At 43.7% G+C, this 128,821-nt stretch overlaps 4 protein-coding genes across 15 annotated transcripts; 2 read left to right on the forward strand and 2 right to left on the reverse strand.

Annotated features, from left to right (window-relative positions):
* The first annotated feature begins 25,696 nt into the window (after nucleotides 1-25,696).
* On the forward strand, nucleotides 25,697-42,027 carry LOC306893533 (uncharacterized protein). 3 transcript variants are annotated; one of them, XM_079455419.1, is made up of 4 exons: nucleotides 25,697-25,830; nucleotides 40,222-40,441; nucleotides 40,844-40,913; nucleotides 41,009-42,027. In XM_079455419.1, exons 2-4 carry the CDS (start codon nucleotides 40,256-40,258, stop codon nucleotides 41,731-41,733), a joined length of 981 nt encoding a protein of 326 aa, XP_079311545.1. In that variant the 5' UTR covers nucleotides 25,697-25,830; nucleotides 40,222-40,255; the 3' UTR covers nucleotides 41,734-42,027. The 3 variants fall into 3 exon arrangements, with proteins under 3 accessions (XP_079311545.1, XP_079311546.1, XP_079311547.1); XM_079455420.1 differs by having other exon boundaries at nucleotides 25,749-25,866; XM_079455421.1 differs by lacking the exon at nucleotides 25,697-25,830 and adding an exon at nucleotides 39,089-39,144.
* Nucleotides 42,028-61,019: 18,992 nt separating this feature from the next.
* LOC306892721 (uncharacterized protein) lies at nucleotides 61,020-67,556 on the reverse strand. 5 transcript variants are annotated; one of them, XM_079453952.1, is made up of 12 exons: nucleotides 66,423-67,556; nucleotides 65,932-65,991; nucleotides 65,071-65,730; nucleotides 64,485-64,717; nucleotides 64,209-64,387; nucleotides 63,542-63,635; nucleotides 63,114-63,448; nucleotides 62,895-63,012; nucleotides 62,327-62,804; nucleotides 61,666-61,836; nucleotides 61,417-61,584; nucleotides 61,020-61,331 (listed from the first exon to the last, which is right to left on the reverse strand). In XM_079453952.1, exons 3-7 carry the CDS (start codon nucleotides 65,156-65,158, stop codon nucleotides 63,257-63,259), a joined length of 786 nt encoding a protein of 261 aa, XP_079310078.1. In that variant the 5' UTR covers nucleotides 65,159-65,730; nucleotides 65,932-65,991; nucleotides 66,423-67,556; the 3' UTR covers nucleotides 61,020-61,331; nucleotides 61,417-61,584; nucleotides 61,666-61,836; nucleotides 62,327-62,804; nucleotides 62,895-63,012; nucleotides 63,114-63,256. The 5 variants fall into 5 exon arrangements, with proteins under 5 accessions (XP_079310078.1, XP_079310080.1, XP_079310079.1 ...); XM_079453954.1 differs by lacking the exons at nucleotides 65,932-65,991; nucleotides 66,423-67,556 and having other exon boundaries at nucleotides 62,327-62,631; nucleotides 62,713-62,804; nucleotides 65,071-65,166; XM_079453953.1 differs by lacking the exons at nucleotides 65,932-65,991; nucleotides 66,423-67,556 and having other exon boundaries at nucleotides 61,420-61,584; nucleotides 65,071-65,166.
* Nucleotides 67,557-68,014: 458 nt separating this feature from the next.
* LOC306892723 (C-type lectin domain family 10 member A-like) lies at nucleotides 68,015-121,127 on the reverse strand. 5 transcript variants are annotated; one of them, XM_079453963.1, is made up of 8 exons: nucleotides 121,081-121,127; nucleotides 120,513-120,587; nucleotides 92,318-92,388; nucleotides 92,145-92,208; nucleotides 74,181-74,555; nucleotides 71,462-71,818; nucleotides 70,378-70,466; nucleotides 68,015-68,688 (listed from the first exon to the last, which is right to left on the reverse strand). In XM_079453963.1, the coding sequence occupies exons 3-8, from the start codon at nucleotides 92,321-92,323 to the stop codon at nucleotides 68,575-68,577; spliced, it is 1,005 nt and encodes a 334-aa protein (XP_079310089.1). In that variant the 5' UTR covers nucleotides 92,324-92,388; nucleotides 120,513-120,587; nucleotides 121,081-121,127; the 3' UTR covers nucleotides 68,015-68,574. The 5 variants fall into 5 exon arrangements, with proteins under 5 accessions (XP_079310089.1, XP_079310092.1, XP_079310090.1 ...); XM_079453966.1 differs by lacking the exon at nucleotides 74,181-74,555; XM_079453964.1 differs by lacking the exon at nucleotides 120,513-120,587 and having other exon boundaries at nucleotides 121,081-121,119.
* Nucleotides 105,982-119,550, forward strand: LOC306892724 (uncharacterized protein). Of its 2 annotated transcripts, XM_079453969.1 has the most exons (5): nucleotides 106,281-106,360; nucleotides 106,621-106,782; nucleotides 117,751-117,970; nucleotides 118,373-118,442; nucleotides 118,538-119,550. In XM_079453969.1, the coding sequence occupies exons 3-5, from the start codon at nucleotides 117,785-117,787 to the stop codon at nucleotides 119,260-119,262; spliced, it is 981 nt and encodes a 326-aa protein (XP_079310095.1). In that variant the 5' UTR covers nucleotides 106,281-106,360; nucleotides 106,621-106,782; nucleotides 117,751-117,784; the 3' UTR covers nucleotides 119,263-119,550. The 2 variants fall into 2 exon arrangements, with proteins under 2 accessions (XP_079310094.1, XP_079310095.1); XM_079453968.1 differs by lacking the exon at nucleotides 106,621-106,782 and having other exon boundaries at nucleotides 105,982-106,360.
* Nucleotides 121,128-128,821: the final 7,694 nt, after the last annotated feature.

A 128,821-nucleotide genomic window follows, 5' to 3' on the forward strand; every position in this document is an offset into this window, starting at 1 on the left:
CCCTTTAATTTCGCCCATCAAACCCTCCCAATTTTTTTGGAACACACTGTCATCCCCTAGATAAACTCCTAGATATTTTATACCCCCATTTCCCCAACACTACCCATCAGGAAGGCTAGGTTTATCATCAGCCCATTGTCCTAAGCATCACTTTTTTTCCAATTAACCTTTGCAGAAGACAACAGTCTAAATTATTCAATTAAATAAAATAAAATCTGCACATCACTTTGTCTGTTAATCATGAACATAATATCATCAGCATAGGCTGACAAACAAATCTTTTTCTTACAAATTGTTTAAAACAAATCACTTAATTGACCTCTTATCGGTTGAAGCAAAGGCTCAATAGCCAAGGAATACAACATTCCAGACAATGAGCAACCTTGTCTGATACCCCTGAGAACCTGAAAAGGAGCACATACACCACCATTTATTTTCAGCATACTCTCAACGCCACTGTAACGTAGAGGCCCGTGACTATACATGAACTATGCATGCACACTGACTCATTTCACACGTGTTATATTGTAATGTGATTTTTGTGTTTAAATGTGAATATGTGAAGTTATGGACGTGTATACAGTGTTTATGATTTGGCTTAGTTGTATATTGTTATTTGTTAAAATGTTAAGTTAGTTAATTTAGTATTATTACCAGGGGAATGGTACGTTCCAGAGGGCGTGGCCTTCTAGTAAAATGGCTGCTAAAAGCAGCATGGTTTTGTCTCACGGAGAGACTTTTTAGCTCAGTGATGGCTAATCAAGAGAATGGGAACTCAGTGATAGATATATGGTTTGAGTGCATGGTGGGGTTGATTGCCTCCATGGTTACCCAGCCTATATTAAGAACTAACATTTTTTGCTTTTGTTTCATTTTTACTTTTGAATCGGATTGCTATGTTTTGCTGCTCCATTAAAACTACCTGGAAATAGGATTACCGTGTATGGACATTTTTTAGGCCGCTCGACCAATCGCTCACAGCCACAATAGAGTACCCTAACCATGTCTACAAAGTTTTTACTAAAACCAAAAGCTGTTAAAGCACTCCACAAATATGAGAGCTCAACTCAGTCAAACGCCTTCTCCTGATCCAAAGATAACAAGCCACAGTCCAAGTTTAACAATTTAGAGACATAACAAATATCTCGAATTAAAGAAATATTATCAATTACAGATCTACCAGGGACACAGTACTTCTGGTCTGGATGGATAACCTGATCCAACACTCCAGCCAATCTGTTCCCCAATGCCTTAGCAAGTATTTTATAGTCAGTGCAGAGAAGCGAGACAGGACGCCAGTTCTTTATATCTGTGAGGTCCCTTTTTTTGGAATAAGAGTGATCACGGCTCTTCGGCAACTCAACGGCAACCCGCCCTCCGACAAGCTGTCCTTCAGTACCTCCAGCAGATCTACAACAATTTCCAACCAAAAGGCCTTATAGAAGTCAACAGGGAGGCCATCCATTCCAGGTGCCCTCCCGGACTCCATGTTTTGGAGGGCCTTATAAAGCTCTACCAGGGTCAACACCCCTTCAAGATCATTATTGGCCTCCTCTGACACCTTTGGTAGGCTGTCAAGGAAAACGTTTTCCCCACAACATTTCCTCCCTCATTGTTCCAAGGTTACTAGAGCGGGCAGGATGCAGTCCAAGGTTACCGGAGCGGGCAGGGCGCAATCCATTCCCAGACCTGACAAATGCTGGATGAAGGACGTGGCGACTCTACAAAACTTAAGTCGCTATTAGATTATTAATGATAATTTTAAATCTCACTTTTTTATTTTGCCTTGTTGTGCAAGCACTGTTGAGCTTGTGCAGAGGCAGCAGTTTTTGCCAGAGGGGAACTGGAATCCCCTGGTTAGGCCTGGTTTCCCTCTGAGGTTTTTTCTCCTCCAATGGAGTTTTGGGTTCCTCGCCACCGTTTGCATACTGTTTTGCACTGTTTGCCTGGCCGGGGGGGCTGCTAGAATTTGATAGTCTTATTTGATTAACACTGCATATAGGAATTTATAGTGTGTCTGATATTTGACCTGTGTTTTGACTTCCATACCCTTTTATGTTTTACTTATAATCAATGTTTTCTTGTACAGCTGCTTTGTAACAATGAAAATTGTAAAAAGCGCTATATAAATAAAGCTGACTTGACCTTACTTGACAACACTCTGACTTGAGCTTGCTCCTATACAGATTTTTTATAAAAATGAACTGCTCTTCCCCGAATACCAGCAGGATCTGACAAGCTTCGGAGCACAATCCATAAGCCGCTTCTGACCATTCTTTTTTTCCAGATTGAAAAAGTATTGGGACGGTGCATCCATCTGATCAATGCTTTGAAAGCGTGAACAGACCAGAGCCCCCTGTATCTTATGGCCCAGTAGATCAGCTAACTGAGCTTTCTTCTTTGAACAGGCTTCTAAATAATGAATCTCGCCAGTAAATTGTGCCAGATTTTGAAATTCAATTATCTCCCCCTCCAAAAGCTCTAAAGAACGAGTCAACCTCTTAGTAACATTGTAAGTATACTGTTGAGTAAACTGTGTTATTTGTATCTTGCCAACATCCCACCACTGTTGCAATGAATAAAAATTAGACTTCTTTGTTCTATGAACTTCCCAGAAGTACTTAAATGATTCCTTAAAAAAGATAACTTAACAGATTAGTATTAAAATGCCAGTATGCGCTTTTTGGTTTTATTGAGCTTAAAATAAGCTTACAGTGCACCATACTGTGATCGGAAAAACTCACTGCTGTTAAATAACATTTATAAAAAATACTAAGATGGTGATTAAAACTGTAAAATCTATCCAGCCTAACTAATGACATAACATTATCACGTGTGTGTGAAGCCAAGTGTACTGTCTCTTGTTACCATTTAAAGATTTCCAAATATCACATAAATCATACATTTTAATATGAGTTTACGCAAAGCCAAATGAAGCTCAATGTGATTCAGATCTAGATTATGCTCAGTACAATTGAAATCACCACCTAGGAACAAAAAGTCTTCAGGGCAACAGTTTTGTAGAGTTGAACATAGTATGTCTAAAAAAAACATTCTTTCAACTGGTGCAGTTGGAACATACACACAAATAAAAATAAACACATAACTTTCTAAAACAGCTCTTACTTTTAAAAGTTTACCTTTTACTATTTCATCAACATCATAAGAGATGGGACAAAAATTATTTGTAAATAGAATGGCAACTCCCCCACTTATTGAAGTATTATTGCTTAACACAGGGATGCCATCAAACTCCCTCGCCCAGTCGGCAGCATTTTTCAAGTCGCTATGAGTTAATTGTAACAAAACAACATCAATATTCTTTTGCTTAATTACTTCATATATAGTAGCTCTTTTTCTAGAATCCCTTGCCCAGTTAACATTCAAAGTAGCTATATGAACTTCACTCATAAATGGTAAAAAGGAAAAGAAAAATTACCCAAATTTAACAGCCATCATTGTTTAGATCAGTACTGAGACTCCTCACAATTTTCTTAAGTCGATAGACTTCTCTATTAGTAAAGGAACTCTCTGCCATTAGGCTTCTTGCCTTTTCAGCGAACTGCTTCACATCAGGGAAATATTCCTGCACGTGCACACCTCTTTTATTTTTTGTTGATCTAAGGAATAACTTAATGTTATCAAGTTCATATTCCCGACCATTAAAATCCCCCTGAGACAAAGTCATACTAGAGTCAGAAGACCCACCATCACTTTCCGTTTCCTGATCCACAACTTCTTGCACTTTTTGCTTATTTTGGTATCAAACATTTTATCATTCATCTTCCTTTTAATGGAAGAAAAATTTTCTTTCTCCGCACAATCCGTTCCACCTGCTACTTGCAAAGTCACTGATCTATTCTCACTTTCTATTTGTTCATCACGTTTATCTTCAGAAACCGGTGCCACGCTCGGTAAATCCTCAACACTAGCCTCTGAGAAAGTCTCTGAATGCTCACAGTGCAGTGAAGTCGACGCAACAACACCCGTAACTGTCACCGCCACATACCTCCTCAACTATGTCAGCCACACTAACCGCACCTCCATCGCCTTCAGTGTTTCCATTCACTGCGTTTGCTTCCCTGTCTGGAATTTTATCAGGACAACTGCGAATTAAATGTCCAGTTCTCCCGCAACCAAAACACTTCGATTTCGCGGTAGTGACAAATATCACATATTCAAAGTTGAATCGCCTGAACGAAACAATGTGTTTCAACAACAGTGATCCGCTATTGATTGGGATCTTTATGATCGGAGATACCAATTTTCCATAGCGAGATAAAGCTTGCGTCAACATTTCATCGCTTACGAACGGTGGAACATTTGATACAATGACTCTCTTAGCTGGCAGTGAAAGAGGAAGAACAGAGACAAAATCACCACCAATGGCTATTCCGTGTTCGACAACTTCATTGACTTTATCAACGCTATTAAGAAACACCACAACGGCACCATTCATTCTGGAGGCAGATAACATGATCTCATGTCCCATAACCTCACCAATAGCAAGACAACATCCCTCCACACTGACCGCGGTGGCAACTTTAACCGCATTACGCCGCGTGAGTGAACTCAAAACCTGCGGGCGTGGGGCGGTAAAGTGGATCGCACGCGGCCCAACAAAACCCCAAAAAATATACAAGACCAGAAAAACAGCAAGGGGAAAGATTGAAAAAAAACAGCTTCACACACAAGATCTCCAGTCAGGCTCACACTCCGTCAACTCGCACCCAGACACACCGGAAGAGAGAGAGAGAGAGAGAGAGACAGAGAGAGAGACAAAGACAGAGACGGATATCCTTGTAGATATTTCTACAAGGAGACATACACAAGATTACAATAGGAATAGGAATAACTTGATCTTGGACTAAACTTATTTTTTAACAAAAACTCCTGAAATTACCTGAAAAGGACACCAAGAAGATCATCTCACCAAAGAATCCATCAATATAAACAAGCCAAAAACAGTCAAAAGGTCAATCTATTATCAAGGAATATCTGTTGCCAGGGACCCAAAGACAACAGTGTTACTGAAGATACCAAACCTGCATTATCAACGCCTTAAACGGGTGATTTGGAAGGTGAGAAAGCGACTGGACATAAACAAAAGGAGATTCTCAACCAACACCCACACAAGTGCAAATGGCCCATATGACTATGGCTGCCCAACCCAAATGCAGAAATCCCCAACCAACATCGGCAAGCTCCGACCACCGAGCGGAAAGTGTCACGGTTGGTCATCCGCTGTCTAATTACGCTGATTGTTTCATGTGGGCATTATCGCTGATCATCTGTGATTACCTCCCTATTTATTGCCCTGTCTTTCATCTCATGTTTGTCAGGTCGTTGTTGGTGAATCCCTGAGTTGTTTCCTGTTTCTCCTGGACTAAGTCTGTGTTCTTCGTGGCGTTTCACCCGCTTTCCAGTCTTGCTTGTTTTCGGCTCTCCTCAAAACCTCACACCGGGAAGACAGCTTCACAACCCTAGAAGGAGGAATCAACTACTTCCAGTCACAGGGCAATGTTCTGATCTGCGGTGACCTGAATGGCAGGACCTGTGAAGAATCAGACACACTTCACTCCCAGGGAGACAAACACATTCCAGGAGCAGACGTCTTTCCTCCACCTATGCAAACAAAAAGACTCCACTATGACAAAACTACAAACAAAAACGGATTACAACTTCTCCATCTGTGTCGTACACTGGGTCTGTACATAGTCAATGGCAGACTGCGAGGAGACTCATATGGTAGGTATACTTATAGTTCCAAGATGGGTAACAGTTCAGTAGACTACTTCATCACCGATCTAAATCCAAATTCTCTCAGAGAGTTTACAGTTAGCACACTAACCCCTTTATCAGACCACAGTAAAATTACTCTTTACCTAAACAGATCTAAACCTGAGGCATCAAATCAACCTGGCCCACCATCCAGACCTGGACACTGACTGTCTGAGACTGACCGACCTCACAGAGACAGACATCACACAACACCACAACACTCACACACTCAGAAATATACGACAGAGATCAATACTATCCCAAAATTAACAACATATTTCCCCATTTTACAAACTGCACCCCAAATGAAAAACTTCCCTTTATTCTTGGAGAAAAAACTGAATGTGTAAATATAGCTGCAAGATTTGTTGCCTCTTGCCATCTCTTGAGGGACACATGAACATTCAATAAACATATATAACAAAAAATATATATTTCCATTTATACACGATTCCCTTAATGAATGTACATATTGTTGAATTGTAATTATTTTGTTCTTTAGTTAAATGTTGAAATGATTGCTGTATTACTTGTGTTTATCTTTACTGAATGTTATTGTTGTTATTATTTTGTATATTGTTTGATCAGTTATAAATTATTATTTTTTATGCTTTGGCAATGCAAAAATGTACTTTTGTCATGTCAATAAAGCTATTTTGAATTGAATTGAATTGACAGAGAAACAATAAAAACACAATATAAACACAATAAAACAAACATTGTACAAATTACATAGTGATTTCAAAATAATCCACAGTTATGAATAGGCCTGGGAGAAAAGCTGCGTTTTCAGAGCTGACTTGAATATATATAGAGAAGAAGACAACCTGACAGATTGAGGTAACGAACCAAAAATGGAGAAGGCTCTATCACCTTTAGATTTCAAACGAGAATGTGCCCTTCCTTGAACCGCCACCTTAACGTGGTGGAGGGGTTTGAGTACCCGAGTGACCCTAGGAGCTATGTTGTCGGGGGCTATATGCCCCTGGTAGGGTCTCCCAAGGCAAACAGGTCCTAGGCGACGGGTCAGACTAAGAGTGGTTCAAAAACCCCTTATGATGTTGGAAATAACAAGGACCGTGACGTCGCCCGGTATGGCGCAACCGGGGCACCACCCTGGAGCCAGGCCCGGGGTCGGTGCTCGTATGCGAGCGCCTGGTGGCCGGGCCTTTCCCCACGGGGACCGGCCGGGCTCAGCCCGAAGGAGCGACGTGGGGCCGCCTTCCCGTGGGCTCACCACGTGCGGGAGGGACCATAGGGGGTCGGTGCGTAGTGGATCGGGCGGCAGTCGGAGGAGAGTGCCTCGACAGCCCGATCCCTGGACACGGAAGCTAGCTCTAGGGACGTGGAACGTCACCTCGCTGGCGGGGAAGGAGCCTGAGATGGTGCGTGAGGTTGAGAGGTTCCGACTAGAGATAGTCGGGATCACCTCTACGCATGGCTTGGGCTCTGGAACCACACTCCTCGAGAGAGGATGGACACTTCATCACTCTGGAGTTGCCCATGGGGAGAGGCGGCGGGCTGGCGTGGGTCTGCTTATAGCCCCCCAGCTCTCCCGCCATGTGTTGGAGTTTACCCCGGTGAACGAGAGGGTCGTTTCCCTGCGACTACGGGTCGGGGTTAGGTCTCTCACTGTTGTTTGTGCCTACGGGCCGAACGGCAGTGCAGAGTACCCGACCTTCTTGGAGTCTCTGGGAGGGGTGCTGGAAAGTACTCCGACTGGGGACTCCGTCGTCTTACTGGGGGACTTCAACGCCCATGTCGGCAACGACAGTGACACCTGGAGGGGTGTGATTGGGAGGAACGGCCCCCCTGATCTGAACCCGAGCGGTGTTCAGTTATTGGACTTCTGTGCTAGTCACAGTTTGTCTATAACGAACACCATGTTCAAGCATAAGGGTGTCCATCAGTGCACGTGGCACCAGGACACCCTAGGCCGCAGGTCGATGATCGACTTTGTGGTTGTTTCATCTGACCTGCGACCATATGTTTTGGACACTCGGGTTAAGAGAGGGGCGGAGCTGTCAACTGATCACCACCTGGTGGTGAGTTGGATCCGATGGCAGGAGAGGAAGCTGGACAGACTCGGCAGGCCCAAACGTACTGTAAGGGTCTGCTGGGAACGCCTGGCCGAGTCTCCTGTCAGAGAGATCTTTAACTCCCACCTCCGGCAGAGCTTCAACCAGATCCCGAGGGAGGCTGGAGACATTGAGTCCGAGTGGACCATGTTCTCCGCCTCCATTGTCGAAGCGGCCACTCGGAGCTGTGGCCGTAAAGTCTCCGGTGCCTGTCGAGGCGGGAATCCCCGAACCCGGTGGTGGACACCGGAAGTAAGGGAAACCGTCAAGCTGAAGAAGGAGTCTTATCGGGATTGGTTGGCCTGTGGGACTCCTGAGGCAGCTGACAGGTACCGGCAGGCCAAGCGGACTGCTGCCCGGGTGGTTGTGGAGGCAAAAACTCGGGCCTGGGAGGAGTTTGGTGAGGCCATGGAGAAGGACTATCGACTGGCCTCGAAGAGATTCTGGCAAACCGTCCGGCGCCTCAGGAGAGGGAAACAGTGCCCTACCAATGCTGTTTACAGTGGAGGTGGGAGGCTGTTGACCTCAACTGGGGATGTCGTCGGACGGTGGAAGGAGTACTTCGAGGATCTCCTCAATCCCACCGTCACGTCCTCCATTGAGGAAGCAGAAGCTGAGGGCTCAGAGGTGGACTCGTCCATCACCCAAGCCGAAGTCACTGAGGTAGTCAAGAAACTCCTCAGTGGCAAGGCACCGGGGGTGGATGAGATTCGCCCTGAGTACCTCAAGTCTCTGGATGTTGTGGGGCTGTCTTGGCTGACACGCCTCTGCAGCATCGCGTGGCGGTCGGGGACAGTGCCTCTGGGATGGCAGACCGGGGTGGTGGTCCCTCTTTTTAAGAAGGGGGACCGGAGGGTGTGTTCCAACTACAGGGGGATCACACTTCTCAGCCTTCCCGGGAAAGTCTATGCCAGGGTACTGGAGAGGAGAATACGGCCGATAGTAGAACCTCGGATTCAGGAGGAACAGTGTGGTTTTCGTCCAGGCCGTGGAACGCTGGACCAGCTCTACACCCTCTACAGGGTGCTGGAGGGTTCATGGGAGTTTGCTCAACCAATCCACATGTGTTTTGTGGATTTGGAGAAGGCATTCGACTGTGTCCCTCGTGGCATCCTGTGGAGGGTGCTTCGGGAGTATGGGGTCTGTGGTCCTTTGCTAAGGGCTGTCAGGTCCCTGTACGGCCGGAGCAGGAGCTTGGTTCGCATTGCCGGCAGTAAGTCGGACTTGTTCCCAGTGCATGTCGGACTCCGGCAGGGCTGCCCTTTGTCACCGGTTGTGTTCGTAATTTTTATGGACAGAATTTCTAGGCGCAGCCAGGGGCCGGAGGGTGTCAGGTTTGGGGACGACACGATCTCGTCTCTGCTATTTGCGGATGATGTTGTCGTGTTGGCCCCTTCAAACCAGGACCTTCAGCATGCACTGGGACGGTTTACAGCAGAGTGTGAAGCGGCTGGAATGAAAATCAGTACCTCCAAATCCGAGGCCATGGTCCTCAGTCGGAAAAGGGTGGCTTGCCCACTTCAGGTTGGTGGAGAGTTCCTTCCTCAAGTGGAGGAGTTTAAGTATCTCGGGGTCTTGTTCATGAGTGAGGGAAGGATGGAACGGGAGATTGACAGACGGATCGGTGCAGCTTCTGCAGTAATGCGGTCGATGTACCGGTCCGTCGTGGTGAAGAAAGAGCTGAGCCGCAAGGCGAAGCTCTCAATTTACCGGTCAATCTACGTTCCTACTCTCACCTATGGTCATGAGCTTTGGGTCATGACCGAAAGGACAAGATCCCGGATACAGGCGGCTGAAATGAGCTTCCTCCGCAGGGTGGCTGGGCGATCCCTTAGAGATAGGGTGAGAAGCTCGGTCACCCGGGAGGAGCTCGGAGTAGAGCCGCTGCTCCTCCACATCGAGAGGGGTCAGCTGAGGTGGGTTGGGCATCTGTTACGGATGCCTACTGGACGCCTTCCCCGGAAGGTGCCCCGGGCCCGTCCGACCGGGAGGAGACCCCGGGGAAGACCTAGGACACGCTGGTGGGACTATGTCTCCCGGCTGGCCTGGGAACGCCTCCGTGTCCCCCCGGAAGAGCTGGAGGAAGTGTCTAGGGTGAGGGATGTCTGGGCATCTCTGCTTAGACTGCTGCCCCCGCGACCCGGCCTCGGATAAGCGGTGGAAAATGAATGAATGAATGAATGTGGGTTAGTTAATAATTTCTCGGATGATGATCTAAGAGATCTTCGAGGAGAGCACGGAGAGATAAGATCTGAAATAGAGACTGGAGCAAGACCATGCAAGGCTTTAAATACAAAAGTCAAGACCTTGTACACAATTCTGAATTTGACCGGTAGCCAATGTAAATGCGATAGAATTGGGGTGATATGCTCAAATGTTTTCTTTCCCATTAAGAAGCGGGCTGCAGCATTTTGTACCAGTTGCAAATGCATTAATGAAAACTTATTAATACCAGCATACAAGACAATACATTACAATAATTAGAGCTTTCTGCTCTAATTCTGTTTCTGTGAGGTGAGTTTCTTGAAGTAAGGCTATAGAGCACTGCATTTTCTTCAACTGTCCCAGTATCTTTTTTCTTTTAAATGGGTTATTTATTCCTTTTACGTTGTAGATAATTAAATGAAGTAATGCCGTCATTGTATTTATACTGATTCAAGTTACACAACCCGAACCTCTCATAAGCATCTGTTAGATCAAAACAAATATAATAATTTAACTCAAAATAATTTTTGAACACTGGACTTTTTGATTGTTACCATGATTGAAATTTGTGTGTTTAATGTTGACGTGTAAGCACATGACACGATGATCAGCTTTTGATTCTGATTTTTTTGGGGTGGATTCTGATTCAAATGGCTGTTTTGGGAATTGAAAGAATTTATTCCAATAATCGACTCTTAGCTGCTGTTTACAATTCCTGCTCAATTCCCTGTTATATCACAAGATGTTTGATTATTTATTATTAAAAAATTTACACATTTTAAATGTATTACAATTTTTTCTAATCGGTCACCTTTTACATCTATTAATTGTTTATTGTATATAACTAAAACCAAATATGATATTGATCTTGCACTGCAATTCCAATGTATCATTATTAATATCATTAATAATCTCATTTAATAGCTGTTTTCAAAAATAAAGCACAGGTCAAATTACTATTCTTAAAGTTATTGTGTACATAAAAATACTTGAGGAATATAGATAGACAGATCGATAATCAGTAGATTGTATAAAAAATATGTAAGAATACTGTGAATATTAATATTACTGTTAAATGCAAGTAGTGCAGACAGGTGTTGAAAAAGTTCTGTCCAGCTTAAACAGCTGTTATTTGTTATGTAAACATTAACGCGATTTATTAACTAAACATTTTGAGTTGTAACTTCAGACCACATTTGTTGAGAAAATTCATAAATTAGCTTTTTTCTTGGATGCCTTATTATTTTAAGTTTTGTCAACTTTCTTTTAACGTGTACAAAATACTGTGCAGGAATACCCTTGAACCTGAATATGTTGATTATTTATGTTTGATTAAAGAATAAGAAACTGACATGTAACAGAATATTGTTTCTGTGAAGTCTTTGTTCAGATGATTTGTGAATGCTTTGGGAAACATGGATTGTGTTTAACAGATTGTGTTCATTGATCCTTTTTGTGAGTTTGAAATTAGAATTGAGCCTGTTTTGTTTCATTAATTAAACACACATCTGTGTTTAACTTTATATTCCTTTTTTTTCGTGAAAATGGTTTAAGGTTTCTTACAACTAATGGTACTGTAGTGTCTGGATCATTGAGAGGAATACCATAAACCTCCCCCCCACTCCCTTTTGTTCTGGTTCCTTGATGCCATCATCAAAGGGCAAACCCTTTTGCTTCTCCGTGGTGTATTTACTACTCCTAAGCTTCAAAGCTGTAAACCATCCCAGTGCATGCTGAAGGTCCTGGTTTGAAGGGTCCAACATGACAACATCATCCGCAAAGAGCAGAGACGTAATCATGTGGTCCCCAAACCTGACACCCTCCGGCCCCTGGCTGCGCCTAGAAATTCTGTCCATAAAAATTATGAACAGAACCGGCGACAAAGGGCAGCCCTGCCGGAGTCCGACATGCACTGGGAACAAGTCCAACTTACTGCCGGCAATGTGAACCAAACTCCTGCTTCAGTCGTACAGGGACCTGACAGCCCTTAGCAAAGGACCACGGACCCCATACTCCCGAAGCACCCTCCACAGGACGCCGCGAGGGACACAGTCGAATGCCTTCTCCACATCCACAAAACACATGTGGATTGGTTGGGCAAACTCCAATGAACCCTCCAGCACCCTGTAGAGGGTGTAGAGCTGGTCCAGCGTTCCACGGCCCGGACGCAAACCACACTGTTCCTCCTGAATCCGAGGTTCTACTATCGGCCGTATTCTCCTCTCCAGTACTCTGGCATAGACTTTCCCGGGGAGGCTGAGAAGTGTGATCCCCCTGTAGTTGGAACACACCCTCCGGTCCACCTTCTTAAACAGAGGGACCACCACCCCGGTCTGCCATCCCAGAGGCACAGTCCCCGACCGCCACGCGATGCTGCAGAGGCGTCAGCCAAGACAGCCCCACAACATCCAGAGACTTGAGGTAATCAGGGTGAATCTCATCCACCCCCGGTGCCTTGCCACCGAGGAGTTTCTTGACTACCTCAGTGACTTCGGCTTGGGTGATGGACGAGTCCACCTCTGAGCCCTCAGCCTCTGCCTCTTCAATGGAAGACGTGACGGCGGGATTGAGGAGATCCTCGATGTAGGTCAACAGCTGCCCACCTGCACTGTAAACAGCGTTGGAAGGGCACTGTTTCCCTCTCCTGAGGCGCCGGACGGTCTGCCAGAATCTCTTCGAGGCCAGTCGAAAGTCCTTCTCCATGGCCTCACCAAACTCCTCCCAGGCCCGAGTTTTTACCTCCACAACCACCCGGGCAGCAGTTCGCTTGGCTTGCCGGTACCCGTCAGCTGCCTCAGGAGTCCCACAAGCCAACCAGGCCCGATAGGACTCCTTCTTCAGCTTGACGGCTTCCCTTACTTCCGGTGTCCACCACCGGGTTTGGGGATTGCCGCCACGACAGGCACCGGAGACCTTACGGCCACAGCTCAGAGCGGCTGCTTCGACAATGGAGGTGGAGAACATGGTCCACTCAGACTCCATGTCTCCAGCCTCCCTTGGGATCCGGTTGAAGCTCTGCCGAAGGTGGGAGTTAAAGATCTCTCTGACTGGAGACTTGGCCAGACGTTCCCAGCAGACCCTTACAGTACGTTTGGGTCTGCCGAGTCTGTCCAGCTTCCTCCCCCGCCATCGGATCCAACTCACCACCAGGTGGTGATCAGTTGACAGCTCCGCCCCTCTCTTCACCCGAGTGTCCAAAACATACGGCCGCAGGTCAGATGAAACGACCACAAAGCCGATCATCGAACCTTCGGCCTAGGGTGTCCTGGTGCCACGTGCACTGATGGACACCCTTATGCTTGAACATGGTGTTCGTTATAGACAAACTGTGACTAGCACGGAAGTCCAATAACTGAACACCGCTCGGGTTCAGATCAGGGGGGCCGTTCCTCCCAATCACGGCCCTTCAAGGTGTCACTGTCGTTGCCCACATGGGCGTTGAAGTCCCCCGTAGGACGACGGAGTCCCCAGTCGGAGCACTTTCCAGCACCCTTCCCAGAGACTCCAAGAAGGTCAGGTACTCTGCACTGCCGTTCGGCCCGTAGGCACAAACAACAGTGAGAGACCTAACCCCGACCCGTAGGCGCAGGGAAACGACCCTCTCGTTCACCGGGGTAAACTCCAACACATGGCGGGACAGCTGGGGCGCTATAAGCAAACCCACACCAGCCCGCCGCCTCTCACCATGGGCAACTCCAGAGTGGTGAAGTGTCCATCCTCTCTCAAGGAGTGTGGTTCCAGAGCCCAAGCCATGCGTAGAGGTGATCCAGACTATCTCTAGTCGGAACCTCTCAACATCACGCACCATCTCAGGTTCCTTGCCCGCCAGCGAGGTGACATTCCACATCCCTAGAACTAGTTTCCGTCTCCAGGGATCAATTAAATGGCCATGAGATAAGGTAAAGTGTATTAATAACTGATGAATTCGCTGGACGAATGAATACCAATATTGTTATACTGTGCCTTACTAATCAGAGACTGTAAAATATGTATATTTAATAATGATTATTATACGTATTTTATCTTGAGCTAAACTAATTCCTTGACTTTACTGATGTTTAAATAAAGAATTTATTTGGTGAGCTCAGTACTGACAAAAACAAATGCACACATGGCATCATAAATCCATCTGTGTTTTAAAGTTAATTTATTAAAAAAATGTTTTTATTCATTTTGATTAAAACCCTATAAAGTTAAATTAGTTTTGTAATTGAACAAACATAAATTCAAACATTTAGATGAAACGTTACACACTGACCTGAGAACAGAAGCACATGAACAGGTTTTTCCATTGCTGAGGGCTTCACAAGTATGAACTGAATCTGAAACGGTGAAAAAAGCTAACTGAATCATAACAAACACATTCAAATGAACAAAGTGACTCAAAGTGAAATGACTCTTTTGAATTCTAAGAAGAAAACACAAGTTTACCTTCATCAACAGTCAGCAGTGAAGTTCAATCTGTCTTTGCTTGTTCAGTCTCCACATTCAGCCTTCATGTTCTATACAAATATATTCATGCAAAACTTGTTTTTGGTTTGGAGATACTTAAACTTTCCATTTGGATTTTGTTTGCAGTGAGACTTTAGGATTGGCTCATATGTGTGTCCGTGTACATTCATGTTATTCTGGGTATTAAGATGAATGTACGTCATAGTGGTTTTAAACAGAAATGGAAATGTGAGGTGGGGTTGGTGGCCTTAAAATAAATAAATCTTCCTTCTATCCTATTAGATCACAAAAAAACTATTTAAAAGTTAGGATTTAAGCTTGGTCCTCATATTTAACATTAGTAGGTTCTGTAGTCTGAAAGAAGGCAAACAGAACCGACTGAATTCATTTTCCTGTGTCATGAAACCAAGTTACATAACCCGAGACCTTCTCTTACGAGAGGGGGAAGAAAAAGCCATAGATTTTGTCCAAAAATTCATTGTTTAAATGTAGATTATTGAACTCAGTTGTTGTCATTTCTAGTAGATGATTTTTCAATGTTAATTGTATTGAATCAATATCACTTTTACACCCGCAATTAATGTTGTATTTTTTTATTAAAAGTGCACTCTTTCTCTGTCTGAGTGTTCTAATTAAAACTACAAAAACTTTGAAAGTGGTGAAAAAGTTGCCTTAAAGACAAACCAGAGATAAAAAAACTCAACTAAAGCAAACACTGATCACAATAATGGTCATTTGAATGGCGGGTGCAAACTTGATATTGATTCAATGCAAATATAATCTCTTTTTTAACATTGATTCAATAGTTGCTTTCTATGTGGGTAAGTGTCTCACTGGAGACCCTCCATGAGTTTATAGTGAAGAGAATCCATCACATCAAGCTCTTATCATCACACTGTCACTGGATGTTATAATCCCTAAACGTGCTCTCAGGAAATAATCTCACATCTTTACAGACATACGTTCAACATCATTTGCATAGTTCAACAAATATCTGAATTTCATTCATTTGATGGTATTGAAGAAATCAAAAGTGAAATAATCTTCAATAAATATGAGTTGAACTTAGAAACATAGTAAAACTTGCACATCATAGTTTCCATGAGATCATTTGTTTTTAAACCACGACGCTGTTTTTCCTACATCATAGTTCTCTATGATCACCGGCTGTCACGCTCAATTGAGTTTTGTTCGCTTCATTTAAGATGCATATTAGGAACGTTTGTGTGTTTGAATCCTGGTCTTCTTCATACACTGTTTGAGTAAAATAACTTCAGTTTAAAGACTAGAAAGTTATCAGACAAACAAGTAGTCAGACAAGTGTCTACATGGGTGCAAATCTAATTCTAATTATTTATGATATTATATTATAATCTGATAGAATTAGATTTTAGAAAAAGGTAAAATAACTTGATTTTGATGAGTTTCAACAATGTTGATAATTAAATCAACTTAACATTGTGCTTAATTTCAACTTAAATATCTGTGTTAACTAAACTATGTGTTCATTTGTTTACAGCAATATTTAAATTGTAACTCAATGTTAACGCATCAGCTAACCCCCCAATCATGCAGAAATGGGTTTGACGTGTTCAGTCATCTAATCTGATCTGTGAATGATGTCTGGTGCACTAAAGCCGCTTTGCTGACACTGAGAATGGAAGTCTTCATTTCCCGGCATGTTTTGTATGGCCCTGGATAATGTTGTTTTAAGGATTCTCATTTGGATTAAAGGGGTTAATGTTGTGCTGAAGTGTTGAGTATTTGCTTGGGTTAACAAAACACTCATCTGTCACGGTTTCTGTATAAGTCAGAGGGCACAGTGTAAAAACATAAATGCGTAAGTTAAAAAGATTCTCTACATTTTAAAGTTAAATCAAATTAACTTCATGGGTCAATTGAATTTAGTTGCTGTAACTGTGTGCTTTTAAAGTACATTTACATTTAGTCATTTATCAGACGCTTTTATCCAAAGTGACTTACAGAGAGTTCAGGAAGCAATAATACAATAGGTGCTAATACAAAGCTACTTCACTGGAGAAGCAATTTAGCAGCAGAAGCGTACAGAATTGTGTAAGTGTATTTAAATTGTCGAGTCACAGGACAGAACATAAGACACGAGCAATTTTTCCCTTTAAAGAACTCCAGGCCTGAAGAGGGCAGAAAATCCAAACTGGAACTAAAAATTGAGCCAGCGGTGCTTGAGGGACTAGTTTTACCTGCGCACCTGGCAGGGTATAAAATGTTTGGTGTTTGCTTTGACTTAATTCCTCTCCATCTAAAAAATAAGAAAACACAGCTCATGTTCAACTCTAAAGACGCAACTGGTATGTTATGTTTCTAATGATTTATTATGTTGCATCTATGTTTAATTGTATTAGGAGGGGTGACACTTTTTATTGTGAATATTTCCCAATAATGTTGAAGTAATTGATGGAAATGTTAGCATGCTTTGTTGCTGTGTTTGAGTGTGAAAAGTAATGTATGTTTATTTTCTGTTTAAGGTTATCAACCTATTCCCTATTCCTTAGAGCTCAGAGCTGAACTAATTATAACATCTGGAGAACTTGACAGTTGATAACCACTGCTGAAGACAAAAGGATTAACGGCCTGAAGTCAGGAAAGCTGTCGTAGCAGGGAGGAGAATTGACTTGCATCTCAAATGGCAAAGGAAGCTCTTGGGAAAACAATGAAGGAGCTGAAGCAAGAAAGAACTTTGGCTAAAAGTGCTTTTACCAAGCAAACGAACTACCTTTGCAGAGGTGCAAAACACATGACTAAGAGCGAACTGCAGATGGAGTTCAAGAAGCTCACATCGGAGGCGAGGAAGGTCAGTGAGACAAATGACGAGTACAGGGCTGGTCTTCTGGCAGACATTCAAGCTGGAACCGATGAGGGTGAAGAAGCTGACCTGAGCAAGCAGCAGCAGATTGAACTTGAGAAGACGTTCGAAGAATGTGAAGTTCGATTGGATGAGGTCAGGGAGAGGATCCAGTCCAACCTGTGGCTTAGATACGGGGAAAACGAGGTGAAGTCTGCAATCAAAGAAGCCGGGACAGCCTGTGATGGAATTGTTCAAATACCTGTTACCGCTGTAAATAGAGATGGCTACGAGCTACGGTGGGATTATGTGAAGACACAAGTCCAAGATGCAATAACATGCCTAGCAGAGTGGGAGATGTGGATTCCAGTAAAAGAAAAGGAAAGGCTGGAAGGCAGAGTGACGGATCTGAAAGCATTCCGCAACAACCTTGAAGCAAGGAGGGCAGAATTTATCACAGCGCAAAGAGTTGCAGAAGAGGATAAAGACCGAGGGAGAGTGGCGCAGATGCTCGTGCCAGCTCCGCAGCCGACACTTAGAATAAAACCAACCTATCTGCCCAGGTTCAGTGGGTATAAAAGGAACTTCTATCAATGGAGGAAAGACTGGGAGAGTCTGCAAAAGCAGGGGGAACCAACAGACTCAGTCGAAGTAAAGAAGATCCAACTCCTTGACAGTATAGATGAAAGAATGTGCAGAGACCTCCATTTGTCAACTTACAATACTGCTGAGGACATGTTCAGGGTGCTTGAAAACAGGTATGTAAACAAGTCTACAATTGCCTTAGGGATAATTGAGGATCTGGAGAAAATTCCTGCTTTAAGGGCAAATCAGCTTAGGAAAGTTATCAACATGATCCAAACTATAGAGAAGGCCCTGGATGACCTCACAGAGCTTGGAAACACAGGAGCCATCAACAACCCTCTAGTGATCAAATCCATAGAAAGCAAGTTACCTGATGACATCAAGAGAGATTGGCTTGTCTTCATGGTTAACCCGAGGAATGGTGTCATGCCGGACAATCACTTTGAGAACCTTCTTAAATTCATGAAAACACAAGAGGAAGTTCTTGAAAAATTAGAGCAGCTGGGGGTAAGTGAAAAGCCAGAAAGGAAATATGCTTGTATGGAAAGAAAATATGCGTCCACGCGTTCCACAAGGAATGGCGGCTGTGTTGTCTGTGGAGATGAAAAGCATAGAGAAAAGATCTTCTTTTGTAAGCATTTCAAAGAATTAAAGCCTCTGCAAAAGTTGGATGCTGTAGAAAAGCTGGGGGCCTGCAAGAGGTGCTTAGTCTGTCATGGAGAAGATGATGAATGCAAAGACACTTACCTGTGCAGGAAAAGAGATTGTAAAAAGGACCACCATTTCTTTCTTTGCCTGAAGGGTGACTTCAAGAAGAGTGACTCAGACAGAAGACAATCCAATGTGAAAGGGCCTAAGCTTACAGAGGAGCAGAAGGAATTTGTATCTAAGCTCTCCCTAGAGATGGCAGAGAAATTCAAGAAAGCGTTCACCAACATAACTGCGAAAACAAACGGGGTTCAAAAGAATCAGCTTGGAGTGACTAAGTCAAGTGTAGTTGAAGAATTGCCGGTTATTCTAATGCTCCTCGAGGTAACTGCCAATGCAGGACAAAAGATTGGAACCCTGATCGACTTGGCATCAGACACAAACTACATCACCCACAGAGCTGCCAGGAGATTAAATCTTCGAAGTGAAAACATCACTTTAGTCGTTCATGGGGTCGGAGGAATGGCCATGGAGGTTAAAACCAGAAGATATCTTCTAAGAGTGAGGGTCAAAACGCCCACAGGGACGGAAAGAGCTCATGAGCTTCTCTGCTATGGTTTGAATGAGATTGCAAATATCCATAGGTTCATCAAACCTGAACAGCTCAAGAAATTCTTCCCAGAAGTCAATTTAGGAGATCTGAAGAGACCGGAGAGCATTGAGCTACTGATAAGCCACCGTGAAGGAAGACTTGCTCCGCAAAGAGAGAAGGTGATTGGAGACCTTGTCTTATGGGAAGGCCCGCTAGGAAAGACTGTTGGTGGAGCACATCCAGACCTGTTTGAAGAAGTGGATATGGTCGCGCACAGGTCTGAAACCCACTTTGCTCGATCCATGAGAGCAACCGCTGTCAAGTATCAAGAGATAACTGAGCTGTTCACAGCTGAAACCAAAGGCGCAGTTGCTCGCAGACAGTTCTTGGATTGGTGGAAATGGGACAGCATTGGAGCAGCTTGCGAGCCAAAGTGTGGAGGATGCCGGTGCGGCAACTGTCAACCAGGAGGCAAGGAAATGACACTGAGTGAGGAGAGAGAGCTGGAGATCATAAGGAAAGGCCTCACCTACATCAAAGCCGATACTCACAGTGATGAACCGCACTGGGACACGAAATACCCCTGGATTCAAGATCCAAGTTCCCTTCCCAACAACAGGAGAGGGGTGGAAGCCACCTTTTTGAGAACAGAAAAACAACTCAAAAAAGAGCCAGAGTGGAGAATAGCATACACAGCTCAAGTCCATGAGATAGTGGAGAGAAGGGCAGCGCAGAAACTCACCAAAGAGATTATTGCCAGCTGGAAAGGACCAGTATGGTATATCAGCCACTTGGTGGCGCCAAACCCGCACTCTTTCACAACACCTGTGCGACTGGTATGGAACAGCAGCCAGAAGTTCAAAGGGGTCAGCATGAATGACCTTCTGCTGAAAGGGCCTGATGTCCTCAATCCCATCAGGGCAGTACTACTCAGGTTCAGGAGAGGCGTCCATGCTGCCCTTGGCGACATCAAGAAAATGTACAATTCTGTCTGGTTGAAAGACCTAGAGATGCACCTCCACAGATTTCTCTGGAGAGACACTGAGGAGGAAGAGATTGAAGAGTATGCGATCACCAGAGTCAACATAGGAGACCGGCCAGCAGGGTGCATTGCGCAATTGGCTATGAGAGAAACAGCCAAACTGCCTATGTTCGCTCACCTGGGAGAGGAACGCAGGATCCTCGAGGAGGATACCTATGTCGATGACATCCTGACTTCAAATAATGACCTGCAAAAGCTGGACCAGAACACCAAAAGAGTTGAAGAAATCCTGAAGGTAGGCGGGTTCTTCCTCAAGCCCTGGGTCCGGTCAGGTAAAAGTGGGAGGCAGGAGATTGTACCAGGAGAACAAGGAACAGAGGCAAGCACGGTACTAATTCTACCAAACCAAATGAGAGAGGGAGATAATAAAGCTCTTGGAGTTGGATACCTTGTTGAGGAGGATAAACTGTACCTCATGACTTCAATCAATTTCTCAAAGAGGAGAAAGAAAATGAGAGTCGGACAAAATCTCCTTGATGAAAAGGTGAGAGAGAAAACTCCAAACCCACTGACGAGAAGAGAACTGCTAAGCTAAGTAGCTAGCCTGTATGACCCAATAGGCCTTTTCACACCTGCCAAACAAAAGGGTGCCATTCTTGTCAGAAAGGCGTTTCAGGAAGCTGGAGGTAAGACCCTGACCCGAGACACTTGGGACCAACCTCTGTCTAACAAATTGAGGGAGGAAAGCATCCAATTCTTTGAGGAATACATACGTCTTGGCCGAATCACTTTCCACAGAAGCCTTACACCAGTCAACTGGATTGGGAAACCTTGGGGAATAACATTTTCTGATGGCAGTGACAAGAGCTATGGAGCCGTAGTGTACTTCAGATGGGAGACTGAGCAAGGCATCCACGTCAGACTGGTTGAGTCCAAAGCAAAGCTCACACCATTGGACCAAAAGGGGGAAGCAGTAAAAGCTGAAATTTGTGGTGCCGTCTATGCAGCAAGAATTAGAAAGTATGTTGAGAAGCACAGTCGAATAGAAATTGAACAATGGCTCCATCTACTGGACAGTCAGACTGTGTTGGGAGCAATCCAGAGAGACAGCTATGGATATCAAACTTTCTTTGCGAATAGAGTTGGAGAGATCCAGAAATCCACATCCGTCGAAGACTGGTGGTGGATCCCAGGAGGCCTGAACAGTGCTGACATTATAACAAGAGGGGCAACCCCAGAAGACCTCCAGGAAGATTCCATGTGGCAGGAGGGACCAGCGTTTCTGCGGCAACCTGTGGAAGAGTGGCCACATAAGTCAGCCAAAGAAGTCGCCGCATATGCCAAGGAAGGCATAAACAAACTTCAAAGGAAAGCTTTCTCTGCAACACTGACCAGAGCACAGGCCAATAGAAACAAGATTGATGTACAGCAAAATAACTCGGATAAACCGAAAATTCAGATCCGAAGACCACCAGCCGGCTCTGCAGTAACCAAACTGATTGACATCAGGAAATTCAGCAGCTTGACCAGGCTGATCCGAGTCATTGCCTGGGTTTGGAGAGCTGCAATGAGATCGAAAGAGGTGTTGACCAAGAATTCAGCCTCAGATAAACCAAAGTGGGAGGAAGCTCTTTCAACAAACTGGAGGTCCAGAGCCAAACGAGCTGTGCTAACTGTCCGGGAGTGTGAAGATTCACTAAGAGACCTATTTCTTGCAGCTCAAGAAGGTAAAACCTTTCAAGACACCACTCTCAACAGACTCGCTGTTTACAGAGATGAAGAAACTGGGCTCTTGGTTTGTGGAGGAAGGTTCCAGATCTTTGATGAGGACGAGACTGCCGTACCAATTCTACCATACGAGGCATGGTTATCCACTCTCCTAGCTCAAGAGGCCCACAGTGCAAACCATGAAGAAATAGCAGGCACACTCCTCCGGATGAGGAAGAAAGCCTGGGTGATAAAAGGTCGGAAGTTGGCTAAAAAGAGAGTTGACAGCTGTGTGGTGTGCAGAAAGGCCAGGGCCAGAAAGTGCCAACAGATCATGAGTGACCTTCCATCCGAGCGAATAACACCAGCCAGACCATTTGAGTACACAACAGTGGACTTATTTGGACCATATGAAGTCAAGGGCGAGGTGAAAAAGAAAACCAAGCTCAAGGTGTGGGGAATTGTCTTCTGCTGCATGGTATCTAGAGCTATACACACAGATGTTGTCAGTGACCAGTCAACTGAAGGCTTCCTACTGGCTTACCAAAGATTCACAGCACTGAGAGGGCATCCAAAGAAACTGTGGTCAGATCCTGGAAAGAACGTTGTGGGTGCTAGACCTGCCCTCAAAGAACTCTACCTCTTTCTGGATCAACTAGGTAAATCTGAGCTTGAAAATGTAGCTTCCAAGTATGGGACAGAATGGAGCTGGAAAATCCACCCAGCAGACTCACCTCACAGGAATGGAGCTGCAGAAGCAGCTGTTCGCACTGTGAAGCGGGCTTTGCACAACCTGGAAGGAGAAGGACTCTTTTTGAACGAATCTTTAAAGTGAATGAATCGTTCTTGTTCAATAAAGGCAATGACTCATAATTCTAGTACACTGAAATCTCTCTCATTGGCATAAAAGAGTGTCTAATGCACGAGAGTGTAGGGTAGGTCGGTCATTTAGCATGTGAGTCTCGTTCAGCATCAGCAGAAAGTGGATGCAAAGTGCAGTCACAGGAGGCTACAGTACAGTGCACGCTTGTTTATTTTAAATACATCAACTTCACGTTTAACATAATCCCAGATTAATGAATGTGTTAATGATCAAACAATTAACTTCTTATTTATGCAGGAAATGTTTTGCGTTGTTCAGCTGAACCACTTATCTAGACTTATTTTATTTATTGAATGAGTAGATTAGAGACACGTTTTAATAAAGCTAGTTATCAGTTTATATGTTCATTAGTACGTTTGCTGACGTTAGTTTGCCACCTGCTGGTGTATTATAGAAATGGTCTCTGAACGAATCAGTGAACGAATCAGAACAAATCATTATGGTGAACGAGCTGAAAAAGAACGAATCACTCAAATGAATCATAACTCCCATTGCTAGTCTATGCTAGTCTTGTAACTCCACAAACACTATTACCATCTTTATCATCTTTATAGTTATAGAGAATAAACTGAGTTTTTCTCTTAATGGTTTATTGAACATAATTGTAAGGCCATTATTGTGATCAGTAGTCGGCCAGTTTGACTCTGAGGGCGTGTTCACATATGCCATGTTTGGTTAGATTAAAACGAACTCTGGTGCGATTGCTCTGTTGATCCGGTTTATTTGTGTAGTGTGAACGCTGCCACCCGAACCCTGGTGCGCACCAAACAAGCGGAAAAGATGGGTCTCGTCTGTTTTCAAATGAACTCTGGTTCGGTTCGATTGCACAGATGCGAGAAGAGAGGTGTGTGCAAAACAAAATGAGCCGAGGCCAAACGTGGATCAACGAGGAGGACCCGCCTTCTTCTTGCAGCAGATCTGTGTTTGTACACGCAGTGGAGGATTTCATGACGCTGTTTTGATTCATATAGAAACTTTATGAGGTCATCGTGAGTTTGGAGCTGATAAAAATAGCACGTTTGTTACGTGTGGACTAGGCCTCAGGTAAAGGGAACTTTAAACAGCATCCATTAGTGCGATCAGTGTTGATTCAGTTGTGCTCTTGTTTATGTTAAGAACAAAATAAATCATACATACACACATGTGTCCTATGGTGTGACATAGTCAAATCAAGAGAACTAACTCTTAAAGATATGTTGTTTTGTATTATTTGTTATAGTGAGTCATCTTCTCCGTTAGATTTATTATTTTAGTTTTCAAAACATTGGGCAAATTTGCATGTTAGTCTCATTTGAACTTCAGTACTTGGCACACAAACTGCTCATACCAGTACATGTTTCTTCCCTGACAGCAGCGAGAGCTGGTGAAAATCATTCAATCTATGTTAATAATGCTTGTTTTGTCAATGCTAATGGAACTGAATCGATATCACTGTTACACCTGCAAATGATGTTGAATAAACTGCTAAACTCTTTAAAGTTTCTTTCTGTGTTTGGATCACGGTTCCCTTTGAACTCTTGTTTTCATCAAATAATCGGATCAAATGGATAAATGTGTTGGATGTAGTGAGAGAATGCACTTAGCAGATCTGTGGGAGTAATAGACATCAACACAGAGCTCACTCCTTCACTTCCACACACACAGTCCGTGTCCAGGGTTTCATAATCTAATCAGATAAGGTTTACAAGCAGGCATATCAAGGATGGACCAATGTTACCATGTCTTTACTTTTCTGGACCTTGACAACAACTGACACAATGATGTCTATGAAAAGGGCCTGGAAATCTCTCTGATGTTACTTAAATATCTTCATTTGACGCCAGACGTTCTCTTAACATGTTAAATGTCATGTGGGCGAGTAAAAAATCTGATCAGTTGCTTTAAAAAATGAGGGAGAACGACTTCCTAAATGTAATGAAGCCAACAAACATGTGAAACCTGTTGCACCACCAGAATACTGCAATAAACAATAAGTTTGCTGAAAAACTTACCAAGCATGTTGGTTGCACTCAATAGTGACCAATAATTCAACAGGTGCTAATACAAAGTTACTAGTTTCAACAAAAGCCAGAACAACACCTGTTGAGAGAAGAGAGTAGTTCACCAGTGTGTAGTAATTGGTCGAATACTGCAAGCGTGTGACAGAAATGTAACGCCTCTGAAACTATTTGGAACATCAGGTTCCAACCTGAAACAATTTTCAATCAGGAAATGAGAGTTTTCATGTAAAAGCTAAACAATTATCTGTAGATGTAATGAGAAATTCTCAGGCCCTGTCCACACGAACACAGGTATTATCAAAATATAGTTCGTCCACACCAGGGGTCCCGGGGTTCAGTCCAAGAGGGCCGGTGTCCTGCAGAGTTTCGCTCTTTCCCTGATCAAACAAATCAAACACACCTGAAAAAGCACATCAACGTCTTCACGATCACTAGAATCACTGACAGCAAGCAAACATTGAATCAATGTTAAAATGTGTTGTTTTTTGTCAATGTTAGCTTGCTGTCAGTGTGTCTAGTGATCTTGAAGACGTTGATGAGTTTGATCAGGATTGGAACTAAACTCTGCAGGACACCTTCCCTCCAGGACTGAACCCTGTGACCCCTGGACTTAACAAGTACAAATACTTTACATGAATAAATCTGCTGGTCTGCTAGTCTCATGCCACTTCCACAGAAAGGTTGAGCAACATCTCAGTGCCGTAAGACCCAGTGTTAACTTCCCAAGAAAGGAACTTCCTCAATCAAAAACAGGTTCAAGGGTGCACAAAGAGAAAAACTAGTTTATCACATGTGGGTGGTATGAAAGGACCCTTTCCGCTTATTGGCCAATCAAAGATCAGTAAGCGACGTCTTCGGTTGTCCCTCGGATCGGTGAATGAACATAATAACTAGTTCTCAAGTTGGTGTTTAGATTTGTTATCTAGAAGAGAGTGTTGCAATCATTTTTGTAAGAGGACGTCCCTTTTCTGGGAAGGTAACGCCCATATAAAAAACTCTTTCTGTGAGTAGAGAGTGGATATAAGTGCTGCTGAGCGGGGCTGAGCGACTCACGGACACTGCTGAGGATACTCTACAGTCACAAACATACTAATAGGTCAGATACATTTTGTGGCATACCCTCCGAAAGATGGTAAGAGACTCGACTGATGGTTTTATTATTTATTGTCGAAAATCAACTCCATAAACCAACGTGAGAACTGACAAAAAAACAAAGAAAACAAAGCATTCACATTTGTGTCCCCTTTTGTCCACAATAATTGGTAAATGATCACTGTACTTTCTCATATAAATCAAAATTATACCAAACAATAAACCGCTAATTCCCCAAGCATGAGGTTAATAGAGTTAGCATATTTTCCGACACAAATTATAAAATAATCACAGTACGTGCAACAAACACCAACCTTGTGCCTCTTCGGGGGCTGCCAAAATACAATCAGCCTTTGCCGTTTCTATTATTAACATGCCGTTTCTGACTCTGTTGTCGTATTTTCCTTAGCTTACCATAAACCTTTACTGCTTAGTGTTAGCGCATTCATTCCGTGGTTAAGCAGCTTCTTCGTTAGGCAATACAACACTGTAAGCAGGTAGGAAGAAATGGTTTTCAAAATAAAAGTCAAGTATCCTAAAAACGGAACAATTATCTTCAACAGGCCTTTAAAACAGGCAAATATATACATATATATATACATAACAGATGAAATTACATTTTCATGACACCAACCCAAATTACGAAATATATATATATATACATATATATAGAAATAAAATCAAAAATAAGAACAAATGCATCTAAAGCAGATCAAACAATGCAGCTGCCCTCTAGTGTACAAAATAGGAAACAGCAAGCACAACAAAATGGGTTTGCTACACTCCCACCAAAATTATGAGTGTTTCATATTAAGTGCCATGAACTACAAATAATTTTGTCAATAAGAATGTCATTGTTCTTGTGTAGCCAAAAGCTTAAGGAGCTTCAACCAGCAGAACCAACTTCTGCACTGGGCGTTCCAATATGGAAGGTTTAGCAAGACGTTCGCCTTTCTTACTCAGTCTCTTATCTCCTAATGAGATTTTCACTCTCCTTACAAATCCATCCTTACCGCTGACAGTCTCTATGACCCTTGCGAGTCGCCATTCGCCTCTGGGCGACATTTCATCTTTGTCCATCACAATATCACCCACCATTAGATTTCTCTTCGGTGTATGCCACCGCTGCCTTGTGGCGATGTTGTGCAAATATTCCCGTTTCCACCTACTCCAGAACTGTTCTGCTAGAAACTGTACTCGACGCCATCTTTTTACTCCATACAGGTCCTCTGTAGGGAACTTGCCTGGTGGAGGGAGTGTTGTACTGGATTTCATGTTGATTAGGTGGTTGGGAGTGAGAGGTTCAAGGCTGTCAGGGCAGTTTAAGTTATCCACAGTGAGGGGTCGACTGTTGACTATGGCCATGGCTTCATACAGTAGAGTCCGTAATGAAGCATCACATTTACATTTACATTTAGTCATTTAGCAGACGCTTTTATCCAAAGCGACTTACAGATGAGGAAACATTGGAAGCAATTATAACAACATAGGCAACGAAAATACATAAGTGCATCAAACTAGTCCATTAAAGCCTAGCACAGTATAAAAGCTAAGAATAGTGAGGTTAGTAATTGTTTTTTGTTTTTTTTTGTGTTTTTTTTTTAAGAAGGAAAGGGAAGAGAATTAGGAAAAACTCAATCAGCAACGTGTTGACGGAAGAGATGCGTTTTTAGGTGTTTTTTAAAGATGGCAACCGAGTCTGCTGATCTTGTAGCAGCTGGTAGATCATTCCACCAATGTGGAACAGATCCAGTGAAGGTACGGGAGAGTGACTTTTTTCCTTTTTGGGATGGTACCACTAGTCGTTGTTCCTTTGCAGACCGCAGTGATCTGGCAGGAACATAGATCTGCATTAGCGAGTGGAGATACGATGGTGCAGATCCGGTGTTGGTCTTGTAGGCCAGGAGCAAAGCCTTGAACTTTATGCGGGCGGCAACAGGGAGCCAGTGTAACCTGATGAAGAGCGGAGTTACATGCGCTCTCTTCGGTTCATTGAAGACCACTCTTGCCGCCGCATTCTGGATCATCTGGAGAGGTTTGATTGTGCAAGCAGGAAGTCCAGCCAGAAGCGCATTGCAATAATCCAGTTTGGACAGGACAAGAGCCTGGACTAGGACTTGCGTAGAGTGCTCCGATAGGAATGGTCTAATTTTCCTAATGTTGTAGAGGATGAATCTACAGGACCGGTGGTGCTGGCAACATGACTTGTGAGGTTAAGCCGATCATCGATTACCACTCCCAGGTTTCTGGCTGTGCTGGACGGTGTAATCGTTGATGAGCCTAGTTGAATGGCAAGGTTGTGGTGAATCTTTGGGTTGCCCGGGATCACAAGCAGTTCTGTTTTTGCAAGGTTTAGCTGCAGGTGATGATCCTTCATCCAAAGCGAGATGTCACTAAGGCATGCCGCGATGAGAGCAGCGACCGTCGGATCGTCCGGTTGAAATGACAAGTAGAGTTGTGTGTCGTCCGCATAGCAGTGATAGGAGAAGCCATGCTTCTGAATGACCGAGCCGAGGGATGTCATGTAAATGGAGAAGAGTAGCGGTCCAAGCACTGAGCCCTGTGGCACCCCCGTGTTGAGCTGTTGGGACGCGGAGACCTCATCTCTCCAGGATACTCTGAATGACCTACCCGAGAGGTAGGACTCAAACCATTGCAACGCCATTCCAGAGACACCCATAGCACTGAGAGAAGCCAGGAGGATGTGATGATTGACAGTGTCAAAGGCAGCAGACAGATCCAGTAGGATGAGCACAGAAGACATGGATGATGCTTTTGCCAGTCTCAGGGCTTCGATGACTGAGAGCAGTGCAGTCTCTGTGGAATGACCGGTCTTGAACCCAGACTGATTGCTGTCCAGGAGGTTGTTTTGCATGAGAAAGGAGGAGAGCTGATTGAACACAACTCGCTCCAGGGCTTTGGCGATGAAGGGAAGAAGGGAGACAGGCCTGTAGTTTTCTAGCAGTGTAGGGTCCAGGGTGGGTTTCTTTAGAAGCGGTGTGATGCGGGCCTCTTTGAAAGCTGTGGGAAATGTCCCAGTGGTGAGCGAAGAGTTGATGATGTGGGTCAGAGCAGGCACAACCGTTGGAGAGATGGCCTGGAGGAGATGGGTGGGGATGGGATCCAGTGGGCAGGTGGTAGGGTGGTTGGAGCCAATGATCTTTGAGACATTAGCTTCAGACAGAGGAGAAAAGGCAGGGAGCACACACGTGTCAGGGATGTGGGCGGGTTCGACAGATGGTGGCGTAGAGAACTGGCTGCTGATGGCAGTAGTTTTCTTTACGAAGAACGATGCAAAATCAGCAGCTGTTAACTCCGATGAAGGTGCGGGAGCAGGCGGACAGAGGAGAGCAGAGAAGGTTTTGAAGAGCATTCGAGAGTCCGGAGAGTTGCAGATCCTAGAGTGGTAGTAATCTGTTTTTGCAGAGGTGACATCTACAGAGAAAGAAGAGAGAAGAGATTGGTAGAGAGAGAGGTCTGCAGGGTCTTTTGACTTGCGCCATTTTCTCTCAGCTGACCGGAGGCTGGCGCGATGCTCACGCAGTACATCCGATAACCAGGGAGCCGACGGGGATGGACGGGCTGGTCCAGATGCAAGAGGGCATAGGTTGTCCAAGCAGGATGAAAGCGTGGAACACAGAGTGGCTGTGGCATTGTCTGTATTCAAAAGAGAGAGCTCATCAGAGGGGGGGAGTGCAGAGAGGACAGCAGAGGAAAAACAAGAGGGAGGGAGAGACCGCAGGTTGCGCCGGAAGGTGACCATCGGTGAGACATCTGCGATATCCGGAGCAGTGAGGTCGAGGTCAAGGGTGACGAAGAAGTGATCAGACGTGTGCAGCGGGGTGACCTGAGGGTGATGAGTGGAGCAGTACCTTGTGAAGATCAAATCTAGATGGTTTCCAGACTTGTGGGTTGCTGATGTGGAAACCTGCTCGAGGAGAAATGATGCGGTCAGGTTGACGAAGTCAGCAGCCTGTGGCTTTCCAATGTGGATGTTGAAGTCGCCTAGTACCACCAGGGGAGTACCATCCTCAGGGAAGGATGAAAGAAGCACATCCAGTTCCTCCAAGAAATGTCCAAGCTGACCTGGGGGACGATATATAACTACAAAATGACTTTTAACAGGGTGGGTGATAGTAACAGCATGAAACTCGAAGGAGCTGTTGTCACACAAGGGTGTTAGCTGATTGAATTTCCAGTCTTTGGGGATGAGTAGACCGGTGCCTCCACCCCTTCCTGTGATGCGAGGGCTTTGGGAGAAAGTGTGGTTATGGGAGAGGGCAGCGGGAGTGGCAGAGTCCTCTGGTTTGATCCATGTTTCTGTAAGTGCTACAATGGAAAGACCAGAATGTTTAACGAAAGCTGTAATGAAATCAGCTTTGTTCACAGCAGATTGGCAGTTCCACAATCCTATTGGGAAAGTAGAAGGGGCAGTTACTAGTAGTGATACATTGTGAAGGTTATTAGCATTGCGTCGCCTTCGGCATGCGGCAGATGATTTACGTGTTGTGATAACAGAAAGGATTTTAAAACACATATTTAAGAGAAGCAGAAAGAAAATAGGGAGAAACATTAAAGATAACAATAAAGGAATAAGTGTTAGTGCAAACAGTAAGACAAAAAGTGCAGGGGTTGATACAAAACACCAAAATAATAATACAAAAGAAGTGCAATACTCAAGTGCCGTGTCGGTGTCCCGGGCTCGGTGGAGTCGCGCGCAGGTAGAGTCGATGTCTTTACTCTCTTCGGTCTTCACGCGATGAGGGCTGCACGCGACCGCTGCCGCGGTGGGTAGACGCTTTTTAAATACGCGTCTAATTACGTAAATTCAACAGGCCCCGCCCTCAGATAACACACGCACACAAAGCAAACAAATTAAACTAGCCCAATAACGAACGAAGGACCGATACTACCCGCGGTTTCACCACGTGACAGAGCGGAAGTAAATACAAAGCGATTTCTCAGTTTAACACAGTACTAAAACTCAACAAGACACAATTTAAATACACTTACACAGTTCTGTACGCTTCTGCTGCTAAATTGCTTCTCCTACAGATTGAACACTAATCTCCGTTTATATAACAGTGCTGCCGTTAGGCCCCGCCCTCAGATAACACGCGCACACAAAGCAAACAAATTAAACTAGCCCAATAACGAACGAAGGACCGATACTACCCGCGGTTTCACCACGTGACAGAGCGGAAGTAAATACAAAGCGATTTCTCAGTTTAAAACAGTACTAAAACTCAACAAGACACAATTTAAATACACTTACACAGTTCTGTACGCTTCTGCTGCTAAATTGCTTCTCCTACAGATTGAACACTAATCTCCGTTTATATAACAGTGCTGCCGTTAGGCCCCGCCCTCAGATAACACGCGCACACAAAGCAAACAAATGAAACTAGCCCAATAACGAACGAAGGACCGATACTACCCGCGGTTTCACCACGTGACAGAGCGGAAGTAAATACAAAGCGATTTCTCAGTTTAACACAGTACTAAAACTCAACAAGACACAATTTAAATACACTTACACAGTTCTGTACGCTTCTGCTGCTAAATTGCTTCTCCATCATTGAGTCTACCTTGAGAAGGTGACAGAGTGGAGCTCAGAACGCTTTTAACAGTCTTTATCTGGCGTTCCCACACCCCCCCTGCGTGACTGGAGTGGGGTGCATTCATGACGAAGTCACACTGATTTTGTGAGAGAAATGTGCTCAGTCTCTGTGTGTCAAGCTCTTGTAGAGCTGTCTTGAATTCATTTTTAGCACCGATGAAATTAGTGCCTTGATCACACCGAATTTGACGGACTGCACCTCGAACAGCAATAAAGCATCGCAGAGCATTGATGAAGGTATCAGTGGACATATCCTCTAACATCTCTAGGTGAATGGCTCGTGAGGAAAAGCAGGTAAGGAGTAGGCCGTATCGTTTGTGCTGTTTTCTTCCCTGTGTAGTAGTGAAAGGACCGAAGCAATCCATCCCACAGTATGTGAAAGGGGGGGATGGCTCAACACGCTCTACAGGTAAGTCACTCATTCTTTGACCCTCTGCAGTTCTTCTGAGTTTACGACAACTCACACATTGATGAATGTATGATGCTATTGCTCTACTCATTCCAGGAATCCAATATCCACTGGCTCTAATTTCATTGATTGTGAAGCCTTTCCCTTGGTGTTTTGTCTTTTCATGGTTGTGAGCTATTATCAACTTTGTTACATGGTGCTCTTTGGGGATGACAATTGGATGCTTGAAAGAGTCAGTGAGCGATGAGTGGCGGAGTCGTCCTCCCACCTTGAGGAGTCCGTCTGTGTCGAGAAAAGCATCAAGATGGTGTAATTTGTTGCAATGCTGAAGTTGATTACCTTTGCTCAACAATTTGATTTCCTTTTCATATGCTTGCCTTTGCATATCCCGGATTATGAAACGTTCGGCACTTTCTCTTTCGCTCACTGTAGAAAGAGCATTTGATACAACCTTTTTAGCTCGGCGAAGCAGACGGGCCACGGCTCTTGTAGCTCGAGACCATGATGAGAACTTGGACAGACGGTCGGCAAGGCTCATTATTTCTGAGGTTTTTGTTTGCAAAGCTTGTGCCTTTTTGACTTCTGGATCCCCTATAGATAGGTCTGGCACTGCATCATTTACCGTGGGTATCTTCCTTTCCCAGAGAAACATAGGGCCAGTGAACCAGTTGGAGGTGAGAAGTTCATGTACAGTTTTACCTCGGGATGCCCCATCTGCAGGATTCTCATCCGTGGGAACGTAGTGCCATTGCCGGGGGTTTGTGCAGTGGCGGATCTTCTGGACCCGGTTGGCGACGAAGGTGTGAAATCGGCGAGCATCGTTATTTATGTAGCCTAACACTACCTTTGAGTCCGTCCAAAAGTATTCTTTTCCGTTGACAATTCTCAATTCTTCTCTGAGCATATTGCTGATGGAGACTGAAACCACTGCTGCGGTTAATTCAAGCCGTGGTATCGTAGTCACATTTGTGGGAGAAACACGGGCCTTTCCTATCACTAGGGAACAGTGAATCTCTCCCTTCTTGTTCTTGACTCTCAGATAAGAGCATTGTCCGTATCCGCTGGTGCTCGCATCCGAGAAGTGGTGTAGTTCTGTTTCGACGGCTTCTCCGAAGTTAGCAGGTAAGTAACAGCGAGCTATGTTTATTTTCTGTAGGTTGGTAAAGTCACGTTGCCAACTCTCCCACCGTGGTTTTAGCCTCTCTGGTAGGGGTTCATCCCAGCCAGTGCCCTGGTTGCACATTTCTTGAAGAATTATTTTCCCATTGAGGACATATGGAGCGAGAAAGCCAAGAGGGTCATATATGGAGGCAACTGTAGACAATATGCCTCTACGTGTGGCTGGTTGGTCCTTTAAGATGCTGTTGAATCTGAAGCTGTTTTCTCTTATACTCCATTGAATTCCTAAAGCTCGCGCCAGTGTGTCATCGAAAGTCAAGTCCTTTGTCTTTGCCTCTGCTGCACACTCTGATGGGGGTAGGCTTTGTAATACAGCGTGGTTGTTTGATACAAATTTGTGGAGACGAAGACCACCGTATGCGCATATTTCTCTTGCCTCCTGTGCCACCTGAATGGCCCTTTCCACCGTATCAGTACTTGTGACTCCGTCATCCACATAAAAGTCTTTTGCAACAAATTGGGCTCCTACTGGATGGGAGTGGCTGTGTTCTTTGGCGAGATATTTTAGTCCATAATTCGCACACCCAGGGGATGACGCCGCACCGAAAAGGTGTACTTTCATGCGATACTCCTGAGGTTGTGTGGTTGTATCTCCATCCTTCCACCAGAGGAACCGGAGGTAGTTGCGGTCTTCTTCATGGACGTGAAATTGATGAAACATTTTTTCTATGTCACATAGAAGAGCAATGGGATGCTGTCTGAACCTTATGAGGATGCCTGTTAGGTTATTGATCATGTCTGGCCCCGGAAGCAGGTGTTCATTTAGGCTTGTGCCACAGTATTTTGCAGAGCAATCAAACACAACACGTAGTTTGTCAGGCTTCTGAGGATGATAGATGCCATGATGGGGAATATACCATCGTTCACCTTGAGCTCCATCTGTAGGCACTTCTTCCACATCACCCCTCTCGATGATTTCCTTCATGTACGTTGTGTAGTCTCTTTTGTATTTCTCATCCTTGCCGAACTTCCGCCGTAGATGATTGAGCCTGATTTCAGCGAGCCTTTTGTTATCAGGTAGGGATGGCCGTTTTTTAAAGGGGAGAGGCATCTCATAATGTCTCTGGGCATTTCTTTTTATACCATCTTCGAGTTTGCTCAGGAACATTAGATCCTCTTGTGAGACAGTTTTGTCATCTCCTTTGGTGTCCTTAAAGTCTGACTCCAGAATGCTTATTATGTCCATTGGCGTTACTGGAGGGAGTTCCTTTACTGTGACTCTATGACACAGGCTAGATTGTTCTTCATTAAGGCCAGGTGTAGAGCAGCCTACAACGCTCCACCCTAAATCTGTAAGTACGGCGTAGGGCTCATTGTCCGTTCCATCAATTATAAGTTTGGGTTTTATAGCTCTGGGGCAGTTATACCCAATGAGGAGTCCCACATCACAGCTCAGGAGAGGTGGCATCTGATCTGCGATTGCTGCCAAATGAGGCCATTGTTTCGCTGTTTGATAGGTAGGTATGTGATCACGGTTCATGGGAATGCAGTCTTTTGTGTACGAAGGAGGAAGGTCGATGTAAACGCCTGAATTATAGCCTCTGACGCGGAGTCCATCTACTCTTTTACTTTTCAGTATCATGCTCTCTCCCATCATAGTAGTGAGTTTTAGTTGTACAGGGAAAGCATTTGATTGTAATTCATCACTTACTTCTCTTTCAATGAAGGTGCTGTCGCTCTGTGTGTCTAACAGTGCATAGATGAGCTGCTCTTTGGATGGCTGTGTGGCAGAGGAGACCCACACCGGGACGATCATGGATGTGCAGCACGACTGACCCTCTTTAGTGACACAGAGTGGGCTAGATGTCACAATTTCATTTGCACGGTTTGAAGCTGCGTTCACCTCAGTTGGAGATCTCTTTCTCTCCATGACTACATGTCTGTCTTTCTCTTCATGCCTTTTGTAATTTTCGTCATGTAGACAGGTGGGATGCCTTCCCTTACATAGCTCACAAGTGTGACGGTGACGACAGTCTTTGGCACTGTAACCTGGTTTGACACATCCATAACACAGCTTATTGTCTTTTATGAATGTTCGTCGTTCCTCAAGAGACCTTTCCTTGAAATTTGTGCACTTGGACAGTTGATGCTTTTCGTCTTTGAACCACATGCAGGGAAGTTTTTCTTTTACATTGTTTGACCTTAAGTTTTCAGTGTTTGCATTTGTTTGAGTGCTGAAGACACTTACTTTACTTCCCTTTGTTTCATTTGTGCCTCTTTTGATATAGGATGAGCCAGATAAATGCAGAGCATGTAGGGAAGTGATCGGATTACATGCTATCTCTGCTTCTATCGACACAAATTTTGTGAAATCTTCAAAAGTGGGGAAGTCTCCGCTGTCCATAAGGGCCTTTGAGACCCGACGGTTCCAGCGTGCTGCTAGCCAATCGGGAACTTTCTGTGTCAGCTTTTGGTTCTCTTCACAATCATTTAATATGTCTAAACCTTTCACATGAGGCATGGCTTGGTGACAGGCATTTAAGAAATCCGAGTAGGCCCTTAACCCTTCAGCATCTTTGGCCTGTACTTTTGGCCATTTTGACAGCTTGTCTCTGAAGGCCCTTTGAATGAAGAATGGCTGTCCGTAGCGTTGGTTGAGTTTACTCCATGCATCTTTGTATGCTTCATTATCGTCTCGATAGAAGGTGCCTTCAATACATTTATGAGCAGGGCCACTGACATATTTCTTTAGATAATAAAGTTTGTCGGCTACTGAGATACCTTTTCTGTCTATCAGCGACATGAATGATGCTCTCCATTCAATGTAGTGGATAGGGTCTCCGCTAAACATTGTGGGCATTGGCATGGGAAGTCTGTTAATGGATATGCTGTCTTGTATTGCATGGGCTAGAGAAGAGACGTCAATGGAGGGATTTGGTGGGACGATAAAAGGATTCTGCTGATACTCAAAGGAAATAGCAGGGTTCTGCCTGCTGTGTGTATTATTTGTTTGCTGTGAGAGCTGACTCTCCGTTTCCTGTCTGATTTCCCTGTCATAGCTTTCAAATCTGACGCGTGCTACTTTTATATCCCTTTCTGCTTGCAAACGCTCTAATTCAGACTCCATCATCCTTATTTTTTCTTTCTGCGTTCTTTCTTCCTCCATTAGTTTATATTGAGCCTCCTTTGCTGCGAGCACTGCGGCTGCTTCCGCCCTCTTTGCTGTTATGACTGTTGTTTCAGAGAAGTGACTGCTAGCTGCCTGAGAAGCAGTTCCATATATGGAGTGGGCATAGTCATGTGCATGTAGCTCACGGAGTTTGCGCCTTTCACGCTCTGCATCAAAGTCACCGTCTATTCCGGATAAGCGCTCATTGATTATTCTCATAATGTCTTTGGTGACTGCCTCGCAAGCATCTATTTTTCGTCTTAGATCATTGGATGGTATGGCACCCTGTCTTATTTCACTGTAAACTTTCATGATGTCATCTTTTCCCTTTTTAATGACGTCCACCATTTCAGCTAGTTCCGTATCTGATGCATTCTTCTTTAAATTCTCTTTGGTTGTTCTGATTTGAACTTTCCATTGTTCATAAAGATTAAGCAGTCTCCTTTCTTTTTTACTTTGCTCCTCCTTTTGGTAAGCGAGAAATTTCTCTGTGGGTACACTTTTGCGATCTGAATGACGTAATGTCTTTAATTTCTCATTGTCATCAATTTCCTGCTGCAGCTTAAGTAGTTCCTTTCTTTTGGTTTCAATTAGCTCCTTTAATTCCTGCCTTGACGAGCCTTCTATATCCCCTTGATTTAGTAAGCCTCTACTTTCTTCAATTTCTGCATGTAGATTATTTATCTGATCCTTTAAGGCATCCATTTTGACTGTAATTGTGTTTCTTGACCATCACTTTACCATACATACGATACTGCAGCGCTGCTCTGTGCCTTACCGTGCCATTTTGATCGTGGCGTTCACAGGCAGAATGGTGTTGCATGTGGTAAAGTTGTCACTGGTCCCTTGCTGGGTGAAGTTCTCACTGTGGCATACCCTCCGAAAGATGGTAAGAGACTCGACTGATGGTTTTATTATTTATTGTCGAAAATCAACTCCATAAACCAACGTGAGAACTGACAAAAAAAAACAAAGAAAACAAAGCATTCACATTTGTGTCCCCTTTTGTCCACAATAATTGGTAAATGATCACTCTACTTTCTCATATAAATCAAAATTATACCAAACAATAAACCGCTAATTCCCCAAGCATGAGGTTAATAGAGTTAGCATATTTTCCGACACAAATTATAAAATAATCACAGTACGTGCAACAAACACCAACCTTGTGCCTCTTCGGGGGTTGCCAAAATACAATCAGCCTTTGCCGTTTCTATTATTAACATGCCGTTTCTGACTCTGTTGTCGTATTTTCCTTAGCTTACCATAAACCTTTACTGCTTAGTGTTAGCGCATTCATTCCGTGGTTAAGCAGCTTCTTCGTTAGCCAATACAACACTGTAAGCAGGTAGGAAGAAATGGTTTTCAAAATAAAAGTCAAGTATCCTAAAAACGGAACAATTATCTTCAACAGGCCTTTAAAACAGGCAAATATATACATATATATATACATAACAGATGAAATTACATTTTCATGACACCAACCCAAATTACGAAATATATATATATATATATACATATATATAGAAATAAAATCAAAAATAAGAACAAATGCATCTAAAGCAGATCAAACAATGCAGCTGCCCTCTAGTGTACAAAATAGGAAACAGCAAGCACAACAAAATGGGTTTGCTACACATTTCTTTTCCATAATATAGACGATGCTGATTTCTGCTGTATTCAATGAAATAATATCTCTGGGATACACGTTTTTTGGGTTGAAAGATGAAGGAAACTCCACTGCAGCTGTTACAGAAACTAAACACTGTAACTGTGATCTTTAATGAAGCCACTATGAGGGTACAAATACATTTCTGAATAATTATGACCAGTATACAGAGCTAAATTCGATTACGAATTGTTAAAAGTGATTCATTTGGATGTCACAGAGAAGGTACAATAGTGGAGCACAAAAACGGAAAATACAAAGGTTAAAGATCAACGTGAGTAAGATCGCCGCAGGAGGACTGGCGCTGGCATTGGCTAACAGCTCATCATGTCATCGGTAATATTTCAAGGAGTTATTCCACAATGACAGGCATCTTGTACAGGTCTGTTTTTAATTATGGTTTTGTATTATACACAGTTTATGTAATGCACAGTGGTCTGTGTCTCAGTAAAGACCCATCAAAGCGTTTTTAGGGGCCGTTCATATTTCACGTGTACTTTTTTAGATTAGATTAGATTCAACTTTATTGTCATTACACATATACAAGTACAGTGTAACGAAATGTAGTTTAGGTCTAACCAGAAGTGCAGTTAGCAAGTGCAGGATATACAGTTAGAATAACTATATATAACTATACTATGAACATTAACACTATGAACATTAATGCACAGGTGGATATGAGCAGATAATAATTTAGACTAAACAGTAGTGCAAGTGATTTAAGTGTGCATAGATTATTGACATTATGTCACGAAATGGCTTTGGACAGAACCCAGATGCAGGCAGACGAAGGTTTAACAAGAAAGCTTTATTAAATAAAACACCCGCAATGGGGAAAACCAGCACAAAGAAAACACTTTCAAAACAAAAACTACAAAACAAAGTCTCTAGAAAAGTGAAAATAATAAGTTTACAAACAGTAAACAGGAACAACAGGTCATCCAATAGCGTGAGACAAAAGATAATCAATAATGCACCAACACTGAACAGAGGGAAACTAAGACTATATAAAGGGAAACACTAACGAGGAGTGATTACATGGGGAGAGTGATGACAGCTGATGGGAATAAAACCCTAATTAAAGTGAAACACCAAACAGACGATGGGAATGAAACCCTAATGAAATTACAGGAGATACGAGGGTGGGGCTGAGAGACATAACAGGAAGAAACCCGGCATCAAGTAACCACATAAAGCCACATGTCTCCACACATAACACAACAGAAACCCGAAAAACGTGGCAATGTCATGACTCTGCCCAGGGAGCTAGAAAGCTCGAGACAGGAAGGACAGAGTCCTAACACATTAGCTGTTAAAGTTGCAATGCAATAGGTGAGTTAATGCAGTTGTTGAAGTAACAGTGCAGTATACGAGTTAATGCGGTTATTAAAGTTACGGTGCATTATAAGAGTTAATAATAGGTTACAGTGCAGTAGATCAGTAGATGCAGTCCAATACAGAAGAGGTGTAACTGTCTATGTCCGTGTGAGAGCCACTGGTGGCCTGAGAAGCAAACAGACTCCAGTCTGTGTGTAGAAACCTTTCCTCGAGTGAAAAGTCTACCCCCGCAGGCCACACCTTGATGGTCTTCACTGATGGCTTCACACGATTACTTGAACCTGGAGCAGCGTTCAGTTCCAAGTTGAGCCTTTTTATATCTCTGTACGCCCGGTCGAACGCTGGTGCTGGGCCTGGGCCTGGGAAAAATGCAGACGCCGGCGCTGAGTGCAGAAAAACATCTTCAAAAACTGCGTTTCCATTGGAAACAATTGAAAAAACACACTGTATGCCGGCAGAAATGCCTCGGTGGACACAGCCCCATACTGCGCTTTCTGCTGCTCGCAAACAGACTATTTATCATTTATTTTTTAATCTGGAAACGTTGTATTCATTTGCTTCTCTGACAATGCAGGTTAACTGTTGCTCAAATCCAAGGTGAATTACATTGTAATCGGCTAAAGCGCATGCGCAGGGTCCGGTACCCTGGTGTGCACCTGAGTTTACAAGACAGCTTTTACATTAGCGATTATTCCTGCAAACAATGCTCCGTTCTGAACTAAACTGCAAGTGTGAAAGGAACCTGAAACCCACCTGTAGGGGGCTTCACCCAGAGAGCAGCCTAAGGGCCCCTGACCGTCTTAATCCACCCCTGCCTGTGCAAGTTAAGGGTGACGGATTTACTATTTGAAATACTCCTCAGGTCTGCCAGTTTATCTATTATTATTTGCATATTTTTTAATAAATGTTAAAATTCAAAGTGAATGCCGCTTGGTTTATCATGTTGTTTTCAAGTGCAGTGAAGTTCCTCCATTTGTTTGTGTGGCTTCATTTTCAAAAAATACTTATCAGTGTTGACGTAGAATGGATGAAAACAGCCGTATAAAAGCACAGCACTTCTTCTCTTTACAGGTTTCAGACACAGAAACACTGACAGCGGAACATCATGGCCTCTGCGGCTAAAGGAGACACCGTGTGGATCGGGTTCATGGACATCGTTCCGGTCATCGGGACGGTTAAAGAGGCAGTGGAGCTGGTGTTGGCTCTGTACGAAGGGGATAAAGCGATGATATCAAAGAAAGAGAAGGCCTTTGAAAACATTGTAAAAGAGTCATTAAAAAAACATGTGAAAGTGAGTCATATTTATATCATATATTTAAAGATTGACAGATAATAAAGCAAATTCTCCTATGGTTCCAAAACATCAGTTAAAAACTTTTAAATGACATGAGCTTAAAAAAAACATAAAAAAGACACAAAAAGATCCTTTTTCAGCGTTCAATTTAAAAATGGATTCATGATTGTTTTGTTCTCCTGCATGAACCATCATGTGCGACTTCTGTACTCTTTGTTGGTTTACAGTTAAGATTTTTTAAGGATCGTCTCTTATGAGGCTCAGAGTTCCTGAAGTGGATTCATTTGATACAGCAGCTTAATGTATTAATATGCTTTCATTATTACATGTCACGTTCACCATCATGCCAGTCCATGAGAAGAGTTTTTATATCTAATGTTTATCTTTCCATTTTTAAAGTCGACTCCAGCAGCGGCAGCAGCAGCGGCAGCAGCAGCAGATGAATATTCTGGACTCAGAAATGTCAAAGGTCCGTGTTATTTCTGCTCTTCTCACTCTTCTAGATGAAAATGAAATCAATTGAATTGAACAGTTAAATCATAGCATTTTTACTTTTCTCCACAGAGGTCAGAAAGGAAAAGATTATTGAACATATGCAGAAAGGTGGCAAAAGGGGAACAAAACCAACTGCAGCTGAGCAGAAGGCGAGACAGAAAAAAGTGGATAATGTTAAGAATGACATGTTAGAAAAGATCAAAAAGGTCAATCAAAACTACAATGAGGACCTGAAGATAGAGCTGGAAAAAAGGTCAGGTAGAGGTGAACATGTCTTCAACAATAGCATTCTTAAATTTCATTCTGTTGTGCTGAATACGTTTAAACAAAATTCAGGTATTAATAATATGCCAGGACATGATCAGATTAAGCAGGAAGTGGATGCATTAGGCAATCACACACTTCCCCCAAACACAGCGCAGGATATTCAGCAAAACATGGTTGTTCACTTTGAAGAGGAAGAATTCTACGTGAATGTGAATGCAGTGGTGTACGGTGAATATTGCCGAGTACTGTCTGCTGCTTTGTTAGATGTGCTGAGAAACATAAACCCACATGATGTGACAGCAGTGGAGAAACAAAAGGTGAATTCCATCATAGATAATATGAATAATTTAGAAATCTATGTAGATGAATTTGCAAAGATCAAGTGGATTGCCAATCAACCAATAAGACAGAATCGGTTTAACCAGGTTAAAGGGGAAGTTGTGAACATGTATAGAATTGATCGTGGGAATGACTGGTGCCTTCGCATTCTGGGTTTAGTGGCTCCTTTGTTTAATGCAGGACAGTGAGTTTATTTCTCCGGGGTTGCCAGATTTCCTTTGAAAGTGTCCACATCAACAGCTTATTACACAGACATCTTTGCTTTCCTCAATTTTCAGAAGATTCGTGCTGATGATTGAATTATGATATTTCACCATTTACTGTAATTGATAACGGTTTCTAACTCATTTGTTTAGCAAATCTGATTGTGATCTTTTATATCGAATTGTTTCTAATGCAAAATTCCTGGAAAGCTTTCTGAGCTGCATTTACATGTTCCATGGAAATATGTTTCAAATAAAATAAAGTGATCACTAACAGCCTACAGTGTCTTTAATGACTGTTATTCAGCTGCCAACCGTGACGTTTACACACACATTTAACCTAATTTGACCTTACTGTGTGTAGTTTTTTATAGAAATGGAGACGTTGGGTGCCGGAGAACAACATGTTTATTAGCTCACCTCGAGAGCCCATATTACAAAATGTGTGCCACCACCAGGGGGTGAACATAGCTTTCTAATACACAGCCTATATGCAACTAGATTGCATATCATCATTTATCTACAGTGTGCTTTCTTATAGACAGTGGTGGACGAAGTACACAAACCATGTACTTGAGTAAAAGTAGAGATACCCAAGGTAAAATATTACTCAAGTAAAAGTAGAAGTGCTGCCTTTAAACTTTCACTTGATTAAAAGTACAAAAGTATTTGCCTTCAAATGTACTTAAGTATCCAAGTACTATGATTCTTTTTACGGCTATAATGTCCTATTATCATTTTTGTCAAAAGACTCTTGCTTAACTCAGTCTATGTGAAGACTCTAATGTCACTCTTGGCACACCAATCTATTCATAAACTTACATTAATTGGTCAGACAGACACTGATGTCTATTACAGTTTTCATAAGCCCAAAACCTTGAAGCCAAATCATTTCCTTTAGAACAAAATTAAATAACAGGACTTGAGAGCAGGCAGTTTCGGTTGAACATTTATTTGTAACAATAATCCAAGTATTTATTTAAACTTAAACTTGCAATGGAACAAAAGGATCGTAAAAACAAATATTTACTAATCTAAGTAGATTCACTGAACCGTATTATAGCACATTCTCTCTAAGTAATCAGACATTTCTCAAACTTTAATTCTTGAAATCAGACTGTTGGTTATGTAAGTATCTAGCCCCTCGTCATTCCTGATAAATGAGACGGGTGTATTCCTCCTCTCTCATTCTTTTCACTCTTAGCACCTCGGTTCTCATAGTAATGAGAAACAGCTTACCTTCCACTTTGAAGAGCTGCGAGTTAGTCAGTGGACATATAACAGGTGGCACTGGCAACTGTAAGCAATGTTTAGCTAAAACACAGAACATTTTGTGGGTATGTGAATGTATAAGATGCTTTAAGAGACACTCAAAACAAAACACATCTCAAAACGTCTCGGTTACGTCTGTAACCTCCGTTCCCTGATGGAGGGAACGAGACGTTGTGAGAGACTGACTGGGGTTTGATCTTGAGAACCTACCTTCTCCGAGATAATTAATTATAAAACGCCAATGGGCTTGGCGAATGGCACGCGCACGCCAGTCTCCGCCCCGTGCATACGGGTATAAAGGAAGATGGCGGCGGTCATTCACTCACCCTTTGTACTGAGGAACCTGAGAGGGCACTCCCGTTCACTGCAGTGATTCGGTGCAGCGTTGTGGCATGAAGTCACAACGTCTCGTTCCCTCCATCAGGGAACCGAGGTTACAGACGTAACCGAGACGTTCCCCTTCAGTCGGTCTCTCGACGTTGTGAGAGACTGACTGGGGATCAATCTTAAACGCCACAGCGCTTGCACCGATATCACGACCTCTAGCGGAGCGACCCCGACTGGGCTAGCGAGTCACAAGAGTGCTACCGCGAGACGTAATCTTCCAGTCATATAGTATTGGTCATACTGAGAAGCCTCTACTGACGGCCTCACGGACAGTGGCGTACGCCTCTAGTAGCGAGGAGCTGTCCGGAGCCGAACACTGGGGAAACACTGCTCTCCTCTTAGAAGAGTGTGTTACGGAGGCCACATCCTACCCGGAGGGGAGGTACATGTGGAGACATGACATGGTCTCCCCGGCGGGGAGAACAACATGCGGAAAGGTGTTAGCCCGAATAGGGGACAATCCAGGTGGGATTACCACCGGCGGGGAGGTCACAGATTCACCAATCGGGAAATCCTGAGTGAGGAATTCAAGTCACTACGTATGGGCCACTAGTCCTAATACAGGGGTCTGCCTGAGCAGGGATGACTCTACCTATAACGAACCTGGTTCTAACAGACGGCTCCGCTCAGTCTGTTACCAAGTGCAATGCTTAGTGATGGATGGAATGCCTATACTTCGCCCGAGAGGGGAAAGTAGGTAGGCTACAATAGCGCACTAGTCTCACCTGGTGAGGGGAGAAGGCGCTTTCGCAGGCGTACGCCCAAACCAGGAGCCCACCCTAAACGTTGGCGGCGTTCAAGGGCATGTGCTGCAACTGGTTCCACGTGGAGATTGTAAAACCTCGTGAAGGTACTGGGCGTAGCCCAACCCGCAGTTCTACAATGTCTGCCAGAGAGGCGCCCTGCCAGTGCCCACGAGTGGAGTGGGCTCTCACTGCCAGCGAGCACGGCGATCCTGGGATTGGTACCCAGTGCGCCACCTCTGTTTGGAGACAGCCCCCCCCCGGGTGCTGTCTCCCAGAACAGACAAAGAGCTGCTCAGAGCTTCTGCGGCTCTGTGTTCGGTCCAGACCGAGGCGCAGCGCGCGTACTGGACACAACACATAAAAAGGTTGGGTCTTCCTCTCCGGAGGGGAGCGCCTGCAGGTTCACCACCTGGTCCCGGAAGGGAGTAGTGGGAAGCTTGGGCACGTCGTCGGGACAGGATCTCAGGACCACGTGAGAATACCGATCCCGAGTTCCAGGCACCTTTGGGACACAGAGAATGCCTGTAGGTCCCCCACCCTCTTGAAGGAGGTGAGCGCCACAAAGAGTGCATCTTTCATCCAACTGAGGAAGATTGGCAATTCTAAGGGGCTCACCAGGGCCGTACCAAGGCCCTGTAGGACCACATTAGGGTCCCAAGAGGGTACGGAGCGCGGCCAAGGTGGATCCACCCTTCTCGCGCTCCTGAGGAACCTGGTGACCAGGATGTGCTGACGGGGATACTTACCTGCAGGTCAGCACTGATCCGATCAGGCAACTCCGTGGGTTCTCCTCCCGGGGAGAACACCAGGACAATTTGGCGCCACTATAAGCGTATAACCGCCTAGAGGCGGGGCTCTAGCCTGTAAGACAGTCTCCCGGACCGCTAACGGGCAAGCCCTCGTCCCGTCCAGGGGCCAGGCATGGAGGTTCCAGAGGCCTGCATTGGGGTGCCACAACGTGCCCTTCCCCTGCAACGGAAGGTCCTTCGTCAGGGGAATGGGCCAGGGGGGGCCGTCGTCAGATCTACCAGATCCGAGAGCCAAGTCTGGTTTGGGCAGTATGGCGCCACTCACCAGAACCTGATGCCCCTTTTCCCTGACCTTGCACAGGACCTGTGCAAGGAGGCTCACTGGGGGGAAGGCGTACTTCCGCTTGTCCCGCGGCCAGCTGTGTGCTAGGGCATCCGTGCCGAGGGGACCCTCGGTCTGGGAATACCATAGCGGGTAATGGGTGGAGTCCGGGGAGGCAACAGGTCCACCTGTGCCTGCCGAACCGCTTCCCACATGAGCCGGGCTGCACGGGGATGGAGTCGCCACTCTCCGTGGGGAGTACACTGTCGAGAGAGCGCATCGGCTGTCTGGCTCAGGTTGCCCGGAAGAAACGTGGCCCGCAGGGATTTCACCTGCTGACTCCAAAGGAGGAGGCGTCGGGCGAGTTGTGATAACTGCGGTGAGCGTAGGCCGCCTTGCGATTGATGTACGCCACGGCAGTCGTGCTGTCCACCCGGACTAGCACGTGTTTGTCCTGCACGAGGGGCTGGAGCCTCCTCAGTGCCAGAAGGACTGCCAGCAACTCTAGGCAGTTGATATGCCAACGCAGTCGGGGACCCGTCCACCGACCCTATACTGCGTGCCCACTTGCACACCGCACCCCACCCTTGCAGGGAGGCGTCTGCCGTTACCACGGCACGCCTCGAAACCTGTCCGAGCGGAACCCCCGCTCGGAGAAAGGTCAAGTCTGACCAGGGTAAGAGAGTGCGAAGGCACTGAGGCGTTACCGTAATCCGCCTGGTGCAGGCGTGCCACGCTGTCCATGGAACCCGACTCTGTAGCCAGTGCTGAAGCGGCCGCATGTGCATCAACCCGAGAGGGATTACCCCCGTCGAGGACACCATGTGCCCCAGGAGCCTCTGAAAATTATTCAGCGGCGTCAAGGGATTCTGACTGATCAACCTCAGACAGCGCAGCACTGACTGTACACGCTCGTTGGTGAGACGTGCTGACATACGGACAGAGTCTAGTTCCATACCGAGGTAAGAGGTGCTCTGCGCGGGGGAGAGCTTGCTCTTCTCCTGGTTGACCCGGAGGCCTAGTCGGTCTAGGTGCCGAAGCACAAGGTCCCTGTGCGTGCACAACACATCTCGCGAGTGTGCCAAGACAAGCCAGTCGTCAAGATAGTTTAGCACTCGCACGCCTTGCTCCCTGCCAGGAGCTAAGGCAGCCTCCACTAGTTTGGAAAAAACCCGTGGAGACAGGGCCAGACCGAATGGCAGGACCCTGTACTGATTCGCCCTTCCCTCGAACGCGAACCGTAGGAACGGCCGGTGTCGGGGGAGAATAGAGACGTGAAAGTACGCATCCTTCAGGTCGATTGCCACGAACCAATCCTGGTGACGTACCAAGCCCAGGATGCGTCTCTGCGTCAGCATTCTGAACGGCAGCCTGTGCAGGTGCTTGTTCAGGCGACGCAGATCCAAAATGGGCGCAGCCCCCCGCCCTTTTTGGGCACGATGAAGTACGGGCTGTAAAACCCGGACGACATCTCCTGCCGAAGCACGGAAGCATTCTCTCCTCGCACCGAGGTGTACAGAATGCCCCGAAACTTGGGGGGGCGCTTGGCGAATTGGATCGAGCAACCGAGACGGACTGTCCTCTCTATCCAGTGTGACGGGCTGGTGCGCTACCAAGCGCCCAAGAACCGCGACAACGGGACCAGAGGGACAATCTGCTTCACCGTGCCGGGGAAGGCTGGTTCGGTGGCTGACAGTACGGTCATCTCGCACAGGGGGGACCCCCCGGGAGGTTGACGGCTCTGTATGTTTACCTGCTTCAGGAGGCCTGACGCAATGTCCAGGGGAGATTGCGGTCGGCGGCCCGATCCATCCAATACACCGTCTGGACGAGAGTGTTGTGGAGGAAAACCCAGGGGAGATTTGTCTCTTTGAGAGTATGTGGGCGCCGGACCCTGAAAAGGGCCCAGACTCGATGGAACGCGGCAGGCAGCATCCCTCTCCGATCCGGCGTTGGAAAGGCCGGGATTCGGGCCCAGTAAAATCTCCCCCTGGTTCGTCCCGTCAGGGCCGCTTAAAGGACCTCTTGGCGGGCTGCTAACGGGGAACAGATGCCCTCTACCGCGGGGGTCTCTCTGGTGGGTCGTCCTCTGGGAGGTTCCTCAACCGGAGGGCCGCCGCGGGAGGGCAGGGCTGCTGGGAACCAGGCTGTGCCCGAGACCATGCCGACCTGTTGGCGGGCACGTTGCGGCGTGGCAGGATCTGTTCGATCGCCTCAGTCTGCTTCCAGACCGCGGAGAACTGCCGTCCTCCACGGTATCACCAAGCAGCCCTGCTTGCGAGATGGGCGCATCCAGAACGGGCGTTCTGGGCGCCGCTCACCTGCGCAAGACTAAGCCACAAATGCCTCTCTTGGACCACCATTGTGGACATCGACCGACCCAGGGCACGTGCCGTGGCCTTCGTCGCTCTTAGCGCGAGGTCTGTGGCAGTACGCAGCTCACTCATACGAGTTGGGTCGGACTTCCCGCCGTCCAAATCCTTCAGGACTTTCGCCTGAAAAACCCGGAGGACCACCATGGCGTGGAGAGCGGAGGCGGTTCGTCCAGCAGCACTGCAAGCCTTCGACACGTGTCGAAGAGAGCTTACATGCTCTGGACGGGAGTCTAGGTCGAGCCCCCCCAAGTGGCAGCTGTCTGCGGGCACAAGTGGCCCGCGACTGCACGCTCCACGCGGGGGACGTGAACATAGCCTCTAGCCGCCCCACCAACCAGGGAAGTCACAGCCACCGAGCCCTCCGGCCTGAAACGCGCCGAAAGGGGCGCATTCCAGGACTTGGCGAGCTCGTCATGCACCTCCGGGAAGAATGGTAACGGAGCGGGGCGTGGCTTTTGACCACGCCCCCGAAACCGCGCATCTAGCCGCGAGCGTTCCGAGGAGGATGTTGTTACACCCTGCAACCCGATGCACGCGGCTACCCGGGAAAGCATGGCCGACATCTCAGCGTCAGTCTCCTCCGGAGCTCGACTGCCTGACGACAGGAGATCAGAGGAGTCTTCCGTATCCGATGCCAGCAGGCAGCTGTCCGACGTAGCGACAGAGATAGCGTCATCATCCGTATGTGAAGTCTTACCACTATGAGACGGCCGTCTGCCGCTCGTAGGGGACGAACCAGGTGAGCGTGAAGGGGTATAGATGGTCCGCGAGCGTGAAACTGACGGAGCAACATCTATCGGCGTCCCTAAATCACCCCCGCCGCTCGACAAAGCGGTCAACCTCGCCGAAACGGCAGCTGAACACGCCTGGGAAACAGACGGGTGGTGGCAGCGCTCAAAAGCACGTAGCCACCGTGACCGCAACACCCTGATTGCTATGTCCGCACACACGGGACATACCGCATCAGTGAAACCTGCCTCAGCATGCTTGAGCCCCAAGCAAGTGACACAGGAATCATGGCCGTCAGACTCCGGGATGAGTCTGTCGCACCCAAGGATACAGCTACGAGACATGCTCGTAGCCGGAGGGACTTACCTCTTAAGGTCTGTAGCCTTCTGCCGAAACGCCCAGGGGAAGTCCACCGAAAGGAGAAGTCCGCTGCTCCGCGTCATAAATCCAGCAGGTTAAAAGTTTTCTCGAAGTCGAGTATCGCGTGTAGCATCAGCAAACACACAGGTTCCGAAGAACAAAGGATGAGTGAATGACCGCTGCCATCTTCCTTTATACCCGTATGCACGGGGCGGAGACTGGCGTGCGCGTGCCATTCGCCAAGCCCATTGGCGTTTTATAATTAATTATCTCGGAGAAGGTAGGTTCTCAAGATCAAACCCCAGTCAGTCTCTCACAACGTCGAGAGACCGACTGAAGGGGAACAAATGACATAACCTGTCATCACAAGTGACGTACTTAAATAGCAAGCCTCAAATGGCAATAAACAATAGTTGTGGCAGTAAACATTAATATTAATCAGCATTAATGTGCCTTTGGTGAGCATGCTAGTACGGTTTGGCACTGATGATCTAACTAAAGCTGCAATATCTTTTATTCAGCTTGAGAAGGAGCTGATTTGAGTCTTTTTACATTCTGTAAAGCTGCTTTGAAACTATATGCATTTTTCGTATATAGCACCTTAAAATGTGTATATTTTAAACACCTGTAGATATCTCATAGAATCTGTATATACATATCATATGCATACATATACATACATATACAAATGTGTGCAATACTTCCCCTCAGACATTTCACATATATAAACTCATAACTTGTATATTTTAATATGTTACACTGCACTTTCACCTTTGTGTGCTTAACTTTTATTTTTATTCTGTACTTTCGTTGCCTTTGTTGATTGTTACTTGTCTTGTAACCTTACTTGTGTACTGGAAGCTTCTGTAACCAAGACAAATTCCTCGTGTGTGTAAGCACACCTGGCAATAAAGCTTGTTCTGATTGTTCTGATTCTGATTCTGATCTGATTTTCTGATCATTTGACATCACAGCTCCGTGATCTTGTATTACTCTCGTGAGACTTGGAAATCTCAGGTGGATAGAGTCTGCATCGATACAGGAAGTCAAATATACATATCTTAATAGGGAAAATCGGCTGACTTTTACTGAAAATAGTATTTAAACGTTTTTTAAATCTACTTTTTAAGATAGTTTAGGTCATCACAGAGGGCCCTGAAGGTTCACTGCTGCTATTATTATGAGGCAGCGGCTATTTGAGTGAACTAAGTGAATATTGCTGCATTTCTTAGCGATATGTTATTTACACTAACAGAAAATAGCTGTAGGGTCTATTTTCTTTGGATTAAGTAGATGCTTTTTACTTATAAACGTTACTATTTGAACCTCAGTATTGTTGTGCATTTAACATTATGCAATATTATTATTATTAAAATGATGGCAACTTATTGAGATATTAAAGCCCTATACCTTACCCTAAACCTAAAGCTCATGAATAATGAACTATAAGTCTTAAATTTCTTCTTCATTTTATTGAAAACAAATGCCTTTATGATCTGTAAAGTAATAAAAAAGGTTTCAGCAGGATTACATCTGCTGCGGTATACAGACTTTACACTGTTTGCCACTCGAGTCGTTATATTATTCTTTTAGGTTTTGCTTTAACATTGTTTGAACAATAAATGTTTGGTACTTACTTTGAAATAAAACCATGATCTTATACGATTTAAGTATTAAGTCCTCATTCTTGCAAGCATTCATATTTCTAGGACAACACGTTTCAGTGACTGTTAACTAGTCAACTCTCCTTTTGGGTTTTGTTATTAAAAAGGCTCTTTTCATTCATCTCTCCCAAAATGCAACGTGATCTCATAAGAATGCGTATGTATTTGTACGCAAAGTCTATATCTAGGAAACTTAATCATTTTTACGCATGGATGGGTAGCAATGCGTACAATATCGACGAATAAGTTCTTTCTTAAACGTAAGAGTGTTTACGCGTGTACAACGTAAAAGACGTAGATATATTTACGAACCACCAAACTCATTCATATCCTCGAACGGCCAACGATTTATTGCGTGTATCGTATCACATAACTCCTTAATTAGAGCAGCACAATGGTAAATATATTATCGTGCAGTGATATTTCTTCTACGTGAATCACAATCTTGTTGGGCGTGTAACCAGCGCCGCCGCTCCCACCACGCAAATCACGCGCTGTGCGCCGGTTGAGTGCGCAAGCGTTTGACGCAGTTTAACAGAAGTTTGAAAGACGACGCCGGGGGGAAGGCGAAGGGGGCATCATAATGGAATTATGCCTAGGGCACCAAAATGGCTAGCAGCGGCACTGCGTGTAACTGTTGCCAAGCAACACTCTGACATAGTGGAAAGCAGCGGGTCTTGTAGACTGGACCAATCATAATCAGAGACCCGAAATACCCGCTTAATAAATGAACCTTGTGTTTGTTTATATCCTGGACCAATCGTAATCAGAGGCCCGAACTATCCGTTTGATAAATTAACCATGAGTTTATGTCAAATATAAACACACAGTGAAAATTTTAAGCATGTAGTGGTTTACAAAAAGCGAATAAACGTTTGTGATTGATAGCTGTCAGAACCAATGGAAACGCTCATAGAACAAGTTGGCTTCAGAACCAATGGAAACGCTCGTAATACAACAAGTTGGCTTCAGAACCAATGGAAACACTCGTCACACCGAAATAAAAATCAGTACGGTATTTTTGTTAAGTAATAAAACAATAAAGTGGTAAATTATAAAACGATTAAATAATTTAACTTATTGTTCTATCAACAGTATAAAAATAAACATCAGCCATTAAAATGACACATTTATCATGCAAAAAACATGGTGTTTTATGCGTTACGCCAGTAGTTTTGGGATACGTTTTCAACGTAACGTTAACGTTAATTCGCTGGCTTTCTTTTTTCAGTTTCCGTAAAACCTTTTTTCACCAAAGATCTCCCGCGCAATTTTGTCAAGGTAAGTGATATTGCTGTGTATTATCTAAACTATATCTTAAGCATTTGCATTTTGCCTGTTAACGTTATTAACTTTAAAGTTCAGTATATAACGTTAGGCTAATCTGTAATTTAAGGGAACTTTGTAATATAAATCTAACGGTTTGTACTGCAAATTAATGTGACGGTATAATCACTCTTACGAGTTCGTTACTGTTTTACATTATAGAAATATGCGGCTCCATCTTTGTAAAATGACAAACGTAGTTTTTTATAACGTTAATTTGTTTTGCGCTAAATTATGTGCTAACTTTAGGCATGAAGGCTGTGTTATTCATAGATATTATTCCGTCATAGATGTCAAAATAATGTAATCTATGATGGGATAACTGTTAGTATCTTTGAGTGATGCTAGGACTTTTGACATATTATCTGACCATACAATACCAGAATACTATTTGTTGTGTCTAAGTGTTTAAAACTACATAGAAATAGCTGATTCTGACATTCAGAAGTTATATTATAACAATGTTGTACATTTTGTAGAAATTTGTATTTATCATTCTACAGGATGCCAGGGACCACCTTCAAAAGATGTTCGTCCTGTAATGTCAACATTGCTGTGGCATGTAAGACATGCAAGCACTGTGGACAAAAGCAAGCCATGAAAGAGGCTGTGAAGGCTGCTAAAAGTAAAGTTGATGCAAAATGGGTGTCCAAGATGAAGGCAGGACGTAATTCATGCAAACTGATAAATTCAGCTCACGTTCTGGTAAGTTACCATCTGTTAAAAAATTACCAAAGTCAAAGCTGTAGTGTAAAGAGTAAATACTTGTTTGTTAAGGATGATCAAATATATGGTTAGTGTATTTTATTCACCACTACTGAGGTGTATGACCAGATTACATATTTTTTACACTGGTTTCCATTGGGGGTGCAAATAAGTAGTCCATCCCAAGACTCACTAGTGACACAGAGCCACATTGTTGCACAATTTGGTGCTATCAACGTACAGATGATTTACCCATTGTTGAATCTGATTATTAAGCTTGGATACCAGGACAGATCTTAAAACAGAACATATCACACAAAATGTTTATTTTTGTAATCTGTATGTTCACAGTAGCGCTTAAAAGCTATGCCATATTAATGGTATGTATTCAGCTGTTTACAGATGTGTCTTATTCATGTAATTGTAGATACACAAGTTGCATGCTGTTGGCAAATTTCCCTTTCTCCTGCTGGGAAAAAGGAACGCATCTGGGTCTTTTGCAGTGGATGTCGTTACAGCACATTCCTTTTCAACTTTACAGGAGCAGAATACCCTTGACACTTTGAAAAATATTTTTTCAAGTCTTCTGAAAGGTATTACAGCTGCTTGTTGTGGTTGTTAAACTGGTAGTCAAACATAAAAAGTAACAAAAACGACACAAAACAATTCTTTCATTATGTAATCAATTCTAATGTCACTTATACAAAAAACACAACAACACTGGTCCCTTTGTGTTCCACAGAAAAAAGAGTCTTATACAGGTTTTAAACAACATAATGGTGAATAATTTATTTAAAAATATTTTTTGGATGGACTAATCCTTTGAGGGCACAGGTTTTGTATTTGATTTACAATGTTACATTACAGTTAGGGCTGGGCGATATGGCTTAAAAAAGAAATCTCAGATTTTTTTCACACCAAACCCGATTTTCGATTTTAATCGATTTATTTTTTCTATTTAAAAACAAACTACAACTGACAAAGAACTTGCTCAAAACAAATGTACTCTTTATTTTGTTCTGATTTTCCTTTATGCAGTTTAATCTAAATTGCCCATTGGGGGATAAGTGTAACAGGAAACAAGCCTTAAAACATGCTTGTAAGCGAGATGTCAGGCCCTGCCGTTGTCAACCGTGAAAATGTAGCTCATCAGTTTTCTAATAACCTCAAACTTACAGTGACACAATGCACCTTCAAAATAACTTAAAATATAAATAAATAATTTAATTGTGTGTCCCTTTTTGGTCAAATAAATGTGGTAAAAATGACTAAATTAGATTGTACAAAAATACATACAGCCGTGGTATTCATAAAGTGCAAACAAAACTTTAAACGGTTTTCCTGAATCCCTGAAATTGTAAACAAAATGAAACATCTACATCCATAACTTTAGTTTCAACATTCTTCATTTACACATTTTTAGCCAGGAAGACAAGCCTGTCTACTACTACCTCTGGCTTGAGGCATGCCCGGTTACATGTAACAATGCCCTCTCCCACACTGAAAAGCCTATCTGATGGTGCACTTGTAGCAGGGACAGACAAGTGTTTTTGGCCAGATTACTGAGCCTTGGGAAGTTTGGTTCGTGACGCTTCCGCCACTGAAGTGGATCAGTGTCTGGGTGTGCCGCTACCCTCTCAACAAAATCCATGTCGCAATTAGACGAGAGCCGCTAGCCAGAAGCCCCTCCCATGACGCGTATTTCACTCATGAATGGCGCGAATTACACGCGTGAATGAAGCGAGTAAACTCAAAATGTTCCAACTACTGGCGAATAGCGTGTTTTATTCACGCAACTCGCGTTTGGTGTGAACACTCGGGAGCGTCGCTCGTAGAAGTTAAAGAGAAAACCGATTTTAATTTAAAAAAATCGCCCTAAACGTAAAATTCGAGTTAATCGATAAAATCGATTTATCGCCCAGCCCTAATTACAGTTAATCAAACTTTAAATTTCATATATGTGTTGACATAGTGTGATTTTTACTTAATTGCATATATCAATATACCTGGCCTCATTCAAATTTATCCTATAGTATATAGTAGTCTTATGATTTGTGGTTTTAGAAATGATCAAGATAGCTGAGACATAATAGATTTCATGACCTTTTATTTATTTGGTAGGGTCTGATAAAGTTTTTGTATCTGTCACAGTGAAATATAGTGCCCAAAAGGACCTTGCAATTGAGGAGGACCCCCTCCAAGGGGGTGAGCCCTGCAATGGTACTGGAGGAAAAGACACCACCATATCTCCAGAAGGGGTTGATGTCAATGACCTCACTGGAGAAAACGGCACTATTACTCCAGAAGAGGATGATCTCAGTGGAGAAGATACCACCTTCAGCCCACACAGGGATAATCTCAGTGACATCACTCCACAGGAGAATGATCTCAAAAGTGCCACTGAAGGAGATGTCGTTACTTTGATCCTCACTCCTGTTGAAATGTCTTCTGACATATCTTCTGACCCCACTTCTGCTCTCCAGCCACCAATAAAAAAGAGAATTCTTCAAAGGTGACCAGGTATTATTTCTTAAATATTGTTGCAATCATTACAGTTGTTTTTCCTTTTGATTCAGTAGAACAGTGTTTCTGTCATGATCCTGCCTCTCCTTGTCGTGGTTTTCGAGTCTTGTGGCAGGATCATGTCAGTCCCATGTGTTTTGTGTGGAGAAAGAGCATTGTTTTGGTTTGAGAAGCCATGCTCTCTCTCAGGTGTCACGTCCTTTAGCCCAGCCCCCTTGTTTCCCTGTTTGCAGTCCATTAGTGTTAGTCTTGTCTCCAGCCCTGATCCATCTTTCCCTTAGTGTTTCAGTCCCCTCACCTGCCTCGTGCAATCCTCCCGTTAGCTTTCCCTTAGTGTTTCATCCTTGTCACCTGTGGCCACTCTCCCTGTGTCATCAGTCCTTGTTAGTGTTTTCCCTTTATCAAGCCCCAGTTTTCCCTCTGTCCCTGGTCGGTTCATTGTCATTTTGTCATTATCGTACCTCCTCACGTCACCTTGTTGGATTATTCCTGTCTATGGATTATCGTGTTTGTTCCTGTTCTAAGTTTGTGGATTTTGTTGATTTATTATTCTAAGGACTTTGTTTGTTTTGTTCCCCATGTGGGAAGTTTTAGTTTACACTTTTGTCTTGTTTTGATCATGTTCTCCCCATCGAGGGTCTTTTGTTTAAATAAAGTTTTTGTTATTTAACTCTGCTGCCTGCGTTTGGGTTCTGTCCACACACCGTGACAGTTTCCTAATCCTTGTCCTGCAGAACACCCAACACTGCACGTTTTTGATGTCAGTCTAATCTGACAATTTTATGAGGTCCTGGAGTCTTTACTTATTAGCCGATAGGTTGAAAAAGGTGTTTTATAAGTGAGATATGTCAAATGTGCAGTGCTGGGTATACTGCGGGACAAGGATTGGAAACCAATACTATGATTTGTTGTCTGCTTTAAATCCGAAATATATATTTGACTTCTGAATAATTAGGCAACATGTTTCTCACAGCGTTTTGCAAGACTGGTTTACCAGTACCCACACTCTGTGCTTCACCTGCCCTTGTTCCAGCCACAAAGACCCCTACTACAAAGCTGACAGCTCCTGAATTTACTGTCAAGGCCAATGCTCTGCCTGCAAAGGTACCTGCACATAGGTCCCACATGCTTATCCAGTTGGTGATAATGTATATCAAATGTTTTATGTGTCTGGCTGACATTAGAACTCTGTGGGATGGTTTTTTGTGATTTTATCTATAAACTGGTTGGAGCAGTTGTCACTAATCTATTTACCTGTTTTTGTTATATCTGAGTAAGGGTAATAGAGGCATTTTCTGTATTAATGGGTATATCCATTTTAAATTAATTAGGGATGCATCGAAAACCAGGATCAGTATCGGGGCCGATATTAAGCTCATGTACTCGGAAAAATACACTGATACCTTAGACTGATACCTCGTATGACATAGTCATTACTGACAGAACTGACCGAAATTTGTGCTTTAAAAGTTTGTGACAAGCACATAAAAGAATTAATTATTTCATAATGTGTTTGAGGTGGAGTTGTTGGTAATTATGAAGCTATTCTATGTTTATTAGTCTCACTGTATTGTGCTTTGAAAATTGCCACCTCACCCCCCTCAAAACAAATACCGGCGATTATCAGAAAAAATATTGGTACTGTCTTCAAAATATGGTATCGGTGCATCCCTAAAATGAATCTAAATGTGAATCTTGTCTGAAAAGTACTTGCTCATGCATACAACAGACAAAATACTCTGATTCAGAACATAAAGACTAGTACATAATATTAACAATTTTGTCATCAATGTGTTATGAAGGCCAATGAGCTAGTCACAAAGACTCTTGAGTCTCCAAAATCATCAACCCGGATGCGCTACAAGATTAAAGGCAAGACTGTCATGAAACTTACACTGTCATGTGATCTATTGCCTGTGTTGGATACAATTTGTCTTTTAACAAAAGTATTTTTTTTCTTACTGCCTTCAGACTGCCCACTACATCTAAATCAGGAACATTTCCCTGTCTTAAAAACATTGGGCGTCAGAATATCTCAGCATGTAAGTTACCATGAGTTTATATTTCATGTTGTTCTTTTTGTATATTAAAGTAATATTCTGGGTTCAGTATACAGTAAGTTAAGTTTAATTTTGACACATTTTGGTTTATTTATAAAAAAAAAGACTGTAGTCAGTGACTGGGCTCTATCCAAAATCTGTTAGGCTCCTGATAAACCCATCCATTTTAATGTCGTCTAAAAATGGGATTCCCAAAATTTTCAGTCTGCAACCCCCAAAAAAACAATGCCCCTGGCCTAAAAAAGAGTCTGTGGGTGCTTGGACTGCATTTTGTTTTAGCCGAGATGCTTTTGTCATTTGCAGACATCAAGGCCTTTTTTGTTGCTGAGCTCATTGGTACACACTTCAGAATGTACCAAATGTTGATTTGGCTGCTCCTAATGTCGCACCCTGCAATGTTGTATTCTGTTTGATTCAACACAACATGCCTCTTGGGTCCAGTTTACCGTTCTGAATATTGCTTCTTTTTCTAATAAACATTGGAAGAGCCCACTAAAGTGATACTATTTGTGTCAAAGTCAACATTTTAAACCCAGATTATTCCTTTATTGGTTTACATAGTAACTTGAAAAGGTAGATAATGCACTGTATACTGTATATGATGTGATCTAATGTCATTTATTTTTAATCTCAGGGGGAAAAAGAGATAAAGGTGCGCTGGCAACCTTGCTCTGGCTGGTATGTACAGTTTTCTTTGAACTCATGACATATTTTCTAGGTTTTCTTAGGCTTTTCTTGGAAGTTTCAAAACATTTCATTAAACACCATAAATATTATAGAATTCCGTGTAAATCTGTGCAACTCTTACTGATACAGTAAATGAATGTTTAGTCTGATTTGGTATGTTTGTGACTTCAATAGCCATTATAGAAATGCTTAAAAATATCCCCCAAGTAATCAGTAAAACACCCCATAAATGCCCATTAACCAGGCAACTAACAACCAGAACAACAATTATCTGTTAATATCAAGTCATGTCAAATTTTATATATATAGTACTGTTCATAAACATATATATGGTTTTACTGTAGATTTACAAGAATATGATTTAGTCTGAATGACTATAAAGCTTTTTACGTATTTATAAACTTTCAGACAAAGCTTTGTCAGATCAACATCCATGTTTGTCGTGAAAATTTTCACAAATGTTAGTTTGTGTTTATTTACTTTAAAATGCATTTTGTCTTCCAGTGGGGCCAAGTGGAAGGACACATGGGAGCCTTATGAACTTTTCCAAACAGACTGATTTTATTTTAAAATAAAAATTTAAGCAATTGTTGAAGTCTTTCCTTTTGTTTTATTGTAAAACTGAATAAACTGAAACAGATGAAGTTATTTCCATGTCACTATGGGTACAGACATACACAAGAGTGACTATAGGGAGTCAACACCCATTTGTGTCGTGCTTATGCTAAAGCCCTACACAGACACTTGATGTACTGAAATGTGCTGTTAAAGGAATAGCAGAATAGAATATGCCACAAACTTTAATCTTGTAATAGTTATACGCAGAGAGATGGAAAAACTCAGATCATTGAAACATTTTTCTGCAATAATGGGTTCATTTATTACTGTATAGGTTAGGTATGGTTATGTCCTGAGCGCATCTGTGTGTCGATTGAACATTGCTGGCATTACAAAGTTAATTTACACATAACACACATAAACATGCAAAAATTATAAATAGGAAAATGTTTATAAAATTGTAAAGAAATTGTATGATCATAAATACACTAGTATATCGTAAACAGAAACAGTCATGTTGCTAAATGGATGGAAGGTTGGGGATCTACTGTACCAGCAGGTGAGAATTTCCAACAAACAAGCAGATATAATTATTTACTGCTGCATACAACACTGAGCTTTAGGGAGATATAGAGATAAACATGTAGACCAGTCATTTTATTTTTCCTTCATCTAAGAAAATTAGAAATAAAATTGCTCTCTTCTTCCAGAGAGACCTGGTCAAGACCGCAACACAAAAAGTTTCACACAAAGAATCACAAAATAACATTATCGAAATTGCAAAAGTCTATTAAAACATTATTAAAGAGACATTTCAAAATGGTCAAAGATGGAGGTGCATATAGGTTAAGTACATTTTGCAGCTCATTCCATGCCCAAGAAGCATGAAAAGAAAATGCACATTTACCAGATTCCAACAATACCCTTGAGACTTTTAATGATGTATAAAGACCAGGAGTCAGGGTGTAATGTAATAAATCGAAGAACGTATAACTGAAGAAAGTTATTTCCTGTTTAATCAGTAGAAGTTAACAACAACCCTCACAAGAAGTTGGCCAGTTCTTAACATTTGATATGACAGCAGAAGTCTCAGGTTAAGTGAACCAAGCTAGTCACATGTCAGCATTTCTACAGTACTGTATAGTTCCAGTCTTCTTAATATGATCAGCTCAATCAGAAAACATTTTCAAAGTTGAGATACATGTTCAGCTAGCATTTAAACAGTATTCTATGACTGAGTTAATGCTTGAACTGAGATCTGATCATACAGAGAAGAGCCTGCTGTGATCCATGTGACCTGGACAGCCATAGTCGGCTGGGCAAACGTGTTCGGTACTATTTCGCAGGGACATAAAGACATGTAGAGACTGTGGGCCTACCCTGTGTATGTCTACAACACTGTGAGCTTTAGGGAGATATAGAGATAAACCTGTAGACCAATCATATTATTTTTCCTTTATCTAAGAAAATTAGAAAATAAAATTGCTCTCTTTTTCCACAGAGATGTGGTCAAGACGGCAACACAAAGACATTCTAGAACTGTCACGGATGTGTTAGAGAGAACCCAATTGCAGGCAGCGAAACGGGGATGAAGGGGTTTACAAGGACTTTAATAAATAAAACAGGAACAAATCAAAAACCCACGAGGGGGTAGCAAAACAGTACACAATAACAAACACGATAAACTAAATACAAAACACTCAACAAGAACTCCACTATGAACACTAAGACAAGCAAATACTTAAGGCTTCTAGTACAAGGCAACGCAAGGGAACATGTACACTAGATGCAACGAACGAGCACAGGACAATGAACACAAGGATGTTTTAAAGGGAGACAGACAAAGGATAATAAACAAGGGTCAGGTGCGGGTACTGAAACACTCAGGGAAGGTTAACGAGGAAAGGAGATGGCGGGAAACACTGACGAGACACGAGAAAGCACATGGATTTCTCACACAAAACCTAAGGCTATGCCATGACTCCGCTGCAAGACCAAGAATAAACATGACATGATAGCGGAATCATGACAAGAACTATTATAAACAAAGAAGTTATTCAATTCATCATAATATATAAATAGGACACATACATATTGATTGATAACTGAATAATTACTAGTAAGTTCTATCAAAGCACCAGTTTGGCTCTTTTGTGGGTCATTCCATCCTTAACCAGCACATTTAATCTCATGATTCAGAAGGCCTTTTCAGCTTCTATACCCATTTATTATTCAGGAAGAGTAATTTCTTAAAACAAATGAATGGTTTCAGAAATGTTCCAGACAAAGCTGACCTAATGTCTCACAAAGGCCATAAGACTTTGAGTACAACAATGTGTAAAACATGATTGGGATAAAACCCCTCTAAATATTCTGGCTCCAAACCTGGGTCTGTCCGGCACCACTGCACCCAACCCACGTCCTCAGCTGTTTAGTCCATCTAGAGCAGTGTACATGCCACCCTGTACAGTATCTTAGAAGTTAAGACATTATGTGTCTATTGCAATGGACATCACAACGAAGACATGACCTCCAACCTAATCTGAGAGAGCATCAGACATTATGCGGGCATGTCTCACCAGCTAGACAGGTACTTCAAAGGTCTGCCGCATGAAATAATTCCATCTCGAGTATTTTTTTCATCATAGGTGCACCCCTATTTAATCTGGGTTCATATGACTAAAATAACCTTAAAAAAATCATAAATAAATGTAGAAGTTACATTACATTTTGACCGTAATATGATCCTTATCTACAAGTAATTTAAACGCAGAAATGGAATGTAAGAAAATACATGACAACATAGTTGAATTGTTAAATATCTATTTAATATGACTTTTTGCTCATGCCTCACACTCACACACATAGATGCACGCACATGCTCACACCCACACACACAATGTAAACACACATTGCTAATAAACAGTGGTATCATCTTCATCCGAGCTCTGATCAGTACTGCTGGAAAGAAGGTCTTCCGGACAGCTTACATATTCATCTTCCACAGTACTGCAAGGTGTCACGTTGTCTATCATTTGATAGCTCTTTTTTAGAGTGTCCCGGTGAGCTGTAAGCTGGTCTAGTCTTGAATCCCCTCTTCTGGAAGATTCCAAGGGTTTCCTAAAGCAATTTGAAAGACAAGCGTTATGAGATTCAATAACGTATGTTAACACATTTAAAATAAATAACAATGTTACGTTTGTACCACCGGCGTTGATTGTGTCAAGCAAACTGGTCATCTTGTCCTGCTGACTTTGCACAGAAAGCCAGTGTTGTTTTGCCTCTTGGACAAGAATGACCTGTTCCTCCTCCAGTCGGTGAATTAGCATGACCTTGTCAAACACCTTCTTCTTTGTTAAGAGATGGACAGTGTCTAAATTTTGCAAAGAAAAAACATATTATGACATACCAGTATACTTATATGTTAATAAATAACCTGTAGCGTACCATGTACCTTGCCTCGACAACTGCCATGGAAAAACATAATCTGTTTCGAGAACATCTTCTATGGACACAATCTTTAACAAAGGGTCAACAAGAGCATTATGCTGTTCAATTGCAGTAGCCAGCTTTTTTTTCTCCATATTGATTTTTCTTCTTATCTTGTTTCTCCCTTTGTTTGTGGCTAAAACAAGTAAATGTTGTTTGGCATTTTATACAACATAACTATTTATATATACACACAACTGACCAAACATTTAAGACGACTTACTCATTCATATTTTACTAAACATAGTAAGCTCATTAAACCTTTTTTTAAACTTAAAAAAATAAACATCTATTTTTAAAATGTTAACTTTATATCATCTTCAGTGTAGTCACCTTTTGTATAGAATTTGCAGAAATGTTGTCTTGGTATTTTATCAAGCAACTTCTTGGGGTTTATTCCCTTAGATGCCTTTTAAACAATACTGTAATGAATACTTAAGTTGGTAATAAAAAGAGTTAATATTTACACAGTATATTTTATTTACGAAACTCAAGACATTGAAGCATAACTTTTTAACCAATGATTCTAAAAATATAAAGCGAAACATTTCACTCAAGTATTGTAAAACTTTTGACCGATAATGGAAGCAAAAACAGAATCAATTAATTTACATGCAAACACCCACCGGTGTGTCTGTAAAGATGATGACGTCGTTGTTTGATGCTCACAGTCATCTCTTCAATCGTGTTCATTAATGGTTCGACAGGAACATCGTTGTCCCCAGATGTTGCTGTAATAATATTCAAATGGAAACAACAGTATTTAATAGTATTCTGAACAGCACACTGCAAGGTAATATAACAATATCATTTTGAAGCAACTACACTCCTGCACTTCTGTGACCCACTGCTTGATGACTTCATTATCCACGGCCAGTTCACTTTTCATGTCTTCAAGGCTTTCTTTCTCCTTTTTGAGATTCTGCTGAGTCTAAACACTCTAAACCAGTTAGCCAAGAATGCAATATATTAATTAACAGTCAATGTTTTGCACTCAACACACAGGCATCACCTTCCTATGTCTTGTGCAAAGAGTTTTGCACATGTTTTGGACTTTGATTTAGTTCCACCCAATGCACTGCAGTGTGAGCATGTCTGTACGACCTGTAAATTTCAAGACAACAACAATGGTATGCACACACTGCTATAATAGTATTGTAATTTTTTGGAAAATGCTTTTTGGGAAATACACACCTGCTTTAGACATGAACTTGGTGCTTATAGCAATCCTTGACAAAAAGCTATTTGCCTGCTCCACTTCCTCTCCCATGGTGTAGGCAGCACCAGTTTGATAGCTACCACTCCATTTGATCTATTGAGGGAGAACTAGTTTAGGAAATGCTGTTTTTTTTCTACAAATAACGCAACAGTTGTAGTTTAAGTTAGAAGAGACAATACAACAATTTTAAATACCTCACATTTTATTCCATGTACTTTAGCATGCATGACTGAGAGGAATGGCTTTTGATCGAGAAGGTTCCTTAGTTCAGGGCAGACCCTGCACACTTTGATCAAGTAGGGCCAGTATTTACACATTATGTCAGCACAGAAACATTTTAAATTTTCAGTGCAAAGCTCCTTATATATGCATATATCTCTCCTCTGAACATATTGAGTGCTCTCAAAAGAACACCATGCCTGCAGACAGCCACCTCAATTCCCTCCTCATCTAATCTACTGCTGCTCTTTCTCGAAGACTCTTTAGCAGCTGCAAACTCTGCAGATCCACAGACACCTTTGCCAGGTGCCTGTATGAAACAAAGGACAAATAAAACAGCCATTGGAAATAGAATAACAAAAATAAAAGAATGTGATGTTTTCATACTTGCAGGCAAACTTACATGTGGTACTTTTTTGCGGATATTATCAACAAACGAGGAAACATCTTCATCCTTGCAGAGGAACACTCCATCAAAGTAGCCAGATTCCTTTGAACTAATGAAAGGATTAGAACAGATGTTTAACAATTTATTTGAAATGGATATAAATTAAAATTCCTAATTTCAGGGCAATCTTTAAGAATTGTTGCAATGATAATGGGGTACGCAAAATTGTTCTGCTACCTAGAAAACATGCTGCACCAAGGTTAAAATAGTGATTTGATAGTTTTGAAATTACACAATTACTCAACCATTTAAATATTTGGGGTCGACTTGACAAATGTTTTTTAAAGGGGTGATTCGCCGGAAAAACATGTTTTTTTGTCTTTGGTGTGTTATAAGTTGCCCATGCATGTATTAGACATGTAAAATTGAAAAAATTAAAGTGTCGAAGGATGCATTCTATCTAAAGCGAATGCTCACCCAAACCTGCCTGAACCACACCCCCCCCAATCTACATCAGTTGGTTGCACTGGTCACACGCTTGAAGTATTCTACCAATCACTACGCACTGGTAAACTTACCAATCACATCACGCCTCGCTTTTCAGAGTGATGAGCAGCATCAGGCCAAATATATCAATAAAATATTTGCTTAAAAAAGGTAAACAAATAAATAAAGGACTTACTTTCCAGCCTTTTTGAAGCGGTGAAGTTTGCGGTTGCCATCGACTGCAACTGCTAGCATGAGAGGGGTGCAAGCAGTACACTTGAAATGTTGTGTGCCACAGATCTTGTCAACTTCATATCGACAGATAGACCATTCAAGAAAGCTCTTGTAAAAAGCATCCCCACACAGATTTCCACTCTATTTGAAAATAACAATAAAATGTACATAACACTCAATCAGACGATGGAGTATGCTATTCATCACAAGTTAAGTATGGTCAGACAAGTATCCCTACCCTGCCATAGTGTGCCGTCTTCATGTCAAGCATTCTAATGAATGCTAAACGAGACAATCCAGGGGCAGCCATTTTCAAATCCTCAAAGGACAGGAATACTTCAAAATCATAAAGTGTGCTGAAATTAATTGTGCCAGGCCAGTAGCCAGTATCCTGAACTTCTCTCAAACCCGGTACCCAAGTTTCTTGGCATCTTTCACAGTAAAGCCGGGGTATTGACAGATCATAGCGACCTAGAAAGTAATTTATTGTCAGCTCATGGAATTAAATGAGCATGATATATTTAAAAGATTACACTTTTTTAAGTATACATGATGGTCACAAACGTTCAGTAACATGTAGCATTAATGTTAAGTCATTATCTTACCTTAATCCATTTCAAAAGCAATTTATATAAACATAGTAAAATTTAACTATGTCAATGTTACTATTTGAACAAGAACATAACAAACAATTCTTAAACAATAAAACATGCTATATTTTTGATAATCTGTTTAAAGAACAACTCAAGTTGTTGTACAAATGTGTTATTACTAAAAATAGTAGCCATAAATTATTCATTTTTAATAATCAATTGGACATTTACCTTTCATGTTGATAACAGTAATGGACCTTCCTTTTCCAACACTGTACTTTTTCTCTCCACACTGGCAGATGGAATCTGGTAGCGCCATTGGTAAAAGTCGAACTAAAATTAGACAATACAAAAAATAAAATAATAATACGATTGCTGCATTTCAAAACATATGCCTTGTATAGTGTCAAAAACTGAAAATGGAAACAATAGTGATACTATTCAGGTATACATGAAAACTTTCAAGATTTCAAACAATAAAAATGTAAAAAGTTTACAGACAATCATGATGATGAAAGTATCGCCCATCAGGGTCCTGCTTCATCACTGTAGTGGGAGCTACAGCCATGTGGAATCCAGCAATCATAGAGTTTCTGTTGTGAAACACATGTGTACTGTGCACAGCAATGTCGCATTCCATACAAATGTACTGCTTTGGTAAACATTCTCTGCACTTAAACACTGCCTCATTTGCCATGCATTTTTGGCAAATATGGGGTATGAGGAGCTCTGTCGCAAGCATGTTGCTTATTAAAGATGGTCTAGCCTCCTTCCATTTTTCAGATGAATATGCGGCCCTTGTTCCCCAATCTAACGATGCTGAGGTGTTCTCCGAGTGAAAGTGATCACCAATGCTTGACAACATGTCTTGCAATTCATGCAGAAGGGTTTCTGTCAGATGCAAACATCACAATGAACATGATGATAAAAAATCTACATAACTTTTGACTTCCAATAGGTGATAGAATGGACTAACTCAAATTGTATACATTATATAGGTTATCATAAGGAGTTTACCCAAACCTCCTATACTGGATCAGAGAACAAACAGTAGGTTTACACTTAATACTAATGAGATGTATTGAAACTAACCATGATCTTGCTGACGAAATCCTTGCTGAAGTGTTGGCTTTTTCTGTGATTTCTTAGTCTCTAAATATGATAAGAGAAAGCATATAAACGTAAAATTTAAATGTCATTCAAAAACAACATAATAAGCTATTGTTAATTAAAAACTCATTCCTGGAGTTTAAATGCAACACTGTGCTTGGCAAATGCAAATATCATATACCGTCCATTATGGACATGAATGGAGAATTACTCATTCTATAAAGTATTGAATATAAAAGAAAGCCACAATGTTGCAGGGCTTTTACCACAGGCACACTGCTTTGCATTGTTAATTTAGATAATCTCTTACCCGTGTTAGAATCACATTGAACACATTTTTAGTTTATTATTCAGTAAGCCAGTTTACATGATGTCACTTTACTAACAGTCAAATAGTACAGTTTATGCTTACATTCTCAAGAAATGAAAAACATATTAACATTCAATTATCCGTTAGTTCAGTAGAACCTTACCATGACGGGTGAATATAGATGGCTTGGGGATTTGTGAAAGAATTTGTCTGGATTTATTCACAAATATGGGTTTATCTCTCTTTCTTGACTTTACTTTATAAGTGGACTTGCTGGCACTCTTCTTTGCCTGTGGAAATACAGTAGAATTTTACAACAGCTGTGTATTTCATCACCAGTTAAACAGAAATGACATCTTATAATTATATGAATCTTTCAAAATTCGGTCAATTCACTTTAAATAAAGTTATATTTGCATAATATCATATATTACTTTACCGAAACTGGATGGACCATATGGTCATTCTGGTTCAGCTGTTCAATAAGCTCTCTGCTTTGATTTAGGACCTCGTCCAGTTGATCTTTGGGACCGTCATGGCTGAGGTTTTGAATAATCGTTTGACCTTGTTTCAGAAGTTCATCCAGCTCAGTTCTGCAGTAGTCGTGGCTGAGCTTTGCAGCATCACTTTGCCCTTTTTTAATCAGGCCATCCATTTGATTTATATCGTCAATGCGATTGAGCGTTGCAGTAACTGCCTGGCCTTTTTTAAGCAGTTCATCTAATTGATCTTTATCACAAGAAGTCATAGTTTCTATAACCAACGTTAACGCAAAGACAGTGTAAGTGACCAGAGTATCGAGACAGAGAAGCAAAACTATAGAAGAAATGTGTAATCTAAGTTACCACACTATTTCAAGCTAATAAACCCCCAGGGTGCAGCCGATAAAATGTCCGGGTGCAACTGCGGACATTCGGGTAAAAAACTTATAGGCCTAACTTTACATATCAAGTTTCTATTATAATGTTATGGCGACTTGCATATCACATTTATCCTTACTGTAAAGCGAGAAAATGTCCCGGATTTTTAATATCAAGATTTATAAAGGTCGCACACCGGACGCGCGTCACGCCATGTTTCAAACATGGAACACATCGTTTATATAAGGGTACACACAACGAAGTTTTACTGAAGTCTGTTTCCATTTTCGGCGTCTGGCGGAGGTGCTCCTCTACAGTTCTGATGCTCAAGAGGCGACGCGGCGTACGCGTCCGGTGTGGGACCCACAAAAATACTTTTAAATTGGACATGGGAGTGACTGATCTGTCAAGTTACTTCTTTTAAATAAAAGCACCACGTGTGTACACATTGTCAGTGTAAATACCAATGGATAGATAAGTAAAATAATTGATAACTGCCTTAAAGTCGCGCTTAAGTTGCAATGGGGTGGAATGCGTAACTGTTGATACGCATTTCAAGTTACGGGAGCGTAAAATAGCTGTCCTGTAGAAAGTTAAACAATCCTTCTCTTGGCTTTCTCCGCAGCGCACAAGATGGATGTGGTGATGAAAGCTCCCACCATGTAGTTGAAGTAGGTCTTAATCTTTGTGGGTCAGACAGGCCGGTGTATTACCCCAGTGGTCCAAGCAGCACTGCCGTGTGAGGAAATGAGTGTCTTTCTCCTCAAAGGGTCAAAACTTTTAACAGTCAGTAGATCACAGATTTGAGAATTGGCTTCGTTTTTCATCTAGCTGCAGAATTACTAACATCATTTTGCTGTTGCTGAGAGGAAGAATCGATTGCTGACACATAGAAAACATCTGTTGAACAAGCTTTATTATTTATTTATGCATTTGCACAGTTCACTTTAACACAAATGTTTTCATAGATTATTATTCCAGTTCAGCATTTAGAAAGAAGCAGATTCATGTGCTCGAACATCTAAATAATTCATAACTGTTTTTCTAAATGTTGATTTACCCTTCAAACAGGGTTACAACTAAATGTAGTTTTATCTTAAAGCATTACAAGTTCAGCTGCTGCTACAGTCAACACACCACAACACAAACACGCATGATCAAACTAGAATATAAACATTTAACTCATGTTTCCCGTGATACGGTTATCATTCTTACAACTTGTTAGATTGAAGTTGAATCGATTGTCACCCTACGACGACTATAATATCATTAAACAACAAATATCTTCAAAGCTTAATATCAAAGATCCATCAAGAAGAACTCATTCTATTAGACTGTTAAGAAAAAGAATGAAACTAACTTCATTTATTGTAAACGTTTAAATGTGATTATAAATCCTATAAAACGTGTTTTTCAAGTTTCTCTCAAATGATGAAAACGACGTGACGTGATTGGTCAGAAGTTCTCTTCATCTTCATGATTTGGTGTGAAAACATTTCCATCAGGCTGCACTCTCCAGGTCACCGTTGTGTCATTGTGTACGCCAACATCTGTCAGTTTCTGCTTAATCTAAACCACACAAACAATCATTACACACACACACACACACACACACACACACACACACACACACACACAGCATAACAACACAACTGACAGAGCATAAAACCACAAACACCAGTGAATGCAGCAGAACATGAACTAATGGCGATACATACGTCTACATCATTTCATCATCTTAGTTCATGTTCATTTCAGTATTTACTCAAACATTATACCTGTTCACATTAGTTAATGCACCATAAACTAACATAAATAATAGTCCTGACATTAACTAACATTGGTATTGAAACATATACTGTGCGTGTATATATATATATATGGCTAATTGTTAGTTAATGTAAACAATGCATTGACTTCTGTTAACAAAAACAATCTGACTGAAGTGTTACATCTAGATAAGAGCTCATGTGAGTCCATCACATTTCTGTCCTTTACGTTCACTCAGAATTCTGCCTAGTTGATGAAGTCTGTAATATTAAAGTCAGTTTTCTATGTAAAAAGTCTTCCTGGTGCAGACACCTGCATCTCTTTAACATCACAGTATTACACATCTATAATCTACACGACCAGGTTGGGTTGACCATACCACAAACTACAACAAGCGATGTACATTTGACACAACATTTGACACTAATGTCAATAACCCAACAGATCTCATCCCCCACTTACTGCCATAGAAGGGAACATACTGTAAATACTATGGCAGTTAATGTGGGATGAGATCTGTGGGATTACTGACATTCATCCAAATATTCTCATGTGTTCAGAAGAACAAAGATATTTATTCAGGTTTGTTTCTTTGGGGGGTAAACTATCGCTTTTATACAGCAATGGATATGAACTGTTCTATCGGACGTTTGCGCCTTCATTTCCGGTCTGTGTCTGGAAATATAACTTTAAATTAATACTGAAGTTAATTAAATTAAATATAGTATTATTACTTAATAAATAAACAATTAGTTTGATGGGTCCTGTAGATTTGTTGCATTTAAAGAAACCGTATGGTACACTGATATCTAGTGGTTGAGTTTGGTATCGCAGTATAAATTCAAATGATTACGTTTTTATATGGACATGTGTAAGCTTTATTGTTGGTATATGTTTTATGGTCCGTACAAAGCTAAAGTAATGTTTTGCACAAATGGTGTTTTTTAACTGTATATGTCATAGATGTAAATATAATGCTTACACTTATTTTTCTTCTTGTTTGTAGTTTAGCAATTGAAAAGAACCAGTGAGGTCACAAGACTGCTTTCTGTAGTTCTCTGTATTCACTATCTGTTAACTCTTTTCTTAAGTAACGCACTGGTGACAACGCAATAACAGTGACAGCTGCGGTCAGACTTCACGGCAGTGATTCCTCCATGTTTCATAATTCTGTACCGCGAGGTTACGCTGTGATGTTTTGATCTTCTATTGGTCTTCTACACACTCACGTGACGTGACGTTGCAGGTCAGGGTTCACCAAACGTTATTTTTGCTGCACAGGGAAATATCTTCGGACGGGCTTGTGTTTCCGGTCTGACACATTTACATGCGCATTAATGGAAGTCGATGGAACGGAAAGTGAAGTGTGAACTTAAGCCAGAAACAAACATGTTGAGTCTGAAAAGCGTAACTACCTGTGTGTGTCGGCTCATTGTGTCGTGTACTACACTAAGGACAAACCTTTAACACGAATAGTTGAATACTCACCGACTGTAAGATGGTCTCCATCACCGCAGGATCATTGACTTTCTGACCGGATTTCATCTCAAATCTCACAATCTGCTTCTTGGTCTGTGCTGGAAGGTATTTAATAAGAAAACAACATCACAATAGTTACACAAATGTAAAGTCAAATGTTCTTTTTTTCACTGGGGTTATTTATAACCAACAAATCTCAACGCATCATTATTATTATGTGTCTGTATCCCATTTAACATCAGATGATCTTCAGCGTTACTGTTTAGCATTACTTTTTCTCACTGCCTTTCATTTGAAATAAAATACAAAATAAAAGATCAACATTTTCAACAGTCATTACAAACACATCTTTCAAATATATAATGAACTAGCAAACATCAATAATAAACCTGTTCATCTCAACAATGGTGACAACCAAGAACACCTCTTAAGATAAACGCAATGCATTCTGGGTACCAGCAAATTACCAAACTTATCTATATGTTATATGACTCCCAGCATGCATTGCAGCAGTAAGCTGTTCATTGGTTGGTCATCAACTGTTGAGATTCATACACTGATTCTTGATGTCTGAGTCAAAATTTTTGACTGTTCAAACACTTTTTATACTATGTATCACATAGTGTAAGCTCATTCAGACCATTTAACATAAAACCAGAAATATAAAAGATAAATGTCTCTTAACATCATATTTTTTTATATAATTTAAAACTGTGATAGGACTCTAAAGGACAAAAGCTGTTTAGCTGATGAAAGAACTGAACTAAAGCAAACACTGATCACAATAATGGAGACTTTAAACATCAATAACACATCAGGTGATGGATGTTATGCTGAAGTCTCTGTGAAGCAGCTGATCGTCTTCAGTATTCTGACATGTTTCACAGATGAATAGTGGGTGTGAATCATGTTTTCCGCTGTGAATTGATTGGAGGAATAAAAACAGGATGTTCCTGTATTTTCAAGGTAGTTTACTGGCAACCACAGCTGCCGGTATTTTCTGTAAAACCTACAGAGCATTTGTCACAATGGTTGTCTACCGTCTCTTCACTTCTCTATTGTGAGAAACTAATGATCACACATAAAAACTTACATGTCTTGCAGATGAACGGAAGAGTATTTTCACACAGTTGATCCTCTATCAGACCATCAGGACGTATAACGCCACACGGTTGGTTTAAGCCCGTCAAGTCAGGTTGTCCAGTCATCCAGTTCATGGAGGACATGATGACAGCATTACTTTTATCTGACCACTTCCACGAGTCTCTGAACAGACCAATCCACGCTTGAAGAATGTTTTGCGTTGTCATCCGCTGCAGCAGCGCTTGATTCTCAGTTTGATTGCGAATGACGGCCAGATCTGTGTAACGCTGTCTGCAGTAACTCTGAGCTTCTTTCCAGGTCAAGAAGATATTAACAAAAACAAACCTGCTCGCATCTGTTTCATTCTCTGTAAAACAAGATGAGATCAAAAAACACCATGAGAGGACCGCTTCAAGGAAATAACAGCTTCAGTTCTTTGTATTTACTTATATTTCTTTTCATTTCTATCTAATAGTTCAGAATCACACAGAGCCCAGGAATCAGTGAATGTATCTCAACAATGGTGAAGATCAACAAACTATTCAGATAAACAGATCAACGCTCAACATCACTAAACAAGCTGCGCAATGTAACTGATCTTTGTTTGTGAGCTTCAGAACTTTGTTTGGAAGACCGGGTCTTATCTCACAGAGCATGATGCATAACTTCTGGTCCAGGCCTTTGTAATCTCTAGACTGGACTACTGTATATCTCAGTCTACTGGTCTTCCTGAGGACTGTTTCATAAAACAAGATATAAGAAAATAACGGCAGGTAAATTTTAGTTAGTCAGATTTATTGCCGGTGGAGTCAGATTCACAAATCTGGACCCGGTCCTCTCTCACTGACGGTCCCGTCGCTCGTCCTCTTATGCTCCTGATCTCCTCTGTGATGCGAGACCGGTGTGCGTACAGCTGACGCTCATTAATACTCACGCACAGGCCTCGCATCACCCACTCTCATCCCGCCTACCGCGATACAATTCCTAAGAAGAAAATGATGTTTAACTGCCTTTTTTATCTTCAATACTATTTAAAGAAAAGTTAGGAATGTTATGCATTCCCCAAAATACTTCTCAAGGTAGTTCTTAAAAAAGTTCTCAGGACTGATCTTAGGAAAAGAAAAGAAAGTCGTTTTGACACTAAATCAACACGGGCTCAACTCCACCTTGTCTGCTCGCTGTTTTACATTTGCACATATCATTTACATTTACATTTATTAATTTGGCAGACGCTTTTATCCAAAGCGACTAACAAGTAGTTTTATACAGTGTCACATTACTGCAGAGCAATCAGGGGTAAGGTGTCTTGCTCAAGGGCCCTTCAGTCATGACCTGCTGGCACTGAGATTAGAACCAGCAACCTTCTGATTTGAACAAAAAAATAAGTCATTGGATGAACTGAATTTATTTCCATCCAATAAATATGTGTAGCTTCGACTCATCAAAAACAGGGTCATTCAATGACATTTAATGTATTTGGTCCAACGTAATTTTATTACAAACACTTTAGATCAAACTCATAATCTCACCCAGCTAACAAAAGTTTGTTATAAGAACGTTCCTCAGAGGTATTTCAATGTTCTAAGAACGTTCAAAGTCACCATCATGGTGATCAGTGTTTCTTTAAATTGGACTCTTGTCTCTTGACTGTCATGTGTCCGATTATCTGGTGTGTTGTTGCTCTGTGCATGTGATGTGATGTGATGTGATGTGATGTGATGTTAATCCAATGCAATGAGCACCTAATCTTTACAACATGTAGATGCATAGAAAAGTTCTGGAACTAACAATTTCATTCTTAAATTTACATTTACATTTATTCATTTGTAGTTTTTTACAGTGGCACATTACTGCAGAGCAATCAGGGGTAAGGTGCCTTGCCCAAGGGCACTTCAGTCATGACCTGCTGACACTGAGATTAGAACACAACGCTCTGACCATTAGGCCACAGCTGACCCCACTTGATGTTTTTCAACGTTCTAAAAAACATGAAAAACCTCTGAGCAACTTTTGTTGGCTGGGTGGGATGTGTCTATTTTTTATGAGTTTGATCTAAAGTGTATGTACTAAATGACGTTGGACCAAATACATTAAATGTCATTGAATGAGCATGTTTTTGATGAGTAGAAGCTACACATATTTATTGGATAGAAATAAATTGAGTTCATTCAATGACTTGTTTTTTGAGTGCACTATTATTGTGTAGCCTATTATATAGACAACATGCAATATTCATCACCACATGAACCTGTACACTAGCTAGCTAACAACAAATACACATACACACGCACATGTGCACACCCAAACAAAGACTTTCCAGAATGTTCACTTCTGTCCTGTGTACAATCTGCACATCGGTGTACGTGATAGAACATTCTATTATCATATTATATTGTTCTTTAACTTTTGAGAATCAATATAATGTTAATGAGTAAAACAAAATTATAGTAAATAATCTTACAGGTAGGGTATATCTTTCTCCAAAGCAAAGATTGTTTGTGTGCACATGTATGGAATAACAAACTTAAATACCGAAAAATGGGCTCTAGGTGGCGGCTTAACACCAGATAATGGGCATAACACACATTTATAAAAGTTAAACTGTTGGCAGTGTCTCTTAGCAATTTATTCACAGTGAACATGGGACCTCTTAGGCACAGCCTCCACCCACATCAGGTTTATTGTTGAAAATATTCATTTAATAGATGTGTGTTGGTATCATTTCATACCTTTGAAGCAAAAAAAGGTAAACGCATCATAGCAACTCTCATCACACCATCCCATATATGATGAAGTTACAAGTGTGCCACATTCCTGTCTTCCAAATCTGTTGTTTGGTTGAGTTTCTTCCCATCCGTAGAATGAAATGTCTTGATTTTGATATGACCACCGCCAGCTTGTGATGTTATTGTAGAGTCCAATCCAGACCGGCGAAGTCAAAGCTGGTTGAACTGCTCTCTGTACATTCGTCCAGTCTTCTTTGTTTTGAACGGTGACCAGATCAAAGTGATACTGTCTGCAGTAAACCCTCGCCTGGTACCAGTTCATACTCTCCCGTATCAGAACATATTCACATGAGATGCTCTGAATGAACAGACAGACTACTGCTGAGAGAGAGAGACAAAGCGAGAGAGCGAGAGAGCGAGAGAGAGAGAGAGAGAGATGGAGAGAGATGGAGAGATAGGGAGAGAGAGAGTGAGAGAGAGAGAGAGAGAGATGGAGAGATAGAGAGAGAGAGAGAGAGAGAGAGAGAGAGAGAGAGAGAGAGAGAGAGAGAGAGAGAGAGAGAGAGATGGAGAGAGATGGAGAGAGATGGAGAGAGATGGAGAGAGAGAGAGAGGGGCGAGATACGTCAAGTCCTGTCACGACAGAAGAGCAACAACCAGCACTAATAATAACCATTTCCACTTATCCAAGCGCCCTTTAATTTCGCCCATCAAACCCTCCCAATTGATTTGGCTTAGTTGTATATTGTTATTTGTTAAAATGTTAAGTTAGTTAATTTAGTATTATTACCAGGAGAATGGTACGTTCCAGAGTGCGTGGCCTTCTAGTAAAATGGCTGCTAAAAGCAGCATGGTTTTGTCTCACGGAGAGACTTTTTAGCTCAGTGATGGCGGGCTAATCAAGAGAATGGGAACTCAGTGATAGATATATGGTTTGAGTGCATGGTGGGGTTGATTGCCTCCATGGTTACCCAGCCTATATTAAGAACTAACATTTTTTGCTTTTGTTTCATTTTTACCTTTGAATCGGATTTCTATGTTTTGCTGCTCCATTAAAACTACCTGGAAATAGGATTACCGTGTATGGACATTTTTTAGGCCGCTCGACCAATCGCTCACAGCCACAATAGAGTACCCTAACCATGTCTACAAAGTTTTTACTAAAACCAAAAGCTGTTAAAGCACTCCACAAATATGAGAGCTCAACTCAGTCAAACGCCTTCTCCTGATCCAAAGATAACAAGCCACAGTCCAAGTTTAACAATTTAGAGACATAACAAATATCTCAAATTAAAGAAATATTATCAATTACAGATCTACCAGGGACACAGTACTTCTGGTCTGGATGGATAACCTGATCCAACACTCCAGCCAATCTGTTCCCCAATGCCTTAGCAAGTATTTTATAGTCAGTGCAGAGAAGCGAGACAGGACGCCAGTTCTTTATATCTGTGAGGTCCCTTTTTTTGGAATAAGAGTGATCACGGCTCTTCGGCAACTCAACGGCAACCCGCCCTCCGACAAGCTGTCCTTCAGTACCTCCAGCAGATCTACAACCATTTCCAACCAAAAGGCCTTATAGAAGTCAACAGGGAGGCCATCCATTCCAGGTGCCCTCCCGGACTCCATGTTTTGGAGGGCCTTATAAAGCTCTTCCAGGGTCAACACCCCTTCAAGATCATTCTTGGCCTCCTCTGACACCTTTGGTAGGCTGTCAAGGAAAACGTTTTCCCCACAACATTTCCTCCCTCATTGTTCCAAGGTTACTAGAGCGGGCAGGATGCAGTCCAAGGTTACCGGAGCGGGCAGGGCGCAATCCATTCCCAGACCTGACAAATGCTGGACGAAGGACGTGGCGACTCTACAAAACTTAAGTCGCTATTAGATTATTAATGATCATTTTAAATCTCACTTTTTTTGTGCAAGCACTGTTGAGCTTGTGCAGAGGCACCAGTTTTTGCCAGAGGGGAACTGGAATCCCCTGGTTAGGCCTGGTTTCCCTCTGAGTTTTTTTTTTCTCCTCCAATGGAGTTTTGTGTTCCTCTGTGCCAGATTTTGAAATTCAATTATCTCCCCCTCCAAAAGCTCTAAAGAACGAGTCAACCTCTTAGTAACATTGTAAGTATACTGTTGAGTAAACTGTGTTATTTGTATCTTGCCAACATCCCACCACTGTTGCAATGAATAGAAAGAAGACTTCTTTGTTCTATGAACTTCCCAGAAGTACTTAAATGATTCCTTAAAAAAGATAACTTAACAGATTAGTATTAAAATGCCAGTATGCGCTTTTTGGTTTTATTGAGCTTAAAATAAGCTTACAGTGCACCATACTGTGATCGGAAAAACTCACTGCTGTTAAATAACATTTATAAAAAATACTAAGATGGTGATTAAAACTGTAAAATCTATCCAGCCTAACTAATGACATAACATTATCACGTGTGTGAAGCCAAGTGTACTGTCTCTTGTTACCATTTAAAGATTTCCAAATATCACATAAATCATACATTTTAATATGAGTTTACGCAAAGCCAAATGAAGCTCAATGTGATTCAGATCTAGATTATGCTCAGTACAATTGAAATCACCACCTAGGAACAAAAAGTCTTCAGGGCAACAGTTTTGTAGAGTTGAACATAGTATGTCTAAAAAAAACATTCTTTCAACTGGTGCAGTTGGAACATACACACAAATAAAAATAAACACATAACTTTCTAAAACAGCTCTTACTTTTAAAAGTTTACCTTTTACTATTTCATCAACATCATAAGAGATAGGACAAAAATTATTTGTAAATAGAATGCAACTCCCCCACTTATTGAAGTATTATGGCTTAACACAGGGATGCCATCAAACTCCCTCGCCCAGTCGGCAGCATTTTTCAAGTCGCTATGAGTTAATTGTAACAAAACAACATCAATATTCTTTTGCTTAATTACTTCATATATAGTAGCTCTTTTTCTAGAATCCCTTGCCCAGTTAACATTCAAACTTCACTCATAAATGGTAAAAAGGAAAAGAAAAATTACCCAAATTTAACAGCCATCATTGTTTAGATCAGTACTGAGACTCCTCACAATTTTCTTAAGTCGATAGACTTCTCTATTAGTAAAGCAACTCTCTGCCATTAGGCTTCTTGCCTTTTCAGCGAACTGCTTCACATCAGGGAAATATTCCTGCACGTGCACACCTCTTTTATTTTTTGTTGATCTAAGGAATAACTTAATGTTATCAAGTTCATATTCCCGACCATTAAAATCCCCCTGAGACAAAGTTATACTAGAGTCAGAAGACCCACCATCACTTTCCGTTTCCTGATCCACAACTTCTTGCACTTTTTGCTTATTTTGGTATCAAACATTTTATCATTCATCTTCCTTTTAATGGAAGGTGTTTTTTAATGGAAGGTGTTTTCCACAAAAATCACATATTCAAAGTTGTCAATTCGAAATTTGAGCGTCATGTCTAGCTCGACATCATCCTGAATAATCATATAAGCAAATCGCCTGAACGAAACAATGTGTTTCAACAACAGTGATCCGCTATTGATTGGGATCTTTATGATCGGAGATACCAATTTTCCATAGCGAGATAAAGCTTGCGTCAACATTTCATCGCTTACGAACGGTGGAACATTTGATACAATGACTCTCTTAGCTGGCAGTGAAAGAGGAAGAACAGAGACAAAATCACTACCAATGGCTATTCCGTGTTCGACTACTTTATTGACTTTATCAACGCTATTAAGAAACCCCACACGGCACCATTCATTTTGGAGGCAGATAACATGCTTTCATGTCCCATAACCTCACCAATAGCAAGACAACATTCCTCCACACTGACCGCGGCGGCAACTTTAACCGCATTACGCCGCATGAGTGAACTCAAAACCTGCGGGCTTCTCCATCTGTGTCGTACACTGGGTCTGTACATAGTCAATGGCAGACTGCGAGGAGACTCATATGGTAGGTATACTTATAGTTCCAAGATGGGTAACAGTTCAGTAGACTACTTCATCACCGATCTAAATCCAAATTCTCTCAGAGAGTTTACAGTTAGCACACTAACCCCTTTATCAGACCACAGTAAAATTACTCTTTACCTAAACAGATCTAAACCTGAGGCATCAAATCAACCTGGCACACCATCCAGACCTGGACACTGATTGTCTGTATGATCACGTCCACCTGTTTACAAATCTGACACATATCCTTGTGTAGCAGTACGGTGCTCTGTCAATAGGGATATGAAGGGGGAGTGCCCGTTAATTGCGTCCCTTGCGTATATAAGGGTGTCGCTATGTGTATGCGTCTCTCTCTGCGTCATTTGGGCGAGACGCCGTGTTTCCGGCGGGACGCGTGGATGAACGTCTTTACGGTAAGAGCTGTGGCAGTGACTATACTAGCATGGTTTGTTCGTGGACTTGCCTCACAGGGATTATATGATCTTATTCGTTAAAGGTTGGACAGAGGAACCTTGTGGGAGGCGGTCGATTTGCTTGTTAAATACACAGTAGTTTTTGTGCCGTGTGAATCGCACTACAGGTACGTTTTAACAGTTTACTAAAATAGGATTGCTAGCTTGGTTGGTTAATATTAATATTTCATTATATTTAAGGTGCGGGCCAACGTGCGAGGGACGTTACAGTGGGCTCTGGTTCATCAAAGCCACTGTTGGAGTTTACTGTTGCTGTCTGCATTGTCATTGCTGCCTGTTCCGCGATCATCTGATTACTGAGATTAAATCGCAGGTTTAAAGTGGGACGGGATTGTTCTGGCTGTGACTGTTCAATTAAATCCGGAAGACATAAGTGTCATTAATTCCAGTTTGCGCGTACACGCGCTGTACTTTGCCCCTCGTTTATCTCTTGCGTTCGCGGTGCTGAACGCGCTCCATCAGCTGGACCGACAATTACGGGCCTTTGGCGGAGAGCTTTGTGTCGATTATGTATTGGGAGTAACCAATCGGAGTCAGATCCGCCACCTAGCGGTCACCATTCCTTTCTGCAGGTTTTCTTTAAACATTATTTGATTTATTTGAGTTAATTTTCTTTGTGTGGTTTATATATTTTTCTTATTTTGACTTGAGTTGTGCTAAGTAGCCTATATTATTCATTACATATTTTGTGTGACTCAAGTCTCTCGTTTTATTTATTTTTGTGTGTGGGCGACTAAAGGGTAGCCCTTTGGAAGGTGGTTCTTTTGTTTTTTTGTTCTTTTGTAATTTTGTTTGTCGTTTTACCCATATTCTGCCCATCCTGGCAATTGTTGGGGTGACCGGACGCGGCATCTCTAATTGATGGGCCAAAGTGATATGGTCAACTCTTTTAAAAGTGTCTCTTAAATTGTCTGTTTTGCTTAATGTTTTGTGATAAGTGGAATTTCGTGTTTTGTTATTTACTTACTTCTCTCTTCAGAATTGGGGCGGCCAGTTGCAGAAGATTAGCCTCTCGTCCCGATTGTGGTGGTGGGTGCTTTTGCCTGAATGCTGTGCTCACGGTGAGGTGTGGTGTGAGAGTGCAGTGAGTGTGCACGTATGATTGCTGATCCCTTTCTGCCAAGGAGTGTGAATGCCCCATTCTGAAGTGAGTGTTTGTGGATTGTTTTGTGTATAGATCATTTTCTTTGATTTATCTGTGTTGTCGTGTTAAATAAAAATGATATATATTTATTAAGGAGAAAATAAAGCTTCTATTGTTTTATACCCAACCCATGTCTGATACCTGACTCTGATCTAATGAACCTCTGAGCCTTGCTCTTTGTATTCAGTGCATGTCCCCGGACAGAGGTTCCGGGGTGGCGTAGTCGGTAATTTTCCTAAGTCTTTAGTGTACCTCAAATCAAAGCTGCCACACTTGCAAAGAGGCTCTCCAAAGAGGAGATGTTGCTTTAAGCAGAACCAACCAAACAAGCCCTAGGAGGAGTAGAAGCAGCTTTAATTCAGCCATCCCAATGAGACAAACTTTAAGAGACAAAATCCCACCCAGCACATCATCCAGAGCCCCGACACCCAGACAGGAGTCACATGAGGTTAATTTCTGGAAACACTTGAAAACAAGTGAGCCAAACACATGCCATTATAAAGCCCTGAAAGACCAAGAGCTACGATTAGCAAAGAGTCCTCTGTGTCAGCTGATACTGAGACTGACCGACCTCACAGAGACAGACATCACACAACACCACAACACTCACACACTCACAAATATACGACCCAACCAGATTATAAACACACAAAAAGATCATTACATCACACACTGGAAAAACACCATTCAAAACCAACACACACTTGAATGTTTTTCGGCACTAAATCGAGATTTTATCTTTGCAAACTACCTGATGACAGTGACCGATGTGAACTGAGAAAATCACTGACAAAGTACAGACTCTGTGATCACAGTTTAGCCATCGAGATGGGCCGGAGGAGACAAATATGGACCGCTCGTGAGGAGAGATTCTGTTCTCATTGCAGTCTGATAGAAACAGAGCTGCACTTCCTCACTGAATACCCAAAATATCAAAACATCAGAAATCAATATTATCCCAAAATTAACAACATATTTCCCCATTTTACAAACTGCACCCCAAATGAAAAATATTTCCATTTATACATGATTCCCTTAATGAATGTACATATTGTTGAATTGTAATTATTTTGTTCTTTAGTTAAATGTTGAAATGATTGCTGTATTACTTGTGTTTATCTTTACTTAATATTATTGTTGTTATTATTTTGTATATTGTTTGATCAGTTATAAATTATTATTTTTTATGCTTTGGCAATGCAAAAATGTACTTTTGTCATATCAATAAAGCTATTTTGAATTGAATTGAATTAAATTGAATTGACAGAGACACAATAAAAACAAACATTGTACAAATTACATAGTGATTTCAAAATAATCCACAGTTATGAATAGGCCTGGGAGAAAATATGCGTTTTCAGAGCTGACTTGAATATATATAGAGAAGAAGACAACCTGACAGATTGAGGTAACGAACCAAAAATGGAGAAGGCTCTATCACCTTTAGATTTCAAACGAGAATGTGGGTTAGTTAATAATTTCTCGGATGATGATCTAAGAGATCTTCGAGGAGAGCACGGAGAGATAAGATCTGAAATATAGACTGGAGCAAGACCATGCAAGGCTTTAAATACAAAAGTCAAGACCTTGTACTCAATTCTGTATTTGACCGGTAGCCAATGTAAATATGATAGAATTGGGGTGATATGCTCAAATGTTTTCTTTCCCATTAAGAAGCGGGCTGCAGCATTTTGTACCAGTTGCAAATGCATTAATGAAAACTTATTAATACCAGCATACAAGACAATACATTACAATAATTAGAGCTACTGTAAACCTGATCCACCCATTCTCTTTTTATTTTTTGGTGTTCTGTTTCTGTGAGGTGAGTTTCTTGAAGTAAGGCTATAGAGCACTGCATTTTCTTCAACTGTCCCAGTATCTTTTTTTCTTTTAAATGGGTTATTTATTCCTTTTACGTTGTAGATAATTAAATGAAGTAATGCCGTCATTGTATTTATACTGATTCAAGTTACACAACCCGAACCTCTCATAAGCATCTGTTAGATGAAAACAAATATAATAATTTAACTCAAAATGTACAAAGTTAAACAAAAATAATTGTATGTCTCTTTCAATGGCTTCAATGGTTTCTCTTTCTGTAGTAGTTGAAAATGCAGAATATTGTTGACAGCATATTCTAATGTGAGTTTTTCCAACCTCCCACCACTGTTTCAAATTAACAAAATCATCCTTTCTTCTTCCATTGATTCCAAAAAGCTTCAAAATATTCACAGAAAGTTACATCTTGCAATTATTTTGCATAAAAATGCCAATATGATGACTTTCTTAGATTCTGTACCATACTAAATGAAATAAAAACAAAATGCAAACCCATGTGTATTGCCTCTCTACAGCGTGCTTAATTCTCCACATATCCAGAAGTTCAGCATCTTTCATTAGCTTTAAAAGATACTTGGGGCTCTTCGTTCACTCCATCAACAGTGAAGTTTTCTGTGTAATTCCAGTCCCCACCAATAACAATATTTCCATCACTAAAATCTAAATCACAAAAAATTATTCTTTCTATTATTTTTCATATTTTAGAAAAAATCCCTCCAAAGATAAATAAGTAACTTGAACAGAATTTTTGAACACTGGACTTTCTGATTGTTACCATGATTGAGATTTGTGTGTTTAATGTTGACGTGTAAGCACATGACACGATGATCAGCTTTTGATTCTGATTTTTTTTGGGTGGATTCTGATTCAAATGGCTGTTTTGGGAATTGAAAGAATTGATTCCAATAATCGACTCTTAGCTGCTGTTTTACAATTCCTGCTCAATTCCCTGTTATATCACAAGATGTTTGATTATTTATTATTAAAAAATGTACACATTTTAAATGTATTAATATTTTTTTCTAATCGGTCACCTTTTACATCTATTAATTGTTTATTGTATATAACTAAAACTTTTGACCAAATATGATATTGATTTTGCACTGCAATTCCAATGTATCATTAATAATCTCATTTAATAGCTGTTTTCAAAAATAAAGCACAGGTCAAATTACTATTTTTAAAGTTATTGTGTACATAAAATACTTGAGGAATATAGATAGACAGATCGATAATCAGTAGATTGTATAAAAAATATGTAAGAATACTGTGAATATTAATATTACTGTTAAATGCAAGTAGTGCAGACAGGTGTTGAAAAAGTTCTGTCCAGCTTAAACAGCTGTTATTTGTTAGGTAAACATGAACGCGATTTATTAACTAAACATTTTGAGTTGTGACTTCAGACCACATTTGTTGAGAAAATTCATAAATTAGCTTTCCCCTTCAGTCGGTCTCTCGACGTTGTGAGAGACTGACTGAGGGTTTGATCTTAAGAACCTACCTTCTCCGAGATAATTAATTATAAAACGCCAATGGGCTTGGCGAATGGCACGCGCACGCCAGGCTCCGCCCCGTGCATACGGGTATAAAGGAAGATGGCGGCGGTCATTCACTCATCCTTTGTTCTTCGGAACCTGTGTGTTTGCTGATGCTACACGCGATACTCGACTTCGAGAAAACTTTTAACCTGCTGGATTTATGACGCGGAGCAGCGGACTTCTCCTTTCGTGGACTTCCCCTGGGCGTTTCGGCAGAAGGCTACAGACCTTAAGAGGTAAGTCCCTCCGGCTACGAGCATGTCTCGTAGCTGTATCCTTGGGTGCGACAGACTCATCCCGGAGTCTGACGGCCATGATTCCTGTGTCACTTGCTTGGGGCTCAAGCATGCTGAGGCAGGTTTCACTGATGCGGTATGTCCCGTGTGTGCGGACATAGCAATCAGGGTGTTGCGGTCACGGTGGCTACGTGCTTTTGAGCGCTGCCACCACCCCGTCTGTTTCCCAGGCGTGTTCAGCTGCCGTTTCGGCGAGGTTGACCGCTTTGGCGAGCGGCGGGGGTGATTTAGGGACGCCGATAGATGTTGCTCCGTCAGTTTCACGCTCGCAGACCATCCATACCCCTTCACGCTCACCTGGTTCGTCCCCTACGAGCGGCAGACGGCCGTCTCATAGTGGTAAGACTTCGCATACGGATGATGATGCTATCTCTGTCGCTGCGTCGGACAGCTGCCTGCTGGCATCGGATACGGAAGACTCCTCTGATCTCCTGTCGTCAGGCAGTCGAGCTCCGGAGGAGACTGACGCTGAGATGTCGGCCATGCTTTCCCGGGCAGCCGCGTGCATCGGGTTGCAGGGTGTAACAACATCCTCCTCGGAACGCTCGCGGCTAGATGCGCGGTTTCGGGGGCGTGGTCAAAAGCCACGCCACGCTCCGTTACCATTATTCCCGGAGGTGCATGACGAGCTCGCCAAGTCCTGGAATGCGCCCCTTTCGGCGCGTTTCAGGCCGGAGGGCTCGGTGGCTGTGACTTCCCTGGTTGGTGGGGCGGCTAGAGGCTATGTTCACGTCCCCCGCGTGGAGCGTGCAGTCGCGGGCCACTTGTGCCCGCAGACAGCTGCCACTTGGGGGGGCTCGACCTAGACTCCCGTCCAGAGCATGTAAGCTCTCTTCGACACGTGTCGAAGGCTTGCAGTGCTGCTGGACGAACCGCCTCCGCTCTCCACGCCATGGTGGTCCTCCGGGTTTTTCAGGCAAAAGTCCTGAAGGATTTGGACGGCGGGAAGTCCGACCCAACTCGTATGAGTGAGCTGCGTACTGCCACAGACCTCGCGCTAAGAGCGACGAAGGCCACGGCACGTGCCCTGGATCGGTCGATGTCCACAATGGTGGTCCAAGAGAGGCATCTGTGGCTTAGTCTTGCGCAGGTGAGCGGCGCCCAGAACGCCCGTTCTGGATACGCCCATCTCGCAAGCAGGGCTGCTTGGTGATACCGTGGAGGACGGCAGTTCTCCGCGGTCTGGAAGCAGACTGAGGCGATCGAACAGATCCTGCCACGCCGCAACGTGCCCGCCAACAGGTCGGCATGGTCTCGGGCACAGCCTGGTTCCCAGCAGCCCTGCCCTCCCGCGGCGGCCCTCCGGTTGAGGAACCTCCCAGAGGACGACCCACCAGAGAGACCCCCGCGGTAGAGGGCATCTGTTCCCCGTTAGCAGCCCGCCAAGAGGTCCTTTAAGCGGCCCTGACGGGACGAACGAGGGGGAGATTTTACTGGGTCCGAATCCCGGCCTTTCCAACGCTGGATCGGAGAAGGATGCTGCCTGCCGCGTTCCATCGAGTCTGGGCCCTTTTCAGGGTCCGGCGCCCACATACTCTCAAAGAGACAAATCTCCCCTGGGTTTTCCTCCACAACACTCTCGTCCAGACGGTGTATTGGATGGATCGGGCCGCCGACCGCAATCTCCCCTGGACATTGCGTCAGGCCGCCTGAAGCAGGTAAACATACAGAGCCGTCAACCTCCCGGGGGGTCCCCCCTGTGCGAGGTGACCGTACTGTCAGCCACCGAACCAGCCTTCCCCGGCACGGTGAAGAAGATTGTCCCTCTGGTCCCGTTGTCGCGGTTCTTGGGCGCTTGGTAGCGCACCAGCCCGTCACACTGGATAGAGAGGACAGTCCGTCTCGGTTACTCGATCCAATTCGCCAAGCGCCCCCCCAAGTTTCGGGGCATTCTGTACACCTCGGTGCGAGGAGAGAATGCTTCCGTGCTTCGGCAGGAGGTCGCCGCCCTTCTGGCGAAGGGTTGCGGTCGAACCCGTCCCTATAACCGAGATGTCGTCCGGGTTTTACAGCCCGTACTTCATCGTGCCCAAAAAGGGCGGGGGGCTGCGCCCATTTTGGATCTGCGTCGCCTGAACAAGCACCTGCACAGGCTGCCGTTCAGAATGCTGACGCAGAGACGCATCCTGGGCTTGGTACGTCACCAGGATTGGTTCGTGGCAATCGACCTGAAGGACGCGTACTTTCACGTCTCTATTCTCCCCCGACACCGGCCGTTCCTACGGTTCGCGTTCGAGGGAAGGGCGAATCAGTACAGGGTCCTGCCATTCGGTCTGGCCCTGTCTCCACGGGTTTTTTCCAAACTAGTGGAGGCTGCCTTAGCTCCTGTCAGGGAGCAAGGCGTGCGAGTGCTAACTATCTCGACGACTGGCTTGTCTTGGCACACTCGCGAGATGTGTTGTGCACGCACAGGGACCTTGTGCTTCGGCACCTAGACCGTCTAGGCCTCCGGGTCAACCAGGAGAAGAGCAAGCTCTCCCCCGCGCAGAGCACCTCTTACCTCAGTATGGAACTAGACTCTGTCCGTATGTCAGCACGTCTCACCAACGAGCGTGTACAGTCAGTGCTGCGCTGTCTGAGGTTGATCAGTCAGAATCCCTTGACGCCGCTGAATAATTTTCAGAGGCTCCTGGGGCACATGGTGTCCTCGACGGGGGTAATCCCTCTCGGGTTGATGCACATGCGGCCGCTTCAGCACTGGCTACAGAGTCGGGTTCCATGGACGGCGTGGCACGCCTGCACCAGGCGGATTACGGTAACGCCTCAGTGCCTTCGCACTCTCTTACCCTGGTCAGACTTGACCTTCTCCGAGCGGGGGTTCCGCTCGGACAGGTTTCGAGGCGTGCCGTGGTAACGGCAGACGCCTCCCTGCAAGGGTGGGGTGCGGTGTGCAAGTGGGCACGCAGTATAGGGTCGGTGGACGGGTCCCCGACTGCGTTGGCATATCAACTGCCTAGAGTTGCTGGCAGTCCTTCTGGCAGTGAGGAGGCTCCAGCCCCTCGTGCAGGACAAACACATGCTAGTCCGGTTGGACAGCACGACTACCGTGGCGTACATCAATCGCAAGGCGGCCTACGCTCACCGCAGTTATCACAACTCGCCCGACGCCTCCTCCTTTGGAGTCAGCAGGTGAAATCCCTGCGGGCCACGTTTTACTCCGGGCAACCTGAGCCAGACAGCCGATGCGCTCTCTCGACAGTGTACTCCCCGCGGAGAGTGGCGACTCCATCCCCGTGCAGCCCGGCTCATGTGGGAAGCGGTTCGGCAGGCACAGGTGGACCTGTTGCCTCCCCGGACTCCACCTATTACCCGCTATGGTATTCCCAGACCGAGGGTCCCCTCGGCACGGATGCCCTAGCACACAGCTGGTAGCGGAAGTACGCCTTTCCCCCCAGTGAGCCTCCTTGCACAGGTCCTGTGCAAGGTCAGGGAAAAGGGGCATCAGGTTCTGGTGAGTGGCGCCATACTGCCCCAACCAGACCTGGCTCTCGGATCTGGTAGATCTGACGACGGCCCCCCCTGGCCCATTCCCCTGACGAAGGACCTTCCGTTGCAGGGGAAGGGCACGTTGTGGCACCCCAATGCAGGCCTCTGGAACCTCCATGCCTGGCCCCTGGACGGGACGAGGGCTTGCCCGTTAGCGGTCCGGGAGACTGTCTTACAGGCTAGAGCCCCGCCTCTAGGCGGTTATAAGCTTATAGTGGCGCCAAATTGTCCTGGTGTTCTCCCCGGGAGGAGAACCCGCGGAGTTGCCTGATCGGATCAGTGCTGACCCGCAGGTAAGTATCCCCGTCAGCACATCCTGGTCACCAGGTTCCTCAGGAGCGCGAGAAGGGTGGATCCACCTTGGCCGCGCTCCGTACCCTCTTGGGACCCTAATGTGGTCCTACAGGGCCTTGGTACGGCCCTGGTGAGCCCCTTAGAATTGCCAATCTTCCTCAGTTGGATGAAAGATGCACTCTTTGTGGCGCTCACCTCCTTCAAGAGGGTGGGGGACCTACAGGCATTCTCTGTGTCCCAAAGGTGCCTGGAACTCGGGATCGGTAATTCTCACGTGGTCCTGAGATCCTGTCCCGACGACGTGCCCAAGCTTCCCACTACTCCCTTCCGGGACCAGGTGGTGAACCTGCAGGCGCTCCCCTCCGGAGAGGAAGACCCAACCTTTTTATGTGTTGTGTCCAGTACGCGCGCTGCGCCTCGGTCTGGACCGCACACAGAGCCGCAGAAGCTCTGAGCAGCTCTTTGTCTGTTCTGGGAGACAGCACCCGGGGGGGGCTGTCTCCAAACAGAGGTGGCGCACTGGGTACCAATCCCAGGATCGCCGTGCTCGCTGGCAGTGAGAGCCCACTCCACTCGTGGGCACTGGCAGGGCGCCTCTCTGGCAGACATTGTAGAACTGCGGGTTGGGCTACGCCCAGTACCTTCACGAGGTTTTACAATCTCCACGTGGAACCAGTTGCAGCACATGCCCTTAAACGCCGCCAACGTTTAGGGTGGGCTCCTGGTTTGGGCGTACGCCTGCGAAAGCGCCTTCTCCCCTCACCAGGTGAGACTAGTGCGCTATTGTAGCCTACCTACTTTCCCCTCTCGGGCGAAGTATAGGCATTCCATCCATCACTAAGCATTGCACTTGGTAACAGACTGAGCGGAGCCGTCTGTTAGAACCAGGTCTGTTATAGGTAGAGTCATCCCTGCTCAGGCAGACCCCTGTATTAGGACTAGTGCCCCATACGTAGTGACTCCCCACTGGGTCGTCCCGTGTGGTGAATTCCTCACTCAGGATTTCCCGATTGGTAAATCTGTGACCTCCCCGCCGGCGTGCGCGTGCCATTCGCCAAGCCCATTGGCGTTTTATAATTAATTATCTCGGAGAAGGTAGGTTCTCAAGATCAAACCCCCAGTCAGTCTCTCACAACGTCTCGTTCCCTCCATCAGGGAACCGAGGTTACAGACGTAACCGAGACGTTTTTCTTGGTTGCCTTATTATTTTAAGTTTTGTCAACTTTCTTTTAACGTGTACAAAATACTGTGCTGGAATACCCTTGAACATGAATATGTTGATTATTTATGTTAGATTAAGGAAACTGACATGTAACACAATATTGTTTCTGTGAAGTCTTTGTTCAGATGATTTGTGAATGCTTTGGGAAACATGGATTGTGTTTAACAGATTGTGTTCATTGATCCTTTTTGTGAGTTTGAAATTAGAATTGAGCCTGTTTTGTTTCATTAATTAAACACACATCTGTGTTTTACTTTATATTCCTTTTTTTCGTGAAAATGGTTTAAGGTTTCTTACAACTAATGGTACTGTAGTGTCTGGATCATTGAGAGGAATACCATAAACCTCCCCCCCACTCCCTTTTGTTCTGGTTCCTTGATGCCATCATCAAAGGGCAAACCCTTTTGCTTCTCCGTGGTGTATTTACTACTCCTAAGCTTCAAAGCAAGCAAATGGAGATATGAGATGACTCTGTTTGCATCTGTAGTTTGTCCAGAGGAACTTCGCTGACATGACTGTTCTTTGATTTTAATACGTTTTATGAGAGGACACCAATCACCTTCCACATGCAAAGCAAGAGCTGGAAGACAAAGACAATTTACTTTCCCTCCAAAGTGCCATCGTTTGATTGGGTCAGTCACAGCTATAGGGTGTGACATCCTCACAACTTAAATAAGAGATCACTCTCTTCTTTGCTCTCTTCCATGTTTTCGCTTCTTTCACCAGTTCTTGGGGGCAAGAAAGAACAATGATCGCCCAGCCACCCTGCGGAGAAAGCTCATTTCGGCCGCCTGTATCCGGGATCTTGTCCTTTCGGTCATGACCCAAAGCTCATGACCATAGGTGAGAGTAGGAACGTAGATTGACCGGTAAATCGAGAGCTTCGCCTTGCGGCTCAGCTCTTTCTTCACCACGACAGACCGGTACATTGATCGCATTACTGCAGAAGCTGCACCGATCCGTCTGTCAATCTCCTGTTCCATCCTTCCCTCACTCGTGAACAAGACCCCAAGATACTTAAACTCCTCCACTTGAGGCAGGAATCTCCACCAACCTGAAGTGGGCAAGCCACCCTTTTCCGACTGAGGTCAAAGGCCTCGGATTTGGAGGTACTGATTTTCATCCCAGCCGCTTCACACTCGGCTGTAAACCGTCCCAGTGCATGCTGAAGGTCCTGGTTTGAAGGGGCCAACATGACAACATCATCCGCAAAGAGCAGAGACGTAATCATGTGGTCCCCAAACCTGACACACTCCGGCACCTGGCTGCGCCTAGAAATTCTGTCCATAAAAATTATGAACAGAACCGGCGACAAAGGGCAGCCCTGCCGGAGTCCGACATGCACTGGGAACAAGTCTAACCTACTGCCGGCAGTGCGAACCAAACTCCTGCTTCGGTCGTACAGGGACCTGACAGCCCTTAGCAAAGGACCACGGACCCCATACTCCCGAAGCACCCTCCACAGGACGCCGCGAGGGACACAGTCGAATGCCTTCTCCACATCCACAAAACACATGTGGATTGGTTGGGCAAACTCCAATGAACCCTCCAGCACCCTGTAGAGGGTGTAGAGCTGGTCCAGCGTTCCACGGCCCGGACGAAAACCACACTGTTCCTCCTGAATCCGAGGTTCTACTATCGGCCGTATTCTCCTCTCCAGTACTCTGGCATAGACTTTCCCGGGGAGGCTGAGAAGTGTGATCCTGTAGTTGGAACACACCCTCCGGTCCCCCTTCTTAAAAAGAGGGACCACCACCCCGATCTGCCATCCCAGATACACTGTCCCCGACCGCCATGCGACGCTGGAGAGGCGTGTCAGCCAAGACAGCCCCACAACATCCAGAGACTTGAGGAAATCAGGGTGAATCTCATCCACCCCCGGTGCCTTGCCACCGAGGAGTTTCTTGACTACCTCAGTGACCTCGGCTTGGGTGATGGACGAGTCCACCTCTGAGCGCTCAGCCTCTGCCTCTTCAATGGAAGACATGACGGCGGGATTGAGGAGATCCTCGAAGTACTTCTTCCACCATCCGACGACATCCCCAGTTGAGGTCAACAGCTGCCCACCTCTACTGTAAACAGCGTTGGTAGGGCACTGTTTCCCTCTCCTGAGGCGCCGGACGGTCTGCCAGAATCTCTTCGATGCCAGTCGATAGTCCTTCTCCATGGCCTCACCAAACTTCTCCCAGGCCCGAGTTTTTGCCTTCACAACCACCCGGGCAGTTCGCTTGGCTTGCCGGTACCCGTCAGCTGCCTCAGGAGTCCCACAAGCCAACCAGGCCGATAGGACTCCTTCTTCAGCTTGAGGGCTTCCCTTAGTTCCGGTGTCCACCACCGGGTTCGGGGATTGCCGCCACGACAGGCACCGGAGACCTTACGGCCACAGCTCAGAGCGGCTGCTTCGACAATGGAGGTGGAGAACATGGTCCACTCAGACTCCATGTCTCCAGCCTCCCTTGGGATCGGGTTGAAGCTCTGCCGGAGGTGGGAGTTAAAGATCTGTCTGACTGGAGACTTGGCCAGACGTTCCCAGCAGACCCTTACAGTACGTTTGGGTCTGCCGAGTCTGTCCAGCTTCCTCCCCCGCCATCGGATCCAACTCACCACCAGGTGGTGATCAGTTGACAGCTCCGCCCCTCTCTTCACCCGAGTGTCCAAAACATACGGCCCCAGGTCAGATGAAACGACCACAAAGCCGATCATCGACCTGCGGCCTAGGGTGTCCTGGTGCCACGTGCACTGATGGACACCCTTATGCTTGAACATGGTGTTCGTTATAGACAAACTGTGACTAGCACAGAAGTCCAATAACTGAACACCACTCGGGTTCAGATCAGGGGGGCCGTTCCTCCCAATAACGCCCCTCCAGGTGTCACTGTCGTTGCCCACATGGGCGTTGAAGTCCCCCAGGAGAACGACGGAGTCCCCAGTCGGAGCACTTTCCAGCACCCTACCCAGAGACTCCAAGAAGGTCGGGTACTCTGCACTGCCGTTCGGCCCGTAGGCACAAACAACAGTGAGAGACCTATCCCCGACCCGTAGGCGCAGGGAAACGACCCTCTCGTTCACCGAGGTAAACTCCAACACATGGCGGGAGAGCTGGGGGGCTATAAGCAGACCCACACCAGCCCGCCGCCTCTCACCATGGGCAACTCCAGAGTGGTGAAGAATCCATCCTCTCTCGAGGAGTGTGGTTCCAGAGCCCAAGCCATGTGTAGAGGTGATCCCGACTATCTCTAGTCGGAACCTCTCAACCTCACGCACCATCTCAGGTTCCTTCCCTGCCAGCGAGGTGACATTCCACATCCCTAGAACTAGTTTCCGTCTCCAGGGATCAATTAAATGGCCATGAGATAAGGTAAAGTGTATTAATAACTGATGAATTCGCTGGACGAATGAATACCAATATTGTTATATTGTGCCTTACTAATCAGAGACTGTAAAATATGTATATTTAATAACGATTATTACCTTGAGCTAAACTAATTCCTTGACTTTACTGATGTTTAAAAAAAGAATTTATTTGGTGAGCTCAGTACTGACAAAAACAAATGCACACATGGCATCATAAATCCATCTGTGTTTTAAAGTTAATTTATTAAAAAAATGTTTTATTCATTTTGATTAAAACCCTATAAAGTTAAATTAGTTTTGTAATTGAACAAACATAAATTCAAACATTTAGATGAAACGTTACACACTGACCTGAGAACAGAAGCACATGAACAGGTTTTTCCATTGCTGAGGGCTTCACAAGTATGAACTGAATCTGAAACGGTGAAAAAAGCTAACTGAATCATAACAAACACATTCAAATGAACAAAGTGACTCAAGGTGAAGTGACTCTTTTGAATTCTAAGAAGAAAACACAAGTTTACCTTCATCAACAGTCAGCAGTGAAGTTCAATCTGTCTTTGCTTGTTCAGTCTCCACATTCAGCCTTCATGTTCTACACAAATATATTCATGCAAAACTTGTTTTTGGTTTGGAGATACTTAAACTTTCCATTTGGATTTTGTTTGCAGTGAGACTTTAGGATTGGCTCATATGTGTGTCCGTGTACATTCATGTTATTCTGGGTATTAAGATGAATGTACGTCATAGTGGTTTTAAACAGAAATGGAAATGTGAGGTGGGGTTGGTGGCCTTAAAATAAATAAATCTTCCTTCTATCCTATTAGATCACAAAAAAACTATTTAAAAGTTAGGATTTAAGCTTGGTCCTCATATTTAACATTAGTAGGTTCTGTAGTCTGAAAGAAGGCAAACAGAACCGACTGAATTCATTTTCCTGTGTCATGAAACCAAGTTACATAACCCGAGACCTTCTCTTACGAGAGGGGGAAGAAAAAGCCATAGATTTTGTCCAAAAATTCATTGTTTAAATGTAGATTATTAAACTCAGTTGTTGTCATTTCTAGTAGATGATTTTTCAATGTTAATTGTATTGAATCAATATCACTTTTACACCCGCAATTAATGTTGTATTTTTTTATTAAAAGTGCACTCTTTCTCTGTCTGAGTGTTCTTATTAAAACTACAAAAACTTTGAAAGCGGTGAAAAAGTTGCCTTAAAGACAAACCAGAGATAAAAAAGCTCAACTAAAGCAAACACTGATCACAATAATGGTCATTTGAATTGCGGGTGCAAACTTGATATTGATTCAATGCAAATATAATCTCTTTTTTAACATTGATTCAATAGTTGCTTTCTATGTGGGTAAGTGTCTTACTGGAGACCCTCCATGAGTTTATAGTGAAGAGAATCCATCACATCAAGCTCTTATCATCACACTGTCACTGGATGTTATAATCCCTAAACGTGCTCTCAGGAAATAATCTCACATCTTTACAGACATACGTTCAACATCATTTGCATAGTTCAACAAATATCTGAATTTCATTCATTTGATGGTATTGAAGAAATCAAAAGTGAAATAATCTTCAATAAATATGAGTTGAACTTAGAAACATAGTAAAACTTGCACATCATAGTTTCCATGAGATCATTTGTTTTTAAACCACGACGCTGTTTTTCCTACATCATAGTTCTCTGTGATCACCAGCTGTCACGCTCAATTGAGTTTTGCTCGCTTCATTTAAGATGCATATTAGGAACGTTTGTGTGTTTGAATCCTGGTCTTCTTCATACACTGTTTGAGTAAAATAACTTCAGTTTAAAGACTAGAAAGTTATCAGACAAACAAGTAGTCAGACAAGTGTCTATATGGGTGCAAATCTAATTCTAATTATTTATGATATTATATTATAATCTGATAGAATTAGATTTTAGAAAAAGGTAAAATAACTTGATTTTGATGAGTTTCAACAATGTTGATAATTAAATCAACTTAACATTGTGCTTAATTTCAATTGAAATATCTGTGTTAACTAAACTATGTGTTCATTTGTTTACAGCAATATTTAAATTGTAACTCAATGTTAACGCATCAGCTAACCCCCCAATCATGCAGAAATGGGTTTGACGTGTTCAGTCATCTAATCTGATCCGTGAATGATGTCTGGTGCACTAAAGCCACTTTGCTGACACTGAGAGTGGAAGTCTTCATTTCCCGGCATGTTTTGTATGGCCCCGGATAATGTTGTTTTAAGGATTCTCATTTGGATTAAAGGGGTTAATGTTGTGCTGAAGTGTTGAGTATTTGCTTGGGTTAACAAAACACTCATCTGTCACGGTTTCTGTATAAGTCAGAGGGCACAGTGTAAAAACATAAATGCGTAAGTTAAAAAGATTCTCTACATTTTAAAGTTAAATCAAATTAACTTCATGAGTCAATTGAATTTAGTTGCTGTAACTGTGTGCTTTTAAAGTACATTTACATTTAGTCATTTATCAGACGCTTTTATCCAAAGTGACTTACAGAGAGTTCAGGGACCAATAATACAATAAGTGCTAATACTAAGCTACTTCACTGGAGAAGCAATTTAGCAGCAGAAGCGTACAGAATTGTGTGAGTGTATTTAAATCGTGTCTTGTTGAGTTTTAGTACTGTGTTAAACTGAGAAATCGCTTAGTATTTACTTCCGCTCTGTCATGTGGTGAAACCGCGTGTAGTATCGTTCCTTCCCGGGCTAGTTTAATTGGTTTGCTTTGTGTGTGCGTGTCATCTGAGGGCGGGGCCTGTTGAATTAAAGTAATTAGACGGGTATTTAAAAAGCGACTACCCACCGCAGCAGCGGTCGCGTGCAACCCTCATCGCATGAAGACCGAAGAGAGTAAAGACATCGACTCTACCTGCGCGTGACTTCACCAAGCCGGGACACCTTCTTTTGTACCTATTTTGTTTTGTGTTAACACTTGCACTTTTGTCTTACTTGTTTGCACTAACACTTATTCCTTTATTGTTATCTTTAATGTTTCTCCCTATTTTCTTTCTGCTTCTCTTAAATATGTGTTTTAAAATCCTTTCTGTTATCACAACACGTAAATCATCTGCCGCATGCCGAAGGCGACGCAATGCTAATAATCTTCACAATGTATCACTACTAGCAACTGCCCCTTCTACTTTCCCAATAGGATTGTGGAACTGCCAATCTGCTGTGAACAAAGCTGATTTCATTACAGCTTTTGTTAAACATTCTGGTCTTTCCATCGTAGCACTTACAGAAACATGGATCAAACCAGAGGACTCTGCCACTCCCACTGCCCTCTCCCATAACCACACTTTCTCCCACAGCCCTCGCATCACAGGAAGGGGTGGAGGCACCGGTCTACTCATCCCCAAAGACTGGAAATTCAATCAGCTAACACCCATGTGTGACAACAGGTCCTTCGAGTTTCATGCTGTTACTATCACCCACCCTGTTAAAAGTCATTTTGTAGTTATATATCGTCCCCCAGGTCAGCTTGGACATTTCTTGGAGGAGCTGGATGTGCTTCTTTCATCCTTCCCTGAGGATGGTACTCCCCTGGTGGTACTAGGTGACTTCAACATCCACATTGGAAAGCCACAGGCTGCTGACTTCGTCAACCTGACCGCATCATTTCTCCTCGAGCAGGTTTCCACATCAGCAACCCACAAGTCTGGAAACTATCTAGATCTGATCTTCACAAGGCACTGCTCGACTCATCACTCTCAGGTTACCCCGCTGCACACGTCTGATCACTTCTTCGTCACTCTCGACCTCACCGCTCCGGACATCGCAGATGTCTTACCGATGGTCACTTTCCGGCGCAACCTGTGGTCCCTCCCTCCTGCTTTTCCTCTGCTGTCTTCTCTGCACTCCCCCCCTCTGATGAGCTCTCTCTTTTGAATACAGACAATGCCACAGACACTCTGTGTTCCACACTTTCATCCTGCTTGGACGACCTATGCCCTCTTGCATCCGGACCAGCCCGTGCATCCCTGTCGGCCCCCTGGTTATCAGATTTAATGCGTGAGCATCGCGCCAGCCTCCGGTCAGCTGAGAGAAAATGGCGCAAGTCAAAAGACCATACTGAGATCTCTCTCTACCAGTCTCTCCTCTTACTTTCTCTGTTGACGTCACCTCTGCAAAAACTGATAACTACCACACGAAGGTCTGCAACTCTCCAGACTCTCGCACGCTCTTCAAAACCTTCTCTGCTCTCCTCTGTCCGCCTGCTCCCACACCTTCATCTAAGTTAACAGCTGAAAAGAAAAGTACCGCCATCAGCAGCCAGTTTTCTACGCCACCGCCTGTCGAACCCTCCCACATCCCTGACACGTGTGTCCTCCCCACCTTTTGTCCTCTGTCTGAAGCTGATGTTTCCAAGGTCATTGGTTCCAACCACCCTACCACCTGCCCACTGGATCCCATCCCCACCCATCTCCTCTAGGCCATCTCTCCAACAGTTGTGCCTGCTCTGACCCACATCATCAACTCTTCGCTCACCACTGGGACATTTCCCACAGCATTCAAAGCATCACACCGCTTCTAAAGAAACCCACCCTGGACCCTACACTGCTAGAAAACTACAGGCCTGTCTCCCTTCTTCCCTTCATCGCCAAAGCCCTGGAGCGAGTTGTGTTCAACCAGCTCTCCTCATTTCTCATGCGAAACAACCTCCTGGACAGCAAACAGTCTGGTTTTAAGACCGGTCATTCCACAGAGACTGCACTGCTCTCAGTCATCGAAGCCCTGAGACTGGCAAAAGCATCATCCATGTCATCTGTGCTCATCCTACTGGATCTGTCTGCTGCCTTTGACACTGTCAATCATCACATCCTCCTGGCTTCTCTCAGTGCTATGGGTATCTCTGGAATGGCGTTGCAATGGTTTGAGTCCTACCTCTCAGGTAGGTCATTCAGAGTATCCTGGAGAGATAAGGTCTCCGCGTCCCAACAGCTCAACACGGGGGTGCCACAGGGCTCAGTGCTTAGACCGCTACTCTTCTCCATTTACATGACATCCCTCGGCTCGGTCATTCAGAAGCATGGCTTCTCCTATCACTACTATACGGACGACACACAACTCTACTTGTCATTTCAAACGGACGATCCGACGGTCTCTGCTCGCATCGCGGCATGCCTGAGTGACATCTCGCTTTGGATGAAGGATCATCACCTGCAACTGAACCTTGCAAAAATGGAACTGCTTGTGATCCCTGCGAACCCAAAGATTCACCACAACCTCTGCATTCAACTAGGCTCATCAACTATCACACCGTCCAGCACAGCCAGAAACCTGGGTTTTGTAATCGATGAACGGCTTAACCTCACAAGTCATGTTGCCAGCACCACCCGGTCCTGTAGATTCATCCTCTATAAAATTAGGAAAATTAGACCTTTCATATCAGAGCACTCTACGCAAGTCCTAGTCTGGGCTCTTGTCTTGTCCAAACTGGATTATTGCAATGTGCTTCTGGCTGGACTTCTGCTTGCACAATCAAACCTCTCCAGATGATCCAGAATGCGGCGGCAAGAGTGGTCTTCAATGAACCGAAGAGAGCGCATGTAACTCCGCTCTTCATCAGGTTACACTGGCTCCCTGTTGCCACCCGCATAAAGTTCAAAGCTATTCTCCTGGCCTACAAGACCAACACCGGATCTGCACCATCGTATCTCCACTCGCTAATGCAGATCTATGTTCCTGCCAGATCACTGTGGTCTGCAAAGGAACAACGACTAGTGGTACCATCCCAAAAAGGAAAAGTCACTCTCCCGTACCTTCACTGGATCTGTTCCACATTGGTGGAATGATCTACCAGCTGCTACAAGATCAGCAGACTCGGTTGCCATCTTTAAAAAACGCCTAAAAACGCATCTCTTCCGTCAACACGTCTCTGATTGATTTATCCTAATTCTCTTCCCTTTCCTTCCTGTTAAAAAAAATTATAAATAAAAACTTACTAACCTCACTATTCTTAGCTTTGTATACTGTGCTAGGCTTTAATGGACAAGTTTGATGCACTTAGGTATTCTGTTGTCTATGTTGTTATAATTGCTTCCAATGTTTCATCATCTGTAAGTCGCTTTGGATAAAAGCGCCTGCTAAATGACTAAATGTAAAATGTAAATTCAGTAAAATGGCCAGTGTTAAATCAACACTACCCAGAGTATATATTAGTGATGTGTCGTTCGCGAACGAATCGTTCTTTTTGAACGAATCTTTAAAGTGAATGAATCGTTCTTGTTCAATAAAGGCAATGACTCATAATTCTCGTACACTGAAATCTCTCTCATTGGCATAAAAGAGTGTCCAATGCACGAGAGTGTAGGGTAGGTCGGTCATTTAGCATGTGAGTCTCGTTCAGCATCAGCAGAAAGTGGATGCAAAGTGCAGTCACAGGAGGCTACAGTACAGTGCACGCTTGTTTATTTTAAATACATCATCTTCACGTTTAACATAATCCCAGATTAATGAATGTGTTAATGATCAAACAATTAACTTCTTATTTATGCAGGAAATGTTTTGCATTGTTCAGCTGAACCACTTATCTAGACTTATTTTATTTATTCAATGAGTAGATTAGAGACACGTTTTAATAAAGCTAGTTATCAGTTTATATGTTCATTATTACGTTTGCTGACGTTAGTTTGCCACCTGCTGGTGTATTATAGAAATGGTCTCTGAACGAATCAGTGAACGAATCAGAACAAATCATTATGGTGAATGAGCTGAAAAAGAACGAATCACTCAAATGAATCATAACTCCCATTGCTAGTCTATGTGGTCCCACTCTATAGTGTGTTAAAGTAACACTGATTTAGTGTTGTAGGTGATTAAGTGATTAATAAAGAGATGATTAAGCATTAATGATGAACACCAGCTGTTAACAAACAGAATCACTGAAGAAACCAGAAACACAAGAACTACACCTGATATCCAATCATTACGGTAGATGACGTCAACTGTGGATAAAAGAAGACATTATATTTCTCAAGATCTGATGCGTGTTGAAATAAGTGCAGATGGTATTTTAGAGTGATTATTGGTGAGATCTTGACAGATGGAGATTGTTGTGTTTCTGTTTCTTTTTTCTGTTGTTCTCCACTGTAAAAAGGCTATTTATTGTTAAATAAGCCTGATAATTGGTTACCTTTGAAAAATACTGCAAAGATATTACACTTCCTTTTATTAAACTTGATAAAAAGATTAAAACCTGCTTTTTAAACTAAAGACCATAACATCTATATATCTTTATTAAAATAACTATATTAAGAAATGTTTTTAATGGACTCAAATGAAATAAGTTCACACAACTAAGAGTTAAAAACAAGACTTTGCATTCAAACATACAGTTCACAATTGTAAATCATACAAATATTTGATGTGACTTACATGTTTTTCCTAAATCTCCAGGTAACCACAGCTGCCAGTTGCTGCTTTTTTCCATTATTTCTACAGAATTTATTGTAATTTTATAAACATTTATTACTATAGTATACCCTTAAATAAGTATTTCTAATATCTGAAGAATTTCAAGGGTTTTACGCCCAACTCAGAGAAACAGTAACTTCCATGATGGTGACATTCAACAAATATTAGGTGTTAACTGTTCATTCTCAATACGATGTTTTATACGACAGAAATAAAGTGAAAACTGTGTTGTAATAAATGAAGGTGTTTAACAGTGCACACTGAAAACACGACAGCTAGTTATAAAATAACATTAAAACAAATGGTAACTTAATAAGTGCTCATATTCTGGTATAAAGCTGCTAACAGTCATTTTAAAAACATGGCCAAGTTACCGTGACTGTTGTCTAAACAAGTGTTCAGTTAGTTTAGGGCCATAGTCTAATTTCCCTTTGGTGTAGTGCAGCGGGTGCTGTCTTTTAGAGTCAAATAATTAACAATATATATATTTTTTTCCAATTACATCGGGTTAAAGCTTACCTGAAAACATCTGCGTCATCTCTCTGGTGGGTTTAAAAAAGATGAATGTGCATTCACGACCCCGGTTGGTCGGGGTGGCGGCGTCGCTACAATATTTAGAAACTTTCTTACTGTATCTCAGAGAACAGAGCATAAATTTAAATCATTTGAAGTGCTTGCGTTGAACATAATTATTCCTAACAAAAGTAAAAAACCATTTCTTTCTTTTACATTGGCTACGGTGTATAGACCCCCTGGTCCCTATACTGATTTTCTGAAAGAGTTTGCGGACTTCCTATCGGACCTATTGGTTAACGTTGATAAAATACTAATTGTCGGAGATTTCAATATCCACGTAGATAGCGCTAACGATGCATTAGCTGTGGCGTTTACAGAACTACTACAATCTTTTGGGGTAATACAACACATTAAAGGACCAACTCATCGATTTAATCATACACTAGACCTGATTATATCTCACGGAGCCGATCTAACCAATATAGATATTATGCCTCAAAGCGACGATGTCACCGATCACTATCTTATAACGGGTACTTTGCGCACGTCTGGAATCAGCCCATTAACACGTTATCGACAGGGTAGAACAATCACCTCTGCTACTAAAGATAGCTTCGCAAAGAGCTTGCCAGATCTGACTCCTTTAATAACCAGACCAATAAATAACGAATCGCTCGACGTCATGACCAGGAAATTGGGCACTATTTTCTCTAATACATTAGAAGCTGTTGCACCTATGAAGTCAAAAAAGATTAATGAGAAAAATATTGCACCCTGGTACAATAGCACCACTCGCGCCCTTAAAAGAGAAACACGCAAACTAGAGCGCAAATGGATAAAATCGCAATTAGAAGTCTTTAAAATGGCATGGAAAGAGAGTGCAAATTGTTATAAAAAGGCACTAAAAGCAGCAAAGGCAGAGCACCTTCGTAACCTCATAGAAACCAACAAAAACAATCCAAGGTTTCTATTTAGCACAGTTGCTAAATTAACAAATAAACAGACACCACCTGACCTTGTTATTCCGCCGCACCTTGGTAGCAATGAATTCATGAAATTTTTTACAGAGAAAATCAAAAACATTCGTGACAAAATTGTAAAAACTCAACCTCCAAATCTGTCCTATGAATTAGCACCAACCATCGCTCCAAAAGAAAGGCTCCAGCGTTTTTCAACTATAAAACAGGAAGCTTTAATTCAACTTATCGCAACCTCTAAACCTACAACTTGCTTACTAGACCCCATACCAACTAAATTATTAAAAGAGTTACTACCTGTTGCAATTGAGCCCATCTATAACATTATTAACTCGTCAATTAATCTAGGCCATGTCCCAGGTCCCTTTAAGATGGCCGTCATTAAGCCTCTAATCAAGAAACCAAACTTAGATCCAAATGAACTAGGAAACTATAGACCGATTTCAAATCTCCCATACCTGTCTAAAATACTAGAAAAAGTAGTGTGCACTCAGTTGTGCTCTTTCTTACAAAATAACAACATGCACGAAAAATTTCAGTCAGGCTTTAGATCTCATCATAGCACTGAAACTGCGCTCGTTAAAATTACAAACGACCTGCTTATAGCATCAGATAAAGGTCACATCTCACTCCTGGTCCTGCTTGACCTTAGTGCTGCGTTTGATACCGTAGACCATAACATACTTCTAGATCGCTTACACAATTATACCGGTATTGAGGGACAGGCACTACAATGGTTTAGATCTTACTTGTCAGACAGACATCAATTTGTCCATCTAAATGGGGAATCATCCTATTTAACGCAAGTAAATTATGGATTACCTCAGGGATCGGTTCTGGGACCCGTGCTGTTCTCCATATACATGCTTCCCCTTGGAAACATTATTAAAAAACATGGAATTAGCTTCCATTGCTATGCAGATGATACTCAGCTATATATCTCATCAAGACCAGATGATTCCTCCCAGCTACCCAAATTGGCAGAGTGCATTGAAGATATAAAACATTGGATGACCTATAATTTCCTTCTTTTAAATTCTAATAAAACAGAAATATTACTTATCGGACCTAAGACACGCAAACCAAATATTTCTGATTATAAACTGCAAGTTGAAGGATGTACTGTTACTCCAACAAATACAGTAAAAGATCTAGGCGTTATATTAGACAGCAACCTGTCATTTCGAAATCACATCTCAAATGTCACAAAAACAGCCTTTTTCCACCTAAGAAATGTTGCCAAGTTACGAAATATTCTGTGTGTTGCTGACGCAGAGAAGCTTATTCATGCATTTATGACCTCAAGACTTGACTACTGTAATGCTCTACTTAGTGGTTGTCCTGCATCATCAATAAACAAACTACAGTTAGTTCAGAATGCAGCTGCCAGAGTTCTAACCAGGACCAGAAAATATGATCACATAACCCCAATTTTATCAACCCTTCACTGGCTACCCATTAAGTATCGTATTGACTTTAAAGTTCTTTTAATCACTTATAAAGCCTTAAAGGGTTTAGCCCCTACCTACCTAACAGAGCTTCTATCATACTACAACCCATCACGCTCTCTAAGATCTCAAAACGCAGGACTTTTGATAATACCTAGAATAACTAAATCCACCAAAGGGGGTCGAGCTTTCTCATATGTAGCACCTAAACTCTGGAATAGCCTTCCTGATATTATTCGAGGATCAGACACACTCGCCCAATTTAAATCTAGATTAAAAACGCATCTTTTCAGCCAAGCATTCACTTAATGCAAATATGCTAAATAAACCACCAGGAGATGCTGACATTAGATATTATTTTACTAGAATAATTGGATTTATTATATAAAACACCATGTAGTGTGTTTTACCCTTTCTTGGGTTTTTCGTTTTTCCCCTGTAAAGCTGCTTTGGAACAATGCAAATTGTGAAAGGCGCTATATAAATAAAATTGAATTGAATTGAATTGAACAAACACGACATCGCCCTGCGATAATGAGGCGTCCCGATGTAACAGAGAGCAGGTTATAAGAGCGAATACTTATTTGATGATTGTGATAGGGGGCCGACGTCGACCAAACGTACGTGTGCTATCTGGGGAGTCTGGGATTTATGATGAGTTTAGGATTTATGAAACACACACGGTCATGATTTGGTAAAGGAACAGAATGCTAATGAAAACATGAAATCTCTCGCCAGACGAGGAATAAACAACTCCACAAACACTACCATCTTTATCAGTTATAGTTATAGAGAATAGTTATAGAGTTTTTCTCTTAATGGTTTATTGAACATAATTGTAAGGCCATTATTGTGATCGGTAGTCGGCCAGTTTGACTCTGAGGGCGTGTTCACATATGCCATGTTTGGTTAGATTAAAACGAACTCTGGTGCGATTGCTCTGTTGATCCGGTTTATTTGTGTAGTGTGAACGCTGCCACCTGAACCCTGGTGCGCACCAAACAAGCGGAAAAGATGGGTCTCGTCTGTTTTCAAATGAACTCTGGTTCGGTTCCATTGCACAGATTCGAGAAGAGAGGTGTGTGCAAAACAAAATGAGCCGAGGCCAAACGTGGATCAACGAGGAGGACCCGCCTTCTTCTTGCAGCAGATCTTTGTTTGTACACGCAGTGGAGGATTTCATGACGCTGTTTTGATTCATATAGAAACTTTATGAGGTCATCGTGAGTTTGGAGCTGATAAAAATAGCATGTTTGTTACGTGTGGACTAGGCCTCAGGTAAAGGGAACTTTAAACAGCATCCATTAGTGCGATCAGTGTTGATTCAGTTGTGCTCTTGTTTATGTTAAGAACAAAATAAATCATACATACATACATACATGTGTCCTATGGTGTGACATAGTCAAATCAAGAGAACTAACTCTTAAAGATATGCCGTTTGTTATAGTGAGTCATCTTCTCCGTTAGATTTATTATTTTAGTTTTCAAAACATTGGGCAAATTTGCATGTTAGTCTCATTTGAACTTCAGCACTTGGCACACAAACTGCTCATACCAGTACATGTTTCTTCCCTGACAGCAGCGAGAGCTGGTGAAAATCATTCAATCTATGTTAATAATGCTTGTTTTGTCAATGCTAATGGAACTGAATCGATATCACTGTTACACCTGCAAATGATGTTGAATAAACTGCTAAACTCTTTAAAGTTTCTTTCTGTGTTTGGATCACGGTTCCCTTTGAACTCTTGTTTTCATCAAATAATCGGATCAAATGGATAAATGTGTTGGATGTAGTGAGAGAATGCACTTAGCAGATCTGTGGGAGTAATAGACATCAACACAGAGCTCACTCCTTCACTTCCACACACACAGTCCGTGTCCAGGGTTTCATAATCTAATCAGATAAGGTTTACAAGCAGGCATATCAAGGATGGACCAATGTTACCATGTCTTTACTTTTCTGGACCTTGACAACAACTGACACAATGATGTCTATGAGGCGGCCTGGAAATCTCTCTGATGTTACTTAAATATCTTCATTTGACGCCAGAAGTTCTCTTAACATGTTAAATGTCACTGAAAAGAAATCTGATCAGTTGCTTTCAAAAATGAGGAAGAACGACTTCCTAAATGTAATGAAGCCGACAACATATGAAACCTGTTGCACCATCACAATACTGCAATAAACAATAACTTTGCTGTAAAACTTACCAAGCATGTTGGTTGCACTCAGGTTGGCCTGGACAAGCATGGCTAAGCACTTTCAGGTAAAGATGTGCATGATAATGTTTAACATATTACACTTTATTGTCATTATTATCATCATCTTTAAACGGGTCATCTGACACGGCTGAAACGGTATTGTCGTTTGTTTTAGATGAAATGCAAAACAGGATTTAACACTGTATTTTCCGCATACTGTGTATGTTTGTATCTCCTCTTTGCTCCGCCTCTCTGATACGCACAGATCTTTTACTGCTCATGTCTCTGAAAAGTGAGGTGTGCTGTGATTGGCCAGTTCACATTTACATTGAGCAGACGCTTTTATCCAAAGTGACTTAAAGAGAGTTCAGGGAGCAATAAGCGATATGTCATACAAAGACCAATAATTCAACAGGTGCTAATACAAAATTACTAGTTTCAACAAAAGCCAGAACAATACCTGTTGATAGAAGAGAGTAGTTCACCAGTGTGTAGTAATTGGTCGAATACTGCAAGCATTTGACAGAAATGTAACGCCTCTGAAACTATTTGGAACATCAGGTTCCAAACCTGAAACAATTTTCAATCAGGAAATGAGAGTTTTCATGTAAAAGCTAAACAATTATCTGTAGATGTAATGAGAAATTCTCAGGCCCTGTCCACACGAACACAGGTATTATCAAAATATAGTTCGTCCACACCAGGGGTCCCGGGGTTCAGTCCAAGAGGGCCGGTGTCCTGCAGAGTTTCGCTCTTTCCCTGATCAAACAAATCAAACACACCTGAAAAAGCACATCAACGTCTTCACGATCACTAGAATCACTGACAGCAAGCAAACATTGAATCAATGTAAAAATGTGTTGATTTGTCTATGTTAGCTTGCTGTCAGTGTGTCTTGTGATCTTGAAGACATTGATGAGTTTGATCAGGATTGGAACTAAACTCTGCAGGACACCGGCCCTCCAGGACTGAACCCTGTGCCCCTGGACTTAACAAGTACAAATACTTTACATGAATAAATCTGCTGGTCTACTAGTCTCATGCCACTTCCACAGAAGGGTTGAGCAACATCTCAGTGCCGTAAGACCCAGTGTTAACTTCCCAAGAAAGGAACTCCCTCATACAAAAACAGGTTCAAGGGTGCACAAAGAGAGAAACTAGTTTATCACATGTGGGTGGTATGAAAGGACCCTTTCCGCTTATTGGCCAATCAAAGATCAGTAAGCGACGTCTTCAGTTGTCCCTCGGATCGGTGAATTAACATAATAACTAGTTCTCCACTGCTGTACAGTGTTGATTCTTAAAGTACGTTTCATTACTCTCATTAAACAGCCGTCCACATACCATACAGGGCAGATTATAGACTTCTGTTTATTCCACAAATACTAATGTAGTTCTCATCTGCATCTTTCTATCTGCCCTGGGTTAAATCTGCGCGAGACACTGGACAGCACCAAGCAGAATTATATACTTATTTTATTTCATTCAAAATTCTCTGTATTGGGGGTTGTTGGGTTAACGCATATTTCCACAAGTTATCTTCTGTGTACATTCTAGCAAGTGAACCAAGACGAATTCAGAGTTTCGCTGCGAGACACTGGACAGTACGCAGCGGATGCATATACAGCGCAGTGATGTAGAAGTCAAAGTGAAACTTATTGTCAGATATGTTGACTACGGGTCAGTCACTGTTTAGATTCCACAGAAAATGTCATTCAGTGTATGCTAAAGTGCTAAAGATTCTTGTAGGACTCGTAGGAAAGGGAAGTGTCTGGTTTAAGTTGGTGTTTAGATTTGTTATCTAGAAGAGAGTGTTGCAATCATTTTGGTAAGAGGACGTTCCTTTTCTGGGAAGGTAATGCCCATATAAAAAACTCTTTCTGTGAGTAGAGAGTGGATATAAGTACTGCTGAGCGGGGCTGAGCGACTCACTGACACTGCTGAGGATACTCTACAGTCACAAACATACTAACAGGTCAGATACATTTCTTTTCCATAATATAGACGATGCTGATTTCTGCTGTATTCAATGAAATAATATCTCTGGGATACACGTTTTTTGGGTTGAAAGATGAAGGAAACTCCACTGCAGCTGTTACAAAAACTAAACACTGTAACTGTGATCTTTAATGAAGCCACTATGAGGGTACAAATACATTTCTGAATAATTATGACCAGTATACAGAGCTAAATTCGATTACGAATTGTTAAAAGTGATTCATTTGGATGTCACAGAGAAGGTACAATAGTGGAGCACAAAAACGGAAAATACAAAGGTTAAAGATCAACGTGAGTAAGATCGCCGCAGGAGGACTGGCGCTGGCATTGGCTAACAGCTCATCATGTCATCGGTAATATTTCAAGGAGTTATTCCACAATGACAGGCATCTTGTACAGGTCTGTTTTTAATTATGGTTTTGTATTATACACAGTTTATGTAATGCACAGTGGTCTGTGTCTCAGTAAAGATCCATCAAAGCGTTTTTAGGGGCCGTTCATATTTCACGTGTACTTTTTTAGATTAGATTAGATTCAACTTTATTGTCATTACACATATACAAGTACAGTGTAACGAAATGTAGTTTAGGTCTAACCAGAAGTGCAGTTAGCAAGTGCAGGATATACAGTTAGAATAAATACAGAATACAATATTGGCAAAATATTATACAGTTATGAATATATTTTGCAGTAGGTGTGTTCTATGAAAATATGTCAGTAGGTATGTACTATGAACAATATATACAGATGACTATATACTATGAACATTAACACTATGAACATTAATGTACAGGTGTATATGAGCAGATAATAATTTAGACTAAACAGTAGTGCAAGTGATTAAGTGTGCATAGATTATTGACATTAGCTGTTAAAGTTGCAATGCAATAGGTGAGTTAATGCAGTTGTTGAAGTAACAGTGCAGTATACGAGTTAATGCGGTTATTAAAGTTACGGTGCAGTATAAGAGTTAATAAGGTTACAGTGCAGTAGATTAGTGAATGCGGTTATTGAGGTTACAGTGCAATAGATGAGTAGATGCAGTTAATAGAGTTACAGTGCAGTAGATCAGTAGATGCAGTTAATAGAGTTACAGTGCAGTAGATCAGTAGATGCAGTTAATAGAGTTACAGTGCAGAAGATGAGTTAATGCAGTTAATAGAGTTACAGTGCATTAGATGAGTAGATGCAGTTAATAGAATTACAGTGTAGTAGATGAGTTAATGCAGTTAATAGAGTTACAGTGCAGTAGATTAGTTAATGCAGTTAATAGAGTTACAGTCCAGTAGATGAGTCAATGCAGTTAATAGAGTTACCGTGCAGTAGATGAGTTAATGCAGTTAATAGAGTTACAGTGCAGTAGATGAGTAGATGCAGTTAATAGAGTTACAGTGTGGTAGATTAGTTAATGCAGTTATTGAGGTTACAGTGCAGTAGATTAGTTAATGCAGTTCCCTTTCTGTCGGTCTCTCGACGTTGTGTCGACAGAATGGGGTTTGACTTGAGAACCTACCTTCTCTGACTGACTTGAACAGGCCAATGAAAATTGGCGAATGAAATTTGCATGCCGGACTCCGCCCCCGGACATCCGGGTATAAAAGGGAGCCGGCGTGCCGCATTCATTCACCTTTTGTTCTTCGGAGCCTTCGCATCCTGATGCTGACGACTCTGCAGATACTATCTACGTGTTGCTGGTCTTACGACGTGGTGCAGCGGACTGTCCCTTTTCCTGTGACTTCCCCTGGGCGTCTCGGCAACTTCCAAGGCATCTCTCTAAAGAGCGAGCCCTTTTCAGGGCTTAATATTTCTTCAGCGCGGCATGTCCCGCTGTGCTCATGGGTGCGGCGCACTCATCGAGGAAGGGGACGGACACGATGTCTGCCTCGTGTGTCTGGGACTCCAGCACGCTGAGGCAGCGTTTGTGGATACATCTTGCCCGCACTGCGCGCGGATGGCTAGTCAGACGTTGCGTCACTGCGCGCGGATGGCTGTCCAGACGTTGCGTCACTGCGCGCGGATGGTAATTCAGACGTTGCGTTCACGGGTAGCTGCGTTCTTCCGAGAATCAGCCGCCACCTCGAGTGCTTCCCGTTCTGCGGCAGCAGTGGCATCAGCCCTGCCGTCCGCTTCGGCGAGCACCGAGGGTGATCGGGGAATTACCGTGAGCCTCAATCCGTCAGCCATCGGCTCGCGGACCGTTCACGCCCCGCCTCGCTCGTCTGACCGTCTCGGAAAAGGCGGTACGCCGCCTTGTTCCTCCGTCACGTACTCGGACACGGGGCGTGACGACGATGAGATGTCGCTCGCAGCATCGGAGGGCGTCCTCTTGGCATCCGACCCTGACGATTCCTTAGAGCTTCCCCCTCCGGGGGGTCGAGCTCAGGATGAAGCGGACGTTGAGATGTCAACCATGCTTTCCCGGGCCGCGAGTGTTGGGCTGCAGTGCACCGCACTGCCAGGTAAGTCCGCCCAACGCACGTGGTATCTGGGGACCGGCCGTGACTAAGCCACGGTCGGCACCGGTACCATTCTTCCCGGAAGTGCATGAGAAGCTCAGTCGGACCTGGAACGCCCCTTCTCGGCGCGTGCACGTCAGACTAGCTCGGTCGCCCTGACTTCCCTCGATGACGGGGCAGCTGAGGGCTACGTCGACATCCCTCAGGTGGAACGTGCAGTCGCGGTGCACCTGTGCCAGCAGACAGCTGCCACCTGGAGAGATCGACCAAGGCTCCCTTCCAAGGCTTGTAAGTTTTCGGCATCGCTGGTGTCGAGGGCTTACAACGCTGCGGGTCAAGCTGCCTTGGCTCTTCGCGCCATGGCCATCCTGCAGGAGGCCAGGGCGTTGGAGGAGTTGCACGAGGGAAAGTCCGACCCTGGGCTACTGCCGCACTGCCACTGACCTCGCTCTTCGGGCGACAAAGGTGGCGGCGCGAGCCCTGGGGTCGTACGATGTCCACACTGGTGGTCCAGGAGAGACACCTTTGGCTGAACCTTGCACAGATGCGGGACGCTGAGAAGGTTCGCTTTCTCGGCGCTCCCATCGCGCAGGGTGGGCTGTTTGGTGATACGGTCGAGGGCAGCAGTTCTCGACTGTACAGAAGCAGACGGAGGCGATTCTGCCCCGCCGCGACCCGGCCGCCTATCGTCTGTCGAGGTCCCGCGCGGCGTCTGCTTCCCAGCAGCCCCGCCCCTCTCCGACTCAGACTCCGGCCCCAGCGCCCCCTGCACAGGCTGCCTCCCGGAGAAGGACGTCGAAGAGGAGAGCACCATCCCGTCACCAACCTCCGCGGAAGCAGAAGCGTTCCTGACGGGGTGAACCCAGGGAGATCGAGTTCACCGGGCCCGACCCTGGCAACTACATCGCTAGAGGGTCGGACTGGGACGGTGCCTGCCCCGTCCCAGCAACACCAGCCGGGTCCTTTTCAGGGCCTGGCGCCCACTTTCTCACAGAAAGAGCTTTCTCTCTCCCTGGGTCTTCTTCACAGCCGCTCTCACCCTCCGCAGGACGGTGTTCGGCAACCCCACGTTGTGTTTCGGCGAGACACACGGTTGGGTATACTCTCAGTGGCCACCAGCACCCTCAGTCAGACGGTGCGGTATGCCGCGATATCGCCCGACAGGCACCTCGGCAGAGCCGCTCTCCTCCCCGGGGTCCCCCCCGCGTCGAGGGAGCCGTACTGCCAGCCATCGAACCACCCCCCACGGGGGCAGTGAATCAGATCGAACCTCTGGTCCCCCTGTCTCGGTACCTGGGAGCCTGGTTGGCTCTTCCCAGACCGGCACGGTGGCTAGAGCGAACGATCCGTCTCGGCTATACGCACCCGAGTTTCGGGGCGTCCTCTTCACATCAGTGGGAGTAGATGCTCCCGTGCTTCGGGCCGAGGTCGCTACCCTTCTGGCGAAGGGGGCGGTCGAGCTCGTCCCTCTGGCTGAGATGTACTCCGGGTTTTACAGCCCGTATTTCATTGTCCCCAAGAAAAGTGGCGGGCTGCGCCCCATCTTGGACCTGCGTACCCTGAACAAGCACCTACACAAGCTGCCGTTCAGGATGCTAACGCAGAAGCGCATTCTGACGTCCGTCAGGCGTCAGGATTGGTTCATGGCGATCGACCTGAAGGACGCGTACTTCCATGTGTCCGTCCTCCCTCGTCACCGGCCGTTCCTACGGTTCGCTTTCGAGGGACAGGCATATCAGTACCGCGTCCTCCCATTTGGTCTGTCCCTGTCTCCTCGAGTCTTTACGAAGGTCGTGGAGGCCGCCCTCACTCCCCTCAGGGAGCAGGGGGTGCGCATACTCAACTATCTCGACGACTGGCTCATCTTGGCGCACTCGCGAGATCTGTTGTGTACACACAGGGACCTGGTGCTCCGGCACCTAGACCATTTGGGGTTACAGGTCAACCGAGAGAAGAGCAAGCTCTCCCCTGTGCAGAGCATCCTTTTCCTCGGTATGGAACTCGACTCTGTCTCCATGACTGCACGTCTTTCTTCCGAGCGTGCCCAGTCAGTGCTGACCTGCCTGAGGAACTTCAGGCAGCAGCCAGCGGTCCCGCTGAAACTTTTTCAGAGGCTCCTGGGACACATGGCGTCCTCGGCGGGGGTGGTCCCCCTCGGGTTGATGCACATGAGACCGCTACAGCACTGGCTACAGAGCAGAGTTCCTTGGAGTGCGTGGCACACCGGCAACAGGCGCGTCGCGATCACGCCCTTCTGCCGGCGCACCCTAACCCCATGGTCTTCAATGACCTTTCTGCGGACAGGGGTCCCTCTTGGGCAGGTTCGGGGCGCGTCGTGGTGACGACAGACGCCTCCCTGCAGGGTTGGGGTGCTGTGTGCAACGGGCACGCAGTGTCGGGTCTCTGGACGGGCCCCCGCCTGCGCTGGCATATCAATCGCCTAGAGTTGTTGGCGGTGCTGCTTGCACTGAGGAGGTTCCTTCCCCTCGTGCAGGACAAGCACGTGCTGGTCCGGTCGGACAGCATGACTGCCGTGGCATATATCAACCGACAGGGTGGTATTCGTTCACGGCAGCTATCGCAACTCGCCCGACGCCTCCTCCTGTGGAGCCAGCAGGTGACCAAGTCTCTGTTAGCCACGCACATCCCGGGCGACCTGAACCAGACAGCCGATGCGCTCTCTCGTCAGTCGACGCCCCGCGGAGAGTGGCGGCTCCACCCCCGCGCCAGCTCATTTGGGTGCAGTTCGGGCAGGCACAGGTGGACCTGTTCGCCTCCCTGGACACCACCCATTGCCCGCTTTGGTACTCCCTGACCGAGGGCCCCCTCGGCACGGATGCCCTGGCGCACAGCTGGCCGCGGGACAAGCGGAAGTACGCCTTCCCCCCAGTGAGCCTCATTGCACACGTCTTGTGCAAAGTCAGGGAAGAGGAGCATCAAGTGCTACTAGTTGCGCCTTACTGGCCCAACCGGACTTGGTTCTCGGAGCTAATGCTCCTGACGACAACTCCCCCCTGGCCGATTCCCCTGACGAAGGACTTCCTTTCTCAGGGGAAGGGCACGTTGTGGCATCCGAGTCCAGACCTCTGGAACCTCCATGTCTGGCCCCTGGACGGGACGAGGAGATCCTGAGTGGTCTACCCCCAGCGGTGGTAGAGACCATTGTTCAGGCTAGGGCCCCAGCCACGAGGCGGTTATACGCTTTTAAGTGGCGCCTCTTCTCGTCCTGGTGTTCTTCTCGTGGAGAAGACCCACGGATATGCTCGATCGGGAGCGTGCTGTCCTTCCTGCAGTCGAGACTCGAGAGCAATCTCTCCCCTTCCACGCTGACGGTGTATGTAGCCGCAATTGCCGCTCATCACAGGCCAGTTAGTGGGAAGTCTCTGGGACAGCACGACCTGGTCATTAGGTTCCTGAGGGGCGCGAGAAGGCTGAATCCGGCCCGTCCGCGCTCCGTTCCCTCTTGGGACCTCAATGTGGTCCTGGCGGGCCTCCAGAGGCCCCCCTTCGAGCCCCTCAGAGATGCCGCTCTTTCTCATCTCTCGATGAAGACGGCTCTCCTAGCGGCGCTCGCCAAGAGGGTAGGGGACCTACATGCATTTTTCGTGGCCACGGATTGCCTAGAGTTCGGGCCTGGTCAATCTCACGTTATCCTGAGACCCCGGCCTGGCTACGTGCCCGAAGTTCCCACCACTCCCTTTCGGGACCAGGTGGTGAACCTGCGGGCGCTCCCTTCTCGGGAGGAAGACCCAACCCCTTCCGTGTTGTGTCCAGTGCGCGCGCTGCGCCTCTGCCTGGACTGCACGCAGAGCGTCTGGAGCTCTGAGCAGCTTGTTTGTCTGTTTTGGGAGGTCAGCACAAGGGGAGGGCTGTCTCCAAACAGAGGTTGGCGCACTGGATCGTGGACGCCATCAATGGCTTACCGATCACAGGATCTCCCGTGCCCGCTTGCAGTGAGGGCACACTCCACCAGGGGTGTGGCCTCCTCGTGGGCACTGGCTCAGAGCGCCCCTCTGGCAGACGTATGTAGAGCTGCGGGTTGGGCTACGCCCGGCACCTTCGCGAGGTTCTACAGCCTCCGCGTGGAACCGGTATCAGCCAGAGTCTTACGAAGCACCGCCAGGTAAGTCCGGCAGCCGGTGGGCGTACGCCTGCGATAGCACTCCTCCATAGGTGAGACGTGGTGCTATCCAGCCTCCCCTCTTCCCCCCACGTGGGCGAAGAGTAGGCATTCCATCCATCACTAAGCACTCCTCGGCGTCGGGCTCGGCGGAGCAGCCCTGCCTCCCTTGGCCTGTTTCTGAGCTCTAGCAGTGACTCAAACAAGGCCTAGTGCTCCACACGTAGTAACCCCCCCACAGGGCGGTTCCGTCTGATGTCTTCTCATGAATGGCTCTCAATCGATGGCCCATGACCTCTCCCAGGTGTACTTCACCTGCTCGCGACACCATCTCGTGTCTGCATGTCTCCCACGTGCTCTCCCCTATCCGGTGAGACCGTGTGTGAATCTCCACTAAAGCTCCTCCCTGCGGTAGGAAGTGGTCTCCGTAGCGCGTTCCCTCAGGGGGGAATGACGCTTCCCAGTGGCCTTACGGTGCCGGGCGGCTTCTCGCTGTTAAGAGAACTAGGCCGCCGTCCGTGACGGCCGGTGGAAGGGGCTCCCATCTTTTTTGAAAGCTCTGGACTCCTTCCCTTCCGCTGGAAGGTTGCAATTCATGCTTAGCGCTCACGTCTGACACGCCCAGGCCAGTCAGCGTCGCTTCGCGAGGAATTGTGACGCGGCACAGCGCTGTGGCGTTTTCCGAGGAACCCCATTCTGTCGACACAACGTCGAGAGACCGACAGAAAGGGAACGTCTCGGTTACGTATGTAACCTCCGTTCCCTGATGGAGGGAACGAGACGTTGTGTCCTTCATGCCACAACACTGGCCGCCCGCTGCAGCAGTCGGGGCAAGATCCTCAGGCTCCTCAGCACAAAAGGTGAATGAATGCGGCACGCCGGCTCCCTTTTATACCCGGATGTCCGGGGGCGGAGTCCGGCATGCAAATTTCATTCGCCAATTTTCATTGGCCTGTTCAAGTCAGTCAGAGAAGGTAGGTTCTCAAGTCAAACCCCATTCTGTCGACACAACGTCTCGTTCCCTCCATCAGGGAACGGAGGTTACATACGTAACCGAGACGTTAATAGAGTTACAGTCCAGTAGATGAGTTAATGCAGTTAATAGAGTTACAGTGCATTAGATGAGTAGATGCAGTTAATAGAATTACAGTGTAGTAGATGAGTTAATGCAGTTAATAGAGTTACAGTGTGGAAGATGAGTTAATGCAGTTAATAGAGTTACAGTGCAGTAGATTAGTTAATGCAGTTAATAGAGTTACAGTCCAGTAGATGAGTCAATGCAGTTAATAGAGTTACAGTGCAGTAGATGAGTTAATGCAGTTAATAGAGTTACAGTGCAGTAGATGAGTAGATGCAGTTAATAGAGTTACAGTGTAGTAGATTAGTTAATGCAGTTATTGAGGTTACAGTGCAGTAGATTAGTTAATGCAGTTAATAGAGTTACAGTGCAGTAGATAAGTTGGTGCAGTTAATAGAGTTACAGTGCAGTAGATGAGTAGATGCAGTTAATAGAGTTACAGTGCAGTAGATAAGTTGGTGCAGTTAATAGAGTTACAGTGCAATAGATGAGTAGATGCAGTTAATAGAGTTACAGTGCAGTAGATTAGTTAATGCAGTTATTGAGGTTACAGTGCAGTAGATTAGTTAATGCAGTTAATAGAGTTACAGTGCAGTAGATTAGTTAATGCAGTTATTGAGGTTACAGTGCAATAGATGAGTAGATGCAGTTAATAGAGTTACAGTGCAGTAGATAAGTTGGTGCAGTTAATAGAGTTACAGTGCAGTAGATAAGCTGGTGCAGTTATGGAAGTGGTCCATTACAGTGCAAATGAGCATTCAGTTAAATATTTCAGATGTGCAAGTGAGCAGTATAGAGTGCAAATGATGCTGTGCGTGTGTAAACAGTCCAGTAGAGCAGATAACATGAAGTACTGGTGTGTACAGTTCAGTCATGCATGCAGCCCTGTAGTGCAATGTAAACGATGTTATAGCAGCTTGAGCTTGGAGTTAAAGGTAACTGAGGTAGTGGAATCAGTGGGGGGCAGAGTTCAATAATGAAACAGCTCTGGGAAAAAAGCTGTTTCTTAGTCTGCTGGTTCTTGTCCGGAGGCACCGGAAGCGCCTACCGGAAGGCAGGAGAGTAAACAGTCTATGAGCGGGGTGAGAGGAGTCCTTGAGAATGCTGCGAGCTCGACGCAGACAGCATTTCTTCTGGATGTCCTCAATGGGAGAAAGTGTAGTCCCTGTGATGCGCTGGGCTGTTTTCACCACCCGCTGCAGTGCCTTGCGCTCAGCAACAGAACAGATCCCGTACCAGACTGTGACACAGTTGGTCAGGATGCTCTCTATCGTGCAGCGATAGAAGTTCACCAGGATAGTTGAAGACAGTTGGTTCTTCTTCAGTGTCCTCAGAAAGAAGAGACGCTGGTGAGCCTTATTGACCAGGCATGAGGTGTTGGTGGTCCAGGACAGGTCCTCCAAGTCCCCAGGAACTTAAAACTGAAAACACGTTCAACAGCCATCTCATTGATGTGGATGGGGTCATGTGTGCCTCCTTTCGCCTTCCTGAAGTCCACGATGATCTCCTTTGTCTTGGAGGTGTTAAGGAGCAGGTTGTTGTCTGAGCACCATGTGGCCAGGTGCCGGACCTCCTCCCTGTATGCAGTCTCATCGTTGTTGCTGATGAGACCAATCACTGTTGTATCGTCTGCAAACTTGATGAAGGAGTTAGATCCGTTCACAGGCCTGCAGTCGAGTGTGAAAAGGGAGTAGAGAAAGGGGCTCAGTACGCAGCCCTGTGGTACACCAGTGTTGAGGGTGGTGGTGGTGGAGCAGATGTGGCCTAACCTAACAAGCTGAGGCCTGTTCGTCAGGAAGTCCATAATCCAATTGCAGGTAGAGTTGTTGATGCCTAGGTTTCCAAGTTTGACGATTAGCTTGGAAGGGATGACGGTATTGAAAGCAGAACTGAAGTCTACAAACAACATGCGTGCGTAAGTGTCCTTATTGTCCAGATGTGTGAGCACAGAGGGCTGACGCGCCATGGACGCTGCATCATCTGTGCTCCTATTGTTGCGATAGGCAAATTGGTATGGGTCCAGTGTGGGTGGTAGGGAGACCTTTAGGTGTGCCAGGACCAGCCGCTCAAAGCACTTCATAACAATGGGTGTGAGTGCTACAGGGCGGTAGTCGTTAAGGCATGTCGGGTTTGAATGTTTTGGGATGGGCACAATGGAGGTGGATTTAAGACATGCTGGAACCACTGCTTGGGCGAGGGACAGGTTGAAGATGTCCGTGAAGACCCCAGCGAGCTGCTCCGCACATGCCTTGAGTACACGACCAGGGATGCCATTCTGGGCCAGCAGCCTTGCGCGCGTTGATCCGGCTTAGTGCATTGTGAACATCAGTGGAGTTAAGTGTGATGATTGGGTGGTCAGCAGAGGGTGTGAGCTTGGTAGCTGTTTCCTTATTGTCTCTCTCAAAGCGAGCATAAAAGTCATTAAGCTCGTTCAGGAAGACGGCATCTGTGGCTATGGGGGTGGAGTGTTTGGGTTTGTAGTCACTGTTGGCCTGGATGCCCTGCCACATGCGTCGAGGGTCAGAATTAGAAAAATGCTCCTCTAGCTTCAGCTTGTAGCAGTGCTTGGCCTTTTTGATGCACCTCTTCAGATTTGCCCTCGAAGTACTATAGGCCTGTGCATCATCCGATCGGAAGGCAGTGTTGCGTGCTTTCAACAGGAGGCGCACTTCCTTGTTCATCCATGGCTTCTGATTGGGGTACATGGTGATCTGCTTCTGGGTTGTGACACTATCAATGGTGGAATTTATGTAGTCCAATACAGAAGAGGTGTAGCTGTTGATGTCCGTGTGAGAGCCACTGGTGGCCTGAGAAGCAAACAGACTCCAGTCTGTGTGTAGAAACCTTTCCTGGAGTGAAAAGTCTACCCCCGCAGGCCACACCTTGATGGTCTTCACTGATGGCTTCACACGATTACTTGAACCTGGAGCAGCGTTCAGTTCCAAGTTGAGCCTTTTTATATCTCTGTACGCCCGGTCGAACGCTGGTGCTGGGCCTGGGCCTGGGAAAAATGCAGACGCCGGCGCTGAGTGCAGAAAAACATCTTCAAAAACTGTGCTTCCATTGGAAACAATTGAAAAAACACACTGTATGCCGGCAGAAATTCCTCGGTGGACACAGCCCCATACTGCGCTTTCTGCTGCTCGCAAACAGACTATTTATCATTTATTTTTTAATCTGAAAACGTTGTATTCATTTGCTGCTCTGACAATACAGGTTAACTGTTGCTCAAATCCAAGGTGAATTACATTGTAATCGGCTAAAGCGCATGCGCAGGGTCCGGTACCCTGGTGTGCACCTGAGTTTACAAGACAGCTTTTACATTAGCGATTATTACTGCAAACAATGCTCCGTTCTGAACTAAACTGCAAGTGTGAAAGGAACCTGAAACCCACCTGTAGGGGGCTTCACCCAGAGAGCAGCCTAAGGGCCCCTGACCGTCTTAATCCACCCCTGCCTGTGCAAGTTAAGGGTGACGCATTTACTATTTGAAATACTCCTCAGGTCTGCCAGTTTATCTATTATTATTTGCATATTTTTTAATAAATGTTAAAATTCAAAATGAATGCCGCTTGGTTTATCATGTTGTTTTCAAGTGCAGTGAAGTTCCTCCATTTGTTCGTGTGGCTTCATTTTCAAAAAATACTTATCAGTGTTGGTGTAGAATGGATGAAAACAGCCGTATAAAAGCACAGCACTTCTTCTCTTTACAGGTTTCAGACACAGAAACACTGACAGCGGAACATCATGGCCTCTGCGGCTAAAGGAGACACAGTGTGGATCGGGTTCATGGACATCGTTCCGGTCATCGGGACGGTTAAAGAGGCAGTGGAGCTGGTGTTAGCTCTGTACGAAGGGGATAAAGCGATGATATCAAAGAAAGAGAAGGCCTTTGAAAACATTGTAAAAGAGTCATTAAAAAAACATGTGAAAGTGAGTCATATTTATATCATATATTTAAAGATTGACAGATAATAAAGCAAATTCTCCTATGGTTCCAAAACATCAGTTAAAAACTTTTAAATGACATGAGCTTAAAAAAAACATAAAAAAGACACAAAAAGATCCTTTTTCAGCGTTCAATTTAAAAATGGATTCATGATTGTTTTGTTCTCCTGCATGAACCATCATGTGCGACTTCTGTACTCTTTGTTGGTTTACAGTTTAGATTTTTTAAGGATCGTCTCTTATGAGGCTCAGAGTTCCTGAAGTGGATTCATTTGATACAGCAGCTTAATGTATTAATATGCTTTCATTATTACATGTCACGTACACCATCATGCCAGTCCATGAGAAGAGTTTTTATATCTAATGTTTATCTTTCCATTTTTAAAGTCGACTCCAGCAGCGGCAGCAGCAGCGGCAGCAGCAGCAGATGAATATTCTGGACTCAGAAATGTCAAAGGTCCGTGTTATTTCTGCTCTTCTCACTCTTCTAGATGAAAATGAAATCAATTGAATTGAACAGTTAAATCATAGCATTTTTACTTTTCTCCACAGAGGTCAGAAAGGAAAAGATTATTGAACATATGCAGAAAGGTGGCAAAAGGGGAACAAAACCAACTGCAGCTGAGCAGAACGCGAGAAAGAAAAAAGTGAAGAATGTTATGAATGACATGTTAGAAAAGATCAAAAAGGTCAATCAAAACTACAATGAGGACCTGAAGATAGAGCTGGAAAAAAGGTCAGGTAGAGGTGAACATGTCTTCAACAATAACATTCTTAGATTTCATTCTGTTGTGCTGAATACGTTTAAACAAAATTCAGGTATTAATAATATGCAAGGATATGATCAGATTAAGCAGGCAGTGGATGCATTAGGCAATCACACACTTCCCCCAAACACAGCGCAGGATATTCAGCAAAACATGGTTGTTCACTTTGAAGCGGATGAATTCTATGTGAATGTGAATGCAGTGATGTACGGTGAATATTGCCGAGTACTGCGTGCTGCTTTGTTAGATGTGCTGAGCCACATAAACCCAGATGATGTGACAGAAGAGGAGAAACAAAGGGTGAATGACATCATAAATAATATGAATAATTTAGAAATCTATGTAGATGAATTTGCAAAGATCAAGTGGATTGCCAATCAACCAATAAGACAGAATCGGTTTAACCAGGTTAAAGGGGAAGTTGTGAACATGTATAGAAATGATCGTGGGAATGACTGGTGCCTTCGCATTCTGGGTTTAGTGGCTCCTTTGTTCAATGCAGGACAGTGAGTTTATTTCTCCGGGGTTGCCAGATTTCCTTTGAAAGTGTCCACATCAACAGCTTATTACACAGACATCTTTGCTTTCCTCAATTTTCAGAAGATTCGTGCTGATGATTGAATTATGATATTTCACCATTTACTGTAATTGATAACGGTTTCTAACTCCTTTGTTTTGCAAATCTGATTGTGATCTTTTATATCGAATTGTTTCTAATGCAAAATTCCTGGAAAGCTTTCTGAGCTGCATTTACATGTTCCATGGAAATATGTTTAAAATAAAATAAAGTGATCACTAACAGCCTACAGTGTCTTTAATGACTGTTATTCAGCTGCCAACCGTGACGTTTACACACACATTTAACCTAATTTGACTTTACTGTGTGTAGTTTGTTATAGAAATGGAGACGTTGGGTGCCGGAGAACAACATGTTTATTAGCTCACCTCGAGAGCCCGTATCACAAAATGTGTGCCACCACCAGGGGGTGAACATAGCTTTCTAATACACAGCCTATATGCAACTAGATTGCATATCATCATTTATCTACAGTGTGCTTTCTTATAGACAGTGGTGGACGAAGTACACAAACCATGTACTTGAGTAAAAGTAGAGATACCCAAGGTAAAATATTACTCAAGTAAAAGTAGAAGTGCTGCCTTTAAACTTTCACTTGATTAAAAGTACAAAAGTATTTGCCTTCAAATCCAAGTATCCAAGTACTATGATTCTTTTTATGGCTATAATGTCCTATTATCATTTTTGTCATAAGACTCTTGCTTAACTCAGTCTATGTGAAGACTCTAATGTCACTCTTGGCACACCAATCTATTCATAAACTTACATTAATTGGTCAGACAGACACTGATGTCTATTACAGTTTTCATAAGCCCAAAACCTTGAAGCCAAATAATTTCCTTTAGAACAAAATTAAATAACAGGACTTGAGAGCAGGCAGTTTCGGTTTAACATTTATTTGTAACAATAATCCAAGTATTTATTTAAACTTAAACTTGCAATGGAACAAAAGGATCGTAAAAACAAATATTTACTAATCTAAGTAGATTCACTGAACCGTATTATAGCACATTCTCGCTAAGTAATCAGACATTTCTCAAACTTTAATTCTTGAAATCAGACTGTTGGTTATGTAAGTATCTAGCCCCTCGTCATTTCTGATAAATGAGACGGGTGTATTCCTCCTCTCTCATTCTTTTCACTCTTAGCACCTCGGTTCTCATAGTAATGAGAAACAGCTTACCTTCCACTTTGAAGAGCTGCGAGTTAGTCAGTGGACATATAATAGGTGGCACTGGCAACTGTAAGCAATGTTTAGCTAAAACACAGAACATTTTGTGGGTATGTGAATGTATAAGATGCTTTAAGAGACACTCAAAACAAAACACATCTCAAAACAAATGACATAACCTGTCATCACAAGTGACGTACTTAAATAGCAAGCCTCAAATGGCAATAAACAATAGTTGTGGCAGTAAACATTATTAATCAGCATTAATGTGCTTTTGGTGAGCATGCTAGTATGGTATGGCACTGATGATCTAACTAAAGCTGCAATATCTTTTATTCAGCTTGAGAAGGAGCTGATTTGAGTCTTTTTACATTCTGTAAAGCTGCTTTGAAACTAAATGTATTGTGAAAAACCATACAAATAAATGTGAATTGAATTCGCTGCATGTAGCCTACTAGTCAAAATATACTTAATTCAAATTCCAATCGATTGATTCCCATTTCACACTATCAGAGCACTCAGCTTTAAAAGTTTCAAATTCAAATACTATGAAATAATGTGAAACAGCTAGTTTACTTACCTGACGACGTGTAGAATTGTCATGAAACTGCTCCGAGACTTAGAGGGGAGATCCACTTGCAGCTTTATTGGTGGGTAATCCAAAGGCGTAATCCAGATAACGGGCAAGGGTCATACACAGGTAGGCAGTTCGAACAAACAAACAAAACAGGCAGGGACCAGAGGCAAAAGTGTAAACGGGAAGCAAGGCAAGAAATACAAAAACCAGAAAACCATAAACCAGGAAGACGCTCAGAAATGCAGTATAGAACAAACAAGACTTCGCCGTGTGTGAATAAGTGAACAGGGTATATATAGAGTGAGGCTAACAGGGTGATGAGATACAGACGAATGTAATCAGTGTTGATGAGTCCGGGAAGTGCGTTATGGGAGATGTAGTTTTGTGAGTGAATGATAAGTTTGATGTGGAGTGCCCTCTGGTGGTTTTCAAGGGCACTCCAGCTGGTGACCGTTACATAGCCCCCCCTTTAAGGAGCGGATTCCAGACGCTCCTAACATTGTCCAGGAGGGAGGAGGAGCGGAGGCGGACCCGGGGGCGGGATGGAGGGCCAGGACCGTGGAGCGGAAGAGAACCCGGAGACTGAGGCTGAGCAGGCGACCAGGGTGGAGCAGGCTGAGCAGGCGGCCAGGGCGGATCAGGCTGTGCAGGAGGCCAGGGCGGAGCAGGCTGAGCAGGAGGCCAGGGCGGAGCAGGCTGTGCAGGCGACCAGGGTGGAGCAGGCTGAGCAGGCGACCAGGGCGGAGCAGGCTGTGCAGGAGGCCAGGGCGGAGCAGGCTGTGCAGGCGGCCAGGGCGGAGCAGGCTGTGCAGGAGGCCGGGGCTGAGGCGTCCCTTCAAGGAGACCAGGCCGACTTGTCGGTTCAGGGGTATAACGCGGGTCCGACGGTTCAGGAACCGGCACAGGCGTGGATTCGGCCATCTTGTCCCAAGACACAGGCGTGGATTCGACCATCTTGTCCCAAGACACAGGCGTGGATTCGACCATCTTGTCCGAAGACACCGGCATGGAGAAGGCCATCTTGGGATGAGGCTCAGATATGGCAGACGTGACGTGAACAGTCTCTGGCTCCGGCTGGGCAGACGGGGCTTGACTTGACTCTGGCAGATCGACTCGGACTGGAGCTGACTCTGGCAGATCGACTCGGACTGGAGCTGACTCTGGCAGATCGACTCGGACTGGAGCTGACTCTGGCAGATCGACTCGGACTGGAGCTGACTCTGGCAGATCGACTCGGACTGGAGCTGACTCTGGCAGATCGACTCGGACTGGAGCTGACTCTGGCAGATCGACTCGGACTGGAGCTGACTCTGGCAGATCGACTCGGACTGGAGCTGACTCTGGCAGATCGACTCGGACTGGAGCTGACTCTGGCAGATCGACTCGGACTGGAGCTGACTCTGGCAGATCGACTCGGACTGGAGCTGACTCTGGCAGATCGACTCGGACTGGAGCTGACTCTGGCAGATCGACTCGGACTGGAGCTGACTCTGGCAGATCGACTCGGACTGGAGCTGACTCTGGCAGATCGACTCGGACTGGAGCTGACTCTGGCAGATCGACTCGGACTGGAGCTGACTCTGGCAGATCGACTCGGACTGGAGCTGACTCTGGCAGATCGACTCGGACTGGAGCTGACTCTGGCAGATCGACTCGGACTGGAGCTGACTCTGGCAGATCGACTCGGACTGGAGCTGACTCTGGCAGATCGACTCGGACTGGAGCTGACTCTGGCAGATCGACTCGGACTGGAGCTGACTCTGGCAGATCGACTCGGACTGGAGCTGACTCTGGCAGATCGACTCGGACTGGAGCTGACTCTGGCAGATCGACTCGGACTGGAGCTGACTCTGGCAGATCGACTCGGACTGGAGTTGACTCTGGCAGATCGACTCTTGCTGCCCTTTCATGCAGGGGCTCGGGGTGGCGACCATCTCGTGCAGTGTCTCTGGGCTGGTAGCCATCTCGTGTATTGGCGCTGGGCTGGCGGCCATCTCCTGCAGTGGCTCTGGGCTGGCGTCCATCTCGTGCAGTGGCTCTTGGCTGGCGGCCATCTCGTGCAGTGGCGCAGGGCTGGGGGATGCTGTGAGATTGTGGAACCCCTCATCCACAAAGCCCACAGTAAAAGACGAGCCGCTTAGCCGAAGGGCGAGGTCAATATACTGAGCTAAAGTCCATTGAGGAGTGTTGTCAGGCATGAGGTACTCTAACATGTCCTCAAGCCCATAGCGGAACATGTCCTTCATTACCGCCTCCTTCTCGTCCACCCCATGACAGAGCTCACAAAACTCCTCAACGTACTCTTCTATCGGGCGGTTACCTTGGCTGAGGCGAAATAGACAGATGACAGGGTCCATCGTAGGTTGCTGCTGGATCTTGGGTGGCGAAGTCTTCTGTCATGAAACTGCTCCTAGACTTAGAGGGGAGATCCACTTGCAGCTTTATTGGTGGGTAATCCAAAGGCGTAATCCAGATAACGGGCAAGGGTCATACACAGGTAGGCAGTTCGAACAAACAAACAAAACAGGCAGGGACCAGAGGCAAAAGTGTAAACGGGAAGCAAGGCAAGAAATACAAAAACCAGAAAACCATAAACCAGGAAGACGCTCAGAAATGCAGTATAGAACAAACAAGACTTCGCCGTGTGTGAATAAGTGAACAGGGTATATATAGAGTGAGGCTAACAGGGTGATGAGATACAGACGAATGTAATCAGTGTTGATGAGTCCGGGAAGTGCGTTATGGGAGATGTAGTTTTGTGAGTGAATGATAAGTTTGATGTGGAGTGCCCTCTGGTGGTTTTCAAGGGCACTCCAGCTGGTGACCGTTACAACAATATTCATGGTAGCGTAACAGTCTATATTTGAATCCAAATTTGTTTTACAAGATACTGTTAGATTTATCTCTCTTTTTTTAAATGTGTGAAATGAAAATGGCCTGCCTCTATGTGTTTCCTTAGATTGGAAGGATAATTCTTGTAAGAAGAAATTGTAGAGGCAGAGAAGGCACTTAAAAAGGAAAGACTCGTTCTTCTTTTCAACAATTTAAAAAGAATTGCGTAAATAAGTCCATGGGTGTTGTGGCAAGTTTGATTCGGTAGTTTCTTCCATGATTTAACTTATAAAGACATTGGTAGTCAAAATGTTATACTGTTGCAGACAGTTGCACTGAATCTGATTTGATGTTGAATCAGTAGATATTGTTACACATGGGCAAAACAAACAAGTTCAAAAGAAAGCGCGCGATGTACTGTGATTGGTGGGTCGCTTTACCCGTTAAGCACTCATAAATAAAAAGGAACGACTGATTTTGAAAATGTTGTAGAGTAAAAAGTACGATATTTGACTTTGAAATGTAATGGAGTTAAAGTAAAAGTCTCCCAAAATTCAAATACTTGAGTAAAGTACAGATACACAAAAAACTATTTAGGTACATTAACGAATTACATTTACTTCGTTACTGTCCACCACTGCTTATAGAAGTGAGAATAACTCATTATATCATCACACTTACCACATGACACGTTTACAATGCTACTCCAGACTTGAGACGCAACAAGCCGAGCACAGCAAGACAGAAATCACCAAACTAACACGCGATACAAGCACAAATCACACATGTGCATTACGATTCTCTTCCGAGACTTGATCACAAAGTTCATCCATTGCTGTTTTGAAAGATGATTTCTGCATTTCTTCTTCTTTTGCAGTATTTTGGTGGTTGTTGAACCTGCTTCAGGTGCTGCTTCCGCTTCACAAAGCTGACGGTGATGAACAACCCCCCAGATGGCAGGAAATTAGCAAAAAACAAAGCCCACCCGTTTAGAAAGATGACATGATTGGTCAGTTTAACTGTCACTCAAAATAAATCTCTCCCGTTCATTTACTGTAGTGTCAGCCAGCGGCGCCCCAACCCAGTGGAAGCACACGTTTGACTTCTTGGAGCATGCGCAGGCTGCGCAGACAGCATTTGACATCACAGCTCCGTGATCTTGTATTACTCTCGTGAGACTTGGAAATCTCAGGTGGATAGAGTCTGCATCGATACAGGAAGTCAAATATACATATCTTAATAGGGAAAATCGGCTGACTTTTACTGAAAATAGTATTTAAACGTTTTTTAAATCTACTTTTTAAGATAGTTTAGGTCATCACAGAGGGCCCTGAAGGTTCACTGCTGCTATTATTATGAGGCAGCGGCTATTTGAGTGAACTAAGTGAATATTGCTGCATTTCTTAGCGATATGTTATTTACACTAACAGAAAATAGCTGTAGGGTCTATTTTCTTTGGATTAAGTAGATGCTTTTTACTTATAAACGTTACTATTTGAACCTCAGTATTGTTGTGCATTTAACATTATGCAATATTATTATTAAAATGATGGCAACTTATTGAGATATTAAAGCCCTATACCTTACCCTAAACCTGAAGCTCATGAATAATGAACTATAAGTCTTAAATTTCTTCTTAATTTTATTGAAAACAAATGCCTTTATGATCTGTAAAGTAATAAAAAAGGTTTCAGCAGGATTACATCTGCTGCGGTATACAGACTTTACACTGTTTGCCACTCGAGTTGCATACTATGTTATATTATTCTTTTAGGTTTTGCTTTAACATTGTTTGAACAATAAATGTTTGGTACTTACTTTGAAATAAAACCATGATCTTATACGATTTAAGTATTAAGTCCTCATTCTTGCAAGCATTCATATTTCTAGGACAACACGTTTCAGTGACTGTTAACTAGTCAACTCTCCTTTTGGGTTTTGTTATTAAAAAGGCTCTTTTTTTATTCATCTCTCCCAAAATACCCTTTAATCTCTTGCTATAGCTCACATCACAAGCTCCAGATTGTCTTCTGTAATGTCTTGCAGGATCAAAACAGTTCAAACACTGGCTGATAAAGTATCTTTCAGTTCAGTAATGCAGTACTTTTAAGGCTGAGATTATGAATGATTGTTATGGTTAATGATGTGTGTGCTTGTGTGACAAGTTGGAAATGACGTGTACTGTGTAAGAAATGTTGTGTACAATGTGTCTTTAGTGCTATCGAGCTATCTAATACTGGGCTCATGTATGCAGTACACTATATGAGATAGAGATGACTGATGGGACCAATTCACTGGTAATAATTGGTCATCTGATTAAAAAATGTGTCATACTCAAATAATATAAAACGTTGTTTTAGTCAATGAATAATTAGAAAAAGAATGTGCGCACTGGACAAACTTGACCCCTTAGCGCTGGTCCTGTCAATGTTAAAATGTGTTGATTTGTCAATGTTAATGGCGTTGAATCAATGTCACTTTTGCACAATTAATGTTGAAAACATGTTGACATTTCATCACACCACCATTATTGTGATCAGTGCTTGAGTTAGTTGAGCTCTTGACTCTTCTCTTTTCATTAACCTTCAAATATCATCTCAGGCTTTCGTGATCATCACATCATAGTGAATTTACTAAACTTATGGAAGACTTTTGTTTGATAAGCACAAATTTAATTTGATTAAATGTTGTGGGTTAAAAAAAAATTCTTCAGGCGTTTTTCACACCTAAAATCCACAAATGAATCTCAACAATGGTAACATGCTTCCTGCTGCAAGGCATTCTGGGTGCATCATGAAATCTCAATCATGACTCCCAGAATGCATTGCAGCAGGAAGCATTTCACTATTGTTGAGATTCATTTGTGGATTCTTGATGTCTGTGTGTGGGGTCAGTGAATATGCTGTCAGTGTATTGTGACAATGATCGTTTCGAGCATACAGTTAAAATATACAGTATATAAAATATATTTTAAAATAATTCTTTCACTTTCATTTAAAGATATACTTTTTAGAAAATATAATAAATTACACTTATTAAAAGTTTGTTTAAAGTTGATTAGTAAAATAATAAGTAAAAGTATGCTGCTAATATATTTAAAGACGGTGCTATATTTTGTTAATATACTTACATTGCTTTAACATTTACATTACAGTTTTAAAAAAATGAAATATATTTGAACACAAAAAGTATATATTTTTCACCAGGGTTATAGAAACATAGCGAATTTAAAATACATTTGTTTCTTCAAACCATAGAAAAGAATTGACTACAGAAACGTGTTCATGTATTTCAGATAGCATCATGTCGTATTGTGAGAAGGTCTCTACTGTTAAAGACAAACATGAAATGAAAATGAACCCTAAACCTACAGGTAGTGAAACACACACATGGTTTTATCAATCCTCTTTTCTTATGCAGATGAAGTTGAGTGGTTTAGATTCAGGAAGGCTGATCCAGAGATGATCTCCTCCAGACTGAACCGCTCCAGATTTCACTTCATTCTCACAGTCATCCACTGCTGTTTCATTCCCCGGAGCCCAATTATCATAACACACGATCTCTCCATTCACCCAGAACCAGATCCCCACAGAGCAGGAGTGACGTAACCCCAGCCACACCTGAGCAGTCGAGGCCTGATGAACCGCTGCTCTCATCCAGCGCTGAATCTCCTCTGAATCCACTGAAACCAGATCCACATGATTCTCTCTGCAGTAATTTAAAGCTTCAGTCCAGCTCAGATTCTTCTGGATCAATATCAGCCCATCTGAACACACAACAAAACACAAACACCCAAACACTGAACATGAGAACACTCAAATACAAATATGCAGTAGCGAGCTCCATGCAATTGCACAGCTGTTAATTGGCAAAACTAACCGACTCCACACAAAAACATCAACGACTACTTCTCTAGCTCCGCCCACTGGTTCGCCATTGACAGGACTGAAGTAACACAAATTGCGCGGAACCAGCAATAAACATGCCATTAAAGATCGCAAAATATTGTGCAGTCAGTGCCTGATTGTGAAAGAACACAGTCGCAGCATAACCTTCGTTCGGATTTCCAACATTAGTAATGTGTGGTTGAAGTTTAGTTTTAAAGATGATCCAGCTCACGTGGGTATAACATTTAGCATTTGTTCGATTGAAGGATTTTTATTACATTTAAAATGCTTTATGATTTCAGTAAAGATCATAGTGGGCAGTCGTGGCCTAATGGTTAGAGAGTCGGACTCGTGACCAGAAGGTTGCCAGTTGGATCCTCAGGGCCGGCAGGTAACGACTGAGGTGCCCTTGAGCAAGGCGCCTTACCCCTACTTGCTCCCCGGGGGCTTCAGTGATAGCTGCCCACTGCTCCGGGTGTATGTGTGTTCACCACTTGCTGTGCGTGTGTTCACTACTCTCTGGATGGGTTAAATGCAGAGGGCAAATTTCAGGTATGGTTCTCCATAACTGACAAATAGGTCACTTTCACTTTCACTTTCACTTTCATTAACTGTGCATGATATGTTAAAAATACAACCAGTGGGTGTGAGTTGAGTTAAGGACTTATTTGGAGTGAACCTTCTGTACCAAAATAATATGTGTGTGTGTAAAGATCAGATTACACAGAGCTCATCGAAATTTGGTGAGCTATGGGGTCTCCACAAATAGTCGGGACAAGCAGCGTGAACTGAGGAACAAAGGAGAGGCAGCGGATTGGACGTGTTCCCAGGATTGCACATCCACAAAAGGACATTAGCTTCTCGAGCTAAAAAGGGACACCAAAAAGGATTATAAATACGATGAAATATTGTGCTTCGGGGTCGGTCGGGCCATTGTAAAGACATCAGTTCTTCTTAAGACTGTGTCTTAAGAAGGCAACCCACCCATCAGCTGCTGTACACAGCTGATGTATTTTTATTTTTTT

This window comes from Barbatula barbatula, assembly GCF_947034865.1.
Source record: "Barbatula barbatula genome assembly, chromosome: 4".
Lineage (NCBI taxonomy): Eukaryota > Metazoa > Chordata > Actinopteri > Cypriniformes > Nemacheilidae > Barbatula > Barbatula barbatula.

Excerpts from the sequence above, each read along its gene's own strand:
- LOC306892721 (XM_079453952.1), bottom strand. The coding sequence starts at position 65,158 with ATGGCGCTACCAGATTCCATCTGCCAGTGTGGAGAGAAAAAGTACAGT. Across the intron at positions 64,718-65,070 it reads TACTGTTATCAACATGAAAG|GTCGCTATGATCTGTCAATA; the intron begins GTAAATGTCCAA and ends ATTACTTTCTAG. Across the intron at positions 64,388-64,484 it reads AGACGGCACACTATGGCAGG|AGTGGAAATCTGTGTGGGGA; the intron begins GTAGGGATACTT and ends ATTTTCAAATAG.
- LOC306892724 (XM_079453968.1), top strand. The coding sequence starts at position 117,785 with ATGGCCTCTGCGGCTAAAGGAGACACAGTGTGGATCGGGTTCATGGAC. Across the intron at positions 117,971-118,372 it reads CATTAAAAAAACATGTGAAA|TCGACTCCAGCAGCGGCAGC; the intron begins GTGAGTCATATT and ends CCATTTTTAAAG. Across the intron at positions 118,443-118,537 it reads TGGACTCAGAAATGTCAAAG|AGGTCAGAAAGGAAAAGATT; the intron begins GTCCGTGTTATT and ends TTTTCTCCACAG.
- LOC306893533 (XM_079455419.1), top strand. The coding sequence starts at position 40,256 with ATGGCCTCTGCGGCTAAAGGAGACACCGTGTGGATCGGGTTCATGGAC. Across the intron at positions 40,442-40,843 it reads CATTAAAAAAACATGTGAAA|TCGACTCCAGCAGCGGCAGC; the intron begins GTGAGTCATATT and ends CCATTTTTAAAG. Across the intron at positions 40,914-41,008 it reads TGGACTCAGAAATGTCAAAG|AGGTCAGAAAGGAAAAGATT; the intron begins GTCCGTGTTATT and ends TTTTCTCCACAG.
- LOC306892723 (XM_079453963.1), bottom strand. Across the intron at positions 74,556-92,144 it reads TCATGTGCTTCTGTTCTCAG|TAGTCTGTCTGTTCATTCAG; the intron begins GTCAGTGTGTAA and ends CTCTCTCAGCAG. Across the intron at positions 68,689-70,377 it reads TGGAGACCATCTTACAGTCG|ATTAAGCAGAAACTGACAGA; the intron begins GTGAGTATTCAA and ends TGTGTGGTTTAG.